We start from the raw sequence: 129,362 nt of genomic DNA on the forward strand, positions 1-129,362 counted from the left end.
AGGAAACTACAAAGCCATGGCATAGAGGGGGATATACAAAGGTGGATAGGCAAATGGCTGGAAAACCGAAAGCAGAGAGTGGGCATAAATGGGAAGTTCTCCGACTGGGAGAAAGTGACTAGTGGTGTACCACAGGGCTCGGTACTTGGGCCGATCCTTTTTAATATTTATATCAATGACCTGGAGGAAGGAACAACCAGTGAGATCATCAAGTTTGCAGATGATACAAAACTATGCCGGGCAATCAGATCGCAGGAGGATAGAGAGGAACTCCAGAGCGACTTGTGTCGGTTAGAAACATGGGCGGAGAAATGGCAGATGAAGTTCAATGTGGAGAAATGCAAGGTAATGCATTTAGGCAATAAGAATAAGGAATACGAGTATACAATGTCAGGTGCAACTCTGGGGAAGAGTGAACAAGAAAAGGACCTGGGTGTACTGATAGATAGGACCCTGAAGCCGTCGGCACAATGCGCGGCAGCGGCAAAGAAGGCAAATAGAATGTTGGGCATGATAAAGAAAGGAATCTCGAGTAGATCGGAGAAAGTTATAATGCCGCTTTATAGGGCAATGGTCAGACCACACTTGGAATACTTCGTCCAACATTGGTCTCCCTACCTAAAGAAGGATATAAAACTGCTGGAGAGGGTGCAGAGACGAGCAACAAAACTGGTGAAGGGTATGGAGAAACTGGAATACGAGGATAGACTTATAACACTAGGATTGTTCTCCCTAGAGAAAAGGAGACTGCGTGGGGATATGATCGAGACCTTCAAAATACTGAAAGGAATCGACAAAATAGAGCAGAGAAGATTATTTACATTGTCCAATTTGACACGGACTAGAGGACATGAAATGAAGCTAAGGGGGGACAGGTTCAGGACTAATGTCAGGAAGTTCTGCTTCACTCAGAGAGTGGTTGATGCCTGGAATGCCCTCCCAGAGGAGATTATTGCAGAATCGACCGTCCTAGGCTTCAAGAGCAAACTAGATGCATATCTCCTTAAGAGAGGCATATAAAGATATGATGGACTATAAATTACGCCAGGGTACACCTGGCAGGGCCTCCGCGTGCGCGGATCGCCGGACTTGATGGACCAAAGGTCTGATCCGGAGATGGCAGTTCTTATGTTCTTATGTTTGCTTTGCATGCAACTACTTTTTTTTCTGCCCTCTAGAGCAGTATTTCTCAAGTCAATCCTGGAGTGCCAGCCAATCAGGTTTTCAGGATATCCACAATGAATATTCATGAAAGAGATTTGCGTACAATGAAGGCAGTGTATGCATGCCAATCACCCCTCCCCTCGCATTAGATAGGGTTTAAGGATTTATTTAGAACTGACTGAGGTTCCCTGTAAATGTTGCTTAAACTTCACTAAAGAGAGGTTTATTTTTACCAATCCTCATCAATTTAAGATGTGTACCCTGCCATCAAATTTAGGATACATTTTTAGCTGAAATTTCATTTTAGTTTAGAAGCTTAATCTGTGAACAACAAAAACGTTATGCTCATAAATTTAGACCTCTCGTTGGTTTTGCCTAGACTTATGAGTTTAGTGCTGAAAATCAGTATTAAAACTCCTAACTTTTTTCCCCATCCTAAATCTGCCCCTGATGCCACTCACATTTTCTGTGCCTAAATTTAGGAGTTTAGTGAATTTTTGATCATAAAATTATGTACTCAGCACTAGTAAATGTTCTGAGAGACCAATTACTTATAACCATAACCCAAAAGTGTTACCATATGGCTCCAGAAAAAGGAGGACGGACAGACATCCGCGTTTTACTTCCCTTGCTTTCAAGGGAAGTAAAACCCGGACGTCTCAAGCTGTCTTAATTTTTCGGGAGCTATATGGTAACCCTAATCTAATATAATAAAATGCTACTCGCGCATGCGCACTCCCATCTGCGTGCGTCCGTTTTCCATGAGATGTAGGGCATTGCAGGTAGGAGTGCGCATGCGCGCGAAGCTAGCTCTCTCTCTCTCTCTCTCTCTCCCCTCCCAGGTGGATGTCGGCTGCGGCGGCTGTCGGCAGCCCGAGGCGGATGACTAGTAGAAGTATAAATCCTTTGAATATAGGGTCCGGTGTTGTAATTAGGGGGTGTGGAGGGTGGGCTGCCACAGGTGGCATCTTGGTGGGGGCGCTGGCACCTCTCCCCTCCCCTAGCCCTTTGCCAAATCGAGCAACAGCTCCAAACTGCTGCTTGTGCTGGCCTCGGCTCTTCTTCTGAGGTCACTTCCTGACAGCAGGTTGGAGATGCTGCTTGCTCTGGCATAGTTAAAGATATACGGGAGTAAGGGAAGGCGCATGCGTAGTGCGGAGGATGGGGAGATGCCGCCGCCCCGGGCACCTCTTACCCTTGCTAAGCCACTGATAGGGTCTATGTTGGTTTTTGATCACTCTATTACTTGTAAGATTGTCCGCTGGATCCAGGTTCGCTGACAGCAGTTGATCCAATCCTGGGTTGGCCTTATTACATGCAGGACTTATACGAGGGGATGCTAAAAAGTTCTCAGCCCGACCAACAAAGCCAGGGCAGTCTCCGCTGAGGGCTATACATTTAGTTCAGTGATTTTCCACTTTATTTCTTTTTTGGTTTGATTATTGCAGAAAATGTCAAAATCATAAGCCTGCTCTAGTCTCGCCCAAGCCACGCCTCCAACATACCCCCTTCAGATGTAAACACACTGCAGGCAACCACCATAGAAATCTAGTACGCCGTCAAAAGCGCGAGGGACATTGGCGGCTGACAATCCCGCTCCAACATTTGCAACAAACATTTGCTCCAACAAATGCACGCCACCCTATTGCCTTCTGTTTGGGGTAAAATGGTAAGTGGATTGGGGGGTGTTTGCGGCAATGTTTTGAGGCGGCATCCCCCTGATTGTAGTGGAGGGAGGGGGTTCCCCTCCACACACTCCCTCAGAGCGAAAAATGGAAAGTTTGGAGTTCGCGTGAGAAGAGCACAAGTTCTAAGTGTAGTAACATAGTAACATAGTAGATGACGGCAGATAAAGACCCGAATGGTCCATCCAGTCTGCCCAACCTGATTCAATTTAAATTTTTTTTTTTTCTTCTTAGCTATTTCTGGGCGAGAATCCAAAGCTTTTCCCGGTACTGTGCTTGGGTTCCAACTGCCGAAATCTCTGTTAAGACTTACTCCAGCCCATCTACACCCTCCCCTGCCCATCCTCCTCCAAACGGCCATGCACAGACACAGACCGTACAAGTCTGCCCAGTAACTGGCCTAGTTCAATTTTTAATATTATTTTCTGATTCTAAATCTTCTGTGTTTATCCCACGCTTCTTTGAACTCAGTCACAGTTTTACTCTCCACCACCTCTCTCGGGAGCGCATTCCAGGCATCCACCACCCTCTCCGTAAAGTAGAATTTCCTAACATTGCCCCTGAATCTACCACCCCTCAACCTCAAATTATGTCCTCTGGTTTTACCATTTTCCTTTCTCTGGAAAAGATTTTGTTCTACGTTAATACCCTTTAAGTATTTGAACGTCTGAATCATATCTCCCCTGTCTCTCCTTTCCTCTAGGGTATACATATTCAAGGCTTCCAGTCTCTCCTCATACATCTTCTGGCGCAAGCCTCCTATCATTTTCGTCGCCCTCCTCTGGACCGCCTCAAGTCTTCTTACGTCTTTCGCCAGATACGGTCTCCAAAACTGAACACAATACTCCAAGTGGGGCCTCACCAATGACCTGTACAGGGGCATCAACACCTTCTTCCTTCTACTGACTACGCCTCTCTTTATACAGCCCAGAATCCTTCTGGCAGCAGCCACTGCCTTGTCACACTGTTTTTTCGCCTTTAGATCTTCGGACACTATCACCCCAAGGTCCCTCTCCCCGTCCGTGCATATCAGCTTCTCTCCTCCCAGCATATACGGTTCCTTCCTATTATTAATCCCCAAATGCATTACTCTGCATTTCTTTGCATTGAATTTTAGTTGCCAGGCATTAGACCATTCCTCTAACTTTTGCAGATCCTTTTTCATATTTTCCACTCCCTCTACGGTGTCTACTCTGTTACAAACCTTGGTATCATCTGCAAAAAGCACACTTTTCTTTCTAACCCTTCAGCAATGTCACTTACATACATATTGAACAGGATTGGCCCCAGCACCGAACCCTGTGGAACTCCACTAGTCACCTTTCCTTCCTTCGAGCGACTTCCATTAACCACCACCCTCTGGCGTCTGTCCGACAGCCAGTTTCTGACCCAGTTCACCACTTTGGGTCCTAACTTCAGCCCTTCAAGTTTGTTCAACAGCCTCCTATGAGGAACTGTATCAAAGGCTTTGCTGAAATCCAAGTAAATTACATCTAGCATATGTCCTCGATCCAGCTCTCTGGTCACCCAATCAAAAAATTCAATCAGGTTCGTTTGGCACGATTTACCTTTTGTAAAGCCATGTTGCCTCGGATCCTGTAACCCATTAGATTCAAGAAAATATACTATCCTTTCTTTCAGCAACACTTCCATTATTTTTCTAACAACTGAAGTGAGGCTCACCGGCCTGTAGTTTCCTGCTTCATCCTTGTGACCACTTTTATGAATAGGGACCACATCCGCTCTCCTCCAATCCCCAGGAATCACTCCCGTCTCCAGAGATTTGTTGAACAAGTCTTTAATAGGACTCGCCAGAACCTCTCTGAGTTCCCTTAGTATCCTGGGATGGATCCCGTCTGGTCCCATCGCTTTGTCCACCTTTAGTTTTTCAAGTTGCTCATAAACACCCTCCTCCGTGAATGGCGCAGAATCTACTCCATTTTCTCGTGTAACTTTGCCGGACAATCTCGGTCCTTCTCCAGGATTTTCTTCTGTGAACACAGAACAGAAGTATTTGTTTAGCACATTTGCTTTCTCCTCATCACTCTCCACATATTTGTTCCCAGCATCTTTTAGCCTAGCAATTCCATTTTTTATCTTCCTCCTTTCACTAATATATCTGAAAAAATTTTTATCTCCCTTTTTTACATTTTTAGCCATTTGTTCTTCCGCCTGTGCCTTCGCCAAACGTATTTCTCTCTTGGCTTCTTTCAATTTCACCCTGTAGTCCTTTCTGCTCTCCTCTTCTTGGGTTTTTTTATATTTCATGAACGCCAACTCTTTCGCCTTTATTTTCTCAGCCACTAGGTTGGAGAACCATATCGGCTTCCTTTTTCTCTTGTTTTTATTGATTTTCTTCACATAAAGGTCCGTAGCCATTTTTATCGCTCCTTTCAGCTTAGACCACTGTCTTTCCACTTCTCTTATGTCCTCCCATCCTAACAGCTCTTTCTTCAGGTACTTTCCCATTGCATTAAAGTCCGTACGTTTGAAATCTAGGACTTTAAGTATCGTGCGGCCGCTCTCCACTTTAGCCGTTATATCAAACCAAACCGTTTGATGATCGCTACTACCCAGGTGAGCACCCACTCGAACATTAGAGATACTCTCTCCATTTGTGAGGACCAGATCCAATATCGCTTTTTCCCTTGTGGGTTCCGTCACCATTTGTCTGAGCAGAGCCTCTTGAAAGGCATCCACAATCTCCCTACTTCTTTCCGATTCCGCAGACGGAACATTCCAGTCCGCATCCGGCAGGTTGAAATCTCCCAACAGCAGAACCTCCACTTTCCTTCCAAACTTTTGGATATCCACAATCAGATCCTTATCAATTTGCTGCGATTGAGTCGGAGGTCTGTAGACTACACCCACGTAGATAGAAGTTCCATCTTCTCTTTTCAGAGCAATCCATATCGCTTCTTCCTCTCCCCAGGTCCCTTGCATTTCAGTCGCTTGGATATTGATCTTTACATAGAGAGCTACTCCTCCACCTTTATGACCATCTCTGTCCTTCCTAAAAAGATTATATCCCGGTATGTTTGCATCCCATCCATGTGATTCACTGAACCATGTCTCTGTGATAGCAACAATATCTAGATCTGCCTCTAATATCAGGGCTTGCAGATCATGAACTTTGTTGCTTAGACTGCGAGCATTTGTGGTCATCGCTTTCCAGCTATTTTTCAGCGATAATCTCCTTTTTCGTATGGATTTTTGTGTCGTTTCACTTTCCGTTGCAATACTAAGAAATGAGTTGCTGATATTGCTTATGTTGCAGCCTTTACTACTATCACATCTTTTCTTTTGCCGGGGGTGGTCTCTATAATTGTCCTTCGTACATACACCACCCCCACCTTCTAGTTTAAATGCCTAGAAAAATATTGTCTAAATTTCTCTGCAAGGTTTCTTTTTCCTGCTGTAGTAATATGTAGCCCATCAGTGCAATATAGCTTCTTGTCCTTCCATGTATTTCCCCATCCTCCTATGTACCTGAAGCCTTCTTGATGACACCAGGCTCTGAGCCATCTATTAAAGTCCTCTGTGTTTTTCATTCTTTGCTCTCCTTTTCCATATGCAGGCAATATTTCAGAAAAAGCTAAAGTCTTTACAAAAGGTTTCACGCCCTCACCAAGCTTTCTGTGCTGCAAGTGTGGAGTTGTTGGCCAGGTCATTTGTTCCCAGATGGATAACAACATCAGTGTTAAAATCCTTAGTTTCTTCCTTAATTATAGTCAGTATTTGCCTGGAACTCCTGTTAGCTGAGGATCCTGGAAGACATTTCACTATTTTGGACTCCTCGCCCTGTGTTCCAAGGTTAATGCCTCTGATGATGGAATCCCCCAACAGTAATAGTTTTCTGTTTTTGGCTTTTTTATTTGTACTTAGGGTGCTCTTGTTCTCTTGAGTTTCCTTCATTGGTTCCAGTCCCACCTCCCTTCTGTTTTCCTGAGTATCGCAGTGCACTAGTGGAGCGAAGGAATTCTGTAGAGGTAATATTAGTGAAGGTGGATGTTTCTGTGTTACATGTCGCAGTCTTCCTGAGCCTACTGTGACCCATTTATTCCTGGGCTGTTTTATTCTTTGAGGTAGAGGTGGTAAGTTGGTATGATTTTGTGGAGTGATGGAAGCTGCTTTAATTGTATTCAATTCCTGTTTAAGTTTGCAGAGCTCCTCCTTAATACTGGCAAGTTGAAGACAGATGGGGCAAGCCTTAAGCCTCCAAATAGTATGTCTTGGAATTAAAGCACCACAGTGATTGCATAGAATGAAGGTCATCTTGATTGGTTGTGAAGTCCTGATTATATGGGTCTCTTTATATGAATAGTGGTCCCTGGGGTTGGTGGGACTATAAGTAAGACTACTAGTAAGGCAGAAATATAGGCTCTATACCACCTAAAACACAGTATTTTAAACAAAACTGCAGGAAGAGGAAATAAGATTTAACAGAGGAAAGAGAAGGATTTTTTTGTGCTTTTTTATATTTTTTTTAGTAAGAAACAGGGAGGAGAAGAGAAATTAAGCAGATATAATGCTGAAAACCAGTCAAAAGAGCAGAATATGAAATGTTGAGTAACTTAGCTTTTAGAAGTTCACAGGGCAGCCTTGTTTCAGCAATGTCCCAAAGATAATGCAATTAACCTTAGAAGTAAAACAGAGCCCCTCCCTTCTCCACCTAATCAGACACAATGGCTAAAAACTAGTGAGTCAGAAATATAGGCTCTATACCACCTAAAACACAGTATTTTAAACAAAACTGCAGGTTCTATCAGTGCTACCCTAAAACACAGGATTTTCCCTACTTTAGTCACCCTGAGCCACAGACACCAGAAATATAGGCTCTATACCACCTAAAACACAGTATTTTAAACAAAACTGCAGGTTCTATCAGTGCTACCCTAAAACACAGGATTTATAACAGGATTTTCCCTACTTTAGTCACCCTGAGCCACAGGCACCAGAAATATAGGCTCTATACCACCTAAAACACAGTATTTTAAACAAAACTGCAGGTTCTATCAGTGCTACCCTAAAACACAGGATTTTCCCTACTTTAGTCACCCTGAGCCACATGCACCAGAAATATAGGCTCTAGTCTATACCACCTAAAACACAGTATTTTAAACAAAACTGCAGGAAGAGGAAATAAGATTTAACAGAGGAAAGAGAAGGATTTTTTTGTGCTTTTTTATATTTTTTTTTAGTAAGAAACAGGGAGGAGAAGAGAAATTAAGCAGATATAATGCTGAAAACCAGTCAAAAGAGCAGAATATGAAATGTTGAGTAACTTAGCTTTTAGAAGTTCACAGGGCAGCCTTGTTTCAGCAATGTCCCAAAGATCAGTGTGGGGGGAGGGGGAGTGTGTGGGAGTGTATGGGGGTTCCCACCAAACCCCCCACCCCCTCAAAGCACAAACGGGAAGGCAATAGTGAAGGAAATAAGGCAGCACGCATTTGCCCTGCGTGCAAATATCGGGGCGAGTTTGTCGGCACGCCAATGTCCCTCGTGCTTTCGATGGATCACCTAGAAATCCAGCTATAACTACATTTTTAAACTAGCCAATTGGAAGGTTTGGCGAGATAAATGTCCACCTGGACATTTTTCTTATTTGAAAATGAGCTTCATCAAAACATAGAAAATGTTAGCAAAGATTTGTATGGTCCATCCAGTTGCCCAACAAGGTACAAGGTGGCCAGAGTTGAATCTGGCACTCTGCACAGGTTTCATGTCTTCATGATTAAATACTGATTATACAGTACTTAATTTCTATATTTCTTGCCAGTTTTCGGGCACTGACTTTAGAAGTCTTCTGGGTACCTAGTTCTGCTACTACTAATAATATAATAACTTTATTCTTCTATACCGCCATAGTCAGATGACTTCTAGGTGGTTCACACTGAAGAGAGCTGGACAATCGGCGAATTACAAAATGCAAATAGTGAAAGTACAACATATTACGCAAGAAATAGACAGAAGGAATATACAAATTTGGTGTGGTTGCTGTTTAGGAGATAAATCTGTCAAACAGTACGGTTTTAATTTCTTTCCAAAAGGTGCCATAAGTCAGTCTGGCTCCATTGATGTAGTTACCTAACCAAGACTGCTGTTTGCTTGCTTGGAACATGATAGACCTATCCAAAAAGGACTTATATTTACAGCCAGTGATCCTTGGGTATGCAAATAAGTTACAGTTGTCATGTGGGGCTGTATAGCACGAAATGAGGTAGGAGTTAGGAAGGAGCTAGTCCCCAGGCCTGCTTGAAACAAATACAAATAAATTTAAACAGTATTATTTCTAGAGTGCTTCCAGCACTGTATAGAATCACAAGAGAGACGACAGTACATGCTCAAACGAGCTTATAATCAAAACACACAAACTAGATGCCAGGGTAGGGGATATAGTTTGGTGGGGGGGGGGGGGCAGTAAGGTTATTGACGGTTATTAAGGATTGACGGCTAAATCAAAAAGGTGGATTTACAGACTGCTTTTAAACAAGGTAAGGGAAGTTCTACTTCCTAACTACTGGAGTTGCCATTCCAGCCTTAATTCCGAACTGTTGGGTTTTTGTTTTCTTTTTTTACGATTTATGGGTCTCCAATCATAGAATCTGTAATGAGGGATTTGCACTGGTTTTATAGGGAGGCCTGAATTAAGTTCGGTGAGATCATATTTACTTCTAAGGCAGGGGTGTCAAAGTCCCTTCTCGAGGGCCGCAATCCAGTCGGGTTCTCAGGATTTCCCCAATGAATATGCATGAGATCTATTTGCCTGCACTGCTTTCATGGCATGCTAATAGATCTCATGCATATTCATTGGGGAAATCCTGAGAACCCGACTGGATTGCGGCCCTCGAGGAGGGACTTTGACATCCCTGTTCTAAGGCATAAATAGCTTGGCTCCTATCTTGGTATAAAGGTTAAGAATTTTGTATCTGGATGATTGTTACAGTCCCTAGAGAAGTTTTCAGTGATTTTATAAATGGCAAAGATTCACTTGGAGAGAAGGAGAGGGAGAATCTTTTCCACAATTGATCCCTTCTGGTGAAATAGATAGAGGCTGACAAATGCCTCTTTGTATATTAACCAGTCCATTCAAAGAAATGTAACTGGGCAGTAGAGCAATTATTTTATCCTATATCAAGATTGGAAAGGTATATTCCCTGGACAGCAGCTTTCTAAAGCTGTTGTTTACAGCCTTTGTGGCCATGTTTCTGTAATACTTATTCCTCTCTCCTTTGATCCTAATTTTAGCCATTTCTTCACTCTGCTGCTTTTTCCACTTCTGCAAAGTTATCTATCGTTCCCCTTTACTGACCTCTCCTGCAACTGCGATTTGGCCTCAGTTTCCATCTCCTCCCTCCTTTTGTCCTCAGTGCAATGCTACAACCGCAGGGAAAATCTCTTCAAAACGAGTTAGTTTTTGTGTATAAAATAGGAATGAACCTCACTCCTAAATCAAGGAATGTGGAGTCTGATCTCAGGCTCAAATATCTACTGCCAATGCTTGCTATACCAGAATTTGCATTGCTCCAAAGAGGGCTTCTCGCTGGAGTTCATAAGATGTAATGCGTACAGGCAACTTATCCAGGTGCATTTGGAAGTGCTTTTGGATCAAGCCTGTGGCACCCAAAACAATGGGAAATATTTCTGCATCTTTCTGCCACCTTTTCTTGGTCTCTTCCCTCTCAACCTGTGGTGCACCACGTAGTCACTTGGGACTAACATCATTCGGGTGTTTTGTTTTGGGTTTTTTTTCTTTTACAACTCTCTCCGGTTGTCTTGCATCCCACTTTTTACCAGTCAGGATGCGGTGATCATAGCCTCTTCATTTTCCAGTTATAGGGTCATGATCCCAATACTTTCCCATTACACCGATGTTGTAATGTTTACAATGAATGAGACGCACCACCTTTCTGTATAAAAATTGATTGCCATCAGCACTTTACAGCTAGCCACACGATGAGTAACTATTTTTAACTCTTCCTTCCAGAATCTACAAATGTCTGTTACACCATTTTTTTTTTTTCCAGTGTCCATAATCCTCTGTTCTGGGCTACAACTATCAATCTCTCATCCTTAGGTTTCAATTCACTTCTCCTTAACCATTCATGGATCTGGTTTTGATCAAGAAGTTCCTGAAGTAACACTTTGTATTTCCTGGTATGTTTATGCATTTCCTACTTCTTACAACCTCCTTTGTAAGGTCACTTGTTCTTTTTCCACCAAAATCTATCATAAAATAGAATATTATATACAACTTCCAATGTGATTTCCCTATATATAACTATAAATAACTGCAGTGATGATATAGGTGAGTTGACTAGCTCCACAATAAAGAAGGCAGATTGATGACAGCTATAGTTCCTTGAATGCAATGGACTAAAACGAATAGTAACACCTCGAGATGGAGCTATAGTCATTCTTCTTAGAAGGCACAGCAATAAGTCTAGTAGTGCTATAGAAATGATAAAGTACTACTAGAAGTAGTAGTAGATGCAGCTTATGAAAAGCTACTTTCAGAAAAGATCTTTTGACTGACCACTAGGTGTCACTGTAACAGCAGTGATTGCTTCTTAACAGTACCTTAGTCAGGGAAAAGGAGATTGCAGAGATACACCCTAGTCATACTAACAGCTCAGCAATCCAGTCAAATGACTCTTTTTTTCTCTCTCTCTTGCTAAGATCTAATTCCTTTACATTGAGATAGCTTATTTGGCTTTCACATTTACACATTTACCTTTACCTACCAAAGCATGACTGAGCATTGATGCACACTAGCTATATTGCCTTGTGTAATGTAAACTCTAAGCTCTTAACAGATTGTAAAAGGAATAATAAGTGATGCAGGGTTTGCTGTCAAACTGTGTTTGTTATGTGTGCGCACACAGACTTGTCAGAAAGCTTTTTTTAAAAAAAGAAGAAAAATAGTATAGTCTGAAGTCTACTACTACTATTTATTATTTCTATAGTGCTGAAAGACATATGCAGCACTGTACATTCTAACATACAATAGACAGTCCCTGCTCAGGAGAGCTTATAATCTAATTCTTATGATTAAAGTCTGACCTCACTAGTTCATGCACTTTTCTACTACTCCTGTTTCTAGAGCCCTACCAGACATACTCATATTTTTTTTGTTTTCAGCTACGCATCTCTTAATGTAATTATGCAAAACAACATATGTAACTACTGAATAAAATCTAATATCCTGTGTTAATAAATAGGGAGGGTCATTGGAGTGGGCAGACTTGATGGGCCGTGGCCCTTATCTGCCGTCTATTTCTATGTTTCTATGAGCTGGGATGTACCATGTTTTGTAGTGTTACTTTTGTGATGCTGTTTATACTTGACTTGCACATTGTATAGGAAGGTTTTGGAACATGAGGCAAAATATATGAACAAAGATCTGAGCTAGTCAGCAATGTTCTGCCTTGTTATATTAGTGTAATCGGAAATAACAGCCCAGGAAACCTTTAGCAAAAATAATAATAATAAAAAAAAGAAAGGAAGACACTAGCACAGTGTAGTACCTGATCATGCAAAGGCAGAATTTTACAGAATGAAATGGTTTTATCTTTAATTTCAGGCACAGACTGGAAGAAAACCCTTTGGAAATAGGAACTTTGCTCTATAGGTGGCTACATAAATATCTGGCTAGATGATGGATGAAGTGCCAAGCTACTGATCTTGGAATATCGACTCCCACATTCTTCCGCCACCAGTCAACAATTATCCATATACTCGTATTATTCAAAATCATGCTTCAACACTTGGTACTGCATGCCATTTGTTGTTTAAGTTAAAAGATTTATGAAAATAAGGAAATTAAATGTAAATTGTACAAGCTGTAAGAGAACTGAAGAGAAACACCATCGTTACCATAAGCTAATTCCCCTCCAAAGGATGAGCATTTCAACAAGTTGTATGGAATTCCCCACATCCATCCTACCAGTCATAGATTGTTTTTTTTTGTAAAAGAAAATCTGTCTGCTTAATAAGTTATTATTTTGTAACATTCCAAGTATGTGTTTGATACTATGGACATGGCAGTAATGTCACACATCTATAATATGGTGTAAGCAAATGGATTAGATGGAGCATGAATAGTTAAACAGGAAAATGGTAAAATATATTTCTTTCATATTGCTACTGATTAAAGTGATCAGGCATATTATAAAAGACTAAGGTATAGGGCTATGGGGGAGCTTAAAATTCAAATGGACTAGATGTACTGAGGTACAGTTTAAAATGTATATCTTTTGTCCTCATATGCGTGTTTGTTTAATAGTCTCTATCCCGAACATTGCAGACAAGTTTGGATTCTGAGAATCTATGAAAAGTTAGAACACTTGGGTTTCTGATTTAAGACCTACTAACTAGCTTTCTGTTAAAACCAAAGTGCAACTGTAGCTTCTGGATACCACAGAAGCAGTAGATAAATGGATGTAAAGTTTATTAAATATATTTGAAATGGCCAAATATTAAAGTACATGTAAATGCATGAAACAAATCAATCCAAAACCAGCTATATCAAATGGTTAAAACATATTCTGGTCTTTGAATAATTTCCTCTGAACAGAGTGCTACCTTTGTTATACTGCTTTAATGTCTTGTGGACAGGGTTATTTTTCTTAATAAACAACAGATAAAAAGCGAAGTATCACAGTTGTTGCAAAATACTTCCCATTTTACTAACTTCTAGCTATATTATACATTGTAATGGACAGCATTAAAATGGGCAGGACCCCAACTAGAATTCCATCCTATGTATGTATAGTTTTAGATTAATTGCAGTTAAGGGAAGGAAAACATTCAGAGACAGCAAACATCCAAGAAGAGACACGATACTGTCTAAACACATTTTTATACATCCATCTTTTTACCTTTTCACAATTTCATTTTTACATTTACCCATGCTTCTGAACCCTCTTCCCTCACATGTGCAACACCATTCACTATACAATGGCTTTTCCAATGGCTATGTTGGAAATGTTCAAGAATTCAGCTTGAAGACCAATGTCTGCTGGAAACTCAAAATATCAGTGCTGAACCTGTTAGGACTACTGTACATCTCAATGCAGAATTTGTGGAATAACTGGATCCCACCAAAACGTTACTCCTTTAAAGCTATGCTTGCTTCTCCATTCATCTATCTCCCCCCCCTCCCTCTCCCCCCCATAAAAAGAGGTACCCAGCACATGCATCATCCCACTCTAACCCTGAACATCTGAATACTCCTGTTGTGGCATGAAAACCAGCAGGTTGTGAATGTCATCTCACTGTACAGAACTGTGTAACAGAACAGCTCCCCCATGGTTTCAACAGAAGAATTCACTTTACATCTGGCAACTTCACAGGGGAAAAAAAATCCCAGAATCTACATTTATTAACCCATTCCCCAACACAGGATTCTTTTAAGTATAACTATTATAACTATAAAGTTCAAAAGTAGACATGACCAAAGTATCATGAGGTCTACAGTGATAAAATCAAGATGGAAGACAACCATGCATAATCATCACATAGGCAAAGAAGTATCTGTGGTTCACACCACATGGATTCTTTGAGTTGCACTGCTCACTCTTATCTCCAGATCCACATGAAGGCAAATCAGTGAGGGGAGGGGGGAAGAATCTACCCTCAAACCACGGCCAAAGAAATTTCGAGCACTTGTGCTCACCCACTGCACCCCAGCAGGTCACACATGGGTTGGTTACTGCACTCCGGGCAGCTTGCCTTCCAGGAACACCCACGTGAGCCAGCCCCTCTAAATCTAGTCCAGGCACTGCAGGGCGTAGTAATAGCAGAGAGCCACCTGACTGTGTTCGCCTAGAAGTGCTAAGGCCCAGTATACATCCGCATGTTGGCCAGAGGAAGGCGCCAGCTCTGCCAGCAGCGGATGTGCAGTGCTGCAGAGACACTGCTAGACCGAGGCGCCTCCTAGCGGCCCTTTCCCAAATCCCATGATCTGAGCAGCAGCAAATCTCGTGAGATCACACCCAGCAGGCATTCTCTAATGCAGCACCCCCGTCGAAAAACAGCTTCCCTCCCTGGCTTCTCCTTCGGGACCGAGGAGATCCAACTGCACCTATCGAGAGGGGCACGCAGGGAGGCCCCGCCGCACCCTCCTGCTCAACTCTGCTCTCTGTCGGGACAATGAGTCCCTTTATGCTAATGAGGCGCTTACGTCACATCCGATCTTTCTCGGACGCCATTTTGACCAGGGCAGGTTCTGCTGCGAGTGTATTGTCTTGAGAGAGAAAGAGAGCGCAAATTTGAGGTTTTTTTTTTAAGAAACAATACTATTTTTTTAAACTAAGTTTGTGAAGTGAAAGAAAAAAAAGGCTCGTCGGCGGCGAGCCGTCCTCCCCGGGCGTGACCTCACTCGGACCGCCCTCCTCGCGCCGGCTCTGCGAGCGGCACACTCGGCGCGTTGCCTCTTTTTTTTTTTTTAACTCCCCTTTCTCCCCCTCCCCTCCCCCTCCGCGTCTCCTCAAACTCCGGCGAGCTCCCTCTTTCGGTTCTGGATTTTTTTGTTAATTTTTTTTTTATTATTATTATTGTCGTTCCTCCCCCGCTCCACCGATGGTGAGAAGCAGTAGTGGCGGCGCTTCGGTCCGCCGGTGAGGACAGGGGGGAGGGCCGAGAGAGGCCGCCCTTTGTCTCCGCTCCCCTTTCGCTCGGGGGGTGGGGGGGGAGCTCGCGCCGGATTTTTTTTTTTCTTGTTCTTTTTACATCTCTCCCTCCTCCTCATCACTCCCCACTCCACCATCATTCTTTTCCCCCTCCCCCCCTTCCGACGGGAGTCTCGCGCCGGGCCCTCCAGACGCTCGCAGACGGGGTCGAGACCGCGCGCTGACGCCGCCGCCATTCGGCTGTCCCCTGCGTCTCCCCGTTTCCCGGGAAGAGCCCGCGAGACCGACATCCCGGCGGGAGATTGGGGTGGGGGGGGACCCGCCGATCCGCGGCTGCCACCATTCTTCCCAGCTTCGGCGGTAGCTGCCGCAGCTGCAGCGTGACCCGGGAGAAACCTTTCCACGCTCGAGCACGGTGACCAAAGACAGGTAAGGTCCGGGCCCGCTCGCTGGCTGCCTAATTGTTTTTTTGCATCTCCCTCCCCGCCCCCTCCCAAAGCACGCACGTGAGTGCCCTTTTTAAAAAAAAAATAAATTTTTTTTTTAAATTGAGCGAGTTGTGTAAAATGGAAGGGACACTAAAAGAAAGCTAGGTGCTGCTGCTAAAAAATAACACGTTTGGGGTGAAAGGAGAGGTGGATACCGAGCCGCCTTTGCATCCGCACTGCTTTGCGTGGCTACCGGCTTCCGTCTTCTGGGCCTTGTTGCATCTGGGCTGCAATCGCGGGGAAGCTTCGCCGGCGTTTGGGCTGGAAGCAAGCGCGACCAGGAGCAGTGACCATGGAAATCAGGCAATTTTTGGTGCATACGAAGGCCTTTTCGTGATTGTTTTCTTTTTTTGTTGGTTTGCTGTGAATTAAAGGGACTTTCGTTAAGCCAAGCGTGGCGTTAAGGCGAAAGTTATAGCATTTTGACAGCTGAGTTTCTTAGCAAACTCCCCCCACCCGTTTTGAAAAAGCCGGTTCTTAGTATTGGTTGTCGCGGGGTTGGTCTTCAGAGACGCCAATAGGGTTCTCCTGATGACAAGTCTTAGATAACTGTTATTATCAGCGATAATGAATGGATTGTAGTGGCTTGAAAATTTAACTGTGTGGTTTGCTGGAAGAGGCGCGATTGCATATAGCCCTTCTCCAAACCAATAGAAACACCGCCGCGGAGTTTGGTTAATACGCGGATCGAGTTTGTATCCATTTTTCTAGACACGTGATTTAGTGCTACCAGACAAAGCAAGGGTATAATAAAATAAAAAAAAAATTTCTGTATTTGCTGTAGTCTAGTTATTCCTATCCTAATATTTCTGTTTAATGACTGTAGTGTATGGTGACAGAATGAGGTGAATCTTAGAAAATACATTTTTTTACCTTTGTGTTGTTAATTTGTTTTTGTTCTACTTTGACATGCTGTAGAATATCAGCAAGCCTCCACCCTGAAATGCACCGTTGCCAGATCATGTGTAATATACTTTCTTTAGTCAGTAGGGGGCGCATTTTGTGCACTGGGTAAGGCTGCAGGGGGACGGGGGACGGACCTTAGATGTATGAAAAAGAGTTGCCACATAGCGCCTTCTATCGACGTAATGAAAATAAACCTATCCGTTTTTCATAGCTGTGTTGCCAACAGCATGCTGCAAGAGTTGGAAAAGCAGTGCTGTAAAATATTTCTTAGTTTCACTTATTGATTTGGTGATACAAATTCAAGGAGTAGCACTTTCCTGAACAACACTTGGTTAAGTGTCCCTGGGCCAGCTTCATGTTTTGCAGTGCTCTCTCTATCTTGTCTGTCCAGATCAGTGGTCTCAAACTCAAACCCTTTGCAGGGCCACATTTTGGATTTGTAGGTACTTGGAGGGCCTTGGAAAAAATACTATGATGTAAAAACTCTTTATAGTTTATAAATCTTTCCTTTTGGCTAAGTCTTAATAATAATATTGTAATTTATAGCTAAAGAGACATATGATCAAGAAACTGTTTTATTTTACTTTTGTGATTATAATAAACATACCGAGGGCCTCAAAGTAGTACCTGGGGGTCGCAAGTGGCCCCGGTGGTTGCGAGTTTGAGACCACTGGTCTAGATTATCTAGGCCAGCTTCATGTTTTGCAGTGCTCTGTCTAATATCTCAATTTTTTAGAGATTACTGGGCCCAATAAACTACTTCTATGGACCCATCTGTCTGCTGCTTTTAGTAGCAATGTTGTAACTTACAGTAGTATACATGGGGAAACAATGATGGCAGATATACACCTTGTAGCCTGTCCTGCCTGTCTGTTGCTAAATTTCCCTTAAGCTTTTACTATTGTGACAAAAGTGTCTTGTGTTTTTTTTTTTTAATTGTCTTGCAGTAGGGTATGCATGTGAGGGAGGGGGGACACTTGAATTCATTATTAGCCTAAGGCAATTTGTTTCTTAGTTTGTTTATAATTATGTGCTTGATCTTTTTCTGTTACTGTTTTAAGTATACTTGACAACTGAGGTGAAAAGCTATTTGAAATAAAATACTTTATCTATGCATGGCTTTTAAACAAGAAACAAAACAACTTGTTTACATCCCTTCTGTTTTTTTTTCTAATCCAGACCAATGCTGGGAAATTAAAAATAAAGTTTTTGTTGTATTAATCAAATATTTTTCATTTTCTACAAATCTATGATAAATTTAGACAGAGCTTACTAAGAGTAATGTAGAAAGCTACTGCAGGTCTAATGGTGGGTTTTATGTACTGAGCAATGCAAGTAAGATTGTGCACAGGTATTAAATCGGGTGGAATATGTGGCTGCACATTGCAGTAAAATGAATGTTAATGAGGCCATTGAGTATTCTATAGAAATGCAGAGAAATAAACAAGGGCTTTTGATGTATGGTTACCACGAGGATTCTTTTGCCAGGTTTGGAGCAGTGTACAAGTCTTATGTAACCAAAAGGAAGCCTCTGCAGTTTTTGTGAGGCTCATATTTAGACACAGAAAAACAGGCGCCAATGTGTTCTGTCAGTTTTTGTTTAGACATGCGCATAAGAAGCCACACTTGCTGCAAAAGCTTTGTGCACATGTCTAACACTCCTCTCCCACCTCCAATTAGCTGCAAGTTTTCCATGTGTAAAATTTGCATGCCATAATTTTTTTGCATGGCGTGGTTTTAGGCTCACAGAAGAAACCTTGCAGCTCTACAGTGAGCATTTTTGTATTAGCTCCTAAATGGGTTCCCCATAGGTACACAATAAAACCTAAACTATTTTCATTTATAGTTTATTCATCTATTTTTAGCTCTTTTTTGTGTATCAGAAGGGAATTTTGGCTGGAAAGCATCAAGCAGCCCATTCCAGGAGATAGTGAAATGGCCCTTAGAAGAATTGTAGTTACTCCATGTTTAAAATTAAAACCTCTGATTTTAGAACATTTAAACACTTCCAACTCTACTACTGGTCCGTAAATAATATGGAACTTGCAAAGAATAGCTTCTCTCCACCTAAGTCTTTGTATCAGTTGGTGATCATTTGTTGAACGCAATGTTTTTCTGATTGTGTAGGTGATGTTAAGCATGATATATACTTAAAAATGTACATTTTGCATATGCTTAACAACTCAGTGGTAGTGCTGTATACTGCCACATGGAGGGTTCTGAGTTCAGCTAGCTACTCAAGTCTTATGCTTCCAAGTCAGAAGGGGCATTGCAGAGGCTTATAGGCTTATAGGGGGGAGGAAGTTAGTCATGCAAAAATGACACTTAAGGGCAGGAGTCCAGAAGGAGCTCGGAAGCATTGTCTTGGGTTGAAGATTATTACTGCAATAACCAGTGCTCAGAGTACAGTATAACCAGCCAGTCTGGTTTTTAGGATACCCACAGTGAAAATACATGAGAGATATTTGCATTCAGTGGATGTAATGTATTCAAATTTTAGCTCATACATATTCATCATGGGTATCCTGAAATCCTGACTGGCTATATGTGTCCCGAGAACTGGGTTGAGAATCACTGGAAGTTGAAAATTTTACCTTTGTAGTGGTAATGATGAGCTCAAGCCTTTAAATTCACAGTTTAAACCTGAAGACAAAGGAGCAGGAGGTAAACTACCAGGTGTTTGGATTAGTTAGTTAAAAAGTAATAGTGTGCACATTTCTATTTTCTTAGCGTCAGCTTCGCTATTCTGAACCAGTGTGCGTTATCCCTTCCTTCCAGCAAGTGAAGGTAGAGAAAACTGAATTCCTTAGCAACAGCAGCAGATGAATCCAGAGACCAATGGGGATAGCACACATCTACCAGCAGGCGGAGATAGAGAAACTGATTAACAGGTGGTCCTATTGGCTGGCACTCCTCCTGTTTATCCAGTATTCTCTATCTCCCAGCAGGAAAAGGTCGCTATTCAACTAGCTCCTGAATTCTGGCTGTGGCTGGAACTTTTTCTCCTGTTGAGGTTTCTCTTCAGTGAGACTGCCATTCTGTTTCTCCTGTTGAGGTTTCTCTTCAGTGAGATAGGGGTGTCCGGCTGAATGGTGCCGGCTTTAGGGGTTATACCTGGGGCCCCCCCCCCCAGGTCCCTGCCTCACCCTCCGTCCATTGCTAGAGAGTCTTGACTGGGTCTCTATTTTTTCTTCTTTCCCTTCTCTGTTTAAAAAAAAAAAAAAGACCACAGTTGCTACATTCTGCTCTGATAGTGCTGCACATCCATCTCTAACTGGCTTCAACCGGCCCTAACAACAAGTTTGTGAGTATATATGTGTTTTTTTTACTGTTGTTTGAACTTCAGGTTCTGTTTAGGAGTCTTAGTACTGTGGGTTCGGTCAACATATGTTTAAGGAATGGATATTTTATTGAGGCTAAGTTTTATGACTAGAAATCCGTTGAGGGAGCCAGGACTTTCCCGCCCTTTGCATGCACGCGCTTGGTTTCCTTGTTGGTTACAGCGCAGCAGTAGCGGTGCGATTTCATGCTTGCACTTGTTCTCCTCATTGGGTTTCAGTGCAGCAGTAGTGGTCCTGTTTATTCTGAGGCTCTCTTTCGTAGTTCCTTAGCAACAGCAGCAGATGAATCCAGAGACCAATGGGATAGCACACATCTACCAGCAGGCGGAGATAGAGAAACCGATTAACAGGTGGTCCTATTGGCTGGCACTCCTCCTGTATCTCCAGTATTCTCTATCTCCCAGCAGGAAATGGTCGCTATTCAACTAGCTCCTGAATTCTGGCTGTGACTGGAAAATTATTTTCTCCTGTTAAGGTTTCTCTTCAGTGAGACTGCCATTCTGTTTCTCCTGTTGAGGTTTCTCTTCAGTGAGCTGGCAATGCTATTTCTCCTGTTGAGGATTTTCTCTTCAGTGAGACAGGGGTGTCTGGCTGAACGGTGCCGGCTTTAGGGGTTACACCTGGGCCCCCCCCCCCCAGGTCCCTGCCTCACCCTCCCTCCATTGTTAGAGGGTCTGACTGGGTCTCGATATTTTCTTCTTTCCCTTCTCTGTTTAAAAAAAAAAAAAGACCACAGTTGCTACATTCTGCTCTGTTAGGGCTGCACATCCAGCTCTAACTGGCTTCAACCGGCCCTAACAACAAGCTTGGGAGTACAGTGTTCTCCCTAGCGTGTTTTAGCCAGGCGCTGCACCCAGCTAATTTAGCTGAGCACCCGGCTGTCATCTTGCATCCACACCACCAGCATCAAAGCCACGCTCCAATCCTCTTCCCTGTCCTTACTCCAGGGGTGTCCAACCCGCGGCCCGACAATAAGTTTTGTGCGGCCCAGCTTCTCTCTCCCTCCGGCGGGTAATTTTCTGGCCGGCTCCCTTCTTCAGTCGACTGTGGGTGGCGTCGGCTCCTCGCGTGTGATCTGTGGCTGTGTCAGAAGCGTTCACTCTGATGTCACGACGTCAGAGAGAAGGCTACCGAATCAGCCATGAATCGCGCACGAGGAGCCGACGCCACCCGCAGCCGACTGCAGAAGGGAGCCGGCCAGAAAACTACCACCGGAGGGAGAGAGAAGCTGGGCCGCACAAAACTCCTTGTTGGGCCGCGGGTTGGACACCCCTGGAGTAGAGACAGGGAAGAGGATTGGTGTGCGGCTTGCAAAAAAAATGTGTCCCAAGAACCAAAGTGGCTGTAGGAGTCCTGAGACTCTGACTGGAGTTTCTGAATTATTAATTGGTGAAATTGGTGAGTATTTTGGGGTATTTCATATATGTGGTCTTGAATAAACTCAGAACTTTGTATAAGGGATCGAAACCTTCATATACAGTACAAAATAGGAACAGACCAAAATAACTTGACCCATTTCTTTAAATTTATTTCTAATTTCTGCACTGGCAGCTATGACTGTTTGAATGACAATCACTCTATCCAAAAGGAAGAAGACTAAAAATTATTTCCAGAGAATAGTTCCTCATGTAGAGGGATAAAAGTTCACTGCACACAGCTGGTTGAAATGCCCAAAACCAGGTGCTCTAGCGCAGTGTTCTTCAATCGCCAGTCCGTGGACCGGTGCCAGTCTGCAGAAATTTTCTGCTGGTTCACAGTGTCGGCACGTCCATTGGGCCCTAGACAGCGTTCTTCAGCCGCCAGTCCACGGTGCGATCAACGCGGCGTTTTCGGGACAGCTTCCTGAGTGCTGCAGTGCACAAAGCCATGGGAAAAGGCTTCTCCACGCGGCCTGCGCTTGAACCGGAAGCCTTCTTTCTGACATTGCAACGTCAGAGGGAAGGCTTCCAGATGAGGCACGGGATGCATGCGAGGAGCTGCTGCCCACAGCTTTGTGCAATGCAGCACTCAGGGAGCCGGCCCAAAGGTGCTGCATTGATCGCAAAGTAGACCGGCCCAAAGATAACACCGGGGGGTAGGCCAGAAGGCAAGGCACATGGAGGAAGAGAGACAACAACGGTAGGGGAAATGCTTTTATTTTTTTTAATTTAGTGATTGATTTGTCTGTTCAGGAAGAAATGCATTTGTTTCTTTTCCTCTGAGGTTGTACTGCTTGCAGAGCCTTGCATCTTAGGGTTTGTAAATATTAGTACTTTTAATTTTTGGTCCTGCATTTGCACGGGGTTATCTGTTTTATGGTAGGAATGAATGTTAAAAAGCATACGGTGTGCTTTCTGTATTTTAATTTTGTGGTTAAGCATTATGTGCTGTTAATACAATTATATTGTGTGTTTATATGAAAAATGGATGGAACAAATGGTGTTACAATTAGTACTATTATGGGGGCGGGGTTTGGGGCAGAGATTGAGTGGAGATGGGCATGACTTATCCAAGTGTTCTTCAACTGCCGGTCCGTGGACTGGTGCCGGTGCCCAAATAATTATTTTATTTCCGCCGGTCCATAGGTGTCAAAAGGTTGAGGAACACTGCTCTAGAGATCCAGATCAATTGTAGATACATTTGATAACTCTTCAAAAGCATTCTAGAAATGGTCTAGTTCATCTTACCTGCATAATCCTGATACCCTGCACAGAATTTATAGTATTGGTGTGGAGGAAGAGGGAAAGAGATATTTGAAGGGAGAACTGTTGGGAAGAGAAAGGAAGAAATGGTGGACCTGGGGAAGGGAGGCAGGCAGGCAGGGGGAGAGATGGTATGGGGTCAGTTGGGAAGAGAAAGGGAGAGAAGTTGGATCTTGGGATGGGAAGGAGGGAGAAATGTTAGGTATGTGGATGGAAGGCAGAGATGCAGCATCTCTCTTTTTTCCCTCCTCCATTTCATTGTTCAGCATCAAAGGGGGAGGGAAGAAGAAAAAAGAAAAGAGAGGGAGCAAAATGTTGGACCATGGAGATAGAGGAAGAGAGATGGACCCATGGGAGGGCAGGAGGGAAGAGAGCTGGGATAAGAAGATGCTAGGCAGGAGATGGAAAGAAAGGGACAGGGAGTTACAACCTGACCAGTGGAGAGAGGGAGGGAGATTCTGAAAGTGGTGAGCCATGTGGATGAGGTCAAAAGGGAGATGACAAGATGAGTAAGAGAGGAGTGAGTACAGTGGTAGAAATGTGGTAATGGGGAGTAGATAGAAGGAAATAGGAGGCTGGGAAAGGAGTGAGATGGGAAATGGGAGAGCTAGGGACTGAGAGAAGATGGAGAATTGAGAGGTAGCTGAACATTTATAAAGAAGGGTGAGAAAGAAGGCAAGATTTGAGTGGACAGAGGCAAAAAAGAGAAAAAGTTAAGAAGGCTGAAAGGGAAAAATCAATACATTGGAGACAGGCATAAGGAAAGAATGGAACAGTATTGAGAGGAGAAAAATTGGACAGCAAACATTGGAAAGAGAATTGGTAGAAGATCGACAAAAAGCAGAAAGAGAAACAAAACATCCAGACAATAAGGTAGAAAAAAATTGTTTTATTATGAATTTATTAACTGGAATATATTAGCTTTTGGGATATGTGCATCACAATGGCGTAGTCATATACAGCTGATTTGGAAGAGGGACTGGAGCCCAAAATTAGTGGAGGGGCACCAAAGTTTCTCCCTGCCTGAGTGCAATTTATAAATACTTGAGCTAGTAGAGATTCCCAAGCCCTGCCAACTGAAGACATCTTCCTCCATTCTGGCAACTCAAAATCTTCAAGCTTTGCAGCCAAAGGCAATATCCTTAAGCTGCCCCTGCTTTCATGCATACATGAAAACCAAGGGGGGGGGGCAGGGAGGAGGCCCAAAAAAGCAGTAATATTTACCCTGATTAAACGATCCTTCAAGTGCGCTGCTGACAGCTGATTCAGCATCCCCGCTCTGATGAGGCTCATCTCTGAAGAGGCTCACCATAGCTGTAATAGAAGTGAATGGGAGAACCAGGAACACGCATCCCTGCTCATCAGTGGGGATGCGGAAGCCTGTGGCTGCTCCCACTGTCAGCGGTGTACGTGGAGGATCACTCAGTCAGGGTAAGAATTACTGCTTTTATGGGTTCTTCTCCACAGTGTCCCTTTAATGAAGGTTTATTATTAGATACGTACATCTTCTATATTAGTGATTTAAAATTTGGGACTTGCTCAGCCTTTTTTTTTTTGCTCATCAGCTAGTGTTAGTGTTGGTGTTTGTGTAGCCCCAGAAAATTTTTTTGTCCAATGTGGCCCAGGGAAGCCAAAAGGTTGGGCACCCCTACCCTACTCCTTTACCGTGAGCAGGGAGGGGTAACTTTCATAGCGTTCCAGGTCGTGGGCCAACCCTCTCCCCACTCCTACTCCTTCACTGTAAGCAGGGAGGATTAATTTGCATAGCATCAAATTTGCACCAATATATTTCCCTGTCCTGCCCCACCCAGCTATTTTTTCATGCCACCCGGCTAGAAAATATTTCTGGGGAGAACACTGGAGTATGTATGGTTTTTTTGTTTTTGTGTTTTTTTACTGTTTGAACTTTAGGTTCTGTTTGTGAGTCTTACTACTGTGGGTTCGGTCAACATACGTTTAAGGAATGGATATTTTATTGAGGCTAAGTTTTATGACTAGAAATCTGTTGAGGGAGCCGGGACTTTCCCGTCCTTTGCCGGTGCGATTTCATGCTCGCACTTGTTCTCCTTGTTGGGTTTCAGTGCAGCAGTAGTAGTTCTGTTTATTCCGAGCTCTCTTTCATCGATGTTTGTCACGGCCATGTGCAGCTGATTTTGCAGGTGCCGGTTTCTAGCAGCGCGCATGAGATGGGACATGTTTTGTCCGGCGCTGTGGGAAGCACCGCACCGTTCTTCTGGTTATTCCCCGAGTCTTTCTTTCTATGCAGGCCGCGGCAGGGTAAATTTTGCGGGGCTTGAATCCAACTATGTTTCTAGGAGCGTTGATGCGGTGGCCACGTGTCAGCGAGAATCAGGCATGCGCTTGGGTCTCCGGTGATGGCGGGAGAGCTGCAGCGTTCAGGTAGTTTATTTACAGCTGACTTTGGTCAGGATATGCCGCGGCTTCTCTCCTTTCTGGTTCAGACAAGTTGTACATGTTTCACCAGCTTTGGGACAAGCTTGGGCAGATTTATATGTCTATGTCTGTGTTCCTGCTGTATTCCCTTGAAGGAAGCTGCTAGTTTAATCGGACTCTGGGGTTAGCACTCAAGGGGATTACCAGACAGACTCTGACCTGTGCTAGGTCACCCAGTCTCGGTTTGTCTCTGGACTGGGCCGACATACGGCAACTCACGGCATAGTGAGATCAGCAGTAAGATAGTGCCCTGTATTTCACACGGGTATCTCATTTTATCCCAGGACAAGCAGGCATGATATTCTCACATGTGGGTGACGTCATCTACGGAGCCCCGATGCGGAAGCATTTTCAAGCAAACTTGATTGAAGATTTAAGTTTGCTCTGCTGCTCCACGCATGCGTGCCTTCCTGCTCCACTAGGGGGTGCATCCCCTCGTGGTCTCCAGTTCAAAATTTTCCGCCGAGCCTAGAAGTCGTGTTTTTCAGGCTCTGCCCCAACTGCCTTCTAGCACCGTGATTTTTTCTTGTTTTTTCCTCAATTAAGTCGCTGTGCGCGAATTCTTTACTTTTCAACTGGATTCCTGCTTCGTTTTTGACGACCCGGAGGCTTCCGGGTCCCTGTGGCCGCGTGGCTACTCGAGCCGCGGCTACTTTCGATTCTATGTCCCGGCCTTTGACCGGCTTTAAAAAGTGCACCCGGTGTGAGCGGCTTCTTTCCATCACAGACCCGCATCGCCGGTGCATCCTCTGCCTGGGGGCGGCTCATCCAACCGACTCCTGCCCCCAGTGCGCTTCTTTCCAGAACCGGGCCCTCCGTCGAAGAAAAGCCCGCATGGCGGACCTTTTCGCCCCGGACCAACCCTCTACCTCGGCCTCGAGGTCGGCCCCGGCCTCGGCCCCGGCCTTGACCTCGGCCCCGAATACCACGGCATCGCCTCGAGACTCGACTCCGAAGTCCTCGGGACAACAGAAAGCCTTGGCCCCGGGTAAGTCCCCTCTTCCCTCTTCAGGTTCCGTAACATCGAAGAAGCCAGCCTCGGGGACAACGTCGACGCATGGCGGAAGCCCCATGCTTACAGCCCCGGCTAAGCCCTCCAAGCCTTCGGGCCGTGCCTCCACCACACGGGAATACTCTGATACGAGGTCGCCCCCGGTGGAGTGCACCGAGGCAGTGGACATGCCTTCGATGCTGTCCGTGCCCGTCTTTCAGGACCTACTCCGAGCGATGATCTCGTCGGAGCTGTCCGCTGCAATGGCCCAGTTACAATCGACATCGACCCCGCATGTGTCAGACCAGCCTGAGCCTCGCATCGAGCAACCTCGGGGAAAAGTGCGCAATCTTCGCCGCATCCCATCCTCCTCGGACTCCTCGCCGAGGCGCCCGAGACGCTCTCCCTCCGCAGACCGCCGAGGGGCAAAATGTCGTGCTAAAACGACAGAAACCTCGAACCGCCGTACCTCCAAGAAGGCCCGAGGTTCACCAACTCTACGAGGCCGTTCTCCTACACCTCGTACAGGACCGCTAAGTGTGGCTGAGTTATCACTCTCCAACCCGCGCATCCTCCGAACCCCCCCCCCCCCCCGAGGTCACAGGTATTCTCCGAGGGAGTCCGGGTCGAGGTCACCGATTCGACATCGATCGGTACCCCGAACCCCGGCATCGTCTCCGAGGGGCTCCTCGAGACGCCGAAGATCGACAACCCCGGAACTCTCTCACAGTGCTTCCCCGGTCTCGGAGCGTGGATCGGAGCAGGAACCTCGATACTCGAGGGAAGCCTCCCCATCCTTCTCCACCCGACGGAGGTCTCGTTCACCGACCCCGCATGGGGCCCCGGGAACATCTCGCCATCCTTCACTCGCTTTGTCCAGGGCATGGGCCACGCTTTGGACTTAGACCTCCAGTCCGACTCCAGATACTCTAAAAAGTACCTAGCGGAACTGGATATGCCATCACTGCCCAGAGCCACCTCGGGGAAAAGTGCGCAAACTTCGCCGCATCTCATCCTCCTCGGACTCCTCGTCGAGGCACCCGAGGCGCTCTCCCTCCACAGACCGCCACAGAGCAAAACGTCGGGCTAAACTAACAGAAACCTCGAACCGCCGTACCTCTAAGAAGACCCGGGGTTCCCCCACTCTACGAGGCCGTTCACCTACACCTCGTACGGGACCGCTGAGGGTGGCAGAGTTATCACTCTCCAACCCACGCATCCTCCGAACTCCCCCTCGGACCGGGGCTCCGATCCGAGGTTTCGGGCTTTCACCAAGGGAGTCCGGGTCGAGGTCACCGATTCGACATCAATCGGTTCCCCGAACCCCGGCATCATCTCCGAGGGGCTCCTCGAGACGTCGGAAATCCACGACCCCGGAACACTTTCACAGTGCTTCCCCGGTCTCGGAGCTTGGATCGGAGCAGGAACCTCGCTACTCGAGGGAAGCCTCCCCTTCCTTCTCCACCCGATGGAGGTCTCGTTCACCGACCCTGCACGGTGCCTCGGGAACATCCCGACCATCCTTCTCACGCTTTGTCCAGGACATGGACCACGCTTTGAATTTAGACCTCCAGTCCGACTCCAGATACTCTAAAGAGTACCTAGCGGAACTGGATATGCCATCACTGCCCAGAGAGTCCCTTCGCTTACCGCCTAACCCGATACTCCAACAGGCTCTCTTCAGGAACCTGGAGACTCCCTATATGGTCACAGCCGTGCCCTCCAAAATGGAGGCCAAGTACCGTACAGTACCCTTTCCGGGATTTGAACAACCACAGCTCTCCCACCAGTCGCTGTTAGTAGAATCCTCCTTAAAAAAGGCTCACCCCTCCCGGGTCTCAGCGGTGGTCCCCCCAGGCCGAGAAGGCCGAACCCTAGACAAGTTTGGCAGGAGACTATATCAAAATGCGATGATGGCCTCTAGGGTGCAAAGCTACACTTTCACCTTCACATCCTACCTCAAACACCTCATTGGACTACTGAGAGCCTTTGAGACTGACCTACCAGCCCCCCGCCAAGGAGCCTTTAGCCTGCTTTTGGAATCCCTCTCCAACCTACGCCTCCATCTATTCCACGCAGCCTACGATGGCTTCGAACTCTCCTCCAGAGAGGCAGCCTTTGCTATCGCCATGCGCCGACTAGCTTGGCTACGCCTGGTCGACATGGACCCCAACTTACAGGACCGGTTGGCTAACCTCCCCTGCGTGGGAAAAGAACTGTTCGATGACACTATCGAGGCGGCTACAAAACGCCTCTCCGAACACGAACGCTCATTTGCCTCCCTCGTCCGACAAAAGCCCAAACCGCCCGCGTCCAGGCCGTATAGGGCCCTTCCGTGCCGCTACCCACAAAAATCCACTCCTGCCTTCTCGCGGCCTCCACCCAGGCGTCCGCAAGCCCACCACCGGGCCATGCCCAAGTCCCAACCGCCTGCGACTACCAAACCATCCCCGTCCTTTTGACGGGATATGCGGAAGGGGGCGGGCCCCCTCCGCCATAGTCCCAGGCCTCCTTCCCATCGGGGGTCGCCTCAAAGCCTTTTACCCTCGCTGGGAACAAGTCACGTCGGACGCATGGGTCCTTGGCGTGATCTCATCAGGATACTCTCAACTTTCGGACCATTCCTCCGGACAACCCCCCAAGGAATTGCCCTCCCAACCGGACGCAGCTACCCCTACTCCTCTCCGAAGCTCGAGACCTGCTTCGCCTGAGAGCAGTGGAGGGGGTTCCCCCCGACCAACGGGGGAAGGGCTTCTACTCCCGTTACTTCCTGGTACCGAAGAAAACGGGAGACTTACGCCCAATACTAGACTTGAGACACCTCAACAAATTTTTGATACGGGAAAAATTTCGGATGCTTTCCCTACCGACCCTCTACCCCCTGATCGACGAGGGCGACTGGCTCTGCTCCCTCGATCTGAAGGAGGCGTACACACATGTCCCAGTAAACCCTGCTCACCGCAAGTTCTTGCGTTTTCAGGTAGGGGACTGGCACCTACAATACCGTGTCCTCCCCTTCGGCCTAGCATCGTCACCTCGGGTCTTCACCAAGTGCCTCGTGGTGGTCGCAGCAACCTTATGCTCTCAGGGCCTCCAGGTATTCCCCTACCTGGACGACTGGCTGATCAAAGCCCCGTCCAGGGAAGCGGTTATCTCAGCAACCCAACAGACTATTACCTACCTACAAAGTCTGGGGTTCAAGATAAACTTCCCAAAATCCCAACTACGCCCCTCCCAGTCCCTACAGTTCATCGGGGCCACGCTGGACACTGTTCGCCTCCGTTCCTTCCTCCCCCCTCCGCGTCTAGAGGCGTTAGTAAGTCTGAGTCGAAGTTTTTCCCTGCTGACCTCGGTATCAGCTCGGCAGATGATGACTCTTCTGGGCCACATGGCCTCCACCCTCCACGTCACACCCTTCGCCCTCCTCCATCTGAGAATTCCTCAATGGACCCTGGCCTCTCAATGGCGTCAAGACCGGGACCCGATCGACCGCCCCGTGACAGTGACGCCTTCTTTGCAACGATCGCTCCGCTGGTGGGCCGACTCTTCAAATCTTTCCAAAGGTTTGCTCTTCCTCACCCCACCCCACAGCAAGATACTCACCACGGACTCGTCGGAGTACGCTTGGGGAGCCCATCTGGACGGCCTACGCACTCAAGGGATGTGGTCAGCAGAAGACCGTCGCTGCCACATCAACGTGCTAGAGCTTCGGGCCATCTATCTCGCAGCTGTAGCTTTTCAACATCTGCTCCACGACCGAGTGGTTTTCATCCGAACCGACAACCAGGTAGCAATGTACTACGTAAACAAACAAGGGGGAACAGGGTCTTGGTCCCTTTGCCAGGAAGCCCTGCGCCTCTGGGAATGGGCAATCTCCAACAACACCTTCCTTCGAGCGGTGTACATACAAGGAGAACAAAACTGTCTGGCAGACAGACTCAGCCGCCTCCTCCAGCCACACGAGTGGTCACTGCACTCTCAGATCCTACGACAGGTGTTCGAAAAGTGGGGGACGCCTCAAATAGATTTATTCGCATCCCCCCACAACCACAAGCTGACTCTCTTCTGTTCCCGGATGTACTCCCCGGACCGGCTCGAGGCCGACGCCTTCCTCCTCGACTGGGAGGGAAGGTTCCTGTACGCGTTTCCGCCGTTTCCTCTGATACTGCGGACGCTTGTCCACCTGAAAACAGTACAAGCCACCCTGATCCTGATTGACCCTCGCTGGCCACGCCAACCATGGTTTTCCCTTCTACTTCAACTCAGTGTCAGAGATCCACTGTCTCTGCCTCTGTTTCCCTCTCTACTATCACAGGGTCAGGGTTCGCTGTTACATCCCAATCTTCAATCTCTTCATCTGAATGCTTGGTTTCTCTCCCCCTGACTGCTCTCCCCGTGTCTCAATCAGTCAAGGAGATATTGGAGGCCTCTAGAAAGACCTCGACGAGAACCTGCTACTCCCAAAAGTGGACCAGATTCTCAACCTGGTGCTCCTCCCACAGCCAGGACCCGGTGTCGGTCCCCGTCCCTCTGGTTCTGGACTACTTACTTCAATTATCTCATTCCGGCCTAAAGACCAACTCCATTCGAGTACACCTCAGTGCGATTGCGGCCTTTCATCAGCCCCTGGAAGGGAAAGCCCTCTCGCTCCATCCCTTAGTCTCTCGCTTCATGAAGGGTCTTCTGAACGTCCACCCTCCTCTCAAACCTCCCCAGGTGGTTTGGGACCTTAACGTGGTTCTGGCTCAACTAATGAAACCTCCATTTGAGCCCCTAGACAAATGCCATCCTAAATTCCTCACTTGGAAGGTGATTTTCCTGCTCGCGCTCACTTCCGCCCGGCGGGTTAGTGAGTTACAAGCTCTGGTAGCGGACCCACCCTTCACGGTATTCCATCACGACAAGGTGGTACTCCGCACCCATCCAAAGTTCTTACCTAAAGTAGTGTCTGATTTTCATCTCAATCAGTCCATTGTCTTTCCTGTGTTTTTTCCCAAGCCCCACTCTCACCCCGGAGAAGTGGCGCTCCACACTCTTGACTGCAAAAGAGCGTTGGCCTTTTACCTCCAACGCACTCAGTCACACCGGAAAGTCCCACAACTGTTTTTGTCCTTCGACCCAAACCGGTTAGGTCACCCAGTTTCCAAACGCACCTTGTCCAACTGGTTGGCCGATTGCATCTCCTTTTGCTACGCTCAGGCTGGTCTCGCGCTGCATGGTCGAGTAACAGGACACAAGGTCCGAGCGATGGCAGCCTCCATAGCATTCCTCAGGTCCACACCTATTGAGGAAATCTGCAAGGCTGCCACGTGGTCTTCGGTTCATACCTTCACCTCCCACTACTGTCTGGACTCACTGTCCAGGAGCGATGGCCGGTTCGGCCAATCGGTTTTACGAAATCTATTTGCTTAAATTGCCAACTTCCCTCCATCCCTTTTCAGTTAGCTTGGAGGTCACCCACATGTGAGAATATCATGCCTGCTTGTCCTGGGATAAAGCACAGTTACTTACCGTAATAGGTGTTATCCAGGGAAGCAGGCATATATTCTCACAACCCGCCCATCTCCCCGAGGTTGGCTTCTTTGCTAGTTAAATGAACTGGAGACCACGAGGGGATGCACCCCCTAGTGGAGCAGGAAGGCACGCATGCGTGGAGCAGCAGAGCAAACTTAAATCTTCAATTAAGTTTGCTTGAAAATGCTTCTGCTTCGGGGCTCCGTAGATGACGTCACCCACATGTGAGAATATATGCCTGCTGTCCCTGGATAACACCTGTTACGGTAAGTAACTGTGCTTTTCGGTGTCATCCTTTCTTTTATGACACTCTCACTTTTCCTTCCTTCTTTCTGGGAGGAGAAATGGGGAGACGTGCTTTTATTCACTGCATTTTTTTGAAAGTGTGTAGCGTTCTCCGCGAGCTAGGTTGCTAACGACTTTTAGTTGTTTAGATCACTTTTTTGTATTCTTCACGGGACGCCTCAAACGTATGGCGTCGTCCAAAGTCTCCATCGCTCGATGGGTCCAGGAGGACATTCTTTACGCTTGCTTGATGGCAGGAAAGCAGTTGGCGAAAGAACTTCATGACCATTCCGCCAGAACGATGGCTACTTCTTGGACTCGGTCCAGAGGTTTTTTCCTTGGAGGAGTTTTGTCTCGTGGCTAATTGGTCTTCCGAAAGTGCTTTCTCTCAGCATTACTGGTTGGATGTGGGGGCGCATGCGATAGATGCGTTTAGTGCTTCGGTTGTTGCGGAGGTGGCGTTTGCATCCCACCCAGATTGAGGATTGCTTTGCTACATCCCATTTGTTTCTGGATTCATCTGCTGCTGTTGCTAAGGAAGGAAAAATTATGTTCTTACCTGTTAATTTTCTTTCCTTTAGACTCAGCAGATGAATCCAGAGCCCCACCCTTTCTGGATATTGTCTGTCGGGTTTTTCTTTTCCAACTTTCGAAGTTTGTTATTATTGATGGTTGTATTCTGTATTATTGCCTTTTGAGATTTGTTATGGGAAAGAAGTTTTTTATATGCTATGCCTGTTGATGGTTACAGATGCTTGGGCAAGGAGCTATACTGGAAGAGTGCCAGCCAATAGGACCACCTGTTAATCAGTTTCTCTATCTCCGTCTGCTAGTAGATGTGTGCTATCCCCATTGGTCTCTGGATTCATCTGCTGCGTCTAAAAGAAAGAAAATTAAGAGGTAAGAACATAATTTTTCCTTCTGTCAGTGACCACCTGCATAAGCTGTAGTACTCTCTGGAACAATCCAATATTTTTTTCTACATTCAGGGATGGTAAGTCATGCTGACAGTGCTCCAGTCTCTGGCCTAGCTCCTCACTATGGTGGAGCCTAACAACCTAGGTCACAGTCCGAGTACTACCTTGAGAGCTTGGAGCTTGTCTTCAGACAGAGCATCCAATCGTACTTCTTAATGCTAATATGCGAGGCTTTGGCTTGCTCCTTTTGGGGCCTTACCAGAGGATGCTTATTGCAGTTGCAATAGTTGTTGGGGCATGGGTGTTTAAAAGGACCTACTGCTGCTTATGCAGGTGCCTACGGTTGTTCAGAGAAAGAACACTTTAGCTTATGCCGATGATGTCACTGACAATTCGTTTTTCTCTTCTTCCACTTGCTGGTAGGAAGGGAATAGCAACCATTGGTTCAGGACAGTGTTGCTGACTAAAGAAAATTAGCAGGTAAAACATAACTTCTTTATCTCTATATTTATATTAAATCTAGAGCTGCAAGTTGATACTACTACTAATCATTTCTATAGTGCTACTAGACATACGCAGTGCTATGCATCAAAACATAGAAAGACAGTCCCTGCTTAAAAGAGTTTACAATCTAGTCAAGACAGACAAACTGGACAAGAATAAGATTATAAGCTTTTAAGCAGGAGGGAAACACGGTGACTCCAAGGTCCACCGATCCAAAATAGCGGGCTTTTCCTCCCTGGTGCATCATGTGATATATAGGAAGGGGCCTGAGGCCCTATTGCCTTGGATGCTGGGCGTTAAGGAACTTGGGCCCCTCCCTGGTGCATCCCAGGATGCACTGGGGAGAGGAAGGCCCGCAATTTTGAAGAGGCGAACCTGTTGGCTGCAGGAAGTTTGTATCCTTCTGACGGGCCTTTGTAAACAAGGTGGGGTTGGTGGGGAGGTTGTGGGCATCCCTCCTGCTGCCGGGAGGGTTACTTGACTGGCGGGGGGGGGGGGGGGGAGGGGAGGGTGTGGGCATCCCTCCTGCCGATTTTCAATTTGGGTCTTAAAAAAAAAAAAATTATTATGATTTGTGTGTTTATTCTGCGCATGTGCTGATTGCTATCACCAGCGATCGGACTTGCAAATTTAGCGACGCTCCGCAAATCTCATTTGCATGCACAGTTTAAGAATAACTTTTTTTAAATTGTTAAAGTAGTGACTGAGACAGTGGCCCGTCAGATTTTACCGCAAACATTTCAGAATTTTCCCCTTACATTACATTAGTGACTTCTATTCCGCCTGTACCTTGCAGTTCTAGGCGGATTACAAAAGAGCTAACTGGACATTTCCAGGAAAGTTACAATTTTGGGTTACAAATGTGATGAGAGAGCTGGATATTTTCAGGAGATATTGCAAATTAGATAACAAGTAAGACAACTGCACATTTATCCCAGGACAAGCAGGCAGCATATTCTTAACACATGGGTGACGTCACCGACGGAGCCCTCGGTACGGACCTTTTTAACTAGAAGTTTCTAGTTGGCCGCACCGCGCGTGCGCGAGTGCCTTCCCGCCCGACGGAGGAGTGCGTGGTCCCCAGTTTCTTCGTTTCCGCGGAGCGAAGAAGACGCGTGTGTTTTTTCAACGGCCGTTGAAACCACTTTTTGCCTTCCCGCTCGCGCTTTTTTTTCCATTTTTTTACTTCCTTTGCCTTCGGGTTTCTTTTTTCTTTGCTTTGTAAAAAAAAAAAAAACTTTGCTTTTTTTCCCCTTTTTTCGTTTTGCCCCGGCGGGGCCTGTTGCCATTATACAGGCCTCGGGGTTCGATTTTGCGGAGGCCGTTTTCCCCTTCATGCCCCCGCAGGTCGGTTTTAAAAAGTGCCAGCGGTGTGCACGCCCGATCTCCCTCACTGACCCACACAATTGGTGTTTGCAGTGTTTGGGTCCGGAGCATCGGGCGGACTCCTGCACCCGCTGTGCCACTCTTCAAAAGAGAACCCTTAAAAACCGAAGAATTCAGCAAACTCTCCTCTTCGGCACCGGGTCGGCGATGGACTCCTCAACATCGACAACGGTACCTCAAAAATCGGCACCGTCTACCTCGACACCGCCCGACCCCACATCGGCGTCTCTGGCGCCAGGTAAGCCGGCTAAGAAGCCTTCCTCTTCCCTTGAGCGCCCTCCAACTACGGTGGCGACACCGACCTTGCCGGCATCACACCGGTCCCGCAAGCGCTCCGCCCCGATCTCGGTGAGTGCCTCGTCATCGGCCTCCTCATCGCCGGGGCGTGGAGCGGCATCTAAGGAACCGAAGAAAAAGAAAGCGGTTCCGATGCCACCCCTAGATGACCGTATCTCGGCCATCTTAAAGGCTCAACTCCAGGAACAATTGCAGCAACAGCTCAAAAACCTGTTGCCCACTATCCTGGCACCGCTCCTTCCGGTACCAGACCGGCCCGAGCCCCGTACCGAGCCCCCGGTATCCACCCCTGCGGTACCCATCAATACTTCCATGCCGATTCTTTCGGCTGAGCAGCTTCATGCCCATCCAGTGGTGCACTCCCATACCACATCGGATCCTCCTCGGCACCAAGCAGTGCGTCATTCTTCCCGGGACCGGGATCGACGCCGGTCTTCCTCTCCTGGTACCGTTTCGGTGCGTTCGGGAAAATCTTTATCCAAGACCCGTCATACCTCACCTTCCACCCCGGTGTCTCGACATGCACCAGAGGTCCGGGACCCTGACTTATGGGAGGAAACCCCTCTCGGTACCGAGGAGGATCCCTCCTCATCTGAAGAGGACCCGTCGGCACCCGATGCCACCTCCAAACCGGAGCAGTCCTCGTTTTCTAAATTTCTGAGGGAAATGTCTGCAGCCCTGTCCCTTCCTTTAGAATCTGACTCAAAGAAGTCTCAAGCCTTCCTGGAGGCTTTAGATTTCGAACAGCCTCCTAAAGAGTTCCTCAAGCTCCCCGTGCATGACATCCTACGGGAGACCTTTTACAAAAACTTAGAGAATCCCCTTACGGTACCGGGGGCTCCACGTAAGCTGGACAACCTTTATCGAGTCATCCCTATTCCGGGGTTCGACAAATCTCAATTGCCCCATGAGTCCCTTCTTGTTGAATCCACCTTGAAAAAGACTCAGGGCTCCAGTGTCTATGCATCTACCCCTCCTGGCAGAGAGGGTAAGACCATGGACAAGTTTGGCAAGAGGCTCTACCAGAATGCCATGCTGGCCAACAGGGCGAACAACTATTCGTTTCATTTTTCGTTCTATATGAAACATTTAGTCCAACAGCTGTCTGCCCTTCAGAAGTACCTGCCGGAGCGCAAGGTCCCACTGTTCCAACAGCACATCTCTGGCCTTCTTCAGCTGCGCAAGTTTATGGTCCGCTCGATATACGACTCCTTCGAGCTCACCTCCCGTGCCTCTGCCATGGCCGTTGCCATGCGCCGCTTGGCCTGGCTGAGAGTCTCCGACCTGGACATCAACCACCAGGACCGTCTAGCCAATGCCCCCTGTCTCGGGGATGAGCTTTTTGGAGAGTCACTGGATTCCACCACCCAGAAACTCTCCGCCCATGAAACAAGGTGGGACACCCTGATCAAACCAAAAAAGAAGGCTCCGCCTGCCCGACCTTATCGACCTCAAGTCATCTTATCAGCGCAGGTTCTCAGCCAGGCCACTCAATCCGCCTCCTCAACAACCTCGGCGGCCCCGTCAACAGCAACACCATACACAGGCTCGTTCTCAGGCCACTCAACCCTCTAAGCCTCTTCAGCCTGCTAAACAATCCCAGCCCTTTTGACTCTTCTCTCCAGGGCATAGCCAGTCATCCACCTTCGCTACCTCTTCCACAACCAATCGGAGGTCGTCTCACCATATTCTCCAGCCGTTGGGAGGTCATCACATCGGACCAGTGGGTCCTCAACATCATCCGCCACGGCTACTCTCTCAACTTCCAGACTCTTCCACCGGACAACCTTCCCGTAGAGTCTGCTTCACACTCATCTCAAACCCCCCTCCTCCTGAGGGAGGTTCAATCCCTCCTTCTTCTCAATGCCATCGAAGAAGTACCTCCAGATCAAAGGGGTCAGGGATTCTACTCCCGCTACTTCCTAGTTCCCAAAAAGACGGGAGACCTCCGTCCCATTCTCGATCTCAGGGACCTCAACAAGTGCCTGGTCAAGGAGAAGTTCAGAATGCTCTCCCTTGCCACGCTCTACCCTCTTCTTGCTCAACACGACTGGCTATGTTCCCTGGACCTCAAAGAGGCCTACACTCACATCTCCATCAATCAGAATTCTCGCCGCTACCTGCGGTTCCAGGTGCTGCACCACCACTATCAGTACAAGGTGCTACCGTTCGGCCTCGCTTCCTCACCCAGGGTCTTCACCAAGTGCCTTATAGTAGTGGCGGCCTTTCTCAGGTCTCACAACCTCCAGGTATTCCCCTATTTGGACGATTGGTTGGTGAAAGCACCTACGTCTCAACTTGTGCTACAGGCTACTCATCACACCATCTCTCTCCTCCACCTCCTGGGGTTCGAGATCAATTACCCCAAGTCGCATCTGATTCCCACCCAGCGACTTCAGTTCATTGGAGCAGTTCTGGACACCACACTAATGAGGGCTTTTCTCCCCTCCGATCGTCAGCAAACCCTGCTCCACCTCTGTCGTCAGGTGCTTCTGAATCCCTCCATTCCTGCCCGTCAGATGATGGTCCTCCTGGGTCACATGGCCTCGACGGTGCATGTCCTTCCTCTGGCACGTCTCCACCTTCGCACACCTCAGTGGACCCTCGCCAACCAATGGTCACAGACTACGGATCTTCTTTCTCATCCCATCTCTGTGACATCATCTCTTCAGCAATCTCTCCAATGGTGGTTGAACTCCTCAAATCTTTCCAGGGGTCTTCTTTTTCATCTACCCCCTCACTCTATGATCATCACCACGGATGCATCCCCCTATGCGTGGGGAGCTCACCTGGGAGATCTACGCACCCAGGGACTTTGGACCCCACAGGAGCGTCGTCATCACATAAATTTCCTGGAACTCAGAGCCATGTTTTACGCCCTCAAGGCTTTCCAACATCTTCTCTGCCCTCAGGTTCTCCTCCTGTGCACAGACAATCAGGTCGCCATGTACTACATCAACAAGCAAGGCGGCACCGGATCTCGCCCCCTTTGTTTGGAGGCTCTACGCATCTGGACCTGGGCCACGGACCGCAATCTCTTCCTCAAAGCGGTCTATATCCAGGGCGAACAGAACTCCCTGGCCGACAATCTCAGCCGCATCCTTCAACCTCACGAGTGGACGTTGGTTCCTCCGACTCTACTCTCCATCTTTGCTCGATGGGGCACTCCGCAGGTGGACCTCTTTGCAGCACCTCACAATCATCAGCTGCCCCTCTTCTGCTCCAGACTCTTCTCTCCTCACCGTCTGGCCCCGGATGCATTCCTGCTCGATTGGAGGGATCGGTTCCTGTATGCATTCCCTCCACTTCCTCTGATGTTGCGGACCTTGTCCAAACTCCGCAAGGACAACGCCACCATGATTCTCATCGCCCCTCGGTGGCCTCGTCAACACTGGTTCTCCCTCCTGCTCCAACTCAGCTCCAGGGAGCCCATTCCTCTTCCTGTGTTTCCTACTCTACTTACACAGCAGCATCAGTCTCTACTGCATCCCAATCTATCTTCACTCCACCTGACAGCTTGGTTTCTCTCGGGCTGACCTCTCCGGAGAATCTATCTCAACCGGTCCGCCTCATTTTGGACGCCTCCAGGAAACCGGCCACTCTCCAATGTTACCATCAGAAGTGGACCAGATTCTCCTCGTGGTGTCTCCGGCATCATCAGGAACCCACCTCTCTAGCGGTGGAACTTGTATTGGATTATCTGCTCTCGCTGTCCAATGCTGGCCTCAAGTCTACCTCCATCAGAGTCCACCTCAGTGCCATCACTGCGTTTCATGAGCCTATTCTCGGAAAACCCCTCACGGCTCATCCTCTGGTTTCCAGATTTATGAGAGGTCTCTTCAATATCAAACCGCCTCTCAAGCCTCCTCCTGTCGTCTGGGACCTGAATGTGGTTCTCTCAGCACTCATGAAACCTCCGTTTGAGCCTCTTGCCACAACTTCGCTCAGGCTCCTTACCTGGAAGGTGCTTTTCCTAATTGCCATCACCTCTGCCAGGAGGGTTAGCGAACTGCATGCACTGGTTGCTGACCCACCGTTCACTGTTTTTCACCATGACAAGGTTGTTCTGCGTACCCACCCTAAATTCCTTCCCAAGGTGGTCTCGGCTTTTCACCTCAACCAGTCCATTGTGTTGCCCGTCTTCTTCCCTAAGCCCCACTCGCATCCTGGGGAACAGGCGTTGCACACGCTGGATTGTAAGCGTGCCCTTGCTTACTACCTTGATCGTACCAGAGCTCACCGCACATCCCCTCAGCTATTTTTGTCTTTCGATCCCAACCGTTTGGGTCGTCCTGTCTCCAAACGGACACTTTCCAATTGGCTTGCTGCCTGTATTGCATTCTGCTATGCTCGGGCCGGTCTCTCACTGGAAGGAGCTGTCACGGCCCACAGAGTCCGAGCTATGGCTGCTTCTGTAGCTTTTCTCCGTTCCACGCCCATCGAGGAAATCTGCAAGGCAGCCACTTGGTCCTCAGTTCACACGTTCACTACTCACTACTGTCTGGATGCGTTCTCCAGACGGGATGGACACTTCGGCCAATCTGTGTTACAAAATTTATTTTCCTAATGGCCAACCATCCCCCCTCCCTCTTTGTTAGCTTGGAGGTCACCCATGTGTTAAGAATATGCTGCCTGCTTGTCCTGGGATAAAGCACAGTTACTTACCGTAACAGGTGTTATCCAGGGACAGCAGGCAGATATTCTTACGTCCCACCCACCTCCCCGGGTTGGCTTCTTAGCTGGCTTATCCTAACTGGGGACCACGCACTCCTCCGTCGGGCGGGAAGGCACTCGCGCACGCGCGGTGCGGCCAACTAGAAACTTCTAGTTAAAAAGGTCCGTACCGAGGGCTCCGTCGGTGACGTCACCCATGTGTTAAGAATATCTGCCTGCTGTCCCTGGATAACACCTATTATGGTAAGTAACTGTGCTTTCTAGGCAATATTACAAATAAGATAACAAATGATAGCTGGACATTTCCAGGAGCATTACATTTTAGGGTACTATATTCTTGGTTGATATTTTGGAGTGGAAAAGAATACCAGATGAGAGGTGGAATTGAGAGGGGTTTTATCAGGGAGGGGAGGGAAGATGGGTGGAGTTAAGGTGTCTAGATAAATTTTTTGAATAGCAGGGTTTTGATTTCATTTCAAAATGTTTAACCTTTGGAACTTAGACTTGCAACATGCTTTGAAAATGATCCTCTAAGTAAACTTCATATTAACAATGGAACAGGTTATTTTCAAAGTCCTGAGCATAGGAATAGTTCTTAAAATAGTTTGTCCTGAAAAGCATTGTGATTCAGTATAAAAGCTGAAATATCCCTGTCATCATTCAGCAGACAAATCCAGATGCATGGGTTAAGTCCACCAGTAGGCAGCGATAGACAGCACTAATTTTCAACCTGTGATATAGGATAGATACTCCTTGGTCACTCAGTATTCTCTGCCTCCAGCAGGCAGATGGATGGCTTCTCCCATGCTCCTAGTTTGATCTGCTACTTGGTTTCTGTTTTGGGGTTTCTAACTGTTGATCCAGGAGGTTAGGCTATCTTTGTGCCTAGTGTGGGCTATACCTGGTAGTGCTTCTCTGCCTCCAGCAGGCAGATGGATGGCTTCTCCCATGCTCCTAGTTTGATCTGCTACTTGGTTTCTGTTTTGGGGTTTCTAACTGTTGATCCAGGAGGTTAGGCTATCTTTGTGCCTAGTGTGGGCTATACCTGGTAGTGCCAGGTCACTAACCTTTCTCAGTCCCCACTCAGCTGCTGACCACTCTGCATTCCCTCTTCACTGATTAAAAAAAGTAGAAAGTTCTTGCAAAGGGACTGAATTCCTGAATGGCAATTATGAGTACACCTGAAAGCAAGTTCTAATGATTAGAGGTGCACATTGTGGCTCTAATTTCCCGTGGGGGGCAGGGTATTTTGATGGTATGGACCCTTTTCTTGAGGTGATTTCAGCATCTGAAATATTGTTTATGGTAGCTGAGTTGGTGAAATGTTGTTCCAGCTGCAGCAAGTGTCGGAGCAGTGTACCTTCTGTGTCCTGGAATGTGAACTAGAGGATGTTTTGGGTGGCTTGAGTTTCCCAGGTGGCGTATTTTGCTGCACATTTAGCTTTTGCAGCTGACTCAGTCACTGGAGTTTCAGTGCACATGGCACTGAGGTGTCTACGAGGGAGTTTGCCGGTCACACTTCACTGTAGGACTCAGTTGGGCAGCTATGCTTTTCTGGGGGTGCAGTCTCTTGGTTGCACAGGATAGGCTGGGAAGTCAATAATCCTTCTTCCCCAATTTTGTTTTGCTGCTACAGCAGGCCTTTCTCCTGTGCCAGGTCAGGCCTCCATTGAGAGGGGGGGGGGGTTCATTGAGGAAGCTGATCTTGCTCTGAGGCCACTTGCATCTCCTCTCCATTCTCAAGGGATGTAGGCTGTTCTGGTTACCTCTTCTGTAGAATCTGCTGCCAAGCGCATGCGGTTAGAGGCTATTGCCTCCTTTCTGTTCTTAGGTCTTTCTCAGCCAAGGGATTTGATTTTTCAGTCTTCCTTGCATGATCATCGATAACTGCCCCGGCCAATCCCCACAGAGACTTTCCAATTCTCCCAGATACCGACAGGTCTAAACCAGACCTACGATCCAGAACGGACCTAAGTTGGAACCAATTTACAACTATCGACTGGCAAACCTTCAACAAATACTTCAACAAATATACCAACTCCTTCTGCAGACTGGACACCTGCCCCCCAAACGTTATGAAAACTGCACCGATCCACTTCAAAGCCAATATGTTGGCATGGGTAAACCTCCTACTATCCACAGGTAGTTTCCCAGCAGAACAGGGCCACATTTCGATAACTCCAATTATAAAAAACACGAAAGAACCAAGCACCGTCCAACTACAGACCGATCGCAAGCATCCCGCTATTCACCAAAATAGCAGAAGGGGTGGTAAATGCCGAACTTACCACATATCTGGAAAAATTCAATATCTTAAATGACAATCAATCAGGCTTTCGCTCGGACCACAGTACCGAAACCATTATAGCTTCTCTACTAGATCACCTACACACACTCTTTAGCCAGGGCTCTAGCGCCTTGATCTTGCAACTCGACCTGAGCAATGCATTTGACCTAGTCGACCACAACATTCTTCTAGACTGCCTTGCATATATCGGCATCTCCGGCCAGGTCCTCAACTGGTTCCACAGGTTCCTTCGAAACAGATCATACAGGGTATTTAAGAACGACTCTTTCTCATACAGCTGGGATAACTCCTGTGGTGTGCCGCAGGGCTCCCCCCTGTCCCCCACCCTGTTTAACGTCTTCCTTGCCTCCCTGGGAAACCTTCTGCAAAGCCTCAAGCTTAAATTCATCTTATCCCAGGACAAGCAGGCATGATATTCTCACATGTGGGTGACGTCATCTACGGAGCCCCGATGCGGAAGCATTTTCAAGCAAACTTGATTGAAGATTTAAGTTTGCTCTGCTGCTCCACGCATGTGTGCCTTCCTGCTCCACTAGGGGGTGCATCCCCTCGTGGTCTCCAGTTCAAAATTTTCCGCTGAGCCTAGAAGTCGTGTTTTTCAGGCTCTGCCCCAACTGCCTTCTAGCACTGCGATTTTTCTTGTTTTTTCCTCAATTAAGTCGCTGTGCACGAATTCTTTACTTTTCAACTTGATTCCTGCTTCCTGTTTGATTCTTGATTCCTGTTTGTGACGACCCGGAGGCTTCCGGGTCCCCGTGGCCGCGTGGCTACTCGAGCCGCGGCTACTTTCGATTCTATGTCCCGGCCTTTGACCGGCTTTAAAAAGTGCACCCGGTGTGAGCGGTTTCTTTCCATCACAGACCCGCATCGCCGGTGCATCCTCTGCCTGGGGGCGGCTCATCCAACCGACTCCTGCCCCCAGTGCGCTACCTTCCAGAACAGGGCCCTCCGTCGAAGAAAAGCCCGCATGGCGGACCTCTTCGCCCCGGACCAACCCTCTACCTCGGCCTCGAGGTCGGCCTCGGCCCCGGCCTTGACCTCGGCCCCGAATACCTCGGCATCCCCTCGAGACTCGACTCCAAAGTCTTCGGGACAACAGAAAGCCTCGGCACCGGGTAAGTCCCCTCTTCCCTCTTCAGGTTCCGTAACATCGAAGAAGCCAGCCTCGGGGACAACGTCGACGCATGGCGGAAGCCCCATGCTTACAGCCCCGGCTAAGCTCTCCAAGCCTTCGGGCCGTGCCTCCACCACACGGGAATACTCTGATACGAGGTCGCCCCCGGTGGAGTGCACCGAGGCAGTGGACATGCCTTCGATGCTGTCCGTGCCCGTCTTTCAGGACCTACTCTGAGCGATGATCTCGTCGGAGCTGTCCGCTGCAATGGCCCAGTTACAATCGGCCTCGACCTCGACCCCACATGTGCCAGACCAGCCTGAGCCTCGCATCAAGCAACCTCGGGGAAAAGTGCGCAATCTTCGCCGCATCCCATCCTCCTCGGACTCCTCGCCGAGGCGCCCGAGACGCTCTCCCTCCGCAGACCGCCGAGGGGCAAAACGTCGTGCTAAAACGACAGACACCTCGAACCGCCGTACCTCCAAGAAGGCCCGAGGTTCATCAACTCTACGAGGCCGTTCTCCCACACCTCGTACGGGACCGCTAAGGGTGGCTGAGTTATCACTCTCCAACCCGCGCATCCTCCGAACTCCCCCCCGAGGCCACAGGTATTCTCCGAGGGAGTCCGGGTCGAGGTCACCGATTCGACATCGATCGGTACCCCGAACCCCGGAATCGTCTCCGAGGGGCTCCTCGAGACGCCGAAGATCGACAACCCCGGAACACTCTCACATTGCTTCCCCGGTCTCGGAGCGTGGATTGGAGCAGGAACCTCGATACTCGAGGGAAGCCTCCCCATTCTTCTCCACCCGACGGAGGTCTCGTTCACCGACCCCGCACGGGGCCCCGGGAACATCTCGCCCATCCTTCACTCGCTTTGGACTTAGACCTCCAGTCCGACTCCAGAAACTCTAAGGAGTACCTGGCGGAGCTGGATATGCCATCACTGCCCAGGGAGTCCCTTCGCTTACCACCTAACCCGGTACTCCAACAGGCCTTCTTCAGGAACCTGGAGACCCCCTACATGGTCACAGCCGTACCCTCCAAAATGGAGGCCAAGTACCGCACAGTACCCTACCGGGATTCGAGCAACCGCAGCTCTCCCACCAGTCGCTGCTAGTAGAATCCTCCTTGAAAAAGGCTCACCCATCCCGGTTCTCAGCAGCTGTCCCCCCAGGCCGAGAAGGCCGAACCCTGGACAAGTTCGGGAGGAGTCTATATCAAAATGCGATGATGGCCTCTAGGGTGCAAAGCTACACTTTCACCTTCACATCCTACCTCAAACACCTCATTGGACTATTGAGAGCCTTTGAGACTGACCTACCGGCCTCCCGGCAAGGAGCGTTTGGCCTGCTTTTAGAGTCCCTCTCCAACCTGCGCCTCCATCTATTCCACGCGGCCTACGATGGATTCGAACTCTCCTCCAGAGAGGCAGCTTTTGCTATCGCCATGCGCCGACTAGCTTAGCTGCGCCTGGTCGACATGGACCCCAACTTGCAGGACCGGTTGGCTAACCTCCCCTGCGTGGGAAAAGAACTGTTCGATGACACTATCGAGGCGGCTACAAAACGCCTCTCCGAACACGAACGCTTGTTCGCCTCCCTCGTCCGGCAAAAACCTAAACCGACCGCGTCCAGGTCGTTCAAGGCCCCTCCGCGCCGATACCCCCAAAAATCCACTCCCGCCTTCTCGCGGCCCCCACCCAGGCGCCCGCATGCCCACCATCGGACTCTACCCAAGTCCCAACCGCCTGCGACTACCAAACCATCCCCGTCCTTTTGACGAGATGCGCGGAAGGGGGCGGGCCCCCTCCGCCATAGTCCCAAGCCTCCTTCCCATCGGGGGTCGCCTCAAAGCCTTTTACCCTCGCTGGGAACAAGTCACGTCGGACGCATGGGTCCTTGGCGTGATCTCATCAGGATACTCTCTCAACTTTCGGGCCACTCCTCCAGACAACCCTCCAAGGAATTGCCCTCCGAACCGGAGGCAGCTACCCCTGCTCCTCTCCGAAGCCCGAGACCTGCTTCGCCTGAGAGCAGTGGAGGAGGTTCCCCCCGACCAACGAGGGAAAGGGCTTCTACTCCCGTTACTTCCTGGTACCGAAAAAAACGGGAGACCTACGCCCAATACTAGACTTGAGACGCCTCAACAAATTTCTGGTACGGGAAAAATTTCGGATGCTTTCCCTACCGACCCTCTACCCCCTGATCGACGTGGGCGACTGGCTCTGCTCCCTCGATCTGAAGGAGGCGTACACACATGTCCCAGTGCACCCCGCTCACTGCAAGTTCTTGCGTTTTCAGGTAGGGGACTGGCACCTACAATACCGAGTCCTCCCCTTCGGCCTAGCATCATCACCTCGGGTCTTCACCAAGTGTCTCGTGGTGGTCGCAGCAACCTTACGTTCCCAGGGCCTCCAGGTATTCCCCTACCTGGACGACTGGCTGATCAAAGCCCCGTCCAGGGAAGGGGTTATCTCAGCGACCCAACAGACTATTACCTACCTACAAAGTCTGGGGTTCGAAATAAACTTCCCAAAATCCCAACTACGCCCCTCGCAGTCCCTACAGTTCATCGGGGCCACGCTGGACACGGTTCGCCTCCGTTCCTTCCTCCCCCCTCCGCGCCTAGAGGCGTTAGTAAGTCTGAGTCGAAGGATCTCCCTGCTGACCTCGGTATCAGCTCGACAGATGATGACTCTCCTAGGGCACATGGCCTCCACCGTCCATGTCACACCCTTCGCCCGCCTCCATCTGAGAATCCCTCAATGGACCCTGGCCTCTCAATGGCGTCAAGACCGGGACCCGATCGACAGCCCCGTGACAGTGACTCCTTCCTTGCAGAGATCGCTCCGCTGGTGGGCCGACTCTTCAAATCTTTCCAAAGGTTTACTCTTCCTCGCCCCTCATCACAGCAAGGTACTCACCACGGACTCGTCAGAGTACGCTTGGGGAGCCCATCTGGATGGCCTACGCACGCAGGGGATGTGGTCAGCGGAAGACCGCCGCTGTCACATCAACTCGCTAGAGCTCCGGGCCATCTATCTCGCAGCTGTAGCCTTTCAACATCTGCTCCACGACCGGGTTGTCCTCATCCAAACCGACAACCAGGTTGCAATGTACTATGTAAACAAACAAGGAGGAACAGGGTCTTGGTCCCTCTGTCGGGAAGCCCTGCGCCTCTGGAAATGGGCAATCTCCAACAACACCTTCCTTCGAGCGGTGTACATACAAGGAGAACAAAACTGCCTGGCGGACAGACTCAGCCGCCTCCTCCAGCCACACGAGTGGTCACTACACTCTCAAACCCTACGACGGGTGTTCGAACGGTGGGGGACACCTCAAATAGATCTGTTCGCATCCCCCCACAATCACAAACTGCCTCTCTTCTGCTCCCGGATGTACTCCCCGGACCGGCTCGAGGCCGACGCCTTCCTCCTAGACTGGGAGGGAAGGTTCCTGTACGCGTTTCCGCCGTTTCCTCTGATCCTGCGGACGCTTGTCCACCTGAAAACAGTAAAAGCCACCCTGATCCTGATTGCTCCTCGCTGGCCACGCCAGCCTTGGTTTTCCCTTCTATTTCAACTCAGTGTCAGAGATCCACTGCCTCTGCCTCTGCATACATCCAAGGGTTCTGAAGGAATTAAAGGAGGAGATAGCGGAACTACTGCAGCAAATTTGCAACTTATCCCTGAAAACAGGCGAGATCCCGGAAGATTGGAAGATAGCCAACGTTACGCCCATCTTTAAAAAGGGATCAAGAGGTGACCCGGGAAACTACAGGCCGGTTCCGGGGAAAATGGCAGAAGCACTGATAAAAGAAAACATCGATCAACATTTTGAAAAACATGAACTTCTGATAACCAGCCAGCATGGTTTTTGCAAGGGAAGATCGTGCCTAACGAACTTATTGCACTTCTTCGAAGGGATCAACAAACGGATGGACAAAGGAGACCCCATAGACATCATATATCTAGATTTCCAAAAAGCCTTTGACAAGGTGCCCCATGAACGTCTACTCCGGAAACTGAAGAACCATGGGGTGGAAGGAGACGTACATAGATGGATCAGAAACTGGTTGGAGGGTAGAAAACAAAGGGTAGGAGTGAAGGGTCACTACTCCGACTGGAGGAGGGTCACGAGTGGTGTCCCGCAGGGCTCGGTGCTCGGGCCGCTGCTATTTAATATCTTCATAAATGATCTAGAAACAGGAACGAAGTGCGAGATAATAAAATTTGCGGACGACACCAAACTATTTAATGGAGCTCAGACTACAGAGGACTGCGAAAAGTTGCAAAGGGACTTGAACAAATTAGAAGAATGGGCGGCGAAATGGCAGATGAAGTTCAACATTGAAAAATGTAAAGTATTACTTGTGGGGAGCAGAAACTCGAGGTACAACTATACAATGGGAGGGATGTTATTGAATAAGAGTACCCAGGAAAGGGACTTGGGGGTAATGGTGGACATGACAATGAAGCCGTCGGCACAGTGTGCAGCGGCCGCTAAGAGAGCGAATAGAATGCTTGGTATAATCAAAAAGGGTATTACAGCCAGAACGAAAGAAGTTATCCTGCCGTTGTATCGGGCGATGGTGCGCCCGCATTTGGAGTACTGCGTCCAATATTGGTCGCCGTATCTTAAGAAGGATATGGCGTTAGTCGAGAGGGTTCAAAGGAGAGCAACACGTCTGATAATAGGTATGAAAACCTGTCATATTCTGAGAGATTGGAGAAGCTGGGTCTCTTTTCCCTGGAGAAGAGGAGACTTAGAGGGGATATGATAGAGACTTACAAGATCATGAAGGGCATAGAGAGAGTAGAGAGGGACAGATTCTTTGAACTTTCGAAAAATAAGAGAACAAGAGGGCATTCGGAAAAGTTGAAAGGGGACAGATTCAAAACAAATGCTAGGAAGTTCTTCTTTACCCAACGTGTGGTGGACACCTGGAATGCGCTTCCAGAGGACGTTATAAGGCAGAGTACGGTACTAGGGTTCAAGATAGGATTGGACAAATTCCTATTGGAAATGGGGATAGAGGGGTATAGATAGAAGATTACTGCACAGGTCCTGGACCTGTTGGGCCGCCGCGTGAGCGGACTGCTGGGCACGATGGACCTCGGGTCTGACCCAGCAGAGGCATTTCTTATGTTCTTATGTTTCCCTCTCTACTGTCACAAGGTCAGGGTTCGCTGTTACATCCCAATCTTCAATCTCTTCATCTGAATGCTTGGTTTCTTTCCCCCTGAGTGCTCTCCCCGTGTCTCAATCAGTCAAGGAGATATTGGAGGCCTCTAGAAAGACCTCGACGAGAACCTGCTACTCCCAGAAGTGGACCAGATTCTTAACCTGGTGCTCCGCCCACAGTCAGGACCTGGTGTCGATCCCCGTCCCTCGGGTCCTTGACTATTTACTTCAATTATCTCATTACGGCCTAAAGACCAACTCCATTCGAGTACACCTCAGTGCGATTGCGGCCTTTCATCAGCCCCTGGAAGGGAAAGCCCTCTCGCTCCATCCCTTAGTCTCTCGCTTCATGAAGGGTCTTCTGAATGTCCACCCTCCTCTCAAACCCCCTCCGGTGGTTTGGGACCTTAACGTGGTTCTGGCTCAACTAATGAAACCTCCATTTGAGCCCCTAGACAAATGCCATCCAAAATTCCTCACTTGGAAGGTAATTTTCCTGCTCGCACTCACTTCCGCCCGACGGGTTAGTGAGTTACAAGCTCTGGTAGCGGACCCACCCTTCACGGTATTCCATCACGACAAGGTGGTACTCCGCACCCATCCAAAGTTCTTGCCTAAAGTAGTGTCTGATTTTCACCTCAATCAGTCCATTGTCTTGCCTGTATTTTTTCCCAAGCCCCACTCTCACCCCGGAGAGGTGGCGCTCCATACTCTTGACTGTAAGAGAGTGTTGGCCTTCTACCTCCAACGCACTCAGTCACACCGGAAAGTCCCATAATTGTTTTTGTCCTTCGACCCAAACCGGTTAGGTCACCCAGTCTCCAAGCGCACCTTGTCCAACTGGTTGGCCGATTGCATCTCCTTCTGCTATGCTCAGGCTGGCCTCACACTGCATGGTCGAGTAACGGGACACAAGGTCCGAGCGATGGCAGCCTCCGTAGCGTTCCTCAGGTCCACACCTATTGAGGAAATCTGCAAGGCTGCCACGTGGTCTTCGGTTCATACTTTCACTTCCCACTACTGTCTGGACTCACTGTCCAGGAGCGATGGCCGGTTCGGCCAATCGGTTTTGCGAAATCTATTTGCTTAAATTGCCAACTTCCCTCCATCCCTTTTCAGTTAGCTTGGAGGTCACCCACATGTGAGAATATCATGCCTGCTTGTCCTGGGATAAAGCACAGTTACTTACCGTAACAGGTGTTATCCAGGGACAGCAGGCATATATTCTCACAACCCGCCCACCTCCCCGAGGTTGGCTTCTTTGCTAGCTAAGTGAACTGGAGACCACGAGGGGATGCACTCCCTAGTGGAGCAGGAAGGCACGCATGCGTGGAGCAGCAGAGCAAACTTAAATCTTCAATTAAGTTTGCTTGAAAATGCTTCCGCATCGGGGCTCCGTAGATGACGTCACCCACATGTGAGAATATATGCCTGCTGTCCCTGGATAACACCTGTTATGGTAAGTAACTGTGCTTTTTCCATGTTAATCGGGAAGTGCATTTGCCTGCCTTTCAGCCAACAGGTTTCAAGACACAGGACCACGTATTGAAGAAACTGGATGTGCGCAGAGTTCTTCTGCATTATCTGGAAGTCACTAACGGCTGACCATTTTTGTTTGTGTTGAAACATTCAGTTAAGAGGGGTGCTCCTGCTTCCAAGGCCATGATTTCCAGATGGATTCATAGGGCCATTGTGTCAGCTTACATTCTTGCTGGAAAATGGACCCCTGTTTCCGTCAAGGCGCATTCTACCAGGAGTGTGGCTTCTTTGTGGGCTGAAGCTAGAGCTGTCTCCCCTGAGGAGATTTGAAGAGCGGCAATGTGGTCTTCTCTTCATATGTTTGCCAAGTTCTATAGAGTGGATGTAGTGACAAAACAGGATTCCGCCTTTGGGTCTTAAGGATCGGCACAGCAAACCCACCCTAGCTTTTTGGGGACTCCTTTTGTACATGCTATCTGTCTAAAACAGGGGTGCCCACACTTTTTGGGCTTGCGAGCTACTTTTAAAATGGCCAAGTCAAAATGATCTACCAACAATAAAATTTAAAAAAACACAAAGCGCACTGTACGCAGAGAAAATGTTAATTCCCTAGCAACAGCAGCAGATGAATCCAGAGACCAATGGGATAGCTCACATCTACCAGCAGGCGGAGATAGAGAAACTGATTAACAGGTGGTCCTATTGGCTGGCACTCCTCCTGTTTATCCAGTATTCTCTATCTCCCAGCAGGAAAAGGTCGCTATTCAACTAGCTCCTGAATTCTGGCTGTGGCTGGAACTTTATTTTCTCCTGTTGAGGTTTCTCTTCAGTGAGACTGCCATTCTGTTTCTCCTGTTGAGGTTTCTCTTCAGTGAGCTGGCAATGCTATTTCTCCTGTTGAGATTTTCTCTTCAGTGAGACAGGGGTGTCCGGCTGAACGGTGCCGGCTTTAGGGGTTACACCTGGGCCCCCCCAGGTCCCTGCCTCACCCTCCCTCTATTGCTAGAGGGTCTGACTGGGTCTCAATTTTTTTCTTCTTTCCCTTCTCTGTAAAAAAAAAAAAAAAAGAGACCACAGTTGTTACATTCTGCCATGCTTTTGCTGCAAACTGGCTTCAACCGGCTCTAACAACATGCTTGTAAGTATGTCTGGCTTTTACGGTTGTTTGAACTTCAGGTTCTGTTTGGGAGTCTTAGTACTGTGGGTTCGGTCATTGTACATTTAAGGTATGGATATTTTATTGAGGCTAAGTTTTATGACTAGAAATCCGTGGAGGGAGCCGGGACTTCCCGCCCTTTGCATGCACGCGCTTGGCTTCCTTGTTGGTTACAGCGCGGTAGTAGCGATGCGATTTCATGCTCGTACTTATTCTCATTGTTGGGTTTCAGTGCAGCAGTAGTCCTGTTTATTCTGAGGCTCTCTTTCATCAGTGTTTGTCACGGCTATGTGCAGCTGATTGTGCAGATGCCGGTTTATAGCAGCATGAGATGGGACATGTTTTTTCCGGCGCTGTGGGCCGTTCTTCTGGTTATTCCCTGAGTCTGATTTTATTTCTATGCAAGCCGCGGCAGGGTAAATTTTGCGGGGCTTGAATCCAACTATGTTTCTAGGAGCGTTGATGCAGCGGCCACGTGTCAGTGAGAATCCGGCGTGCGCTTGGGTCTCCGGCGATGGCGGGAGAGCTGCAGCGTTCCGGTAGTTTGTTTCCAGCTGACTTTGGTCAGGGTATGCCGGGGCTTCTCTCCTTTCCAGTTCAGACAAGTTGTATGTGTGTCACCAGCTTTGGGACAAGCTTGGGCAGCTTTATATATCTATGTCTGTGTTCCTGCTGTACTCCCTTGAAGGAAGCTGCTTGTTTAATCGGACTCTGGGGTTAGCACTCAAGGGGTTTACCAGAGAGACTCTGCCCTGTGCTAGGTCACCCAGTCTCGGTTTGTCTCTGGACTGGGGCGACATACGGCAACTCATGGCAATGTGAGATCAGCAGTAAGATAGTGCCCTGTATTTCACACAGGTATCTCATTGTCTCTCTTGGGGTCCCTGCAGATTGAGCCTTTGTCTGTTGGTAACTGTCCTTATTTGGGCCTCTGTGCTGAGCTGCATGTGTCTAGTAGTGGCACAGGATATATATGCCTAAAGGTAGTACAAACAGTTTCCAAGTTCGGGCTGTCTCTATGGGCATAATGACACTGCGCATCTTCCTGCGGCCAGGACTCTCTGTCTCTATTTCTGAGGGGGCCTGGACTTCAGATTTCCATGCTTATCACGCTGGTTTCTCCTGTCACCATTTTCTCATGGCACATGCTAGACGGGCCCCCCGTCCAGACAGGAAGGGCTGTACAGTTCCTTTTAACCAGGAGCCAGTTACCTATTCTATCAAACCCGCGGAGGATCACGCGCTATGTGGCTGTTAGCCTCATCCCTGAAGCTCTCATTAGCGATGTGAGCTTTGTCTGATACCTGTAAGGATGCTGTTGTTTTCCACGGGGCAGTAGATGCAGCATCTTGATGAGTGTAGTATGTATTCACTTTAAAGGACATACGTATTTCGCTCATGTTAGTACTGTTTTCATGGTTCCAGTATATTCCTCTTTATATTGTGAAACTTGAATTTTCCTAGGAGAATCTTTTTGCAGATCCTACAATCTCATCCTGCCATTCCCTGACCTTCTGCACTTCATTCTGAGGGGATCTTGACTTCTTTCAATGACTCTTCAGGCTTTCTCATGAGGGAGAAGACATTGTAATGTCAGGTCAGGGGGCTGTGAAGATTTTTCAGGATGCTTGCATCTTTGCATCCTCCTCAGGTTTCCGGTTCGTTCTTGGAGTCTCTATGTTTTGTGTTTCCCTTTTCAGTGTTACTGGTCCTCAGGACAGTTCTTGTAGTTCTTCGGGAACTAAGGGACGTTGTTCCACTTACTGCATGGTGCCCGAGATGGGGGCATTGGGCAGGCTGGATCCCATTCTTCTGAATTAGTTTCTCGGGGTTACACATTTCTGCAGACAACATGGTAGTATATTTACATTTTCTCTATGGACTCCGAATCGGCACTTGGTTTGCCTGCCTCCCTTGGAGCAGCACTTTCGTTTTTGGCACATGCCAAAGCCTACCCAAGGCTTCACGAACGTTTTAGGTGATGTGGTACCGTTTTGGCGCTACTAGGCGATTCATCTAATTTCTTCTTGACTGCCTGCTTGATTCGGACGACTTCCAGTTGGGCCATTTGACTGACACGAAAAGGGTGGTATCTTTTCCTCAGTTCTTTACACGTGCATCTTCGAATTTGCACAGCGCTCTTTTCTCCTGTACTATTTATAGGTATATCGGGGTAATGTTTTTATTCATATAAGAGAGACATGTGTTTCTTTCCAGAGACTTGGGCGTGAGGTCTCGGTCTCAGATTGGTATTCTTCTTCGCTTACCATGACCAAGAGTATGGGATTCTGTACAGTTTCTGTGATCCATATTGCTGACTCCACTGGGAACTTCGGCTTGCTTTCCCCTTCTTACGCTACAGCAGTCGCTTATGTTCCGGTGGTTCCCGGTATCTCAGGGCTCCAATTATTTGGTATGCTCCTCTTGCATCGCTCTGTATGATTTGGTGGCTCAGCGCAATTTCTCTTTTCAAGGCATGCCTCAGTCTTTGCTGGACTAGCTCATGACCACCGACCATCCCGGGCTGTCGGGTTGAGGAGCTCGGTGGCTTCCATCCTCAGCTCCAGGAGTCTGGTCTTCAGAGGTGACTCAGTACTTGTTCATTCTTCTACTCTTGAGCAGGGTCAGGCTACCTTTCTGGAGCTTCAGATCATTCTTCCGGATTGCCGCTGAGGGTCCTTTTGGTCAGTATTATGATGGGGGTATTTCTCTACAGCTTGGGCAGTAGGTGTTGTACTCAGTTGGCAGGTGAAGTTGGTCTGCTTCAATGGGTGGACTCTCATCTTCGTCTTCTGTTGGCAGATCCTTTTATGGATCAGGATAAGAGTTTGGATAGACTTAACGCGGAATCTGAGCATGGCCCATTTCTTATATGTTACAGTGTACAGCGCTGTGTACGCTCTGGAAAGTGTGCATGTTAGTAATAGTATAATCTTCTGCATCCTGGATATTGAGATTTGTGGCTCAGGCGTTCTAGCTCTTTTTATGGATGTGAGATCTCCTTGACCTAGACCTCATGGCCTTGTCTCTCAATTCTAAGCTTCCTAGCTTCTTCGGCAGGCCCAGGAAGTGGGAGTTAGAGGGGGTAGCTGCATGGCTCCTTTCTCGCCTCTGCCTTCTCTTTTTCAGTGTTTTCCGCTGGCTGATGATTTGCTATCTCGAGCTCGCTTTCCGGGCACAGTATTTGTAGAATATCTGGATTGGCGGCGCCATCCTTACTATGCGGATTTGTTGAGTCTTTCGACAGCCGGACTAAGAAGTTTCCTGGTATCTCCGGCTTTGCTCGCCTAGGGTCCGATCAACATGGATATTTGTACTACTTTAGTATTACGACCTAGTTTTTTGAAAAATCTTGGTTGACGTGTAAGGGTTATGCGAAGCAGGTTGTTTCTTCTCTTACCCAGGTGCTACGGACGTCTTCTTCCAAGAGCGGATGGAAAGAGACAAGGGGAATTGCAAGTAATCAACGCCTGGATGAGACGATGGTGCGAAGAAGAAGGCTTCGACTTCGTGCGCAACTGGACGGCGTTCTGGGGAAAAAGCAAGTACTACAGAAGGGATGGACTACACCTCAACAAGGAAGGAGCACGAGTTTTGGCAGGCAACATGAAGAAGGCAATCGAGAAGGCTTTAAACTGAAAGATAGGGGAAAGCCGACAGTCGACCACCGGTCGATGGCACGGATAGCAGGATGCCCTGGCGAAGAAGCCAAGGACTACTACTCCTACACAAGAGAAGACGACCTCACAGCCAATAAGGGAGAAAAAGCAGGAATGGACAACTCAGACACAGGAGAGGACGAACACACAGCAAACAAGGGTGATAACACAGGAGCAGTAAAGGATACCGTAATTGAAACTATAGGGACGGCCAAGAGTAGAAGGTCCAAAAAGGTAACACGAAGGGAACTTAGATGTATGTATACGAATGCTAGAAGCCTAGGTAACAAAATGGGGGAACTAGAGACAATAGCGAGACATGACATATTGGATATCATTTGCATAACAGAAACATGGTGGAATGAAGAAAACAAATGGGACACAGTACTTCAGGGATACAAACTGTATAGAAGAGATCGAGTAGGGCAGAAAGGTGGAGGTATTGCTCTATATGTTAAGGAGGGAATAGATTCTGTTGAAATGGTTACAACAGAAATGAAAGAGAAGCTTGAGTCACTCTGGATCAAAATTCCTGGTCAATATGGCGCAGATACGAAAATTGGCCTTTACTATCGTCCTCCAGGACAGGCGGAGGAAACTGACTCAGAAATGATGGAGGAAATCAAACAAGAATGCAAGACGGGCAATGTAATTATATTGGGAGACTTCAATCTCCCAGGAATAGACTGGAAACTAGGAGCCTCCAACTGCGGCAAGGAGGCCAAGTTCCTGGAGGTGCTAGGGGATTGCTTCCTGGAGCAAATGGTAAAAGAGCCGACAAGAGGCGACGCCACCTTGGACTTGGTCCTAAATGGTCTCACGGGACCGATAACAGAAGTAGAAGTCATGGTTCCTCTGGGAACGAGTGATCACAATGTAATCAACTTTAAACTTGACATCGGGAAAGGGAAACATGCCAAAACCTTAACCACCACCTTAAACTTTAAAAAGGGTAAATACGATTGCATGAGAGCCATGGTAACAAAACGACTCGAGAAGATGGTGGACAAACTTGAAACAGTAGATCAGGCATGGTGCCTATTGAAAAATACTATTGCAGAAGCACAAGATCTCTACATTCCGAGGATTTCCAAAGATCGGAGAACTAAAGGCAAAGGAGAACCGGCATGGCTTACCATACAGGTGAAGGAAGCCATAAAAGAAAAGAAGGACTCTTTCAAAAAATGGAAATGCACGAAGACAACCGAAGCCTGGAACAAACATAAAGATGAACAGAAGAAATGTCACAAGGCGGTGAGGGATGCCAAACAGGATTATGAGGAAAAAATAGCCCAGGAGGCCAAAAACTTCAAGCCCTTCTTTAGATACGTGAAAGGGAAAAAACCTGCAAAAGAGGCAGTGGGACCCCTGGACGACCAGGGAAGAAAAGGGTACATCAAGGAAGATAAACAAATCGCAGACAAACTAAATTCCTTCTTTGCGTCTGTCTTTACGAAGGAAGACACCTCAACAATACCTGAAGCGGAGAAAGTGTTTCCAGGAGAAATAGAAGACAGCCTCACCACAGTTGAAGTGGACTTAGACCAGATATACTATCAGATCGACAAACTTAAAAGTGACAAATCCCCTGGACCGGATGGAATTCACCCGAGAGTCTTAAAGGAATTGAAGGTTGAAATCGGAGAGTTATTGCAAAAACTTGCAAACCTGACAATCAGAACTGGACAGATACCGGACGACTGGAGGATAGCGAACGTCACGCCAATTTTCAAAAAAGGATCGAGAGGGGAACCGGGCAACTATAGGCCTGTGAGTCTTACGTCGGTCCCCGGCAAGATGGTTGAAGCACTGATCAAGGATAGCATAGTCCGGCACTTGGACGCACACGACTTGATGAAACCCAGTCAACATGGATTCAGGAAAGGGAAATCGTGTTTGACGAATTTACTCCAATTTTTTGAGACCGTGAACGAGCAAATTGATAGTGGGAAGCCTGTGGACATAATATACTTGGACTTCCAGAAAGCGTTCGACAAAGTTCCACACGAAAGACTTCTCAGGAAACTACAAAGCCATGGCATAGAGGGAGATATACAAAGATGGATAGGCAAATGGCTGGAAAACCGAAAGCAGAGAGTGGGCATAAATGGGAAGTTCTCCGACTGGGAGAAAGTGACTAGTGGAGTACCCCAGGGCTCGGTACTTGGGCCGATCCTTTTTAATATTTATATCAATGACCTGGAGGAAGGAACATCCAGTGAGATCATCAAGTTTGCAGACGATACAAAACTATGCCGGGCGATCAGATCGCAGGAGGATAGAGAGAAACTCCAGAGCGACTTGTGTCGGTTAGAAACATGGGCGGAGAAATGGCAGATGAAGTTCAATGTGGAGAAATGCAAGGTAATGCATTTAGGAAATAAGAATAAGGAATACGAGTATACAATGTCAGGTGCAACTCTGGGGAAGAGTGAACAAGAAAAGGACCTGGGTGTACTGATAGATAGGACCCTGAAGCCGTCGGCACAATGCGCGGCAGCGGCAAAGAAGGCAAATAGAATGTTGGGCATTAGAAAGGAATCTCGAGTAGATCGGAGAAAGTTATAATGCCGCTTTATAGGGCAATGGTCAGACCACACTTGGAATACTGCGTCCAACATTGGTCTCCCTACCTAAAGAAGGATATAAAACTGCTGGAGAGGGTGCAGAGACGAGCGACAAAACTGGTGAAGGGTATGGAGAGACTGGAATATGAGGATAGACTTATAACACTAGGATTGTTCTCCCTTGAGAAAAGGAGACTGCGTGGGGATATGATCGAGACCTTCAAAATACTGAAAGGAATCGACAAAATAGAGCAGAGAAGATTATTTACACTGTCCAATTTGACACGGACTAGAGGACATGTAATGAAGCTAAGGGGGGGCAAGTTCAGGACTAATATCAGGAAGTTCTGCTTCACTCAGAGGGTGGTTGACGCCTGGAATGCCCTCCCAGAGGAGATTATTGCGGAATCGACCGTCCTAGGCTTCAAGAGCAAACTAGATGCATATCTCCTTAAGAGAGGCATATAAAGATATGGTGGACTATAAATTACGCCAGGTGTACACCTGGCAGGGCCTCCGCGTGTGCGGATCGCCGGACTTGATGGACCGAAGGTCTGATCCGGAGATGGCAGTTCTTATGTTCTTATGTTCTCCTGTGGCTTCTGCTTCCTTTTGGAGGTTTTTCCTTTCTTGGGTGCTTCTTAACGTTTGAAACACTCCAGAGTTCCTTTTTGGCACAAGTGTATTGCCGAGGGCTTAGCTTTCATTTCCCTTCAGCTTCTAGTGCCATTCTTGGCTTGTTACAAGGGCTAGATATATTGCTCTTCACTTACTTCTCAGCTTCATGTAGTTCAGTTCCTAAACAGAGTGCGGTATATTCATGCACCTCTTAGAAAGCCCGGTTTGGAGTACAATCTTCACGTACTTCTTCTCAGTTTACCGATGGCTTCATTTCATCCTTGTCTTTTGGGGCTCTAAAGGGCTGTGCCGTTGAACATGGGGTTTCTTGTCATGGCTTCAGCTCTGCAGTTTTCTATGTTGCAGGCCTTGTTTAACGGGGATTCCTATTTCTGATTTCCGAAATATGGGGTATCAGTTCGGATGGTACCACTATTTCTTTCTAGGGGGATGTCATCCTTTCTTTTATGTCATGCTCGCTTTTCCTTCTTTCTTCCTGGGAGGAGAAATTGGGAGCAGTGCTTTTATTCACTGCATTTTTTGATACGTACGTAGCGTTCTCCGCGAGCTCGGTTTCTAACGACTTTTAGTTGTTTATATCTCCTTTTTGTATTCTTCAAGGGACGCCTCAAACGTATGGCGGCGTCCGAAGCCTCCATCACTCAATGGGTCCAGGAGGACATTCTTTATGCTTGCTTGCTGGCAGGGAAGCGGTTGGCGAAAGAACTTTATGACCATTCCGCCGGAGCGATGGCTACTTCTTGGGCTCGGCCCAGAGGTTTTTTCCTTGGAGGAGATTTGTCTCGCAGCTAATTGGTCTTCCGAGAGTGCTTTCTCTCCGCATTTCTGCTTGGATGTGGGGGCGCATGCGGTAGGGGCGTTTTGTGCTTCGGTTGTTGCAGAGGCGGCGTTTGCTTCCCACCCAGATTGAGGATTGCTTTGCTACATCCCATTGGTCTCTGGATTCATCTGCTGCTGTTGCTAGGGAAGGAAAAATTATGTTCTTACCTGTTAATTTTCTTTCCCTTAGACGCAGCAGATGAATCCAGAGCCCCACCCTTTCTGGATATTGTCTCTCGGTTTTTTCTTTTGCAACTTTCGCAGTTTGTTATTATGGCAGGTTGTTTACTGTATTATTGCATTTTGAGATTTGTTATGGGGAAGAAGTTTTTTCCATGCTATGCCTATTGATGGTTACGGATGCTTGGGCAAGGAGCTATACTGGAGATACAGGAGGAGTGCCAGCCAATAGGACCACCTGTTAATCAGTTTCTCTATTTCCGCCTGCTGGTAGATGTAAGCTATCCCATTGGTCTCTGGATTCATCTGCTGCGTCTAAGGGAAAGAAAATTAACAGGTAAGAACATAATTTTTCCTTGTATTGCTAAACTTTGGGCATGGGTAATGATGGTTCAGATGAAATTAAATGCTGCCAAGATTAAATTAGATTCTCTTCCTCTGCTGTGATCTTAGATTCAGGAGAATCTCTGAAAATTGAGTTCTTCTTGTTTGGGTATCGTCATCGATTCCTCACATTTAAGGATCAATTAAATTATCTCGTAAAAAAGTGCTTTTTCAGCCTTCGCACTTTGAGTAGAGTGAGAGTGCTTTTTCATCAGCAACACTATTCTGTCTTGGTTCAATCAATCATCTTGTCAAGGCTGGATTATTGCAATTCATTATATTTGGGTCTTTCAAAGTTAGTGTACAGAGACTTCAGGTAATACAAAATACTGCTGCTAAGCTTATATTTGGTAAAGGTACATTTGACCATGCTTAAGGAATTATTACATTGGCTTCCTGTGCATCTTAGAATTAATTTTAAATGCATCTGCATTGCTTTCAAGATCCTATTTGGCATTTTCACGACTTTGGTTCCTTTAGATTGAAATGCACATAGATCTCATCTTACAAGAAGTTCTCAAAAATTAAAACTTTAAATCTACCAGGAGATTCAGTTACTCTTTCGCTTTCAAATTGACTGAGCTATGGAATAACTCACTTAACATAAGAACATAAGCAGTGCCTCCGCCGGGTCAGACCACAGGTCCATCCTGCCCAGCAGTCCGCTCCCGCGGCGGCCCAAAACAGGTCAAGACCTGTCTGAATCATCAGAAGGGGCTCCCTTGCCACCTTGGTTTCCCATTTAAGTCCTGCCTTCCTATCGAAGTCCTAGCCCTCCGGTCTTGCACATGCACGACCAGGTTAGTTTATACTCATTACCTGATTTACTTCCTATACTTGTGTTATATCCCAGCTCCTCCCTCAGTATCCCACGATCCCTTTATCCCTCAGGAATCCATCCAATCCCTGTTTGAATCCTTGTACCGTATTCTGCCTGATCACTTCCTCCGGTAGCGCATTCCAAGTGTCCACGACCCTCTGGGTGAAAAAAAACTTCCTTGCATTTGTTTTGAACCTGTCTCCCTTCAGTTTCTCAGAATGCCCCCTCGTATTTGCTGTCCCCTTCAGTCTGAAGAATCTGTCCCTCTCCACCTTCTCTATGCCCCTCATGATCTTGAAGGTCTCTATCATATCTCCCCTGAGCCTCCTTTTCTCCAGAGAGAAGAGCCCCAGCCTATCCAGCCTCTCGGCGTATGAGCAGTGTTCCAGCCCTCTTACCAATTTCGTTGCTCTCCTTTGGACTCTCTCAAGTACCGCCATGTCCTTCTTGAGGTGCGGCGACCAATACTGAACGCAGTATTCCAGATGTGGACGCACCATCGCTCGATACAATGGCATGATGACTTCCTGTGTTCTGGTTGCTATGCCCTTCTTTATGATGCCCAGCATCCTGTTAGCTTTTTTCGAGGCTGCTGCGCACTGTGCAGATGGCTTCAGTGATGCATCCACCAGCACACCCAAGTCTCTCTCGAGTCTGCTGTCTCCCAACAATACCCCCCCTAATTTGTAGCTGAACAACGGGTTCTTTTTCCCTATATGCATGACCTTGCATTTGTCCACGTTGAAGCGCATTTGCCATTTGTTTGCCCAGTCTTCCAGCTTATCCAGGTCCCTTTGTAGGTCCTCACACTCCTCCCTGGTCGTAACTCTGCCGCACAGTTTGGTATCGTCTGCGAATTTTATAACCTCACACTTTGCCTCCTTTTCCAGGTCATTGATGAATATGTTAAAGAGTAAGGGCCCCAGCACCGATCCCTGTGGCACACCGCTCGTGACTCCCCGCCAGTCAGAATATTGACCCTTTACTCCAACCCTCTGCAGTCTTTCCGACAACCAGTGCTTGATCCATCATTTTTTGAGCAATTTGTTTAAGCCTTCTTATACTAAGAAGTTTTGGATCCTTTTTCCACTTCTGGAAAGCTCTGAAAACTTTCCTGTTTACTAAACATTTTGAAAATTAGCCGCTTTTGTTAATTTAGATTTTCTGTTCTTTCAAATTATTATGTTACCATTTACTGTTAACCAAGTCAAGCTCCATTTGGTTGCTGACCCAGTCTATAAAACTAAGTTTTAGTTTAGATTATGTACTTACCCTGGTAAGATGTTTTCCAGTAGATAGGTGAGATATTCTAGACTCCCGTCCTGTCCTTCCTTCGCCTTCTTACAGTTTTCAGTCTGTTTATGCTTTTCCAAGCTGATTCTTGAATGCCTGTCAGCCCTTGGGAACTGGGAAGAATTTGTATATATGTTTCAACTTATTGGGGAGTAGTTTCTGAGCTCCTTTAAAGCCTGTATTGGTGGTTAACAGTACTATTTAGCTATTTTTTGAGCAGAACAATTTGTTTAAGCCTGTTGCTAAAGGTGCCTCTACATCACATGTATTGGGAGGCTCTACATGCTTTAGTACTCAACTGTAGGTGAAGCTAGAGAGCCCAGTGAAGTACAACAGAGGCAAAGTGAAAAATCCGGAGTGGATTCCTTCTGCAGCAGCACGCAGCTATGGGGAAATAACCCATCTGTCTAGAATGTCTCACCTGGAAAAGAGCTTATCAGGGTAAGTACATAATCTCTTTTTTTCTTATACTGTTTGGCAAGCCCAAAAGCTATCAATGCAGTTTACATTTAAATACAGTAGGTATTTTTTCTGAGTTTGTACCTGAAGCAATGGAGGGTTGAATGATGTGCCCAAGATCACAAGGAGCTACAGTTCAAAGTCAATACGATGTCAGAGTGACATTTATATACCCCAATGCAGTATTTGCTAAAACATGACAATATCTAGATTTTAATGTATGCATATCCTGTTTCATAGAAACAAGTATAAAAAATAATATTGTGGAACACTTAGACAATCATGATTTAATGAGACGGAGTCAGCATGGGTTCAGCCGAGGAAGATCTTGCCTCACCAATTTGCTTGACTTCTTTGAAGGTGTGAATGTTGATAAAGGTGAGCCGGTTGATTCGCAGCTTTAAGACTCATGATTTCCTAAAACCAGAATCACTGCCTCCTGGACCTCCCCGGACCTTACCTGGTGGTCTAGCGGTCTTTTGGGGCAGGAGCAATCTTCCTATGCTCCTTCCCCATGCAGATCACTCATATAAAATGGCTGCCGTGAGTTCCCGTCGTAGTCTCGAGAGATGCCCTGAAAGATCACTAGACCACCAGGTAAGGTCTGGGATGCCGGGGGAAAGGCGGGAGGGAGGCAGGGATGGATCAGAGCTGGCCCAAAAGTTATTCTTGAATTTTCAGTATTTGCTGCCTGGCTCTGCCCCCTAACACCCGCGAATATTGAGGGAAGTGTACTTCTTTATCACTATCCTTTTCCTCCTTACAGAAGTCCAGTCAGTGAAGGACTGAGATGAATGGGGATTAGAATCAATGCCTTAATACCATAGTCTGAATCCTTGGTTGTCCCAGGACAAGCAAGCAGCATATTCTCTACATGTGGGTGACGTCATCCACGGAGCCCCGTCGCGGACAGCTTTTCAAGCAAACTTGATTGAAGATCTTAAAGTTTGCTAGTGCTGCACCGCGCATGTGCGTTTGCCTTCCCGCTCAGCTAAGGGGTACGTCTCCTCAGCTTGTCCTCAGTTCTTAAGTTTTCCGCGGAGCCAGTAAGCCCTGTCTTTCTTCTCTGCGTTCGTTCTTAAGTGCCTTCCTGCACCGCGGCTTCTTTTGTTTTTACTTCGATTGGAGTCGTTATGCGACGTGTCTTTGTTAATTTTTACTTTCAGATTTTTTTCGGCCGGGGGAGCCCGGTTTTCGTCTGGCCGCCTGGCCTCGTGTGGCCGCGTCCACTTTTTCTCCCTATGTCTCGGCCTGTTACAGGGTTTAAAAAGTGCACGCAGTGCGGTCGGGTGATTTCACTTACTGACCCGCACTGTTGGTGCATTCTCTGCTTGGGTTTCGACTACTCTACCGACTCCTGCCCACGTTGTGCCACTCGGTGCCATGGATCAGCAGGCTGCCAAGGCCTCGACCCCGGTCTCGACCTCGAAGACCTCGGCCCCAAGCAAGTTCCCCTTGGCCTCGAAGACCTCTGCCTCGGGTAAGTCTCCTCTTCCTCCATCAGGTTCAGCTATGCTACCTAAGAAGCCTTCCAAGGAGTCTCTGGCATCCCAGGCAGTGAGTGCAGTCCTGCCAGCCTCTTCGAGACCTCCTCTGAAGCGTGCCTCCAAATTACGGGAATACTCTACCTCGAGGTCACCCTCCTTGGAGCGCACTGCTGCACTGGTCAGACCAGCTCCATTGGTCTCGGTGCAGATGTTTGAGGACATGCTTAAGGCAGTCCTGACCACACAGCTCTCCTCAGTTCTGACCCAACTTGCTCTGGCCTAGACCCTGCTCCCTGCACACCAGCCTGAGCATCGCAGCGAGGTTCCCTGGGGCAAGCACCGACGGTCCCGCCAGTTGTCCTCGAGTGATTCCTAACCTCTCCACTCGAGACAGGCGTCTCTGGCTGCCTTACCCCGCTCGAGGCACTGTTCGAAGCATGCCTCGCCCTCGAGGCACCGGTCTGCTAAACATCCTCGTGACTCCCCTCTTAAGCGGGGTAGATCTCCGGGGACTCGGGCCTCGAGGCCCATCGAGGCATTGGCTCTTGCCGTGCCTGAGTCTCGGGCCCAGCTGTCTTCCTTGCCTCCTTGGTCTACGCGTCGAGGCAGATTGGGGTCGAGGACTCCCTCCTCGCAGCCTTGTCGGAAAGTATCTTCCTCCCTGAGCTCTCCGGGGCTTGTCCCCCGGTCTTCCATCCCTCAGACCCCGGGGTCCTCACCCTCAGGAAGGTTAGCCTGCAAGCATTCGTCGACACCTCCTCGGTCTCTTAGCAGAGCTTTCTTGACATCCATGTTTGTTGACACTGATGTGCCTGTGCAGTATTCGAGGGAGGCCTCTCCATCTTTTTCAGCTGCCCCGAAGTCCAGATCCTCTTCTCCTCTGGAAGGGCACTCTTCAGCCAAGATTTCCTCCTTCACCAGGTTCGTGGTGGACATGGGAAAGGCCCTTCAGCTGTACCTACAATCTGAGTCCAGGTATACCCGGGGGTATTTGGAGGAGATGGAACTTCCTCATCCGCCGAGGGAGTCCCTGCGTTTCCCCTTGAATCCCGTCTTGAAGCAGACTTTCTTCTGCAATTTGGAACACCTTACGCCATTCCAGCGATACCGTCCAAGATGAAATCCCGCTATGGGACGGTCCCATGCAAGGGATTTGAAAGAGCCCAGCTCTCCCACCAGTCCTTGGTGGTGGAGTCTTCCTTAAAGAAATCTAATCCCTCCAGGGGCTATGCCGCTGTCCTGCTAGGCAGGGAGGGGCGTACTATGGATAAGTTCGGCCGGTAATCAGTCGCCTCGACTATTGCAATTCATTGTACAAAGGCATTCTGATTAAAGATCTTAAATGAATCCAACTCATCCAAAATACTGCCATGAAACTAATTACTGGTCACAGGAAATTTGACCATGTTACTTCAATACTAAAATCTGCTTGTTTTCAAAATTCATTCCACCAACACTCTTTTTCTAAGCAGATACATAACATATTACTGTCACTCTAGATCGCTTGGATCAATCAAATAAAATCAATTAGTACTTCCAAACTTTCGGCAAATTATCTTGGACACCAATCGTTGCTCCATATTCTTTGTTCGGGGCCAGAACTGTGGAACCTTTTCCAGGCCATCTCAGTCTTTAATAAACACATTTAAGAAAGACCTAAAAACATTTCTATTCTCTGACTCATAAAACTTCTTTATTAAATAAACTTCATAGTTTGGGGGGGGTTTTCTGCAAAAATGGCAGATCTCGATAAGCACCGAGGCCTTGATGTACAAATCATCATTAAAATCCTGTGGGTTGCAAGATGGCGACTAAAGCGGAGGTGTAGCGCTGAGCTTCATGCTAGCGTTTTTTGTTCTGACCTCCTCCTTCTGGACTTTTCCCCTTAGCGTCGGCTTGGTAAGCTCTCTTGCCGACTGCTATTTGCTTCATTTTTCTTCTAAGTCCTCAGCGTTATGCAGAGGGACTATACTTCCATTTCTGATGGGAAAGAGGAAGGGTGCTCAGTGGCCAGGACCTCTGACGGCCGCAAGCTCCAGACAGCTGATTCAGACAATGCTGAACGTCGGAGTGATGCGTCAGCCAGTAAGTGCTCCCCAGGCTTCGGGAGGAATGCTGAGTAAATCGTTCAAGCTTCGTTAAGCCCAATCCAGAGGCAGACACCTCTCCAGCCTGGGAGTTGGATATCTACGTCGGAGGAGGTGAAGTAGCCGACCAGTGGGGGAATATTGCTGCTGAGCCCCGGAGGAGCGATGGAGGTTGTGGGGTTAGAGAGTTCAACATCCATTGAAGCTTGACCAACGGTGTCCAAGACAGATAAGGGTGAGATCTTTTCCTCTCCATGTGAACAGTTTGGAGAGATAAGTAAGCCTGCAAATGTTAGCATGGATGATCTATGGAAGGTTAGTTCCACTACGGACTCCATCCTTAGAAAAGCTGTATTTATGGTTCGTTCAGATTGTGCCCATATTAGCTCCTAGGTGAAAGTGCAAGGAGATACTATAAAAGAACAAAGTGAGACTATTAAAAAGCATGAAGAGCAACTCTCTCAAATAAAATATTTGGAGTTAAAAAAGATTAAAGAAAGATCTTTAATTCAAAGGAAATTGGAATTTTTGGAGAATAAACAAAGAAGAAATAATTTGAGGCAATTAAATTTTCCAAAATCTCCTGTAATTTCTCCTTTGGAAATGGTGCGGAAATATTTAAAAGAGATATTGTTAATACCTGTGGAAAATTTACCACCAATAACTAGAGTCCAAAGTATTTCAGGGGTTTGAAGAAATCATCTGCCTCTACCCCAAAAGGAGAAAAGGATGAACAACGGAATAAATTAGACCTGACAAATTTTTTGGAGAGTTCTCTAGAAGTAATCACTGAAAGATCTACCCTAATTGTATCATTTGCCTTGGAGTTTGATAGACTTACAGCCTCTTTTTACAAAGCCACTCTAGCGGCTATGCTGTGCTAATGGCCCTGAAGCCCATAGAGATTTAAAGGGCTTCGAGGTCATTGCCACGTGGCTTTGTAAAAGAGGCAGTTAATCTTCTGTACTTATTTTTGACTTATGAACAAATCTTTCCTGGGTTCAACAGTGAGAATCTTTCCAGATCTTTCTAAAGAGAGACAAAAAGAGAAAGGATTTTCTCTGTTATAGAACAAGGACATTAGCTCTTGGTGCATCTTTCTTATTGAAATTTCCTGCTAAATGTTATGTTTCTATTGATGGGAAGAATTTTCTATTTTTTTGAACCAAAGCAATTATCTGAATTTATAATCGCTAGAGAAGGGGAAGGGGTGGTTATAGGTGTGACATCTCCTTCCTTAGTTTAAACGAAACAGCTGTCTGGATGGTAGATTTGAGTACTTTGCTCTGCTTAATTTTAGAAATTTTTGTATCATTATCTTAAGTTGTTTATTTAATTTTTCTTGTTGGATCAAATTGTGGACTAAATATTGTTGTTTTTTTCTTCCTTTCTTTTACTGTAGTTAATCATTGTGATTAAGATTTTAATTTCCATAACTTATGAAAGTTTATACTTGTTTATGATACTAAAAACTTGAATAAAGAAATATATATATTTTTTTAAATCTTGTGGGTTGCTGTGGGGCTGATTAAATTGTCTGATTTGAAAATGATGACTGATGCTCAAATTAGAGAATGACATGGGGACAAATTTTTCCCCGTCCTGTCCCTGTGAGTTCTGTCGCTGTCCCTATCCCATTACATTACATTAGTGATTTCTATTCTGCCAATACCTTGCAGTTCAAGGCGGATTACAAAAGAAGTTATCTGGCCATTTCCAGAGGAATTGAAGAGTAGAGAGATTTGCTACAGAGAATTGGGATGAGTCTTGCGGAGTTAGTTTGTCTTCAAGGATGTCTTGAATAGGATGGTTTTAACGATTTGTAGTCATTATCAGTAAAATTGGAGAGTTGGTAGTCTAGTTTTGCTGCTTGAGTGGCTAGAAGGCCGTCCGTCGTACAGTTTTTTTCGTTTGACGTCTTTGATTGGGGGATGAGTGAACAGTCTATGCGTTCTCCTGTGCCTGTAAATTCTGCCTTAACTGCACAAGTCTCAAACACTTATGATTTTAAAGTGTTTGGGGCTTGTGCAGATGAGGACAGCTTGCAGGAATTGGGCAGGAACAGGAAAGAAACTCATGGGGATGGGACGGGGAAAAATTTGTCCCCATGTCATTCTTTCACTAGTTCAAACAACTTTGCGTGCAAATGAGTTTTGTGGAGGTCCGTCATAATCCCATCTGATCAGTTGTTGGAAAAGTGATTGACAAATATGCAGAGCCGGCAGGGGAAGCCCTGAAGCAGCCGCCTGCCGCTCAGCTATTTGGGGCAGGACTTTATTTATTTATTTTTTTTAATGGGCACAGATGTGCATGTTTTACATACACACAATATCTGTTCCTTTAAAAAAAAAAAATCGTGCCGATCCCCCTCCTGACGATGGCCTCTGAACTAAAAAAAAAAAAATCGGCAAGAGGGAAGCCCACTCCCTCCTGCCACTGGGGCCCCCTCACATCAGCCTGGGACACCTGATACCCCCACCCACAGCCCCATACCTTTAAGTTGAAGATCCGGCAGGAGGGATGTATACTTTCTCCTGCCGGCAGGCCCTTCTCTTCAAAATGGTAGGATTTCCCCTTCCCAGTGCATCTTGGGATGCACTGGGAGAGGCCTAAGGCTCTGATTTGTCCAGGCGCTTAAGGCCCCTCCCATGTTTTGTTTGTTTTATGTTTTATTAAAACTTGTTATACCGCTCATTCATACGACAGGTCCAAGCAGTTTACCATCAGTGACCAGCTTCCTTAGAAGTACTCTTTGCTGTGACCAGTCTGGACTCTAGAATAAGATCTGTAATTGTCTTAACTGTAACCTATTTGTTGTCATAACTAGTCTGTTCTCAAATCGATTGTGAATGCCAATTTGTAACCCATTATGAGCTTCTGGGAGAATGGGATAGCAATATAAATAAATAAATAAATAAATATACAATATAGGATTGTAATAGGATAGACCTCAAAACATATAAACAAGAAATAAATCACATTCATACATAAAAACATACCATATAACCGAAAATAAACCTGAATGTCCTCTAACATTACAATTTCAAGATTCACATTGCAAGATCCTTTCCCTCAATAAATATGAGTTATCTTTGATATAGGAAATCCAAATACTTCACCAAAAAAGGTTTTTAGTCTAGTCTTAAATGCTTGTATGTTTACCTCCAACCTCAAATCACATGGTAGATGATTCCATAGTTGAGGCCCAATAAAAAAAAAGCCTTATTCCCTAGCAACAGCAGCAGATGAATCCAGAGACCAGCTCCAGAGATGAATCCAGAGATAGCTCACATCTACCAGCAGGCAGAGATAGAGAAACTGATTAACAGGTGGTCCTATTGGCTGGCACTCCTCCTGTTTATTCAGTATTCTCTATCTCCCAGCAGGAAAAGGTCGCTATTCAACTAGCTCCTGAATTCTGGCTGTGACTAGAACTTTATTTTCTCCTGTTGAGGTTTCTCTTCAGTGAGACTGCCATTCTGTTTCTCCTGTTGAGGTTTCTCTTCAGTGAGCTGGCAATGCTATTTCTCCTATTGAGATTTTCTCTTCAGTGAGACAGGGGTGTCCGGCTGAACGGTGCCGGCTTTAGGGGTTACACCTGGGCCCCCCCAGGTCCCTGCCTCACCCTCCCTCCATTGCTAGAGGGTCTGATTTCAACTAAAAAGTATAGGGTTTTGGGTGGGATTATCGGTGGTCCTGGGTGGTTATGTGAATGGTGGCGACAAGAGGGAGTGGGCATCCCTCCTGCTGTTTGTTTTTAAGTTTGGGGATGAGGGAGAGAAGCCATGGCATGAGGAGGTTGTGGCATTTGGGGGGGAGTCAGTTCTGCAGGGGCCCTGGTGGAGGGAATGGGTACCCCTCCTGCTGCTCTATGAAGGGAGGGGGGTTCCAGATGGTCGAGACAGGAGGAAGTGTGCTTCACTTCTGCCAAGTTAGCTTAAAATTTTTTTATAGATATACGTATATATCTTGGGGGCTGGGGAAGGCGGCATGACATTCTTTTTTTTAATGGGCACAGATATTGTGCATATGAAACACACTCATATCTGTGCCCATTAAAAAAAGAAAAAGTAGGCTCTTTTAACATTACCGTCATCTCCAGACCTTTTTGGAGATATCGGAACATTAAAAACCAGCACTGCTAGTTAACAATTCCATTGGTTGCCAGTGTTATGCAGGGTACAACATAAGATGTTGTCTATAGTTCATCAAGCTGTGTATGCTCCCGCTGCTTTGTACTTTAAACAGTCTTTGAAGGTTTATTGTCCAAGTAGATCATTGAGAACAATGCATGCAATGTTGCTATCACAGGATAGGATGCTGAAAGTTTGTTATGCAGATACTAGAGCTTCCATTATTGCCACTGCAGAAGTGAAGTTGTAGAATTGTCTTCCTGGCCTTTTACTGCATTTTTGTTGGCCAATTCTGTTTGTGTGTTCTGTTTGACATTGTGATTTATATTGTGTATTGTATTTGGAAACCACCTAGGTTTAGGTGGTGTATAAATTTTTTTAAATAAATTAATAGATCACTGTTGGTGGGCTCATGCGAGTATTTGTAAATTTTGACATACTACTATGGTAGAGTTTAGAAGATTTTCACCTGGGTAAATTTTGGAGTCTAAAAATTAGCCTCTAGTCAAATTGCCTGCACAAAGAAAGGGTCAAGGGAATGGGAGTGGGAGAGGGTGGGCTAGTAGATTTTGTTTTGCTATTGCAGCATGAGATTCATGGTGCAGAGTGTGTGTCTATCTTTGCAAAAGAGTACTGCATGAGTACTGAAGTATTTGCAGTGTTGTTGCCTCCCCCAATTTTCAAAGCTAAACATAATGTACATTTTTTTTTTTAACCTTTTGAAAAATCACTTTAGACAGTAATATAAGTTCAAAAAACCTCTAAGTTGATGCTTTTCTATCTTTTTGTGGCTGTGATATGATAGCGGCCAGATAAGACATACAGAATAATGATGCACCTATGGAGATCCTATCCAGGTCGTGACCTTCCCCCCCCACCCCCAAATGTGACCCCATTTGGTGTCCTTACCCAGTTTGGGAAGCTTTGACCTACTTGTTTTTGATTGCCTACTTTGTATTTTTAAAGAAAACACTTTCCCACACAAATAAGAGGGATAGGAGTAGTGCAAATAAATCTGTGTAAGACTAAACATTCATGTTTTTTTTTTCTTTTTCACTTGATCAGGTAGAAACTATGTTCCAGCTCCCTGTCAACAACCTTGGCAGTTTAAGAAAAGCCCGGAAGACTGTGAAAAAAATATTAAGTGACATTGGTTTGGAATATTGTAGGGAACATATTGAGGTAAGTACCTAATTAGACCTGGTTTCAGTTTAATAAGGGACAAATTAATTAGACAAAAATAGGCTTATTTAAAAGAATGATTTGCCACCTCTGCTGAAGTGCATAGTAAGGTCTGAGCAGATTGATACTGTACAAAAAAATATTATCAAAGAATCTAAGTTGTGTATTTTATTCATAAGAAGTTCAAGTTTCTGGCATCTTAAGTAAGGATGTTGTGCTCTGTTCATCAGAAATAGACCCTGAGCTGCTATATATGAACTTGTGCAGGGGGAGACTACCTAATAAATGGCTGGTGTGCTTGTTCACAATTTTGGACCCTTGAACTTTTATTTCTGTATTTATTTCTTTGCTTTTTATTTCATAGACAGTAATTGATAAAATGAGAGAAGCAGCTGAGCCCAAAGTTCATTTAATTTTTTGTTTTAAATTTTTATACTTGCAGATTGGTTCTGTTTTCTCAAGCTTTTCTTGAAGCACTCCTTAAGACATTTGTGCATTGCTTCTGTTTTTATTTTATTTTTTGTTTTAAGTTGTGATAATGCAGCCTTTCATAATACGATTATGGTGTGTATCAGTTTTGGCTTTTCAGTTAATTTGAATTAACTTAATTAGAATTTGATTTTAACTTTTTATAGATTAATGGCATGAACTCTTTTACAGGAAGTAACTTTTAGTAATCAGGGTTTTCAGGAGTTTACTTTTATGGACTATTTTAGAGTAAATTTTCTACTTTTCAGAAGGTAAAATGAAGGTATAGGCAACTTGGTCTTCATAGACAGTATAATAGAAGAGCTTTTAATACAGAGCTCTGATCCATTAGAAGCCTAATACACTTCAATGTAGTTTCATCTATCACAGTGTTGATTAGATCAAAGTTAACCTTCACACAAGTCAGTGAGGGTACAGTAAACCTAACCACATTAACTTGTATGAAGTTCATTTCTTTATATGTTTCTAGATGATTTAATTTAAAATCTGCTTTTTAATTGTCCTTTTCTAAAGTTATTTAAAGCAGCAGTACGAGTTTTAAAAAATTTACATTCACATTAATACATTCCTTAAAGGGTTTTTTTAATGCAATATGTTAGATTTATAAAAATAGTAGAAAAATAAATTATAGATAAAGTAGGAAATCAGTCTTTGCTTGACAGAGTTGGAAGATACTTGGTTATTTAATCCACACATCCACCTCCAGACAGAATTCACTCTACATATATGACACATGTTTAATTTGCCCTTAAGAACTTCCATGGATGTAAAACTCTATCCTTCTATTCCCCAGGTAACAACATGTTTTCCTTATTGTCCATGCCAAACCAGTCTGAATATCTTTCCTATCTCGGTGTTCTTTTTGTGTTTACACTGGTTCAGAGTGATACCCCCAACTACTCTTTGGATTATGGGGTTCTATGAAGTTTGGTACTTTCCCTCCTCTTCAGTATTTTAATTAGTTCTCTCACCACCTTGATCCTGTCTTACAACATTAGGTTTTATATTTACATGGATGACATCATTCTCTGTCCTGTCTCACCACTCCATGTTGATCTGCATCCATTACAGTCCTGTCTTCATTCAGTTGCCGCATGGCTTTCATCTCATAAGCTTAGACTTATACCAGACAAGACAATAGCTTGCTGGATTTCTGGGATTCTAAATCAACATCTGATACTTCTGATACTCTTTGACTACCCAATCACCCTGGGCTTTGGTTTCGTTGTCTTGGTATATGGATTGATAGTAAATTTGTTTTTTTCCCAACAGATCTCTAATGTAATCAAAGCTGGTTTCTTCACTTTACGTTTGTTGTGCACTCTTAGGAATTTTCTAGAGTTTGATTCAGTCCATAAAAGCAATTTACATATTCTTGATCTCTAAACTTGACTTTCCCTATCAGCAGCAGACAAATCCAGACCATGGATTAAATCCATCCACCAGCAAGCAGAGATAGAGATAGAAAACTATGATCCATTACCTCAGATGACATGCTCCTCGAGACTCTAGTATTCTCTGTCTTCAGCAGGCAGATGGATGACTTTATCTATTCTCTTGCATTAATATGCTTCAGTTGAGCCTGTGGTTTTAGGCTAATTGGGTGCCTAGGGGATATACCTGAGAACCAGATGAACCCCCCCCCCCATCTCGCCCTCTTACTGCTGCCCACTGTACTCTCCCTACTCATCAAAAAGGAAGAAGGCATTGGCTTTATTGGAGCCAAACCCCAATTCAAAAAATAAGCATTATCTATTTAAGAGACTTATAGTCCGCCTAAAAACTAAGCAGATAACAACCATACATACATAAAATATTAAATAAACATAGTATACCTAAGAAACATTGAAAAAGTACTGTAAAACTGTTTGTCCATTTTAGAAACTGCATGCAATCCACTGCTTTCTCTAATGGTTGCAGTAGCAATGAATTATATACCATGTAATGAAACCAAGTAAGTCCAGGAGCTTTACAGCAAGCAGCACCATAGCTTCCAGTTGCATTGACACAGATAACGGTGCCGAAGAATACTGTAATATACTGTTCAATTCAAGAAATTACTTTCTAGCAAGCCGTAGTCAATCTGATCCCATTCTCGTGTATTCCACTGCTTGGTAGCTGCTTTGGTGTCCTCTGTCTCCGCCTGCTAGTGGATGGACTTAACCTATGCGTCTGGATTCGTGTGCTGTGACTAAGGGAAAATAAAAATATCAGGCAAGACACAATTTTACCATTGCAATTCTATCTATGCATGTCTACTGGAAAGAAAGATTAAATGTCGTCAAACCTTACAAAACTGTGCTGCTTGTTTTCTCTTCAAGACAACAAGATAGTCAGTCATTCTTCCCCACTGGTTACCTGTGCACTTCAGAATTAAATACAGGATCCTTATTCTTACTCATAAGGCTTTCCATATAGGTGCCCCATTATTTCTCATTGTCTAAGGTCTCCTACACCCTATCAAATGCTCTATGCTCCTTGGATTATAATAGAATAGTCCTCCCTAGCCCACGCCAGGCACACTTAAAATCAACTGGACACGCAGTTTTTTACTTCTTAGCTCCTTCTCTTTCTTTTATCAGGTTTGAGCAGTCATTTTCCCACTTCAGGGTTTTGCTGACACATTTCATATCTCTCTCTCTCGCTCTCTTCACTTGGCACTGGGGACTGATAGACTGATATTTACCTTTAGATTTATGTATATATGATCTTGGACGTATGAAGTCTCTCTTCCTTTTTTATAATTTGATTAGTTTTATGTACACCGCTCTGATCCTTGAATTGTAAAAGTGGTATATCAAGGCAATAAATAACAGAAATGAGGGGGGGTTGTGTCCCTTTCCAACCTGCAGGTTTTCCTGTGACATCCATAGTTTTTAGGCTAGTGCCTTCTAGAATTCTCCAATAATGTATTTCTCTACTTCCAGCAAATGGTAAAATTTTTCAGGCTGGTGCAGCAATTTCTAGGTCTGGTTTTCTAGTGTGCAGGTTAAGGTCTGCACTCTGAGGTCAAGCTTTTAATAGCTTTGCACCTGGAATTTGATCCATAGACCTTGCTCTGGTAGAACGCAGTCTAGTCTGCACAGCCCCAAGACAGCTCTGTCACTTTAAATCTTTAGGCAGTGCCCACACTGTGCGTGTGCAGGTGCCTCCCTGCCCGAGTTGACACATGAGACCAACAGGTCTGTTTTCTGCAGAGCCGAGAAGCTTTGTCTTCAATGTGTCAAACTTGATGATATTTTATTGTGTTCTTCATTTTCAGTACTTTGTTCAAGTTCAGTTAAATTCTGTCAATTTTTCCATTTTTGGCCTTTTTGCCACTTTGAGACCCTCTTTCAACTGATGGGGAATCAAAGTTTTTCAATATACTTTTTTCCCAGGATCATTGAGCCTTTTGACTTTGCATCAGCCATTATTCCCACCATGTCATAAAGAGGGTGCTGAGCTCCTTGAAAAAATGTAGTCTATGTAATCGGACCATTTCAGTCTCTGTCTGTGAACTCTTTTCTGCGTACGCAAAAGAGGCACTGAAAGCCCAACAAATTCAGTGCGATAATCTTCTTGGTTCAACATCAAACGTGGCAGGAAATTTGGTGCTTAACACTCAACCTGCATCAGTATCAACACTGCGTGTACCAACGCCACATACAAAGTGTTGAACATCAGGCTCTCTGCAGAGACCAGATTAAGCATTGTCTTCATCCGTGCGTCAGGACGCTTTACATAAGAAAGCTAAGAAGCATAAACATTCCTCCCCTGCTAAGTTTGGCATGATGTCTTCCTAGACATCGACCTCCTTGACACATAGTAAGCAGTGCACTGTAGATCACTCTCCATCATTACAGTTCATGTCTCTTCCCAGGCGTGCCTGGACTTCGAGGCCTCCCACACCCGGACAACCAGCACTTCAGACTGCTTCCATGTTAATGTCTCTTCGGTGCAAACGCCAACTCTCCAAGAAGAAATCCAGGCAGTGGCCAAACAGGAGCTTTCAGGGCTACTGCAGATGTAGTCTTCACAGGCTTTAAAGGCAACCATGCCTGCCTCAGCCCAGTCTGAGGATACGTTGAGACATCGATTGAGGATGAGGCCACACACAATTGCAGCAATCACAACCCTTCTGTATCCTTTTAGTGGTCACACACACTTGCCCAACGTAAAGCATTGAGATTGGCATGGACCTATTTGATGCATGCATCGTTGTCGACCAGAGGAGTTATCTCCTAGGTCAGTGCATCAACCCATACCTTGATGCATACTTGATGCACACTCCCTGATTCACCTAGGAGAGAGTATTTTGAGGAGTCTGACTCAGATATATCCATCATTGTATAGAACAGGGGTGCCCACACTTTTTTGGTGTGCGAGCTACTTTTAAAATGATCAAGTCAAAATGATCTACCAACAATAAAATTTTAAAAAACACAAAGCACACTGTACACTAAGAAAATGTTAATTATCATTTATATTCGGGATGGAAGAGGTTTCAAAGAGGTCAAGGCAGATGACTGTAAAATATGCAATGTCTCCTCAGTAACAACTATACAAAAATAGACAAATATACCCCCTCCCTTTTTACTAAACAGTGCTAGCAGTTTTTAGCGCAGGGAGCTGCGCTGAATGCCCAACGCTTCTCTTGATGCTCATAGGCTCCCTGCGCTAAAATCCGCTACTGCGGTTTAGTAAAAGGGGGCCATAGTGCAAAATATAGACAGCAGATATAAATTCTCAAAATGGACACATTTTGATCACTAAATTTTAAAATAAAATCATTTTTCCTACCTTTGTTGTCTGGTGATTTCATGAGTCTCTGGTTGTACTTTCTTCTTCTGACTGTGAATGCTATATTTCTTCCCTCCTTTCTGCCTCCTACATGCTTTGGCTCCTCCAGACCTCATTCCATTCCCCAACCAACATCTCTATCCTTCCATGAGTCCAACTTTTTCTTCCTCTCTCCCTGCCTGCCCACTGCCACCCGACACACTCCATTCCCTCCCGTCTTCATACCCCCCTTTCATTCTTTTTGTTTTCATGCCCCCCTTTCATTCTTTTTGTCTCCATGCCCCCCCTTTCATGCTTTCTGTCTCCATGCCCCCCTTTCATTCTTTCTGTCTCCATGCCCCCCCTTTCATTCTTTCTGTCTCCCCGTTCTTTCTCCCCAAGCTACCACTGGGGCTGTTGTTTGGAAACAGGCCCTCAAACCGCCATTGCCGCCGAGTTTTCCCTGTTTCCTGATGCAGCAACAGGCCAGCAGCCTTCCCCCTGACGTCAATTCTGATGTTGTAGAAGAAGTTCTGGGCCAGCCATTCATTGATTGGCTGGCCTGGAACTTCCTCTCCGATGTCAGAATCAACGTGGGGAGGGGGGCTGGCTTGCCTGGCGGTTCTGTAGTCACTGCTGGCCTGTTGTGGCGTCAGGAACATGGAAAACACAAAGGCAATGCGAGCCTATCGCTGAGTCCGGGATGGGCTCTGCGATCGACTTGCATTGCATTTGCGATCGATGGGGAAGAGTGTGGTGCAGTGGTTAAAACTACAGCCTCAGCACTCTGGGGTTGTGGGTTCAAACCCACGCTGTACCTTGTGACTCTGGGCAAGTCACTTAATCCCCCCATTGCCCCATGTACACTAGATAGCTTGTGAACCCACCGGGACAGACAGGGAAAAATGCGTGAGTATCTGAATAAATTAATGTAAACCGTTCTGAGCTCTCCTGGGATAACGGTATAGAAAATGGAATAAATAAATAATAAATAAAATATTTTAATTAATAGCTTCTATATAACAATTTTATATAGAGATATTCGCTTTGATGTATATTTGGGTGTGTTTTTTTTTGTATTGTCCCTGATTTCAATGTTATTTTATATGTGTTGATGCATATTGCTGTTTGTTTTACATGGTGATTTTATTATTTGCATATCAGTGTAAACCACCATGATGCCTCTTTTAGGTTATTCTACGGTATATCAGATTTAAGATTTTAAATGTGCTATTCCCACTTATAATTGCTCTTTCTGATACAGTATATCTAATCACTCAGATGAGGATCTAACAGACTTGTCAGCAGGTGACTCTTATGGTATCCCTTCGCCACCACCTCAACAAAATGTCCCCACCAGAGAGCATATCTTTTACTGACTTTGAGGGGTCATGCTTTATCCATTAAAATGGAGACAGAGAAAAGAACCTTGCGGTCAACTTTTTTGAGCTTCTTTACTGACTGAGTCACCTCCAAATGACTGCATGAAAGTATCTTTGCACAGAATCTTGAAAGATATTCTATTTAAGAACTGGGCGAACCCTCTGTTAGTCCAGGTTGCTCCTAAAAAGATTAATACAATGTATAGAATACAAATGTGTCCAGGTTTTGAGAGAACACAACTTCAACATCATTCTCTTGAGGAATCTACCTTGAAACATTCACACAGTTCAATATTTTATGCTTCTGCTCTTCCACAGGGAAGTTGGAATATTAGACTCCTTTGGTAAACCAATTTTTCAAGCATCCATGTTAACAAATAGAATCCTGGATTACTAATTCCAGCTTTTGAGGAATTTCTCCTTCAAGCGAAGCTCAAGTAATTCCCACAATTATGAACTTATGAACTTGTTCACTACTTGGAAGTTTCTAGCTAGAGGCATATGCAGTGCATTCAATGTTTCTACTCGTACATCTGCAGTGGCAGTATGAATGTGCTGTTTGTCTTGGCTCGAGTCTTTGATCTTGAAACCTTGGTGCAAGAGCGCCTTTCTAATGTTCCTTGCAAAGGTGATCTAAACTAAGTTTTATACACCGGGTCATCAATCAATTTGGAGCTCAACTCGTTAAAACATTAAGAATAGAGTAATACAAAAGAACAGAACAAAAGAAATCTGATTTGGAAAAAGTAGAATAATTATTTCCCAAAATGTTTGGCGAACAAGACTGGAGATAAGATTGAGGAAGTAGCCGATCGAATTAAAAAACACAGAAACAATAACAACTTTGTCTAAATCTCAAGCTTCTACAACTTCATCTTAGAGAAGGTACTCTGCCCCAGCCAGGTGTTCATTCTACTATACCATGTTTCCCTGAAAATAAGACAGTGTCTTATATTAATTTTGAGCCCAAAAAACGCGCTAGGTCTTAATTTCGGGGTATGCACATGATCATTTCTCCCTTCCTCTCCTTTACCCCAATTCTTCCTCTTTCCTTTCTCTCCCCCACATGTGCAGCATCTTTCCTCCCCTTCCTCCCCCTCCCCAATCCCCCTATGCAGCAGAAGTTTGCCCAGCATCTATCCTTCCCTCCCATCATCAGTAACGTGGCAGAGTGAATTCCCCGACGGACAAGGCCAAAGCTGCCTGTTTAGAGTGCTGATGGCCTGACGCTGCTTTGGATGAAGGTAGGGCTCGCTTGCAGTCGGCGGGGAGGAAAGGATGGAGAGTCAGCAGTGGAGGTGGGGGGGGGCAGGTTGAAGAGTTGCTGCCGGCGAATCCCGGGCTAGGGCTTTTTTTTTTTAATAGGACTTATATTAAGACCTACCCCGAAAATCATGCTCGGGCTTATTTTCAGGGTAGGTCTTATTTTCGGGGAAACACAGTAATACTAAGCGTCTTTACAATCGGCAATCTTCATCATCTAGGCCTGCTAATCAACGCTCCCATGCAAAGCAACAAAAGATTCAGAAATCGCAGTCTCAGTCCAAGCAACACTTGTCTTTTTGACTGTTTTCTAGAGAGCATTGCCACAATTACCCTGACTCTGCCTCCCTATTGGAGGCAGACTACTCTCTTCACTTACATTGGACTCTTATCACAACAGACCAGTGGGTGCTTCGAGTCATCACTAAGGGCTGTGCCCTATGTTGGATCCACAAATCTCCAATCCACCCACCAAAAGAGTCTCTCCAAAAGGCCTTCCTTCATCAAAAACTCTCAGCCCTTCTCCAGCAGAATGCATTAGTCTGTTGCTCTATAAGAGAGAGGCCGGGGGGTTCTACTCGGTGTTTCCTGATACCAGAAAAGACCGGAGGCATTCAACCCATTTTAATGAAGAATGTTGCATGTCTGTTTTATGATCTGTGTATGTATTTTTGGAACCTGCTTAGGTTTAAGTGGGATATAAGTTTTTTAAAATAAATAATTGTTAGACCTCTGAAGCCTAAACAAATACAGTAAAACCTTGGATTGCAAGTAACTTGGTTTGCAAGTGTTTTGCAAGATGAGCAAAACATTTTATTAAATTTTAACTTGATATACAAGCAATGTCTTGCAATACAAGTACATACAGTATACACATCACAATTGAGCCGATGGTTTTTCTATCTGACGCTGCAAGAGTGTAGTGACTGTTCTAAACAAGTAAAGTCTTGCAATACATAGAAACATAGAAAAATGACGGCAGAAAAGGGCCACGGCCCATCTAGTCTGCCCAAACTAATGACCCACCCCCTAACTTCCTCCATAAAGAGATCCCATATGCCAATCCCATCTTTTCTTAAAATCTGGCACACTGCTGGCCTCAATTACCTGTAGTGGAAGATTATTCCAGTGATCAACCACCCTTTCGGTGAAGAAATATTTTCTGGTGTCACCAAGAAATTTCCCTCCCCTGATTTTCAACGGATGCCCTCTTGTTGCCGAAGGTCCTTTAAAATAAAGAGATCTTCTTCCACCTCGATACGGCCCGTGACATATTTGAACGTCTCAATCATGTCTCCCCTCTCTCTGCATTCCTCGAATGAGTATAGCTGCAACTTACCCAGCCGTTCCTCATACAGGAGATCCTTGAGTCCTGAGACCATCTTGGTGGCCATTCGCTGAACCGACTCAATTCTCAGCATGTCTTTTTGATAATGTGGCCTCCAGAATTGTACACAATATTCCAAATGGGGTCTCACCATGATCTGTACAATGGCATTATGACCTTGGGCTTACGGCTGACGAAGCGTTTACGGATACAACCCATGATTTGTTTGGCCTTGGATGAAGCTTTCTCCCCTTGTTTGGCAGTCTTCATGTCTTCGCTAATGATCACCCCCAAGTCACGTTCTGCTACAGTCCTTGCTAGAATCTTACCATTTAGGGTGTAAGTCCTGCATGGATTTTTGCCACCAAGGTGCATGACCTTGCATTTTTTGGCATTGAAACTTAGTTGCCAAATCTTTGACCAATGCTCCAGCAGGAGTAGGTCCTGCATCATACTGTCGGGCATTGTGCTTTTGTCTATTGTGCTTTTGCCTACTATGTTCATATAGCATACACACGTCACATCATCACAACTGTGTTGATGGTTCTTGTCTTTTTGATGCTGCGGGAGTGTAGTGACTGTTCTAAACGAGCGAGGTCTTGCAATACAAGTACGTGTAGCATTTTGTATTAAAGTTTTTAGGTTGTGGAACAAATCGTCTGAGTTTCCATGATTTCTTATGGCGAAATTTGCTTTGATATACGAGTGCTTTGGATTACAAGCATGCTTCTGGAACAAATTATGCTCGCAAACCAAGGTTTTACTGTACTTGATGAAGGGAAAATTTTGAATGGACTTTCTGGGAACCCTCCTATTCCTACTAGAAAAGGGTGACTGGGTATGCTCTCTAGATCTAAAAATACACACATGCTCACATTTCCATCCTACCTGCACAGAGGAATTACCTACACTTCCGCATAGATCTTGGCATCTCCAATACAAAGTCTTGCTGTTTGGTCTGGCCTCTGCTCCTCATGTTTTCACAAAGTGTCTAGTAGTAGTGGTGGTAGCTCTTCACACATGGAGATTTCAGTATTTCCCTATTTGGACAACTAGTAGATCAAGGTTTCATCCATTGTAGACAGCTCAGACTGCCATAAATTCAACAGTTTGTTTTGGGCTTCTGGGGTTTGCTGTCAACTACCAAAACTCATATCTACAGCTATCTTGAATGAGGTTCATAGAGGCAAGCTTTTCTACCCAAGCGGAATGTCAACAATCTCTACCCACCAGATAACGCCTTCTCCGTCACATGGCATTGATGGATTCACACACCTTCACCACAGTGGATTTTATCAACCCAATAGTCCCAAGCCATGGGATCCCTTTCGGCTCCAATACATGTAACCCCGGATCTGTGACACACTCCAGTGGTGAATGGAGCTACACAATTGTACTTGGTCTTCCTTTCCAGTCTTCTCAGCATCAAAACCTTCTAACCACAGATGCTTCTGTGATGGGCTGGCGGGCTCTTCCGGACAGTCTACACCAGGGCTGCCCAAGTCCGGTCCTCGAGATCTACTGGCAGGCCAGGTTTTCAGGATATCCACAATGAATATGCATGAGAGAGAAATTTGCATACCAAGAAGGCAGTGTAGCAAATTTCTCTCATGCATATTCATTGTGGATATCCTGAAAACCTGGCCTGCCAGTAGATCTCAAGGACTGGACTTGGACAGCCCTGGTCTACACACACACACTTGGGGAGTGTGGTCTCACTATGAACAAACCCTGCATGTCAATCTTGAGTTATGGGTGATGGTGAACTCTCTCAAGACATTCCAGGACTGTCTTTTACTTCAACAGTTCGCACACATCTGTACAGATAGCCAGGTTGCTATATTCTACCTGAGGATATAAGTGGGGAACATCCTTTGCAAGGAAGTGAACAACATTTAGACTTGGGCAACTGCTTGTGAAATACTTCTCAGAGTGGTTTACTTAGCAGGGAAGCAGAATATTCCGGCAGACAAATTTGAGCAGACTTCTTCAACCTCATTAATGGTCTCTCAACACATTTTTCTTACATACAATCTTCTCTTGATGAGGGCACTGGACATAGATCTCTTTGCTTCCCTTTAGAACAACCAATTTCTGCAGTTCTGTTCCAGAATCTTTGTCCTGAACCACATTACTTCGGACGCCTTCCTGCTTCACTGGGGAACAAATTTCCCCTATGCATTTCCTCTGATCTCTCTTAAAGGGAAAAGTCAAACTTTGCTGGGACCTCTCTGGTCACGCCAGGTTTGGTTTTCACTTCAACAGCTCTCATCCAAAGAACCATGGAAATTGCAACTTTTTCCAGCAGTGCTAACTCAGAATGCAGAGGCCCTTTTTCATACAAACCCCCGTTCATTAGCACTGACTCGTGGTTTCTTTCCGTTGCAGGATGTCTAGAAAGCTTTTCACTTAGCATTGTTATCACTTCAAGTGAACATAGTTCTCTTTCTGATGTGTTATATTCTTTGAAACCTGTCACCTGCCCGCTTCCATCAGTTTTAGACTACCTTTTATATCTTTAATTCTGGTCTAAAAACCAACACATACACTTAAGTCCAGGATATAAGTCCCTTCCTCTCCCCCGCCCCCCTACTTTCAATTCAGGATCTATGTCCCTTCCTCACCCCCTTCCCCCTACTTGCAATTCAGGGTCCATGTTCCCTTCTCTTCTCCCCCCCCCCCCCTCTTTACTTGCAGTCCAGGATCCGTGTCCCCTCCTCTTCCCCCCCCCCCCCACACACACTTGCAGTCTAGGATCCATGACCCCCTCCTCTCTTCCCCCCCAATCACAGGCCCAGTATCCATGTCCCCATCCATTTCCCTTCTCGCACAGGTCTGGCTTCTCTCTGACCAAGCCCCCTCACCTACCCCACTCCGGGGTGAGATCGGACATTATCTGCAGGCCTCCTAAGGAAACACTGTTGAGGACCTGGGTTGGCCACTGTTGGAAATAAGATTCTGGACTTGATGGACCCTCAGTCTGTCCCTGTATGGCAATTCTTATGTAATTGGGAAAAAAAAAATAAACATCATATGTTAGGGGAATGTATGAGCTCCATAAATGTTAAACTTGCGGTTGTTTTACACTGCTGTTTTTATTGTTTCACATTATTCATAAATTGTTTGGTATACTTCTTGCAGAGCAGAACAGACCTATGTTAACAGGGAGCATCCCTTTACCCCTCCTTTTTATATTCTGTTATGATGGTTATCACCTGCTTTGGTACAAACTGAAGAGGGCAGCACACTCCACTGAGGAAAGAGAAGGAGTTGAAAACTGTGATTGATATCTTCTGCAAAGTGAGCGGGTTTGGATTTGCTAACCTCTTGTCCAGAATGATACACCTATTTACAAAAGAGAAGATTGAGGTAAGAACCTAATCTCCTTTCCACCATGTCCAAGATTCCTCCCTCTTGAATCCCTTTCCATCTGTCACACCCTTCTCTCTCCATTACATCATCTAATATTTCTCCCTACTTTCTCCCACAATGTCCAACATGTCTCCCTCTTTCTTCCTTTCCTCATGCACACCATCTCTTTTCCTCCTACTCTACGCACTCATGTCCAACCATTCTTCCTTTCTCTTCCCTCCCCCATTGGCAGTATCTGTTTCCCTCCCTTCCCACACACCCCACTCCCGCAGCATCTCTTTCCCTCCTTTCCCAGCCCGTGCAATATTTCTTCTCACACGGTCACTGGCAGTGTTTCCTATATGCTGACCTGGAAGCCTTCTCTCTGACAAATTTTGCATCAGAGGGAAAGGTTCCGGGTTAGCTGCAAGCAATGTGTAGGAAGCGCTGCCGGCAGCCTGCGAAGAGAGTGAATGTGACTGCAAGAAGGACGCTGGAGAAAGGTACTCTCCCGTAGGAGCCACGCAAGTCTATAGAGGATCCCTGTGGACTTCGTGATATCCCTGACAACCCTGTTCCCGTGCAGCTCTATGTCCAATTATTTTTGGAATAGCAGTAAAAGTTCAATAGCTCTCAATTCTTTTGGCAAGGCATTCCATATAGTAGGAACATCAGCCATGAAAATTGATTCCCTATACATAACGAGCTAGGCCTGGCTAGTTTTAGAAATATGATGGCAGATTATGGCCAAATGGCCCGTCTAGGCTGCCCATCTGCAGTAACCATTATCTCTTTCTCTCTAAGAGATCCCATGTTCCTATCCCACGCTTTCTTGAATTCAGACAGTCTCTGCCTCCACCACTTGTTCCAGGAGACTGTTCCACACATCTACCATCCTTTCTGTAAAAAAAAAGTATTTCTTTTGATTATTCTGGAGCCTATCACCTCTTAACTTCATCTAATGCCCTCTCATTCCAGTGCTTCCTTTCAATTGAAAGAGACTTGTCTCATGCGCATTTATGCCACGTATTTATTTAAATGTCTATCATATCTCCTCCTCCCGTCTTTCCTCTAAAGTATACAGATTGAGATCTTTAAGTTTGTCCCCATATGCTTTATTACGAAGACCACATACCATTTTAGTAGCCTTCCCCTGGACCGACTCCATTCTTTTTATATATTTTTGAAGATACGGTCTCCAGAATAGTACACAATATTCTAAATAAGGTCTCGCCAGTCTTATACAGGGGCATCAATACCTCCTTTTTCCTACTAACCATACTTCTTCATATGCACCCTAGCATTGTTCTAGCTTTCACCGTCACCTTTTCAACTTGTTTGGCCACCTTAAGATCATCACATACAATCACATCCAAGTCCCACTCTTCTATTGTACACATAAGTTCTTCATCCCCTAAACGGTATCGTTCCTTCAGGTTTTTGCAGTCCAAATGCATGACCTTGCATTTCTTAGCATTAAATTTTAGCTACCAATTTTCAGACCCTTCTTCAAGCTTCGCTAGGTCTTCATGTTATTCACATCATCCGGGGTTTCTACTCTATTGTAAATTTTGGTACCATCCACAAAGAGGCAAATCTTACCTGACAGCCCTTCTGCAATATCGCTTATAAAAATGTTAAAAAGAAGAGGCCCAAGAACAGAACCTTGAGGCACACCACTGGTAAGATCCCTTTCTTCAAGAGCGATCTCCATTGACCACTACCCTCTGTAGTCTTCCTCTTAACCAGTTCCTGACCCAGCCCATCACTTTGGGGTCCATCCCAAGAGCACTCGGTTTATTTATTCTATATCTTTGTGGTACATTGTCAAAGGCTTTGCTAAAATCTGAATACACCACATCTAGTGCATTCCCTCTACCCAATTCTCTGGTCACCCAGTCAAATTGGTCAGATTTGTCTGACAAAACCTACCTCTAGTGAATCCATGTTGCCTCTGGTCCTGTAATCCACAGGATTCCAGAAACTTCACCATTCTCTGTTTTAGAAGCATTTCCATTAATTTACTTACCACAGAAGTCAGTCTTACTGGCCTGTAATTCCCTACTTCTTCCTTTCTTCCACTTTTGTTTAGAGGGACCACATCCGCCCTTCTCCAGCCCTCTGGTACTACTCCCAACTCTAGAGAAGAATACAAAAAAGGTCAGTTAGCGGAGCCACCAGAATTTCCCTAAATTCCTTCAGCACCCTCGAATGTACACCATCCGACCCCATCGCTTTATCTACCTTTAATTTAGTAGCTCCTCATGAACACAACCCTCTGAAAATCAGTCGGGGTCTACCACTAATTTGAATTTGTCTTCTGTGGTCCCGCTTCCAGATCTTCAGCCATGAACACAGAACAGAAATATTTGTTAAACAATTCAGCCTTTTCTTTTGTGCCCTTTGTCAGGAACTAATGCTATGGCAAAGAACTAAGTAGAGAATTTCCCTCTAGGCGCACCCAGAGAGAGTTGTCAGAGATGCTAGAGCCCTGGGCTGAAGTAGATTAGGGCATTCAGACTGGTCTGCACACATCTACCATGTGGTAGGGCATGCTGCTTGTCCTTCAGAGCCAGCATTCAAGGGGGATAATGGATTTTTATACCGTGTAAATGTGGATTCATTCAGTCTCTTTTCTCAGTTTGAATTTTACATATGCTTTTCCTCCCCCATCCCCTTAGCTCTAATGGATACATTTCTCTCTGTGTGCCTGCCAAGGAACTTTGGCAGAATCCTTTCTCAATTTACGCAGGCTGGGAAGATAATTCTCTGGTCATGTGATGGGCTTTTTCATTTCTATCCACCCTAGGTCTCTCTATAGAGAGGGTCCCGGTGGAACCTTTGGGGATCCGTAGGAGCCTTGTTGTGTTTTTTAGCTCCAGAACTTGCCCAAATGGTTAAGCAGGCCTTGCATAGTTCCCCTCTTGGGACTAATCCTAGCCTTACCCTAACCCTCATTCTCTTGGTGGGGTCCTCTAGGGAGCCTGAGAGGATTGGCAGGGACCCTGTTTTGGGGTCTCAGTGCTGTAGAACAGATCTGGTAATTCTTGGTGGGGGGAGTATTTATAAATAATTTGGAATGGGAATAGTGAGTGAAATGATCAAATTTACAGAGACACAAAACTATTAAAAGTTGTTAAATCCAATGCAGATTGCATGAAATAGGACCTTGGGAAACTAAAACTGGGCATTCAAATAACAGATGAAATTTAATGTGGAAAAGTTCAGAGTGATGCAGTTTTATAGCTACATGATTTTAGGTTCTATATTAAGCACCACCAAATGAGGAAAAGGGTTTAACATGGACAATAAATTGAAATCTGTTAATTGTGCAGTAGTGACCAAAAAGGTGATTAAGGAGACAGAACGACCCTTCATATGAGGAAAGGCTTAAGAGGTTAGGGGCTCTTCAGTTTGTAGAAGAGATGGCTGAGGGGGTATATGATGGAGATATATGAAATCCTTAATGGAGTGGAACAGATCAATTTTTTACTCTTTCAAACAGTATAAAGACGTCAGGATTCTCCATGAAGTAATAGCACATTCAAAACGGGAGAAAATATTTTTTCACTTAATATATATATTGTGTTAAAAGCATTAATGTAACTGGGTTTAAAGAAGGCTGGATAGCATGAAATCTTTTTATACTTACGCCAGGTACTTAATACAGATTTCACATATCACCTTTATTTAATATACTGCAAATAGCAATTCTGTAGCAAAGACATACTGTACTGTAGCTGTTGCTTCCCATTAGTCACAAATCCGCAGAAGGGTGTCACACTAAAACTTTGGACTCCTCACCTTCTGCAGTGGAGAACAGTTTCCTCTTCAGTTTTTTCTTGTGCAAGCGAACTCAGAAGGTGTGTTCTGATCTGCTCTGCTTCATTTTATTACTGTATTTTGTGGTATTTTTGTCATCTGTTTTTTTTTTTTTTTAATTATTTTCTGTGTTTCTTCAGTGCTTGGAGGTCCCCTTCTTGGGCTTACTCAGCTGGGGAAAGGACCCAGTCCTACATGGGTGGACTGCTGCTCCCTGGTCAATCTTGGGTACCTGTGGAGCCAGCCTGCTTTGTTTCTTCGGGAGCTTGGGGTCTGTTCCGCTGGGATCTTGCTCGCCTGCTGATTTATCAGAGGCTCGAGTTCAGGATGTGTGACTGCAGGCAGCCGGCTGCAAAATTTCTCCCCTTGGCACATCACATGGATTTATGGGGGTGAATCTGTATTTGGGGTCCGCCCAACCAGCAGTGAGAAGATCTTAAGCAGTGGACTTGTACTGGTTATCTCTGCGGCAGAAATCCTTTTCCTGCAGGCAGGCTGCTGCAAGCTAATAGGCACCAGAAGTTAGTGATTACTCCCATTGTTCCCTATTGGGGGGGAGGGGGGTGTTGGGGTTCTGAAAATCCCAGTTTCTGGGGTTAGGTTCCTCCAAAACCCCTTTTTTGATATTTGTTGTTTTTCAGTTAAGCTCCCAGAAAATAACAAACAGACTGCAGACAATGTACAAGATGCAGGCGTTGTTTATTAGTAAATGCAGTAACATATACAACCTTATAGCCAACCAAGGGACCCGACACGGTCCGTGTTTCGGATAACACGCCTTCCTCAGGGGTCCATGGTGGTTAAGGTATAAAGCAAACTGCGTAAAAGATAACAAACACACGCCAATCACGATCAAATGGGGTCAAGCAGTTTGCTTTATACCTTAACCACCATGGACCCCTGAGGAAGGCGTGTTATCCGAAACACGAACCGTGTCGGGTCCCTTGGTTGGCTATAAGGTTGTATATGTTACTGCATTCACTAATAAACAACGCCTGCATCTTGTACATTGTCTGCAGTCTGTTTGTTGTTTTCTGGTTGCTGTTGTTTACTGCAGACTACGTTGGATTTTCTTTCTCCCTTTTGTGCAATTTCAGTTAAGCTCCACCAGACTGTTTTTGGTGCGGATTTTCTGGCTGCAGTCATCTTGGATTTTTAGTGATTTTTTTTTTTCTGCCTCAAAACCCCTCAGTTTGCCTAGGGATGTTCTATATAATGGATGCCTCAAGTCAGTCTAGCCCCAGTTCCTGCATATATTGTGCAGATTTTACTGGCTGAGGAGTGACCATGTTCCACATGCAGCGGAGCACAAGAGGAAGCAGCGGGAGCTTTGGTCTCAGCCTCTAATCAGTCATCCAGGGCCTTTGAACTCCAAAAAGCCTGGAAAGCCAGATCGATACTTCCCCCTCTCCTATTTAACATCTTTCTTGCCTCACTAATTACTTTAGGACAGTCTATCGGCTTTAGTGTATTCGCATACGCAGACAATATTCAGTTAACTCACCCGATTAACCTCAACAGTCCTGATGACACTCATTTAATCAATCAAAAGTTGGAGAAAATCAGCAATTGGCTCAATGCTAATATGTTGTCAGTCAACATCAATAAATCAAAAATCATGGTTTTCTCAATTAAGGAAGGTCTACTCTCCTTTCCCCTAACAAACTTAGATCTATTCAATTACAATCCGTTCAGACTATTAAGTTATTAAGGGTTATCCTCGATGAGAAATTATCTTTTCACGTTCAAATAAGTGCTGTGGTTCAGAAATGTTTCTACCAGCTTCTTTAGCCAAGTTGCTTGACCCACCATCGTTAAATATCCTCGTCCATTCACTAGTAATCTCATGTCTGGACTACAGTAACGCCCTTTATAAAGGAATCAAAAAAAGAAATCAAGCGTTTTATAGCAAAATGTTGTACGATTTGTAAAGAACAGCAAAAAGAGGCAATGGAAACATCACAACCAGCGAGGGAAAATGAGTGTTGATTTGAAGTCTTAAAAATATGAAGTCCCAACTAGGACTCAGTTTTGGCGGTGACGTCGTCTTCTTCAGGGGACAATATAAATCCTCGCTCACGCTTCAGCATCCGTTTTTGTAGACTGTGGTGGTGGCTATCTAACCGTTGGGTTCTGGACATTATTCAGGAGTGGCACAAGATCGAGTTTCTTGGCCCCCTTCAGATCTGTTCCTCAACTCCCCAGCTGGATAACCAGAAAAGGAGACCTGAGTCTGAGCAACAGTGCAACGGTTCTTTGACATTTGATGCCGTAAAACCAGTTCCCGAAGGAGAATCGAACTCAGGCAAATACTCCTTATACTTCATTATGCCCAAGAAAGGCACAGAAGATTGGAGGCCAATCCTGGACTTGAAATCAGTAAACGAGGCCTTAAAGGTCCCCCACTTTCGCATGGAAATGGTCAGTTCCATTATAGCAGCGGTGGCTCTGGGAGAATTCCTAACCTCTTTGGATTTAACAGAGGCATATCTTTACAACTTCATCTTTCCGGATCACAGGATATCTAAGATGCCACATTCTTCAGCGACACTTTTGTTTGTGCCGCTCCCTTTTGGTTTGGTCACTGATCCATGCACCTTTACCAAGGTGTTGGTGGTTCTGGTAGACCACCTACTATATAGGTTGGGCATCCGGGTGTATACTTAGCTAGACGATTGACAGATCAAAGTCCCCTCAGAAAAGAAAGGTGATCACATAGTGCAGCAGGTGATAAATCTCCTCCAGATCCTTGATTGGATAGTCAACTTCCAAAAGAGTCTCCTTCAGCTGACTCGGTGTTTGGAATATCTGGGAGTCCACTTCGTCACAGTGAAGGGCTGTGTTTTTCTACCCGAGCTATGCAAACAGAAGCTCAGGACACAGATCTTAGAGATTCTGGCTTTACCGATCCCCAGGGCCTGGCATTATTTTCAAGTGCTGGTCTTGATGCCGGCCTCCCTGGAAAATGCTTCCTGTGCAGAGCTTATATGCAGACATTCCAGGACTCTTCTTTCCAGGTGGTCTCCGCAATGCCACTCCCTGCAGAGGCAGCTCCCCTAGATATCAATGCAAAATGCAGCTTATGTTGGTGATTCTTGAGGGATGCCTTAAAGGATTGACATGCTAACCAGGGACTAATTGGCCTTTTGTAGGCACTGCTACCCTCTACTCCAAACTCCTCCCAAGTCCACCGGCTCTGCTCTCCTTCCTTTGTGCCTAAGATAATAAGCGCTGGTGTCCACCTCTTCTTCCCCCCCCCCCCCCCCACCAACTGACCAGTACTGTGCTTACCTTACGTGTGCCAGTTCTGAAAGAGCCTAACGCTGATGTTTCACTCAGGGCTACTGTGGGGCCTTGAGCATCTGCACGTGTTCAAGGCCTTCCAGCTCCCACCCTCATCTACAGGTAGGAAAGGGACACAGCTCAAGCAGGATTCAAGGAAATTAACGTGACTAAATTTCACCTTCATGGCTCATCTACATTTCACAGAAAGTGCTTCCTAGAGTCTAACCTAAATTTATTTTATTTGCAAAATAAATCTTGATATACAATTAAGAAAAGCAACAGAGCAGTTAACAATATTTAAAAGCCCAAGGAAGGACAGCGAGTAGTATATTAACCCCCACCCCACCCCACCCCCTTTTTTACAAAACCGAAGCACAGTTTTTAGCTCCAGCTGCAGTAGTAACAGCTCCAACACAAATAGGAATTTAATGAGGTAAAATTAACTTTGGGTATTAGTTTGACCAAAAACATGCTTTGAATAATGTTTTGAAAAAAGTTATGTGGTTTCCATTGTAATCTCATTTTCTACAGTTAGGGAGAACTGGTTACGATCATTGTTATAACACCTCTTTAGTGCATTTGAAGATCATCATGTTGTCTTTTAAGCTGCTTAATTCTGTGCTAAGTACAATTGTTTTCATTTGTATTTGTAGTAATACAGTTTATCCCAGGACAAGCAGGCAGCCTATTCACATATGGGTGACGTCATTGACGGAGGCCAGATGCGGAAGCCTCGCAAGCAGACTTGCTTATAGAAACTAGAAGTTTTGAGTGCCTTCCCGCCCAGCGCAGAGCGCGTCTTCTCAGTTCACGGTTTTCCGCGGAGTCGAGAAGTCCGTCTTTGACTCTGCGTTTAACTTTGTTACTTCGTGCCTTCTCTCACCGCGGTTTGTGTTTATTTTCTTCACGAATCGCTGTGTTCTTTTATTTTATTGTTAAAAAATTAAAAAAAAAAATTTCTTCCATTCGTCTGCTGGGGCAGGCCGCTTGGCCACAGCCCGTGGGCTTCGACTTTGTGGTGGCTATCTTTCCTCCTATGTCCCGGCCAGCAACGAGCTTCAAGAAGTGTAGCCAGTGCCAATGTGCGATTTCTCTCACGAACCCACACCGTCGGTGCCTCAAGTACCTTGGGTTGGACCATCAACCGAAGTCATGCGAGCGCTGTACTTCGAGCCCTTAAATGTTATCGGATTTTAGTGGAGAAGCTTTTCGGGATGGATTCTTCAACCACTCCCTTGACTTCGAAAGCGACCTCGGGCCCACCTTTGACCGAAGATCCTCCTGCTTCCACGACTCCGACCTCGAGCCTCATCAGACCTTCCTCATGTGCAGCGGCTCTTGCTTTGAATACACCTGCTGTATCTTCCCCTGCACCCTCAAGTCAGATAACTCAGCAGAAGGTCCCAGCGTTGTTAATCAAAGGTGGCTAAGACTTCCAAGTCGAAGCACCTTTCCACAACCACTTTGCAACCTCCAGCCAAAGCAGGTTATCTGTTTCAGACGCGGATCCATCCTTGCCGGCTTCTTTCCAGACCATGTTAGAGAAGCAATTCATTCAGTTCCTTACTAATATGGGACCGAAGCTAGCTACTCTAATCCAGCCTGGGCATTCTGCAGACTCTCGCGAGGTCGACAGGAATCCTCACACTCCATACAAGGAGCAGAATCTTTGGGAGTGCATCGAGATTCCTCCACCAAGTCTCCTGAGCTTCTATCCACAGCTTCTAGCCCTATCCATTCCCTGGTAGCGATGTCTGCTTCCATCTCCTGGGCGAAGTCTCTTCGATCCTTGAGATCTGCTTCCAGGCACCACTCTCACCAACGATCGAGGCTTTCTTCGAGGCATACTTCCAGGCATAGCTCCTCTTCCAAAGAGTGTCCTTTTTCAACTAAGCCTCGATCTACACCTTCTACCTGTACAAGACCCCCGACTCCTCAATTGAGGTCCCCGCTTCCAGACCTCGAGGACTCGGCGGTTTCTATTGCTTCATCCAAGTCTCCTGGTTCTTTTGATGCCTATTTTCCTGCCGAAGCTTCAACTTCGACCCAGGCTGCCTCGATGTCCTCGAGTCCTTCTCGAGGCAAAGCATTTGCGGATTAGCTATCTTTCTCTTCTTTTCTTCGTCAGATGGCTGCTGATCTGGCTTTTCAATTGGATGCTGGTTCTAAATACTCTTAGGGAGTATCTCGAAGTCATCCATTTTTCTCAGCCTCCTGCAGAGTCACTTAAGCTTCCTCTTCACAAGCTTTTGTCTCAGACTTTTACACGATGCCTGGAGATTCCGTATGCAATTCCTGCTGTTCCAGGCAAGCTGGACTCCAGGTATAAAACTCTTCATTGCAAAGGATTTGAGAATTCGCAGTTGTTTCACCAGTCCCTGCTTTTGGAGTCCTCCGTGAAAAGATCCCATCCTTCCAAAGTTTATGCTACTGTTCCTCCTGGAAGGGAAGGGAAAACCATGGACAAGTTTGGCCGTCGTATCTACCAAAATGCTATGATGTCTTCCAAAGTCCTAAATTACAATTTTAATTTTGTCACTTATTTCAAGTTCCTCATTGATCTCCTTCCAAAATTTCTCAGCTATTTAGACACTCAAAAGCACTTCAAGTTTCAAGAAGTCATAGCTACTCTATCACAACTCAGATTACATCTACTTCAGTCTTCGTATGATGCCTTTGAGTTGTCCGCTAAAGCAACTGCTTGTTCAGTAACGATGCGCCGCCTTGCATGGTTTCGCACCATTGACATGGACCCTAATCGTCAGGACTGCTTGGCCAATATTCCTTGCGCAGGCAATGACCTCTTTGATGAATCTATTGAGGCAGCCACCAAGAAATTGTCTGAACATGAAAAATCTTTTGCTTCTATTGTCAGACCAAAGCCTAAGCCAGCTCCTACCAAGCCTGCACGACCTCCTCCAATTTTCCAGAGGTGTTTTGCTTTGAGAGCAGCTCCTTACACTCGTCCTTCTATCAAGAAACAGCAGCAACAGAAGCCTTAGAAATCTCAACCTTCTGCTGCACCTAAGGCTACGCAGCCTTTTTGACCATTTAAAACAGAGTATAACCTCCACCGTTCTGTCTATGCCCTTTCTTCCCCCCATTGGAGATCATCTCCATCATTTTTACCACTGATGGGAGACAATCACATCCAACCTCTCGGTGCTGTCAATCATCAGGGAAGGATACTCTCTTTGTTTCACTCAGGTTCCACCAGAGCTTCCTCCAAGAGAGTATCCTTCCAGTCCATCCCAGATCGCCCTTCTTCTTCAGGAAGTTCAAGCTCTGCTTTGTCTCCATGCCATCAAACCAGTTCCTTTGGAACAGCAGAACAGGGAGTTTTACTCCCGTTACTTCCTTGTTCCGAAGAAGACGGGCGATCTGCGGCTCATTCTGGACCTCAGGGCTCTCAACAAATTTTTAGTCAAAGAAAAATTTTGAATGTTGTCCCTGGTGTCTCTTTATCCCCTTCTGGATCAGAATAATTGGTTATGCTCTCTGGATCTCAAGGAAGCCTACACTCATATCCCCATTCATCCGGCCTCCCGTCAGTACCTCAGATTTTGGGTGAGAAATCTGCATTATCAATACAGAGTGCTACCCTTTGGCCTGGCTTCATCTCCCAGAGTGTTCACCAAGTGCCTGGTATTGGTAGTAGCAGCTCTAAGGAACCATGGTCTTCAGGTATTTCCCTACCTGAACGACTGGCTCATCAAAGATTCAACCTCTCAGGGGGTTATTGTAGCGACCCAATGGACTAAGTGGTTTCTACAAAGTTTGGGATTCGAAATCAACTTTCCCAAATCTCAACTTCAGCCCTCTCAGAATCTACAATTCATCGGAGCTGTTCTGGACACTATCCAGCTCAGAGCATTCCTTCCGCAACAACGTCTGGAAGCTCTCCTTCAACTCTGTCATGCAGTGTCTTCCCGCTCTTCTATCAGCGAGACACATGATGGTGCTACTAGGTCACATGGCCTCCACAGTACACGCGACTCCTTTTGCCAGACTTCACCTCAGAATTCCTCAGTGGACGCAGGCGTGCGACCCACTTTCTCGACACATTACAGTCACTCCTTCCTTGAAACAGTCTCTCCGCTGGTGGATGCTCTCTTCCAATCTCTCAAGAGGCTTATTGTTTCAAACGTCCCCTCATCAGAAGGTCCTCACAACAGATTCCTCGACCTACACTTGGGGCGCTTATCTTGATGGTCTCCGTATTCAAGGCCACTGGACCACTACGGATCATCAGTGTCGTATCACTCTGTTGGAACTCGGAGCGATTTTCAATGCTCTCAGAGCTTTTCAACCCCTTCTTCACGACCAAGTCGCCATGTACTATGTCAACAAACAAGGAGGGACGGGATCTTCCTCCCTTTGTCTAGAAGCTCTGAAGGTTTGGAACTGGGCAATTCGTCACAACACCTTCCTCAAAGCTGTCTACATTCAAGAGGCGAACAATTGCTTGGCGGACAACTTGAGTTGTCTTCTGCAACCTCACGAATGGACACTCCATTCTTCGTCCCTTCATCACATTTTTACGCAGTGGGGAACACCTCAAATAGATCTCTTTGCAGCTTCCCACAACCACAAACTGCCTCAGTTCTGCTCCAGGATATTTTCTCCTCATCGCCTCGAGGCAGATGCTTTTCTACTGGAATAGACAAATCTCTTTCTGTATGCATTCCCTCCGTTCCCTCTCATTCTCAAGACTCTTGTCAAGTTGAAGAATACTCATGCCACCATGATCATGATTGCTCCTCGGTGGCCGAGACAACCTTGGTAATCCCTTCTACTTCAACTTAGCTGCAGGGAGCTATATCTTCTACCAGTTTTTCCATCTCTGCTTACACAGAGTCAGGGATCTCTGCTTAATCCCAACCTATAGTCTCTACACCTGACAGCTTGGTACCTCTCAACATAACTCCTCTTCAGTTTTCTCAACCTGCAAGAGACATTTTAGAGGCTTGCCACTAGACAATACTACAACCAAAAATGGACTAGATTTTCTACGTGGTGTTTTTCTCACGATAAGGAACCTCAACATTCCTCCTTATCTTCTGTTCTAGATTATCTCTTGCACTTATCCACATCTGACCTCAAATCTACATCGATCCGAGTCCATCTCACTGCAATTGCTGCTTTCCATCAGCCTATTGAAGGGAAACCCCTCTGCTCATCCAGTGGTTTCCAGATTTATGAAAGGACTTTTCAATGTCAAACCTCCTCTCAAGCTGCCTCCAGTGGTTTGGGATCTCAACGTTGTTCTTGCTCAATTGATGAAGCCTCCATTTGAACCAATGTCTACGGCTCATCTGAAGTATCTCACTTGGAAAGTGGTGTTTCTCATTGCCCTCACTTCTGCTCGACGAGTCAGTGAGCTACAAGCTTTAGTTACTGACCCACCTGTCACTGTCTTCCATCATGACAAGGTGGTCCTTTGTACTCATCCTAAATTCCTCTCAAAAGTGGTGTCAGAATTTCATCTCAACCAATCCATTGTTCTTTCAGTATTCTTTCCAAAGCCCCATTCTCATCCTGGAGAATCAGTCCTTCATACTCTGGACTGTAAACGTGCTTTGGCATTCTACTTGGAAGCACCAAACCACACAGAACTGCTCCTCAACTTTTTGTTTCCTTTGATCCAAACAAGTTGGGACATGCCTATACCTTGGCGTGATATACAGACCCCCCAGGCAACAGGAAGACCAAGACATGGAATTAATAGAGGACATAGAGAATATCACACTGCGCGGAGACACAGTAATACTAGGAGACTTCAATATGCCTGATACAGATTGGAACACACTCTCCGCGACTACAAGTAGCAGCAAAAGAATTTTAACCTCCATAAAGGGTGCACGTCTCAAGCAATTGGTATCGGAGCCCACCAGGAACCAGGCAATACTAGACCTAGTACTCACCAACGGAGATAGCGTCTCGGAAGTCTCAGTAGGTGATACACTGGCCTCCAGCGACCATAATATAGTATGGCTCAACCTCGAGAAGGGTTTCCCTAAGTCACACACAGCAACGAGGGTTCTCAACTTTAGAGGCACAGACTTCAACCGCATGGGAGAATTTATCCATCAAGAGCTATATAAACAGGTAAAAGCTGACAATGTGGAGGATATGCGGTCGACTCTAAAGTCCATCCTACATGAAGCGACAACCCGCTACATAAGAACAGTAAGTAAACGCAGGAGAAACAAAAAACCCCAATGGTTCAGCAAAGATATTTCAGACCTAGTTAAAAAGAAAAAAGAAGCATATATCGCCTACAAACATTTAGGAAAACAGGAGGCGAAAGAGGACTATCTAGACAGATCCAGAGCTGTCAAAAAAGCAGTCAGAGAGGCCAAAATCCAAATGGAGGAAAATCTAGCACAGAACATTAAGAAAGGAGATAAATCATTCTTTAGCTATATTAGTGACAGGAAAAGAAACAAAGATGGGATTATACGCCTGAAGTAATCGGACGGTAACTTTGCAGAATCGGATTCTGCCAAGGCAGAACTACTAAACAAATATTTCTGTTCAGTCTTCACATGTGAGGCACCGGGAGACGGTCCACAGCTTCAGACGGGAGATAACCAGAAAGACCCGTTTCAGGATTTCGAATTTACGCCAGATAGCGTCTACAGCGAACTATCAAGACTCAAAGTGAACAAAGCCATGGGACCAGACAACCTACACCCCAGGGTACTCAGGGAGTTATGTGAAGTCCTGGCGGAACCATTATCTGTGCTTTTCAATCTTTCCCTACGCACAGGAAGAGTCCCCTTGGACTGGAAAACCGCCAACGTAATCCCACTCCACAAAAAGGGCAGCAAGACAGAGACAGCAAACTACAGGCCAGTGAGTCTCACGTCTATAGTGTGTAAAGTCATGGAAACACTGATCAAACGGAATCTTGACACAATCCTAGATGAGGAAAATCTACGTGATCCCCACCAACACGGGTTCACCCAGGGTAGATCCTGCCAATCTAATCTTATTAGCTTTTTTGACTGGGTTACTAGACAACTGGATGCCGGGGAGGCACTGGACGTGGTGTATTTGGACTTCAGTAAAGCATTTGATAGCGTCCCACACCGAAGGTTATTGAACAAGCTGAAATCAATGGGCTTGGGAGACACTAACTAAATGGGTTGGGGACTGGCTGAGCGGTGGTGAACGGTACCCCATCAGAAGCGTCGGACGTGCTCAGTGGAGTACCACAGAGCTCAGTCTTGGGCCCAATTTTATTCAACTTATTCATAAGAGATATGACGCAAGGGCTTAGGGGAAAGGTATCACTGTTCGCCGATGACGCCAAAATTTGCAACATTGTAGGCAACAGCTTATTACCTGACAATATGACACAGGACTTACTGCTGCTGGAAAGATGGTCAACGACTTGGCAGTTGGGCTTCAATGCTAAAAAATGCAAGGTAATGCACCTGGGTAAGAGAAACCCGCGCAGAACTTATGCACTAAATGGAGAGACCTTGGTTAGGACCAAGGAAGAACGTGATCTAGGAGTGATTATTAGTGATGACATGAAGGCTGCCAATCAAGTGGAGAAGGCTTCCTCCAGGGCAAGACAAATGATGGGTTGTATCCGCAGAGGAGACCTGAAGTCATTATGCCATTGTACAGATCCATGGTGAGGCCTCACTTGGAGTACTGTGTTCAATTCTGGAGACCACACTACTGTAAAGACATGCTGAGGATCGAGTCGGTTCAGCGAATGGCCACCAGGATGGTCTCGGGGCTAAAGGATCTAACATATGAAGAAAGACTAAAGAAGCTGCGACTGTACTCACTTGAGGAACGAAGAGAAAGGGGAGACATGATTGAAACGTTTAAGTACATCACGGGTCGCATTGAGTCGGAAGATGATATCTTCTGTCTTATGGGTCCCTCGACCACCAGAGGGCATCTGCTGAAGATCAGAGGAGGGAAGTTTCAAGGAGACTCCAGAAAGTACTTCTTCACCGAAAGAGTGGTGGATCAGTGGAACAAACTCCCACTGCAGGTTGTTGAAGCCAGCAGCGTGAAGGATTTTAAGAGTAAATGGGATGCTCACGTGGGATCTTTAAGGGAGTAAATTCGGGAGCGAATACTTTGGAATGGGCAGACTTGGTGGGCTATAGCCCTTTTCTGCCACTATGTTTCTATCCAATCTCTAAGCACACCATCTCCAACTGGATGGCTGCTTGTATATCTTTCTGCTATTCCCAGGTTGGATTACAACTACAGAGTCGAGTCACAGCCCATAAAGGCAGAGGAATGGCAGCTTCAGTAGCTTTCCTCAGATCCACTCCTATTGAGGACATTTGCAAAGCTGGCACCTGGTCCTCGGTTCATACTTTCACTTCTCATTATTGTGTGGATGTTTTTTCCAGACAGGATGGCCATTTTGGCCAGAGAGTATTACAAAATTTATTCTCCTAAATTGTGAATGCTCTCATCATCCCATTCTGGTTAGCTTGGAGGTCACCCATATGTGAGAATAGATTGCCTGCTTGTCCTAGGATAAAGCACAGTTACTTACCGTAACAGGTGTTATCCAGGGACAGCAGGCAGCTATTCTCACAACCCACCTACCTCCTCTGGTTGGCTTCTCTGCTAGCTATCTGAACTGAGGAGACGCGCCCTGCGCTGGGCGGGAAGGCACTCGCGCATGTGCGGTTGACTCGAAACTTCTAGTTTCTACAAGCAAGTATGCTTGCGAGGCTTCCGCATCTGGGCTCCGTCAATGACATCACCCATATGTGAGAATAGCTGTCTGCTGTCACTGGATAACACCTGTTATGGTAAATAACTGTGCTATATAGGCCCTAGGTTCTCAATAAAATTGATCTGGTTTTCAAGATAGCAAAATTGTGTGTGTTTGGACTATTTAAAGCAGTGGTTTCCATCTGGTGTGCTGAAATTTTGGGACATAAATGTGCATGAGACAAATTTTTCATTTGAAAGGAAGCTCCTGAATGAGAGGGCATAGGATGAAGTTAAGAGGTGATAGACTCAGGAGTAATCTTACGGAAATACTTTTTTACAGAAAAGGTGATAGAGATGGTGGAGACAAAGTTCAAGAAAGTATGGGATAAGCAAGTGGGATCTCTTAGGGAGAAGAGGAGATAGTGAATGCTGTGGATTGGCAGACTGGATGGGCCATTTGGCTTTTATCTGCTTTCATGTTTCTATGTAAGGTTGGCCATTGCTGCAACCATCACAGATGACTGGCCAGCACTTCTGCTGCCTATAGTGCTTATCATTTCCTTTGTTCCCTCTGCCTAAGAGGAAAAATCAGCAGTGCTAATTGCCCTTGTTGCCTCCTCTGTGGGCATCCTACTGGGATTGAAATAGTGAAGCCCAGTGATGTTGCAAAACCCACTGGTTCCTTGCAGTTGTGATGCAAAGGGAAGCCTGTAAATTAGGCTACAGGAAGTAAGAAGTGCTGTTTCTCTAACTCCTGTCGGCTGGCTGCATGCTAAAGAAAATTATATCTGGGTTGTTGGAAGGGGAGTTGATTGTAGTTGTACCAGCAGTCATAGCAAAAGGAAGGAAAGAAGATGGTTATGTGTATGGGGGCAGTTATTGCAGTGTCTTTCAAAACTGCCACAGCACAGTATGCACTAGAATAGATGATATGTACATCACATATTGAAGAGTCTGTCAGTGTTGTTATGAGCGTCTTTGTGCTTAAGGATACAACAACCCAGACAAATTTCATTCTTTGACCTGATTGGTCCATGTAAACTAATGGCAAGTAATTTTACTTTTATTTTTTATGCAATAGTTATCCTAACTTGAGTAACAAAGCAATCAAGGCTTTGTTAACGTTTGAATCTTTATCTTTGTGAGCTTGGATTTTCAGCTTTGACAGAAATTAAATTAAAAAAAAAGAGAACGATTCCAGATGGTGTATAATGAAATGCTCTGTTTAGTGTGCCAGAGCTAAAAAAGTTTGAGACTGTATTACTGCCGTGAGTTTTGCTCACCAAAATTGACTTTGATATTCACTGGAAATCGAAGGACTTTCTAAAAATAGTTTTCTCCCATTCTTTTGTTGTGAAAGTGATAAATTTCCTTGAAAAATAAAATAACTTGTAATTAAGATCATACTATGTGTAACAAGATTAATTTTACATAGTTTACACTGAAAACTTGATCTGTGGCTCTCAAGGACTGAACTTGTGAATCCCTAATATAATGTTGTAAATAATGCAAAGGAATAGGGGTCTGTAAAATTTAATAAAATCAAATCTTTTTTCAATGTATAGCTGTTAATCAGACTCCTACTTCTTTGTTGGGTTTACGTGGGGGCAATCTTTTTTTTTTTAACCCTGCTGGAGTTTTTTTGCACTTATAAATAATGCAGCAAACACACATACATGCATAAATAAGAGAAATTTGGGTGGGGCAGGTGTACTTGAAACAATTTTGAGAAATTTAGTACTGCTGCTTTAAATACAGCTTTTACAAAAGGAACTTGTATTAATAAATCTCTACTGGGTTTACCAAAGGAAATTGACTTGCACGTTAGCCAGATGGCACAGGCCATCCTAGAACAGTGCTGTTGGTCCACTGAAGTGGAGCACTGGACTCTGTACTCCTGGGCCAGGGTGGCAGGCCTACTGAAGCATTCCACAACTGTTGATAGAAGTTTGAGCTGCTGAATTCTTAGTTTGTTGAGCACAAAAACAAAAATGTCTGACTTTTGAACCAAATTTCAAGATTTTCATGTAGACTATAGCACATTCAAAATATCTTTTTGGGTATTTTGTTTTGGTTTTTGAGTAATCAGATATGATTTTTAAACTCATATTGATCTTTTAGACTTATAAAAACTTGGAAATGTGTTCAAGATTTCTTTTGTTTTAATATTGTAGATGATGTTTGATTCTGTTTTCTCTTTCCATTTTCTGCTTTGTTACTAAGATTGGATGAAATGATTATAGTTGGATATGGATCTTCTTTTGTCTGTTTTCATGTTACCATCCTCTCAAGATTTGATTTACTTTGTAAGATATAATATTCAATTAAAAAAATGGAAATGTGGAAAGGCACTTAAAAAATATTGTAAAGCAACCAGTGAAAAAATTGGCAGATACAAATTTCTATCAGTTAAGGGTTCAATAGATCTCCAATAGAGGAGACCTTTATGGGAGCCACACGCAATGTCAAGGCTCAGCTGCTTGTAGAAAGAAAATTTAGAAATCACCCGCAATGAAGGATTGTGCAGATCTATGTATTTGATTCAGCCAGAAGAGATGCCTTAACGTACTTTGGCTATTAGCCCTGAAGCAGTGGACTTACATTGTTGTCCACGAAACGCTGCCGCGTCGGCGGCATAGCCAGTGCACAGGCATTAGACTGCAACTTGTCTCCTAAAGCTACAAATGAACACCGTTTAAGATAAGTGAATTGTAAAATAATTAAGAGACTTTTTGACCATTTGCTACTATGTTGCCTTTCATTTCTCTAACCTTAAGAAACTGCAACGTCTACATTTAGTTAGAGTGAGGCTACGTTAATAAAGTAACTGCAGAATATACACCCTAAAGGTTTATTTAAAACATTATTTAATTGAACATTTTTGATATGAATATTTTAATATGGACTTTTAGGGTTTAACTTAGAGAGAAAAAAGAAAAAAAGTTTACAAAAATTAATATTTAGTTAGAAAAAATCTTTATAGACTCCAGGTTTTTTGGCCTATGACTGGAGCGTGGAGTGCTTTACTACGCTGACAGTTCAGTCCATGATAGGACTACGCGTAGGTTCCAATTCTGAGGCCTTTTCCTGGATTAGGATTTAAATTTGTGTTGCACTTTCCATATTTAGTGGGTTATATCCTTTATATGATTATTTATAATTTGGACCACTTGGGTAGTTTGGATTTAGTTTCAATAGATCTCCAACAGATTTTTGATTCATGAAAGTGAGCTTTAATAATTATAATTTCCTTTGAATCCATACCAGACCAATTCAGACTATTTGGTTATGTTCACTGACCAGCAGATAGAGGCAGAGAAGAAAGTACAGTGGAACCTTGGTTTACGAGCATTAGTTCCAGAAGCATGCTCGTAAACCAAAATACTCGTATATGAAAGCGAGTTTCCCCATAGGAAATAATGGAAACTCGCTTGATACGTTCTCATCCCCCCCTCCCCACGCGAACCGGCACCCCCCGCCCGAACAACTTGAAACTTACCCCCCGTCTGGCACCGGCACGCAGCCCACAGGACGTGTCTGTGCCGCTTGAAGAACTTCCTGCCTCTGCCGGGCCTTGAGCATGCATCTGCACATGCTCAAGGCCTTCTAATTCTCCCTCTCGCCGAGATTCTCGAGAATCTCAGCAAGAGGGAGAATTAGAAGGCCTTAAGCATGCTCAAGGCTCGGCAGAGAAAGGAAGTTCTTCAAGCGGCACCGGCGCGTCCTGTGGGCTGCATGCCGGTGCCAGACGGGTGGGGGGGGGTAAGTTTCAAGTTTGGGTGGGAGGGGGTGCTCGCAAATCGAGTCAACACTCGGTTTGCGATACACATTTTGCGAGAATATTTTGCTTGTCTTGCAAAACACTCGCAAACCGAGGTTTGACTGTAGTTCTTTGTGAGCAGCTTGGAATGTTCAGTATTCTGTCTTCAAGTGGATGGTTGACAGATTGTGCAACTCATCCTTGATTCTCTTATCCAGTTCCTGACCCAGCTGATATCTGATGTCATTAGAGCAGGAGTTTTATAGATGAATGCAATTAACTTTCTAAAAGCATAGCTGGAGTCTATGGTAGAGTTGAGTCTCTCCCCTTCCCTTCTTCTCAGTGCTACAATTAGGAGTTTTTCAGAATGGACTTCTGAAAGAGACATCTGACTGACAAGAATTTCTTCACTATTTTACATTGTTAGTTTTAATATTTCTCAAATAAGAAAGTAGCACCTTCCTTACATCCCTCTGAAGAGGCTGTCTTGCATTTTTCAATATCCAGAAGGAAGGCAGGAAATCTCATTTAGGAGACTTTAATTGTCCATATTCCTTTCCCTCTCCTCCCCCATGTCCAGCAGTACCTCTTTCCCTCCCCTCCCCTATGTCCAGGAGTATTTCTTTCCCTCCCCTCCCCCATGTCCAGCAGCACCCCTTTCCCCTTCCCTCTCCAATGAAATGATGGGGAGGGAAGGGGAAAAAGGTGCTGCTGGACATGGGGGATGGGGAAGAGGTACTGCTGGACATGGGGGAGGGGGGAAGAAGTATTGCTGGGGACGAGGAAAGGGGGTACTGCTAGATATGGGGAGAGGGAGAAGTGCTTCTGGACAGGGAGGAGGCACCTCTTCTGTACAGGAAGCAGCACCTCTTCTCCCTTTCCCCCTTACCATGTCCAGCAGCACCTCTTCCCCATCCCCCGTGTCCAGCAGCATCTCTTCTCCCTTCCCCCTCCCTCATTTCCAGCAGCACATCTTCCCCTTTCCTCCTCCCCCTGCCCATGTCCAGCAGCACCTCTTCTCCATTTCCTCCTCCCCCATGTCCAGCAGCACCTCTTCCCCCCTTTCCTCCTCCCCAGAAGAGGTGCCTCCTCCCTGTCCAGAAGCACTTCTCTCTCTCTCCCCATGTCTAGCAGTACACCTTCCCTCCTCCCCCATGTCCAGCAATACCTCTTCCCCTCCCTCTCTCCCATGTCCGGCAGCACCTCTTCCCCCTTTCCTCCTCCCCCCTCCCCTATGTCCAGCCAGCAGCACCTATTCCCCCTCCTCCCCCTCCCCCATGACCAGCAGGACCTCTTCCTCCTCCTCCTCCCCCTCCCTCTCCCCCATGTCCAGCAGCACCTCTACACTCCCTAGCGGCAGCTCACTGTGTGCTTTTAATTTCCTCAAACAGCTGCTGCAAGTGTCAGGTTAGCTGCTGTTTTATCAGGCAGCCTCAGGGCCTTTGCTAGGCTGGCCCGCCTCTGACGAAAGAGAAAGTTGCATCATCGGAGGCAGGCGGCCTAGCAAAGACCCAGAGACTGCCTGATAGAATTGCCGGTTAAACTAATGCTAGTGGCAGCTGTAGGGGGAAATTAAAAGCACACAGTGAGCTGCTGGGGAGAGAAGACAAGGAAGACAGGAGATACATGACAGCAAAAGGAAGTTGGGAGACTTACAGCGCCAGCGCTGCATTCCCCCTGACAATGGTGCATGTACCCCCTGGGGTACGCTTACCACGTGTTGAAAACCTCTGTCCTATGGTACGTCAGGCTTTCCATTCAACTTCATTGCTCACTGACTATATGGTACAATTGCATTAGCAGCAAACTATGAGCATATCTGCCACAACAAGAACATAAGAATTGCCGCTACTGGGTCAGACCAGTGGTCCATCATGCCCAGCAGTTCGTTCACGCAGCGGCCCTTTGGTCAAAGACCAGCACCCTAACTGAGACTAGCCCTACCAGCATACGTCCTTGTTCAGCAGGAACTTGTCTAACTTTGTCTTGAATCCCTGGAGGGTGTTTTCCCCTATGGCAGACTCCGGAAGAGCTTTCCAAGTTTTCTACCACTCTCTGGGTGAAGAACTTCCTTATGTTTGTACGGAATCTATCCTCTTTCAACTTTAAAGAGTGCCCTCTTGTTCTCCCTACCTTGGAGAGGGTGAGCAACCTGTCCTTATCTACTAAGTCTATCTCCTTCAGTATCTTGAATATTTTAATCATGTCCCCTCTCAATCTCCTCTGTTCGAGGGAGAACAGGCCCAGTTTCTCTAATCTTTTGCTATACGGCAGCTCCTCCAATTCCTTAACCATCTTAGTCATTCTTTTCTGGACCCTTTCAAGTAGTACCGTGTCCTTTGTGTACAGTGAGCAGTGCTGTACGCAGTACTCCAGGTGAGGGTGCACCTTGGCTCGGTACAGCGGCATGATAACCTTCTCCGATCTGTTCGTGATCCCCTTCTTTATCATTCCTAGCATTCTGTTCACCCTTCTCGCTGCCGCCACACATTGTGTGGACAGCTTCATCGACTTGTCGATCAGAACTCCCAAGTCACTTTTAAGCTACGTAGATGATACGGACGACCTCTGTAGCACAGCTGCGTTGCCAATCGATCTTTTGGCACAGCTGGGAAAGGCAGCTTCATGACCAAGTTTCAATGCTAGAGCATACAGCTACTTCAGTGGCCATCTCTAGGTTTCATCACTACCTTTTCACAGCTATTTGACATGGTTTCAGTGGCTGATAATAGTCAAAAACAAAAAATGGTAGAGAACGTATATACAGAAAAATGCAAAAAATATATAGAAAAATTCTTTTGATGGTTAAATTAACTTATGTACTATATAACTAAAAAAAAAAGCAAACAAAAAAAACCCCTCAAAAGTAAATATATGGCAATACACAAATATCAGACAAGGAGAGAAACATCAGACTTGTATATTCTTGTGGGATCATAGGTAGAGAATGGCACGGGGAAAAATTCTGTCCCCGGACCACCATCCTCTGCACTGCCCCGTCCCCGCTGGTCCTTTCACCGCCCTGTCCCTGTCTCTGCCGTCCCCTTCACCACCCCGTCACCGTCCCTGCTGTCTCTTTTACTGCCCCGTCACCGTCTTCAGCGTCTTTTCCTCTCCATCCCCCCATCCCCAGCACCCTTCACGCGGTCCAGCAGCTCCCTCCCACCGGCCAGCCGTGCATTTTCTCCCTCCCTCCTTTTCCCTTACCTTTTCTTCTTGAAACTGGCGATTTCTATAAGGCTACGAGCTGTATTGCAGCCAGAGCCTTGAAGTCACGTCGGGTTGCCTGCTAGAAAAGTCTCCTCCGATGCAACCGGAAACAGGAAGTTGCGTCAGAGGAGACTTTTTCCAGCAGGCAACGCAACGCAACTTCAAGGCTCTGGCTGTAATAGAGCTCGTAGCCTTATAGAAATCGCCAGTTTCAAGAAGAAAAGGTAAGGAAAAAGGAGGGAGGGAGATGCATGGACCGCTGGCGGGAGAGAGTGGGCTGCCGGATCGAACGCTCGTTCACCGCGCATTCACTACTTGTTCACCGCCCCGTGCTACCATTCACCGCTCCACGGGTTTTACCCAATAATTTCTTTTTTTATTCCTGCCAGATCAGTCCAGAAACCCGCCCTGCTTCTTTCACTGGTTTATTTTTGCTGTGTGGCATTTTTTCCTGTTTGTCTTATTGAGAGGTTTCATTCATCCTATTTTCAAGTTTCGTCACTGCACTGTGCTCGTCTCGCACACCTCCTTGGTGAAATATCTGCACATAAGTAGAATATAAGCTGACTCAGTTAATTACCTGTATGTCAGGTTAGAGTATATTGTTGTTGTTGAAGTTACTGGCTAAATGGGACATATGGTCTTGAGTTTTCGGTGGTGACCAACAATGTGGTCATGAGCACAATTGCACAGCTAGTCGGAATACTGAAAGTTTTAAGCTGCATGCTATCTTTAAGGAGCAACTCACAAAGAACTACTGTTTCCATCCGCTGTTTGACGGACGTAACCCAATAGTCTGGATTGGTCTGATAGGACTAAATCGTGGAAAATTATCAGGTGAAACCTAATTTTTCATTGATTATTTTAATTGAAATTCTCAGTGGCTTTCTGGTTTGGTTTGAATAAACCACCTTGGCCCTATTAGGTATAAGGTGAGAGAGAATCCTAAAATTAGATTAGATTGGATTTTGGTGAGAATTAAAATAAAACCAGAGCTGCATAATATTAGACTAATCTGGATTCTCTTATCTGATATGCCCTCTTTAAGATAATTTGTCCAAACTTTAGTTAAGCTCAGCAAAAAGTTCAAAGACTTTTCTAATAAACAGGAACAAAGTGGAACCTCAAGTTAGAAATAAAATTTTTGTAAGTTACTAGATGTTACTGTAAGTGGAGAGCTCCAATTTTCTGTTTGTGGTGTTTGTCAATTTATTTAAAATAACACAGATGCAAATAGCCTGTATGTGTCCTGCTACTACCCTGAATGATTAGGAATTTAAAACAGTGATGGGGAGAATACTAAATACAGTGGTGCCTCACACAACGAACTTAATTCGTTCCAGGAGCAAGTTTGTTATGCGAAAAGTTCGTTATGTGAAACGCGTTTTCCCATAACAATACATGTTAAAAAAAATAATTCGTTCTGTAGCATAAAATATGCTAAGGTGACATAAAAAAAGATAAATTTTTGGTTACTATTTTTATTTAGATACATCTAAAAACATAATTGTTTTTTAAAACAACACACATTTTTTAAATTTAAAGACAGACTAAGTAGAGTCTAATTTTACAGTGAGAGAGGGCAGAGTCTCAGCGGCAAAAACTGGGACTTAACTGTTCATTTTTTTTTTTTTTTCTACCGTGTTTCCCCGATGATAAGGCAGGGCCATCAAATAAGACAGCCCCCCCTTTTTAGAAAAAAATGTAAAATAAGGCACCCCCCCCGCAAATAAGCCACCCACCGATACCTGCGCTTACCCGAATCGGGTGGTACGGTGGGTGACTCCGTGTGGTCCCTGGCACCCCCGACACGATCGGGGCAAGAGGGAGCTCAAGCCCTCTTGCCCCCCCGCCTCCCCGACACGATCGGGGCAAAAGGGAGCTCAAGCCCTCTTGCCCCCCCGACTCCCCGACACGATCGGGGCAAAAGGGAGCCCAAGCCCTCTTGCCCCGCCGATTCCCCAACTCCCCGACAATATCGGGCCAGGAGGGAGCCCAAGTCCTCCTGGCCACGGCGACCCCCTAACCCCACCCTGCACTACATTACGGGCAGGAGGGATCCCAGGCCCTCCTGCCCTCGACGCAAACCCTCCCTCCCCCCAACGACAGCCCCCCCCCCAAGAACCTCCGACCGCCCCCCCAGCCGACCCGCGACCCCCCTGGCCGACCCCCACGACACCCCCAACTCCCTTCCCCGTACCTTTCTGTAGTTGGCCGGACAGACGGGAGCCAAACCCGCCTGTCCGGCAGGCAGCCAACGACGGAATGAGGCCGGATTGGCCCATCCGTCCCAAAGTTCCGCCTACTGGTGGGGCCTAAGGCGCCTGGGCCAATCAGAATAGGCCCGGGAGCCTTAGGTCCCTCCTGGGGGCAGGGCCTGAGGCACATGGGCCCAACCCGACCATGTGCCTCAGGCCCTGCCCCCAGGAGGGACCTAAGGCTCCCGGGCCTATTCTGATTGGCCCAGGCGCCTTAGGCCCCACCAGTAGGCGGAGCTTTGGGACGGATGGGCCAATCCGGCCTCATTCCGTCGTTGGCTGCCTGCCGGACAGGCGGGTTTGGCTCCCGTCTGTCCGGCCAACTACAGAAAGGTACGGGGAAGGGGGTTGGGGGTGTCGTGGGGGTCGGCCAGGGGGGTCGCGGGTCGGCTGGGGGGGCGGTCGGAGGTTCTTGGGGGGGGGGGCGGGCGTTGGGGGGAGGGGGGGTTTGCGTCGAGGGCAGGAGGGCCTGGGATCCCTCCTGCCCGTAATGTAGTGCAGGGTGGGGTTAGGGGGTCGCCGTGGCCAGGAGGACTTGGGCTCCCTCCTGGCCCGAAATTGTCGGGGAGTTGGGGAATCGGCGGGGCAAGAGGGCTTGGGCTCCTTTTTGCCCCGATCGTGTCGGGGAGTCGGGGGGGGCAAGAGGGAGCCAGGCGGAGAGAGGGCAGTTAAGCGCAGTGCCTGCGCGGAAGGATGCAGCTCGGGCGACTTCGTTGTGTGAAACGAAGTTCGTTGTAGGGAGCAAGACATAAAGTTCGTTGTGCGCAGCGTTCGCTGTGCGAGGCGTTCGTTATGCGAGGCACCACTGTATAGGGAGGTGGGAGAGTAATACCACACCAAATAATATCCCTCTTAGAAATATACAAAAGAACCACCCATAGTTCCTGTACATCTTACATTCTCACACAAAGTTTCTCTCTCTCTCTCTCATACACACGTACTTGGAATTTCTTCAATGTAAAGGACATATTGAGAATTGTGTACTCAATAGAGCACATCTATCTGCTTTTACTTTTAAATCATATGTGTTTCTTGTATAACTCCACTCTATTTCTGAACCTTCAGGTAGTCAATCTTGCGAGAACTCTTGTAGGAAGCTTCATTTGCATATTTTTACTCCTCTTAACCTCTGAACTGCCCTTCAATTCCTCAGTTGTCTTCTACAAGCGAGACAGTAGGAGATTGTCTATTCTGCTCATGTTTATATTTTCTTTAAATTCAGTAATTTTTCCACTAATTTGCATGACTTATTTTTCATGCTGCAGAGAATTCTCTTGGACAGCTTTGGCTGTGGGACACTACAGACTCTAAAGCAGAGGGTCTACTTTCAAGGGTTTGGCTGATTTGTAGTGCACCTACTCAGACAAGCCTGCTTTCACAGTTCGAGAGTTTTGGGACTATTCTCTTGAAAGCATAGCTTTCCCCAGGTTCGTCCACTACTGGGTTTGAACGCAGACTCCCTGGCAGTTTATCCAGGATCTAGGCCAATGGTATTCCTCCCCAGTTTGCGTGCATGGGCTCTGGAGGGGGGTCGAGGTCTCTGACTGAGACATTGGGCCCAAGAGGCAGTCGGAAGAAACAGGCAGTCCAAGTTTCAGGCTTGTTGAAGCAGAGGTTCTCTCTGTAAGCTTATAGCTTCCATCTTGAAGCTTCCAGCATGCAGCATGGCACAATGTAACAGGCTGACAGCCTGGCAAATCGATTTGGGTTTGTTTGTTTTTTAAGGTTAGTCCTAGGTCCCCCTATCTCAAAAAATTTTTGATGCCCACTGCTGCCGTGGCCATCTTGGATTTACTGATTTGAAATTAAATCTTCTGTCTGTCTCTAAACATTTTGTTTTTGCTGAAAAAAAGGTGGGATGGACTCTTCAGGGAAGAATACTTCAGATTCACGCCCTATTTGCGATGGATGGCAATCTGAGGGGCATCTATGTTCCACGTGCCGTGCAGCATATGGGGGGGTTCTGGGACCCAGTCCACATGAGGAAAATCCTCAAATTCTAAATGGGCGGGGGCACAGCGAAAGTGCATCCCCGATGAGATGCAACAGTTTCAAGTTTTATTTGAGCTTGACATACTGCTTCAGCATTCCTAATCAGTTTACATAATACTTTTTAATACTGTAAGTTAAAAACAGGGAGGTTTGACATATACAATTAAAATATATAACAGAACAAATGATATAACTTCACAGGATACAAAAGGGAGACGGGTAGGATTACATTGTGAAAAATAAATTAATGGGGGAGGAAAAAACAAAAGGGCATGTGGACTAAGATCACTTAAATCAGACTCCAGGTCTAAACATCATACGCATCTTTGGAAATAAGTTTTTAGGTTAGATTTGAATTTTGCTGAGTTGGTTCTTTCCTCAGGTTAGGTGGGAGTGGGTTCCACAATGTGGGAGTTACCACTGAGAAAATCTCAGGTTAGGTGGGAGTGGGTTCCACAATGTGGGAGTTACCACTGAGAAAATAGTGCTACCACAGTAAAATTGTGCAAAAGTTCAAAACCAGGATTGCAGGGGCCCTATTCCCCTCAGGGGCAAGGATTCCCCTCCCCAACACACCGAATTACTATGATGATTCAGGCCGATCTGCTTTACAAGGAAGGGCCCTATCAATCCATCTGGAATTGTGGTCCTGCTACTGCTAGTGGGTCATCCTCCCCAGAATGTAAGCCCTCAGTAGAAGTGCCATGCACAGTCTGGGAACAGTCTGCCTGTGAACAATTCAAATGGTCAGGATTCTATTTTTATGCCTAATCCTAACAGGAACTTCTGCAGTGGGTGATGATACTGTAGCTACAGGACTGCAGGACCCAGATCTGGAGGACACTCTGGATCTTGGGGAGGACTCCACTGTGTGCAAACTGTTCATACTGTCAGCGCTGATAGGGATGATCTCGGAATCCCTCCAGGAGTTAAAGCTAGAGATTCCTCAGGCCTCAGTAAAGCAGTGCTCCCTTATGAGTAGCATTAAGCTGGAGTCTTTCTATTTTCTAGAGCATCAAGACATCACGAAGATACTTACAGATCACTGGGACGTGCCGGAAGAGCCCCTGCGGGTGGCTATGACTAAGCTCTATCCAATGGCTGTTACATTTAACCAGCTTTTTGTTTCCCCAAAGGTGGATTCTCTGGTTGTGCAGGTTACCAAGCACACCTTTCTCCCCAGTGAAGGTGGCATGGTGTTGAAGGATGTCCAAGACCGCAGAATAGATTCTGTACTCAAATAGCTTTTCAAGTCCGCAGCCTCTAGTTTGAAAGTGGCCATGGCAGCATCTTTTGTTGTCAGAACCTGTCACATTATTGCGTCACAATCCAGACACTATTGTGGACAAGGATCTTTCATTTTTGATTACTGGAGTGGATTACATGACAGATGCTCTGACCTTTTTATGGTTGTGAGCAAGATGTCAGTTTACTCTTATCTCTGCCTACATAATGCTGTGGATTATAGTGGTCAGGTGATTCTTCCAAGCTGCAATTTAAGGGACAGTTACTTTTTGGTAACGGCCTGGCTGACCTTATGGCCAGTGTACAAGACCATAAGCCAAAATCCTTACCAGGCTTGTGGGCTTTGATCCTCTAAGGGATCGAGGTGAAGTACTTTTCTTGCCTCTAGGCGATATCAATATTCTAGAGATTCCTCAGGCCAGACACCATTTCAGAACACCAGAAAAATTTGGAGGCGCTAGGCATCCATAATGATCGGGAACCTGCTCTACCTCCACCCCAAATATTCCGGAACTTGGAGGCAAGGAAGATGGCAGTTTGAGTGCAGAGCTCCTCTCCCTGGACAATCTGCCTGCTTTTAAATATCAGCAGCAGTGGGAGATCAATTGCTTTTACACCTAAGCAGCAACGGGACCAACCCACCAAAAACCCACAGTCCCGGTCCTGCAAAAATATGAGCTCCACCCTCCCTGCAGTTCACTAGGAAAATCAACTGCTTTTACACCTAAGCAGCAGCAGGACCAGCCACCACTACCAAGAGCCCTTTGCCCCGATCCAGCCAGGCATGTGAGCTCCTCCCTCTGCAGTCCATTGGAGAGATCAATCTACCTGCTTTTAAATATCAGCAACAGTGGGAAATCAACTGCTTTTACACCTCAGCAGCAGCGGAACTATCCGCAACTACCAAGAGCACACAGACCCGATCCAGCTAAGAGTGTGAGCTCCACCTCCCCCTGCAGTCCACTAGGAAGATCAACTGTTTTTTACACCTAAGCAGCAACAGGACCAGCCACCTCTACTGAGAGCCCTTTGCCCTGATCCAGCCAAACAAGTAAGCTCTTCCCCCAGCATTCCGTTGGAAAAATCAATATGCTTGCTTTTAAATATTATCAGAAGTAGGAGATCAACTGCTTTTACACCTAAGCAGCCAATAATAGGAGCCCTTGCCCCGATCCAACCAGGCATGTGAGCTCCTCCCCCTATATCCCGTTTAAGAGATCAATCTACCTGCTTTAAATATCAGCAGCAGTGGAGATCAACTGCTTTTACACCTAAGCAGCAACGAGACCAGCCACAACCACCGAGAGCACACAGACCCGATCCTACCAAGAGTGTGAACTCTTCCCCCCATGCAATCCGCTAAGATCGACTGTCGGCTCCGGGCGGCTTTCCCGCAGAGGAGAGAATCCTGCATTCACCGTGGGCCTCATCTGAGGCAGCCTCCTTGGAGCGGCTGGGGCACGGGCAGTGTGTCTGGGAGGGAATGCATGGATGGGAGAACATCGCAGGGGAGGAGACATAGGCATCCTGGGACTGTCTGCCAAGTCTCTTCCCTGAAGAAGCCCTTTCTGGAAACGTCAATCGCTCCTCCTAAACTTACTTGCTCCACTTCATCACTGACGCTGAAACCGTGGATTGAAGACAAAGTTTTATTTTATTTTTCTTTCCAGCTTATGATTTATCTTTAATCTTATCTATTGTTTTGCCTTTTGTCTTTGTTTTGTTCTATTTCTATCATTTAAATTTCTCCAGAATTCTACTGTTCAACGGCTCCCCCTTCCTGCTTCTATTCCTTTCTCTCCTCTCTTCTACCTTCCAAAGTATTTAGATCAATGCTGTCTTGTTAAAATGTTTATTTTATTTTTATTTTTCCTCTAACTCTACTTTTCACTTCTCTATTACCCTCCAGGTACTTTAGTTAGATTGTGAGCCTTCGGGACAGTAAGGGAATTTTTCAAGTACCTTTCTTATTTCTAATCTTAATGTATATTTTCTGTAAACCGCTTAGAACCTAACGGATGTAGCGGTATATAAGAAATAAATTACATTACATTACATTACAAAGGCTAGTGACCGAGCCTCCACGCATTGGAGGGAGCCTTTCGGTATTTTTAAAAGAATGATTGGAGATCACCACAGATTTCTGGGTACTGGACATTCTGCAGGAGGGGTACAAACTCAAGTTCTATTGTCCCCTTCCAGATTTTATTCTGGACTCCCCAGTAGAGAAGCTGGAAAAAGCTACAAAGATCAGAGCAACAGTCCAAAGATTGCTGGATATAGAAACCTTAAGAGTCTGTTCCAGAGGCAGACTTGGGCTCCAGCAGATACTTGATGTACTTTTATCATGCTAAAAAGAGGTTTTGAGAATTGGAGACCGATCCTGGATCTCAAAACAGTCTATGCAGCCCTCAAAATCCTGCGGTTCCAAATAGAAACAGTGAGGTCGGTGATCACATTGGTCACACCAGGGAAATTTCTAGCCTCTCTGGATTTGACCAGAGGCCTATCTACATATCCCATTGTTCCAGGGCACAGGAGACCTCTAGATCACAGCTTTGCCCTTTGGGCTGGCTACAGCACCATGGACCTTCACCAAGGGGATTATGGTAGTGATAGCCCACCTGCGCAGAGTGGGCATGCAAGTCTGTCTGTATCTGGACAATTGGCTCATCAGAGCCCAATCTGAGTCCAAGGGACACCAGGCAGTTCACAAAGTTGTCCAGTTGCTGCAGAAGCTCAGCTGGGTGGTCAGCTTTTAGAAGAGTTGCCTCGTAACGATGCAACAGTTGGAATATTTGGGTGTCCGCTTTGCTTAAGGAGCAAACAAAGTATTTCTTCCAGAGCACGCAAGGAGAAGCTTCTTCAACAGATCTGAGCCTTTCAGAGCATGCCCACTCCAACTGCCTGGCAATATTCCAACTGATACAGAATACCACTGCTAAGCTGATCTTTGGAAAGAGTAAGCTTGACTATATGTCCCCATTGCTTAGAAAGTTACACTGGCTCTCGATCCATCTTAGGATCCATTTCAAATGCATTTGTATTACATTTAAGATCTTATTCGGCCTCTTTATTCCTCTTACCTCCTTGTGTTGAAACGTTCATAAATCTCATCCTGCCAGAAGTTCTCAAAGGTTGAAACTTTCCTTTCCCTCATTTAAGGGTAAAAATAAAAATATTCAGAAATCTAGTTGATATTTTTCCTTTAAATTGACAAAACTTTGGAATAGCCTGCCACTTACATTTAGGAGTCTAGGCTCCTTTCAATCATTTTGGAAAACCTTGAGGACAGTTTAGTTTGCTAATTATTTTGGAAACCACACATATTAATTTTCCCCTAAATTTTAGTTTATTCTTTTTCTTTTTATCTATGTACCATTCTCATTGTTAACCGAGTCGCGCACCTATTGGTGGGATGACCCGGTCTACAAATCTAAGGTTTAGTTTAATACTTGCAGGTGCTGAGGTCGATGGTTGCAACCGTAGACATCATACCCTGGTCAAACCATTCCAAAAGGCACTTCTTTCCCGTTGGTGTCCGCAGAAGGATCCGCTGTATCAACGGTTCCCTTGGACAGAAAAGGCTCGTCATAGTCTAGTCTGACGGTTGAATCCTCTGTCTCCTTTGTATCTCAACATGGGTGATCTTGATGATGCACATCAGCCTTTATGGCTGAGGAGCGTATTGCAAAGGAAATCCAGTCCAGGAATGCTGGACCCCTTCCCAGTGGAAGTGGTCAATCAATCGCTTGGAACTTTGAGCAATTTGTCTGGCTCCCCTGAGTGCCCTGAAGAATAAGGTGGTTTGAGTCTTCTCGGACAATGTAACGGTAGTAGCCTGTCAATCGCCAAGGGGCACAACGAGTGTACCCTCTGCCTGGAAGCCCAAATGTTCTTTCAATGGGTAGAAACTCATCTTTTAGCGCATTCAGCAGCACATGTTGCAGGAGTGGAAAACGTACAACCAGATTTTCTCAGCCGCCAAACCCTGGATCCTGGGGAATGGTTGCTAAACCAGAAAGCCTTCACTTGTATAGTGAAGAGATGGGGGAAATCCAGTGTTCAAACTAATGGCGTCTGCTTCCAACAAGAAAGCAACTCGGTTTTTCAGCCGAAGGTGTAAACCAGGAGACAACATTCTGGACATCATGGTCCATCTGTGGCCAAAGACAGGTCTCCTCTATGCCTTTCCTCCATGGCTCATAATAGGCGGTCTGCTATGCAGAATCATGGTGCACCAGAGAAGGGTGAATCTAATGGCACCAGATTGGTTGAGATGCCCATAGTATGCAGACCTGGTTCATCTACAACTGGGCCAGGATCTCAGACTTCCCTGTCATTCACATCTCACGCAGGGCCAAATAGCCCTGCAGGATCTGAAACTCACAGCTCTTGAGCACACAGCACTAGTGCGTAGGGACTAACTATAGGATGTAGTTGCTACCATTTTACAGAGTAAAAAGTGGTCAACTGTTGCACACGTGAAAGCCTGGAAGTGTTCCAATTTCTGATGCATTTGGAAGGGCGAAGACCTGAGATCTGCACCAGTGGTGACTCTGCTTTGTTACATACTAAGGAATTGGAGGGCAGCTCACAGGTATGAGGAAGAGCAAAAGCATGCAAATGAAGCTTCTTACAAGAGTTTTCGGGAGAAGGGATTGACTACCAAAAGGCTCAGGAATAGAGTATGGGTTACAAGATTAATGAGGTAAGAACTTAATCTTTCCTTTGATTAGATTCCAAGTTACTGCTTTGTTGTGCTATATAGCTACATGATAGCCTTCAGTATTGCTTTCCAAACTGAAATACCAGCAGCTCAACTTGTTTTGATATTTTTTTTGCATCTTTGAGTCTACTGATTTTGTTTTTGTTTTGTTTTGGTTTTATTTTGGTTTTCAACTAACTTTATTGAATCTGAATCCCCTGTGTGCACGGTTGATACCTTATCTCTTCTAAGGAGAAACAACTAACGTTGTTAAAGGTAATAAAACCAGCTTTTATACTTTAAATGCCCTCCTGTTTTCAATTCCTTTCAGTGGTATCCTGGCTTCTGACATGCTTTGGGTTTTATAATCATAGTCTTTTTTTTTTTTTTTTTTAATTGCCTCCACAATTGCCTTGTTTTGGAGAGATACTCTACTGCTTAAATTAGGCATTCTCTGTTAAGCTCCCAAGATTTGTTTTTGAAAGGCAAAGAAAGTTCTCTTATACTTTTTTCCCCTCTTCCCCATATTTTTATTCAGGATTTTAAACAGTTTGAACCTAATGACTTTTATATGAAGAACACTACATGGGATGATGTAGGTTTATGGGACCCTTCGCTTACAAAAAATCAGGTTTGGAAGATTACTACTTTGATTTAACAACTCCTGTTTTGGGTGTGCTAATTTACAAAAATGTGATTTAATATTTGAAGTGTAGCAGTTTCTTCTAATGTTTTATGAACTTTGAGAAATGTTTCTCCAAAGAGGTTTATAGTATTTATAAAATGTGCTTAATCTTGAAAATAAGGAAAATGCAGTGTACAATTATACAATAAATTAATATGCATGCTGGAGAATATTTTATTATATGTAATTTTTTTACACAGAGTCTGATAATATCTCTCTGTCTCTCTCTTTAAAGGACTATCGTACAAAACCATTTTGCTGCAGTGCATGTCCATTTTCTTCGAAGTTCTTTTCTGCCTACAAAAGTCACTTCCGGAATGTTCATAATGAAGACTTTGAAAATCGAATCCTTCTGAACTGCCCCTACTGTACATTTAATGGGGATAAAAAGACTTTGGAAATGCACATTAAAATATTTCATGCTCCGAATGTTGCTGCACAGAGTGGAGGCATGGGCAATTTTAAGGATAAAAACAAACATGAAAGCCTTAAACCTAAACATGCTGACAGTATAGAACAAGCTGTGTATTACTGTAAAAAGTGCACTTACCGAGATCCACTCTATGAAATAGTTAGAAAGCACATTTACAGGGAACATTTTCAGCATGTTGCAGCACCTTATGTAGCAAAGGCAGGTGAAAAGTCTCTCAATGGTGCAGTTTCTTTAAGTTCAAACCCTCGGGATGATAACAGTATTCACTGTAAACGTTGCCTTTTTATGCCTAAGTCGTATGAAGCTTTAGTGCAGCATGTTATTGAAGACCATGAGCGCATAGGATATCAGGTAACGGCAATGATAGGGCATACTAATGTTGTGGTTCCAAGGTCAAAACCATTGATGTTAATAGCTCCAAAACCACAAGATAAAAAAGTGCTAGGGGTTCCTCAAAGAATTGGCCCTATGTCTTCAGGAAATATGCGTCCTCTTTCCTCACAGCAAATGATGAATCGACTCACTATACCAAAGCCTACATTAAATTCTGGAGGAGTAAATATGATGTCTGGTGTTCATATGCAACAAAATAATTATGGTGTCAAATCAATACCATCAGGTTATTCTGTTGGGCAGCAAGTGAGATTAGGTATGGGTGGCAGTGGCCCAGTTCCTATGTCACAGCAGTCACAAACCATGAAACAATTAATACCAAGTGGGAATGGACGGCCTTACACAATTGGAACAGAACAAAGAACACAAGCGCCTGTAAGATACACAATGCAGTCTGCCAATTCATCTACTAGCCTTTCATCATCCCAGTTGAAACCAGCTTCATTAATTCCATCTCAGGCAGCATCAAGAGTATTGGCTCAGACTAGCTCAAAACCACCTACATCAGCAGCAGCTGCTGCAGCTGCCGCAGCTGCTGCTGCCGCCGCAGCTGCTGCAGCAAACAGTACAAATACATCGTCTACGCAAAAGTGGAAAATTTGTACAATTTGTAATGAATTGTTTCCTGAGAATGTGTACAGTGTACATTTTGAAAAGGAGCACAAAGCTGAGAAGGTGCCTGCAGTAGCCAACTACATAATGAAAATACACAATTTCACTAGCAAATGTCTGTACTGTAATCGCTATTTACCCACTGATACGCTGCTTAATCATATGCTAATCCATGGCTTATCTTGTCCATACTGCCGCTCAACATTTAATGATGTTGAAAAAATGGCTGCTCATATGCGAATGGTTCATGTCGATGAAGAAATGGGACCTAAAACAGATTCCACTTTGACTTTTGATTTGACTTTACAGCAGGGTAGTCACACTAATATACATTTACTTGTAACAACATATAACCTAAGAGATGCCCCAGCTGAGTCTGTAGCCTATCATGCCCAGAATACTACTACTGTTCCTCCTAAACCACAGCCCAAAGTTCAAGAAAAGACAGATGTACCAGTAAAGAGCTCACCCCAGGCTGCAGTCCCCTACAAAAAAGATGTAGGCAAAACTCTTTGTCCTCTCTGTTTTTCTATCCTGAAAGGACCCATATCTGATGCTCTTGCACATCATCTAAGGGAGAGACATCAAGTTATTCAAACGGTTCATCCTGTTGAGAAAAAACTAACCTACAAATGTATACATTGTCTTGGTGTGTATACCAGTAATATGACTGCATCAACTATAACATTGCACCTTGTTCATTGCAGAGGTGTGGGAAAAACGCAAAATGGGCAAGATAAAGTCACTGCACCAGCTAGATTAAATCCCTCTCCAGCAGCAGCACCACTAAAACGTACCTATGAGCACATAGAATTCAATATGACAAAAAAGAAAAAATTGGATGATGAAATTGATCCAGCTATTATCTTTGAGGAAAAGCCTGAAGAACCAGTAGTTTTGGCTTTAGATCCCAAAGGTCATGAAGATGATTCTTATGAAGCAAGGAAATCATTTCTTACAAAGTACTTCAATAAGCAGCCATATGCTAGTAGAAGGGAAATTGAGAAGTTAGCAGCCAGTTTATGGTTATGGAAAAATGATATCGCTTCACACTTTAGCAACAAAAGGAAAAAATGCATCAGAGACTGTGAAAAATACAAACCTGGTGTATTGCTTGGTTTTAACATGAAAGAATTGAACAAAGTAAAACATAACATGGATTTTGGAGCTGAATGGATGTTCGAAAACCATGATGAGACAACATCTAGAATCAATGCTAGTAAGACTGTTGATAAGAAAATTAATCTAGACAATGAAGATAATAGCTCCTCAGACTGCTATGAAAATGTGGAAGAGGAATCAATTGAGAGTGCTGGAGAGCAAAATGCTAGTACTGATATTAAAACTCCTAGTGATACATTGAAGAAGAATCCAGAAGAAAGCCTAAAGGAGGAGATAGCTGAAAAAAGTTCTGAGCCCCTAGAGAAAAACCAAAAAGAATATGAAGATAATGAGTCAGCTGAAAAACCAAAACCAATATTTAAGGGCTTGAATAGCGAGGTTGATCAAGACCCTGCTCAGTCTGAAAGTGGACCAGGTTCACAGCCAACATCTGACTCTGAAGATAATACATCAACGTTAAAACAAGAAGCCTGTATAAATAATTCATCCCACAAAGAAGATAGCTGTAACAGCAAGCAAGCTTCAGAAACAAAAAGTGCTGTCTTGGATAGTGATGATGAACATTCAAAATGGAATGATAATTCCTATGGAAAAGCAGGAAATTTTTGGTCTAAAGATAGACCGCAATGGAAAAAGGCAACAGAAAACGAGGGAAACTTGTCAAATCAGCAGATGGCATGGCAGAATAGCACAATTGACAGTGAAGATGGTGACCAGTTTGACAAAATGACTAACAGTGTCACAGAGCCAATGCACAGCAGCTTAACTGGAGTAGGGTTGAGTAGCCAGCAAGCATGATTTATTCATCATAAACATCAATATTATGCTGTAATCTGTAACAGTCTAAATATTTTCATTTCATTATGACTGCTAAGCTTAATTCTAATTGGTACTGTCTTGGACTGCTAAGTCATTTGGCGGTTTGATTATGATCACTATTCAAGTGGTCCTTTCTATTTAGAATGTTGGCTGAATTGCTTGAAATTGCGGTTGTAATATACAATAACAATGTGAAAACATTTGGATATGCTGGTGGTTCCAGAACACATTCACAGAAAAGCAGATGTTTACTTTTATCTTTCTGCATTTTATCATTTATCTTACACTTTTTATATGTTCAACTGTATGTCTCTTGTTTGGTTTTTTTTTTTCTTTTTTTTAAGCATCCTTTTTCACGTTTGTTTAGGGCCAACATGATGAGCTACCAGAATACCAGATCATTGTGTATAGTACACTGGGGGAAGGGCAGATTGATAATTTTCCATGTATTCATTGGAATAGCTGAAATGTATATTTGTACAGTCTTTTAGACCTATTCAAGTGAAGCTTATATTGTTGTGTATCCATCATAGAATTGCTTCTCTATTTTAGTGTTGCCCTGCTGTGTAATAAATGCTGTATCTAGTTTGCCTAGCAAAAGCTTAAATTCTCTAGTATGGACTTTTGACACTTAGTTTTGCACATAACCTGTACAATCTCAAATAGAGGCCAGCAACTTGACGTTTACTGGACTCTTGTATTATAGAATTTTCTTCTGAAATATTGACATGATAAACTGGTGTTTCAGATAGTCTGTTCTCTGAAATCTTTTAAGCTAAAATCACATGCAAGAAAACAAGTTTGCAGTTACTAATTTTGACACCTTTTAAATCTGTATAAAATGTTTAAAGCAGTTTAAAATCAGAATGCTGCATTTTGAATATTTAGTTTTTGTTTAGTTAACACCAACATGGTGTATTCATTTCTACCATCTAATATGACACACTATTGTAGTATGTATAATTTTGTGATCTTTATTTCCCTTTGTATTCCTTTAAGCATCTAAATAAATTGCTGTATTGTGCTTAATGTAAATACGTGCCTCATTACACGGTATCAGAATATTTAAGTTTGTAGGTCTTAAGTGTCGAGACATTTAGGGCTCCTTTTACAAAGCTGTGTTAGCAATTCCCAAGTGGAAAATGCAGCAAAGCCCATTCAGTTTCTGTGGGCTTTGTCTCAATTGCTGCCCTGGGGATGGCTACAGCGGCTTTGTAAAAGGAGCCTTTTGGAATGTCAGTTCTATAAAGGATATCCAAATTTGAGCTAAAATGCAGGATGCTGATTGCAAGTTCTGCGTGCCCAGATTCTGATATAGAATAAGGTGTAAGTTGCACTAACATTCAGGTGCTGTTACACAATGTAAATGTCAATATGTAAAGAGCAAAATAACTTACAATATTCTGTAAGTTACATTTGTTAGTGTAGGACCTACCCATTCTCCTTGCAGTTGCACACTGTGTGGGTTTGCATGCTAAGCTTGTAGCATACCGCTTAGTACCCAACTGGCACTTACACATGTGAATGTCAGTATTCTATAATCTTAGCACAGAAATGGTGCTTACATTTATGTGCTAAGACTATAGAATTAGGTAGTTAGCTGGTATGAGGAAGCAAAGGAGGAACAAAATTATTAGAGAGTTACAATCACCAGTAAATAAAAATTAGAATAATGATTTTATATTTTTTTTTAAAAGTTAAAGTGTAACTCTGAAATCTTTTGCTGACCTTTAGAGCTTTCTCGTGAGCACTTGGCAGCTCTAATGTATCTTAACAGTTCCTAGATAGATTACACTTTTTGTTAAGACAGTGTCATTAGGAGAAACCCACATTATCTGTACATAAGAAGTTTGATAACAGTGGAAATACTTCAGGCAAATCTATCTCCTGTATATTTACTGTAGTTATAAGCCAAATTGGCTAGTTGTATCCTGAGGACCAGGTCTTTATATTTTAGTTTCTAAAACATGGCAGATATGAACTGATGGTTTTTTTTTTTTAACTTTGTCACCACCATGTAACTTGTAAAATATGTCTTTACTTGGTGTTGCATTTAGACAGAAGGGGCATTAAGCCTCAAGCTACTGTTTATCTTGTGAATATGCTGTAGGAAGAAATAAGTTATTCATAAATGAGAATAAAATATGGTTCTTCTAAAAACTGATCTGGTATGTAGACCACAAAAATGGAGTAAAATTGCATAATCTTTGAAACCCGAGTTTAAAAAATATACATATATTTTCACATACAGCTTTCAAAAGTACTTTATTTTAAATTTACAAATAGGTCAATAGGTAAGGAAAATAATTTTGCTGGTTTGAAATTTACTGTCAAAATCTACTTGTACATATTCACATATTTGTTTTTATTACCCAAGCATTATATTTCTGAATGCTACTGAAAGTTCATGTTTTCGCATATTCATATGTAATGTTAAATTTGAAATAGAAAAACAAATCAGAATATTCTGCACTTCTCTAGGATGTGTTATGTCTTAGTCTAGTGTTTTCAAATGAATCTATTGCATTTCTATACAAGATGAATTTGTACTTATCTTATATATCGGAAACAGAATTGTTTTTATATATATAAAAAAAGTAGATGTTAAATCCTAAATATTGTTGGCTCTGCCTCAGGCTATGTGCTGGAACATCATGGAACAGATATTTAGTTTTAAAATGTATTAACTCTCAATTTAATTACTTTGTATGCCACAATTCTCCAGAAAATAATTGTAAATCACAACTCTGTTGCTATGCACTCAGGTATATTGGCTAATCGATGACAGAAACCTATTTAAAAGCCCAGTTGAAGTTGCAGAAATGGCTACTGCATGGTCGCTTCTAGCAGCCTTTTTTAAACCCCTTTGTCTTGCCCTTCCCCTACAACATGAGATTTTTAAGAAGTCTTCAGTTTCTCATAACAGAATTAAGTTTTATCTTCATGGGCAATGTGTTCTAGAATTGTGACTGCCTTCTAGTGTATGCTTGCGTGTACATGTTTTAATTTTAAAAGTTAAGATTTGAGCAAACCTTTACATTAACATCCTGATCTGGCATAGAATAGTGAGTAGTGGTATTGCTGGATCCAATTTCTTATGTATTGTGGAGCACAGCTTTATTAGACTGGCCTTTTATTTGAAACTAATGAAAATTGTGTTTTCAGCAAAAGGAATCAGCAGTTGGCTCTGACTTATAGCATACTGTTTTGGATTTTTTAATCTAGCAATATTAGGATGAAGAGATTCACTAATAGCTCATGCAAGCAAAAAACTGGCTGGTTACTGAGCAGTTTACTGAAGAATTGCTGGGGAGGAAGGAAGGACAGGTGATGTCATCGTGTGGAAATAGCTGGATTTGTTGGAGGAAACATGGGCTCAACAAACACATTTAGGCCCAAATTCTGCATATAGTGCCATAAGTTGTTTGTGCAAATCAGTGTGCACAATTGATATGCATACACAACTTGTTTAACAAGACTGGTGCTGATAATGGACGATTAACACCTCATTTTTGTACATCAGGATTGGGTAAAACCTTCATTAGCCACGAGGGTTGTAGAGAGCCTACTGTTTTGTTTTCATGCTCTACTTCCCATCACTTTGGGATGAGTTCCACCTCTTCAGCCTTACTCTCTGCAAGCGAGAAGTAGGGAAGACTACTGCTCGAGTTTAATTTTATTATTTTCAGGTTTTTTTTATTATCCAGGTGGAGGCTTTTGGTGCTGTAGGGAATCCTGTCACCCCAGGGCATCTCTGACTGTGAGAAGATACTCTCAGGGCTGAGATCTGTAGCCCACAGGCACATGCCCCGCATGATTCTTGTGTGGCCAGTCTGCATCAGCTCAGGGTCTGTAACCTTAGGAGCAATCTCACCCCAGGTTCTGTCCGCAGTGGGCTTGAGCGCAGACTGAGCAATTCCTGAGGCAGTTTTATCCAAAATCCATGCCACTCCAGCAAAGGTCTAAGGGTCCAGTTTCACGTCTGGGATTAAACAGCAGACCGAAGAAACAAGCTTCTGTTAGACTCCAGAGGTTTTCCTATGTAGCTCCAGCACAGAAGCATGACACAGTGAATAAGGCTATTGCAGCCTATGGGGAAAATCCAGGGGGGAGGAAAGTCCTTTATAAGTTATTTTTAACTGTTTCTGAGGCTAGGGATCAGGTACCCCATCTACCAGAACCCCTTCCCTGCATATTTTGAGTCTGTATTTTTTTCTCCACAGGCCATTTAGGTGCCAGAATTGCTATTGTGGCCATCTTGGAGTTTCCAATTTTGTTTTAAAAGCCTCAATCTGCCTCAATACCCCTTATTTTTTTTTTTTTTTTTATTTACAAATAGTAGTCATCCGCTGAAAATCTAGCATGAATCCAAAGGATCTTCACCTGAGGAGTCTAAGGGGGAGGGGGGCGGGAGCTTTGGGCATCGCCTTCCCTTATGTCTCTGGTAGCTAATGTACTCTGAGCATTTTCTGGGCCAGAAATTCCAGCAGTATCCAGAGAAAAGGGAGTTGGCATCCCTGGGAAAGCATAGCCACATGCTGGTGGACAAACTCAAAAGCTAGTGCAGGAGACCCTGCCAGGACCCTCTTTGCAACCAGAGCAGTGGTTTGCTCCTGAATTCATACATATGAAGCCTTCACCAGCATCAGTAAGTAATCCTATATGAAGTTATATTGCAACACACTGTATGTAAACCCTATATTGTAACACTGAATGTAAACTAACCTATTCTGAGTTCTTTGTGGAGGATGGGATATAAATCTAAATAAAGTTTCAAAAGCCGACCTAATACCCCGGGGGCCTCAGCCAAAGTAGCACCAGTGAAAGATGCATGATCTGCCTCTAGGAGCCATGCAGATCTCTGCAGATGAAGGTTCAGAGTCCATGCCTTTAATTTCCATTCTGGATCCTCAGGTCTTAAGAGATTCAGCATACCAGCTTTTTTTGGGAGGGGGGAGTGCTGATCACAGTCAGGTGCTAGCCCTGGATCTTGGAGGTGACCTGGAGGTGCGAAGGTTTTCAAACCATCCAACCTACAAGGTTTAATTGTGTGGAGACTCTCCAAGAATTAAAGCTGGAGCTGCCTCGGTGCTCGCTAATGTGCAGCACCAAGGAACAGAATGCCTGTTTTCCCAAACATCCAGAGAGCACTAAAATGTTAGATCACTGGGAGGTTCCCGAGGTGCCCTTAGGGTAGCTAAGTCCTTGGCTAAGCTCTACATGATGGACGCTGAGTTCTAGCAGTGCTTTGCCATGCCTAAAGTGGATTCGCTGGTGGCACAGGTTATGAAGCAAACTTCACTCCCTATTGAAGGGGGAGTAGTCCTTAAAGACACACAGGACTGCATGATAGACTTTGTCATCAAAAGACAGTTCACGGCTGCTGCTCTGGGACTGAAAGCAGCTGCAACTGCATCTTATAATGCCCTGGCTCGGCTAAGCTGGGATCCAGACAAACGCTTATCTTTAGTTCCTCTTGGAGGAGATTGATTATGTTCTTTATGACCTTTTCAGGGTCCTGAGTAAGGTCTCTGCTTACACCGTCTCCGCCCATAGAATGCTTTGGATTAGACGGGGTGAGTCTCTCTTCCTTTTCAAAGACAGTTGCACTCTGGCTTGGATAATCTCATGGCTAGTGTGGTGGATCATAAGCCAAAATTCTTAACCAGATAGCAGACCATGGTAGGGGAAATTTTCATAGCTCCAGGTGGTTTCGCCTGTATTCAGGAGCATTCTCCAGTCAGGACATTCCAGGGCCAGAAACAAGGTACAGGAGTACCTTGGGCATTTCCAGTGTCCAAATATTGTTCCTCTGCAGCTTCCAAGAAACAGCAATGATGCCAGGTCAGGGGCCATTTCCCTGAGGATGGAGGGCATGCTGGCAGAGTACTGGCAAACTTGGACACAGATCTCTTCAGATCTGTGGGTGGTGCAGGTCATTTGGGAGTAGGTATAAGCTAGATTTCTACTGACCCCCAGACATCTTTCTCACTTCTCCAGCAGGGCCCAGGTGCAGACAACAGTTCAGATGCTCATTGCTCTAGGAGCCATAGAGCCTGTACCGCAAGGAGGATGAGACTTGTGCAGCTACTCTACATGCTTCATAGTGCCCAAAATAAATGAAATCTATTCTGGATCTAAAGTCAGTCAATGCAGCCCTCAAGATTCTTCACTTCTGCATGGAAACGGTATAGTTAGTCATTGCCTCAATTGCACCATGGGAATTCATGGCCTCTGGATCTTGAGGTCCCATGTTCTGGACAAACATTTCCACTTCTCTGCTCTTCCCTATGGCCTTGCAACAGCACCCTGAACCTTTTACTAAGGTGATGGTTGTGGTGGCAGTACACCTTCACAAGGTATGAATTCCGGTGCCTGGACGATTGGCTCATAACAGCTTCGTCAAGAGACAAGGGAGTGACAGGTGTGGATCATGTGGTCCTGCTCCTATTGCTGTTGGGCTGGTAGTCAACTTCTGGAAAAGCCAGCCACTTAATCCAAACTTAGACCCTAGAATACTTGGGAATTCATTTTGAGACAGCACAGAACAGGGTATTATCCCAGGACAAGCAGGCAGCCTATTCTCACATATGGGTGATGTCATCCACGGAACCCAGATGCGGACAGCTTCGCAAGCATACTAGCTTGTAGAAAACTTCAGAAGTTTCGAGTCAGCCGCACCGTGCATGTGCGAGTGCCTTCCCACCCAGCACAGGGCTGGTCTCAGTTTTCCACGGAGCTGAGAAGTCTGTCTTTGACGCTCTGCGCTGAACTTCGTTTGCTTCGTGCCTTCTCTCACCGCGGTTTGTGTTCTTTTTAGTCGCGAATCGCTGTTACTTTATTTTCTGTTTTTAAAAAAAAGAAGACTATTCGTCGACTGACTGGTGGGGCAGGCTGCTCGGCCGCAGCCTGCGGGCTTTGACTTCGCAGCAGCTATCTTTCCTCCTATGTCCCAGCCAGTAATGGGCTTCAAGAAGTGTAGCCAGTGCCAGCGTGTGATTTCTCTCATGGACCCACACCGCTGTGCCTTAAGTGCCTCGGGCCTGACCATAGTCCTAAGTCATGCGAACGCTGTGCTACCCTTCATCCTTGAGCCCTTAAATATTGGGTTTTAGTGGAAAAACTCTTCAGGATGGACTCTTCAGTGACACCCTTGACCTCGAGTGCTGCCTCTGTCCCACCTTCCACCAAGGGTCCTCCTGCTTCCACAACTCCGACCTCAAGTCTCATTAGACCTTCCTCTTTTGGATTGTTTTTGGCCTCGAGTACACCTGCTTTATCTTTCCCTGAGTTTCCCTCGGATCAGATACCTAAGCAGCAGATTCCGGCGGTAGTCCTCAAGCTCTCCAAGACCTCCAAGTCGAAGCACATCTCTACTGCCACTTGGAGCCTTTAGCCTTAGCAAGTGGTCCAGTTTCAAAACTCGGATCCACAATTGCAGGCTTCTCTCCAGACCATGTTGGAGCAGCCATTTGTTCAGTTACTGAGCAAATATGGTTCTGCCTCAATTCTGCTTCCTGTAATCCAACCTGGACAATCAGCAGTCTCCCGCGAGGTCAAGTCCCTGCTTGTGCCTCAAGCTGAAGCTACACATTTTATGCAAGGAGCCGAGTATTTGCGAGTGTCTGGTTTGGCATCTACACACTCTATGCAAGGAGTTGATTCTTTATGAGTGTCTCGACAGGAATCCTCACACTCCATATAAGGAGCCGAGTCTTTGAAAGTGCTTCGAGATTCCTCAGTCCAAACCACTGACTTTCGATCTACAGCTTCTAGCCCTATTCATTCACCAGCAGCATTGCCAGTTTCCATACATAGGGCAGTCTCGATCCTACTCGAGACCTGCTTCTAGACACCATTCTATTCGTCGATCGAAGCCCTCATCAAGGCACAGGTCTTCCAAAGAGCAGCCTTCCTCGTCCAGGCCTCATTCCAGACCTTCCAGCTCTTCGAGGCCTCCAACTCCTCAATCGAGGTCACTGCTTCCAGACCCTGAGGAATCGACTGCTTCCATTGCCTCCTCCAAGTTTCCATATTTTTGGAATTGCCACTATTCCAGAGAGGTTTCACCTTCGTCCTCCACTTGAGGTCATCGAACCCTTCTCGAGGCACGGCCCTGGTGGATCAGCTGTCTTTCTCTTCCTTCCTTCGTCAGATGGCTGCTGACCTGGCCATTAAATTAGATGCTGGTTCTAAATACTCTAATGAGTATCTAGAGGAAATGCATCTGCCTCAACCTCCTGCAGTCATTTAAGCTCCCTCTTTAACCGGCTTTTGTCTCAAACTTTCAAACAATGTCTGGAGACTCATGCTATACCTCCTGTTCCAGGCAAGTTGGACTCGAGGTATAGAACTCTACATTGCAAAGGGTTTGAAAATTCACAGTTATCTCACCAATCCCTCCTTGTGGAGTCATCTTTGAAAAGAACCCATCCTTCCAGTGTCTATGCCTCAGTTCCTCCTGGAAGAGAGGGTAAGACCATGGGCAAGTTTGGATGTAAGAACATAAGCAGTGCCTCCGCCGGGTCAGACCATAGGTCCATCCTGCCCGGCAGTCCGCTCCCGCGGCGGCCCAAACAGTTCACGACCTGTCTGAATCACCAGAAGGGGCTCCCTTGCCACCTTGGTTTCTCATTGAAGTCCTATCTTCCCATCGTAGTCCTAACCCTCCGGTCTTGCACATGCACGACCTTTTGGGTTTCTATACTTATTACCTGGTTAGCTTTCTATACTTGTGTTACATCCCAGCTCCTCCCTCAGTATCCCACGATCCCTTTATCCCTCAGGAATCCGTCCAATCCCTGTTTGAATCCCTGTACCGTACTCTGCCTGATCACTTCCTCCGGTAGCGCATTCCAAGTGTCCATG

At 45.6% G+C, this 129,362-nt stretch overlaps 1 protein-coding gene across 3 annotated transcripts; it reads left to right on the top strand.

Annotated features, from left to right (window-relative positions):
- Nucleotides 1-14,696: 14,696 nt before the first annotated feature.
- Nucleotides 14,697-121,518, top strand: ADNP (activity dependent neuroprotector homeobox). 3 transcript variants are annotated; one of them, XM_033963715.1, is made up of 4 exons: nt 14,697-15,126; nt 70,755-70,871; nt 116,969-117,061; nt 117,351-121,518. In XM_033963715.1, the coding sequence occupies exons 2-4, from the start codon at nt 70,764-70,766 to the stop codon at nt 120,471-120,473; spliced, it is 3,324 nt and encodes a 1,107-aa protein (XP_033819606.1). In that variant the 5' UTR covers nt 14,697-15,126; nt 70,755-70,763; the 3' UTR covers nt 120,474-121,518. The 3 variants fall into 3 exon arrangements, with proteins under 3 accessions (XP_033819606.1, XP_033819605.1, XP_033819604.1); XM_033963714.1 differs by lacking the exon at nt 14,697-15,126 and adding an exon at nt 15,148-15,910; XM_033963713.1 differs by lacking the exon at nt 14,697-15,126 and adding an exon at nt 16,096-16,282.
- Nucleotides 121,519-129,362: the final 7,844 nt, after the last annotated feature.

This window comes from Geotrypetes seraphini, chromosome 11, assembly GCF_902459505.1.
Source record: "Geotrypetes seraphini chromosome 11, aGeoSer1.1, whole genome shotgun sequence".
Classification (NCBI taxonomy): domain Eukaryota; kingdom Metazoa; phylum Chordata; class Amphibia; order Gymnophiona; family Dermophiidae; genus Geotrypetes; species Geotrypetes seraphini.

Bases quoted from the DNA above. Each gene is read 5' to 3' on its own strand.
- ADNP (XM_033963713.1), top strand. From the start codon at position 16,262: ATGGAAATCAGGCAATTTTTG. The intron at 70,872-116,968 runs GTAAGTACCTAA...ATTTTTATTCAG, and splicing joins ATTGTAGGGAACATATTGAG to GATTTTAAACAGTTTGAACC. The intron at 117,062-117,350 runs GTTTGGAAGATT...CTCTCTTTAAAG, and splicing joins CTTCGCTTACAAAAAATCAG to GACTATCGTACAAAACCATT.